This window comes from Lepisosteus platostomus, chromosome 27 (genome assembly GCF_059453375.1).
Source record: "Lepisosteus platostomus isolate fLepPlt1 chromosome 27, fLepPlt1.hap1, whole genome shotgun sequence".
NCBI classification, from domain to species: domain Eukaryota; kingdom Metazoa; phylum Chordata; class Actinopteri; order Semionotiformes; family Lepisosteidae; genus Lepisosteus; species Lepisosteus platostomus.
In genome coordinates, this window is record NC_142637.1 from 9,400,349 (window position 1) to 9,525,193 (window position 124,845).

The 124,845-nt window shown below is 54.6% G+C and overlaps 5 protein-coding genes and 2 non-coding genes across 15 annotated transcripts; 5 read left to right on the forward strand and 2 right to left on the reverse strand.

The window, feature by feature from the left end:
- Window positions 1-5,050: 5,050 nt before the first annotated feature.
- Window positions 5,051-9,107, reverse strand: s1pr3a (sphingosine-1-phosphate receptor 3a). Its single transcript, XM_088621695.1, has 2 exons — window positions 8,843-9,107; window positions 5,051-7,420 (listed from the first exon to the last, which is right to left on the reverse strand). Exon 2 carries the CDS (start codon window positions 7,318-7,320, stop codon window positions 6,139-6,141), a length of 1,182 nt encoding a protein of 393 aa, XP_088477821.1. The 5' UTR covers window positions 7,321-7,420; window positions 8,843-9,107; the 3' UTR covers window positions 5,051-6,138.
- A 23,284-nt stretch (window positions 9,108-32,391) lies between these two features.
- spmap2 (sperm microtubule associated protein 2) lies at window positions 32,392-48,796 on the forward strand. 3 transcript variants are annotated; one of them, XM_088621901.1, is made up of 7 exons: window positions 32,392-32,771; window positions 33,247-33,324; window positions 45,430-45,488; window positions 45,685-45,751; window positions 47,516-47,642; window positions 47,975-48,247; window positions 48,463-48,796. In XM_088621901.1, the coding sequence occupies exons 2-7, from the start codon at window positions 33,263-33,265 to the stop codon at window positions 48,619-48,621; spliced, it is 747 nt and encodes a 248-aa protein (XP_088478027.1). In that variant the 5' UTR covers window positions 32,392-32,771; window positions 33,247-33,262; the 3' UTR covers window positions 48,622-48,796. The 3 variants fall into 3 exon arrangements, with proteins under 3 accessions (XP_088478027.1, XP_088478025.1, XP_088478028.1); XM_088621899.1 differs by having other exon boundaries at window positions 32,394-32,767; XM_088621902.1 differs by having other exon boundaries at window positions 32,408-32,767; window positions 48,082-48,247.
- A 2,013-nt stretch (window positions 48,797-50,809) lies between these two features.
- Window positions 50,810-62,928, forward strand: mier2 (mesoderm induction early response 1, family member 2). Of its 5 annotated transcripts, none has more exons than XM_088621897.1 (13): window positions 50,810-51,528; window positions 52,565-52,695; window positions 53,297-53,425; window positions 54,058-54,178; window positions 54,269-54,363; window positions 54,623-54,692; window positions 55,098-55,255; window positions 55,881-55,962; window positions 56,097-56,191; window positions 57,214-57,344; window positions 58,528-58,664; window positions 59,534-59,659; window positions 60,289-60,425. In XM_088621897.1, exons 2-12 carry the CDS (start codon window positions 52,573-52,575, stop codon window positions 59,614-59,616), a joined length of 1,224 nt encoding a protein of 407 aa, XP_088478023.1. In that variant the 5' UTR covers window positions 50,810-51,528; window positions 52,565-52,572; the 3' UTR covers window positions 59,617-59,659; window positions 60,289-60,425. The 5 variants fall into 5 exon arrangements, with proteins under 5 accessions (XP_088478023.1, XP_088478024.1, XP_088478020.1 ...); XM_088621898.1 differs by having other exon boundaries at window positions 60,209-60,342; XM_088621894.1 differs by lacking the exon at window positions 59,534-59,659 and having other exon boundaries at window positions 60,289-62,928.
- A 3,488-nt stretch (window positions 62,929-66,416) lies between these two features.
- On the forward strand, window positions 66,417-83,588 carry LOC148639304 (granulocyte colony-stimulating factor receptor). Of its 3 annotated transcripts, none has more exons than XM_088622529.1 (15): window positions 66,417-67,967; window positions 71,764-71,950; window positions 73,571-73,691; window positions 74,868-75,052; window positions 75,138-75,292; window positions 75,963-76,131; window positions 76,254-76,336; window positions 78,088-78,319; window positions 79,061-79,249; window positions 79,612-79,713; window positions 79,827-79,973; window positions 80,668-80,793; window positions 81,027-81,126; window positions 81,534-81,618; window positions 81,769-83,588. In XM_088622529.1, exons 2-15 carry the CDS (start codon window positions 71,878-71,880, stop codon window positions 82,231-82,233), a joined length of 2,232 nt encoding a protein of 743 aa, XP_088478655.1. In that variant the 5' UTR covers window positions 66,417-67,967; window positions 71,764-71,877; the 3' UTR covers window positions 82,234-83,588. The 3 variants fall into 3 exon arrangements, with proteins under 3 accessions (XP_088478655.1, XP_088478657.1, XP_088478656.1); XM_088622531.1 differs by having other exon boundaries at window positions 66,418-67,967; window positions 81,537-81,618; XM_088622530.1 differs by lacking the exon at window positions 66,417-67,967 and having other exon boundaries at window positions 68,290-71,950.
- Window positions 83,589-86,032: 2,444 nt separating this feature from the next.
- On the forward strand, window positions 86,033-109,345 carry LOC148639305 (phospholipid phosphatase 2-like). Its single transcript, XM_088622532.1, has 6 exons — window positions 86,033-86,712; window positions 99,699-99,850; window positions 101,313-101,575; window positions 101,922-101,979; window positions 103,703-103,879; window positions 106,694-109,345. The coding sequence occupies exons 1-6, from the start codon at window positions 86,652-86,654 to the stop codon at window positions 106,832-106,834; spliced, it is 852 nt and encodes a 283-aa protein (XP_088478658.1). The 5' UTR covers window positions 86,033-86,651; the 3' UTR covers window positions 106,835-109,345.
- Window positions 109,346-121,241: 11,896 nt separating this feature from the next.
- trnaq-uug (transfer RNA glutamine (anticodon UUG)) lies at window positions 121,242-121,313 on the reverse strand. Its single transcript has one exon. It is a non-coding gene; the product is annotated as a tRNA-Gln (tRNA).
- A 310-nt stretch (window positions 121,314-121,623) lies between these two features.
- On the forward strand, window positions 121,624-121,695 carry trnaq-cug (transfer RNA glutamine (anticodon CUG)). The gene has a single exon. It is a non-coding gene; the product is annotated as a tRNA-Gln (tRNA).
- Window positions 121,696-124,845: the final 3,150 nt, after the last annotated feature.

Genomic DNA, 124,845 nt, shown 5'->3' on the forward strand with positions numbered 1-124,845 from the left:
CATTAGGTGTAATGTTTAGCACTGTTCTGGACTGGGGTACCTTCTGTGTGGTGTCTGCATGGTCTCTGCTCTCCTGTAGGTTTTTCATTATGGGCTGTGGTCTCTTCTCACCTGCCAAAGACACCTGCTAAGTGAACTGATGTCCTTGAGCGATGGTGTGTGTGTGGGGGTGTGATGTCCCTTAGCGATGGTGTGTGTGCGTGCACACCTGTGATGGACTGGTATCTGCCCCAGGGTGTGGGCCTGCCGGCCCTCTCTCTCTTGCGGGATGGCCTCTGGGCAGCTGACGGACAGGGAGGGCTCCCTGGGGATGAAAGAGGAGGGGCCTTGCGGAGACACGGGAACGCAGACGTGTCCATCGTGCCCAGACGCTCGGCCGTAGTGTCACAGGCACAGCTGTGCCCATGACCACTCTCGCTGCTCTGGAATGCTGGGAGAAGGCGGCACACTCTCCCTGATCCCAGGGATAATCCCTTCCCCGCACGTGAGGTCTGCCAGCACGGCAGCTGGGGTCTGGAGGCGAGATTAGAGGCAGAAGATGGTTATCTGCAGCAGCTGTCAATCAGGGGGGAAGGGGGGGCTCAGAGAGCCTCGATCTGGACCCTTCCCACGCAGAGCTCCGGGGTTAAAAAGCCCCTGTATGGTATTACAGAATAATCCCTCTGGTTGCAATTCAGGGCTGAGGAAGAAAAGAGAATCTCTGATGAAATCTTACACTTCAAATATGTAACTTATGATTTTTTTTAAAAATAACCAATTAAGTCAATTAATTCACTTTGAACTAAATTGGCACAGGAGACCGTCAGGAGTCCAAGCAGTGGTTTTGCTGTCTGGGCCCTGTCTTGCTGTGAGTGGCTTGCAGGCACTGTGGAAGCAGCTGCTGTCGCCCGTGTGTTAGTGTCACTGGTTCCCAGTGGGCCTCTTTACCTCCTGCACTGGGAGGAGCTTGCCCTGCTGCCCCACTCCCCACAACTGCCCTTAACATGAAGCAGGGACACCTACCCCTGGACTGGGGGGAGCCTGTGTCTCTGGGGGTCTTACTGAGGCAGCTGAGCTCGTTACTGGTCTGTCTGGGGCAGTGGGACAGGTCTCCCCGGCTCCCTGAGAGACCCCAGAAACATGTCCGCAGCCCAGCTGGGTCCTCGTGCCCCCCTCTGCTGGCCCACAGGGAGCGTCCGGAAGGCTCCGGCAGGGAGAGCTCCTGGCGCCGCCGCAGGGACAGGTGGCAGAGCTGGGATGCCCGGGTGGGATACTGGCACGTTGCCTGTTGCGCCCCAGGCTGCCAGGGGGCCCTGTCTGCCCCACCGCGGCTCTCTGCCTTCAGGGCTGTCGGCCCCCTGCTGCCTGCTTATGGCTGGACAGCCCGAGCTAGACTGCTCCCTGAGACACCACTGCCCGGTCCAGCTGGGCCTGAGACAGACGAGTTTAGGACACGCAGGGACAGCACTGTCCAGTCCAGATGGGCCTGAGACAGACTGGTGTAGGACAAGTGGAGACAGCACTGCCCGGTCCAGCTGGGCCTGAGACAGACTGGTGTAGGACAAGTGGAGACAGCACTGCCCGGTCCAGCTGGGCCTGAGACACACTAGTGTAGGACAAGTGGAGGCAGCACTGTCCGGTCCAGCTGGGCCTGAGACAGACATGTAGGTACAGAGCGGTGTAGGACACACACTGTCCAGTTCAGATGGGCCTGAGACAGAGTGGTGTAGGACAAGTGGAGACAGCACTGTGTGGTTCAGCTGGGCCTGAGACAGACATGCAGGGACAGACCGGTGTAGGACACGCAGGGACAGCCATGTCCAGTCCAGCCGGACTGAGACAGACTGGTGAAGGACAAAGTGGGGGTGTGAGGTGACTTGGTGTCCCTGCTGGGTGTGGCCTGTGGGGATCAGACACGCCCACAGCTTGGCAGGAGACTGGAGGTTGGGCAGTCGCGGTCACACACAGGACAGACGCAGCACTGCGCTACTGGGGAATCAACACAAGATTAAACTAAACTGTGGGGTCAGTGTCCACTGTTTTACAGCTAGGAGCGGTCAGTGTCTGTCCCCTGTGCAAGAGAGCTGGGAGCGGTCAGTCTGGGAGTGGTCAATGTCTGTCCCCTGTGCCAGAGAGCTGGGAGCGGTCAGTGTCTTGTGTCCTGCTGTCTGTGAAGTCTCCCATCTCCAGCCCCCCAGTGTCCAGGGAGCCTGTCTGTGTCCCAAGCAGGAGAACTGGAGAGAAACGCCTAGAAGTGGCCCCTGCTGACCAGACAGGTCAGTCGCCTCGGTTACCCCCCAGTGAACGAAGCATATTAATATTTTGTACAATGAAAGTGCCCCGAAAGCAGATTTGTAGCCTCTTTGGAAGGAGGTGAAGGCTAGCGTTAATCACTTTTATGGGTATACCTCACATACAAAACCACTCGGCACAACTGTTCTCCAGGGTTTCGAGGAATCAAGGTAATTAGCATTCCTTAAACAGCCATATCTTTAATTAATTTTCTCTGTTTAATGGACTGATCCTCTCACAGCTAAAACCCTGGTATCAGCGGATTACAAGTCGCTGCCTGAGGAATGAGAAGGGGGGGTGAGTGAGTCTGCAGCTCTCCGGCAGCCTGCAGCTCGCGCGCACACACACACACACAAAACTGACAACCAGAGGCGCTTCTTTACACAAAGGCTGGTGGGAGTGTGGAACAAGCTGCCCTGCCATGTTATTGAAGTTGACATTAAAGAAAGAGCTGGATGAGATACTGCATCGATTGGCTACCAGAAACCAACTGGACTGGCTCACCTCCTCCCATTGCTTTTATATTCTTAAACTTTGAAGGTCTGGCTGTTGTGTATTGCCCTTTTAATGTCAGATTTTCATAACTGTCATTCAGTCCAGTTTCTCAGGGAGGGTGCGCTGTAGACAGACCAACACACACACACGAAAAGGTGAGTGTCTGACATGAAATGTCAGCCTGTCAACACCAATCACAGCCAGCCCGTCACAAAGCCAACTCAAAGAAACTTCAGATATCGAAAGCGACTTAAAACAAAATGCACAGTCTGACTTGTCGAGTTAAAGTCACGCGTCTGCCCCAACTGTAATCGCTCTTCTCGCTCGCTGTCTCAGTGCGCGCTCTGGTGGCGAGAACGGGGATAGCAGCTGTCGGGATGGCCAACTGCTCTTGAATCTCTTAAGATTTCACGCTGAGATGAAGACTCCTTTCAACGTCCCACTCGGCCTTGAAACGTCCTTTATTAACATCATTGCGTCTGTTTTTGTGTTTTTCCTCTCCATGACCACGACGGGGCAGTGTTGTAACATGCACTAATTCCATTCATTGTAATACAAGAATATGTTATATGTAAGATAAGATCTAATATAGATCTATATTATCTATATATATCAACTTCACAGCACAGAAACTGCCCTGGTCAAAGTCACTAACGATCTTCTAATAGCTGCTGATTCTGGTTCTCTTTCTATACTCATCCTTCTTGATCTCAGTGCTGCCTTTGACACTGTTGACCATAACATCTTACTTTCTCGTCTTGAGACTGGAGTTTCTGACACTGCTCTCAAATGGTTCAAATCTTACCTCACTGATCGCTGTCACTTTGTCTCTCTTAATGGGTACAGGTCTGAAATTGGTCTTGTCAAGTCTGGTGTTCCTCAGGGCTCAATACTGGGCCCCTTGCTCTTCAGCATTTACATGTTTCCACTTGGTCAGCTTTTAAGATCACATAGCCTCAGCTATCATTTCTACGCTGACGATACTCAAATATACATCCATACCAAACCTGACACTGATGTGGCTGTCTCTATTCTATTTAATTGCATCTCTGACATAAAAACTTGGATGACTCAAAACTTCCTTCATCTTAACTGCGACAAGACTGAAGTCATGCTTATTGGCACCCCCATCGACTTTGTAAATCCAATCCTGTAACCCTATCTGTAGATGGTTCTGTACTTGAGCTTCAGTCTGAATTGAAAAACCTTGGGGTGATATTCGATTCTGGCTTAACATTCGACCCACATGTGCAGCATACTGTCAGAACATCTTATTTTCACCTCAGAAATATCGCTAGACTACGCCCTATGCTATCACTAACTGTGGCTGAAAAGCTGATCAACACATTTGTGTTCTCTCAAATTGACTACTATAATGTTCTACTTGCTGGGGTATCTAAATCTACTTTGAACAAACTGCAGTATGTCCAAAATTCAGCAGCCAGTGAACACATTACTCCTATCCTGGAGTCCTTGCACTGGCTTCCAGTCAAATTCCGTGTAGACTTTAAAATGCTCATGCTCACCTACAAGGCTCTGCATGGCTTGGCACCTCAGTACCTGTCTGAGCTATTACCACCCTACTCCCCACCTCACAACCTTCGCTCTTCTAATTCTGCTCTCCTAACTGTCCCCCAGACCCATCTACACTCTAGGGGTGACAGGGCCTTCTCCTGTTATGCCCCCAAGCTCTGGAACTCTTTGCTCAAGGATATCAGAGAGTCACCTTCCCTAAACTCCTTCATATCCAGACTCAAAACCTTCTTCTTTAGAAGAGCCTTTACTTGACTGGTTCTGTTCTTCACCCCTCTGCCTTTCTTAGTACCACCATCCACGGTCTCCTCTGTATATTGTAATTGTGTTTTATCTTGTGTATTCTTCTTATTTCTTGTTGTTGTCATCCTGTAAAGCGCTTTGAGAAGCCATCTTTAAAGGCGCTATATAAAATAAAGTTTATTATTATTATATACTTAGGAACAAGTAAAGGTTTATTCCAGGCTGAAAAGAAAGGCAATGTTTCGGCTGTGAACTCTTCTTAGGATAGTCTTCTTCTACTTCACACCCGAAGAAGGCTCCACAGCTGAAATGTTGTGGGTCTTTTCTTCACTTTTCAGCAGGAATAAACCTTTACTTGTTCCTTTGCAGCCTACGCATGCTGATGCAGCTCCCTACTGGAACTATCTATATAATTATACTATGCTTTTTAACAGTAAGATTCTTCAATGCATCATATAAATAAAAAGGAACTAGTCAAGTATATAAATAAAAAAGAGAGGGTACGATATTAACAAACACGATTTTCTTTATTACAACTCGGTAAATGCAATTAATGCAAAAAAAGTAATCACAACCCTTAATGAAGAACAATGTTATTGTGTTTTCCTATAGATCAGAGGTCTGCACCTGTGGGGAACAACCATATTCCATATGTAGTTGATCAAGTGTCTTCACTCCAGGGGTTAAAGGTCACGTTCATCTGGATTAATGAAATCAGAGGTTTAATTAGGTGATTAAGGAGCTGGGCTGGTACAAGGCCCAGAGCCCCCTGCTCCATAGAGCTGGGGCTGGGATAGCATCTCATTCAGGATGATTCACAGGAGGCTGGGATCTCCCATTTCCAGCACTGCCCTGCGCCCCCTACAGGCCAGACCTGAATACTGACTGTAGTGATCCTTCGGGCAATAAATAAAACCTAAAAAAAATTCTTAGAAATACATTACAAAACAGAAAAGCTTCCAAGTGTATGTACAGCTTATATACATTTCTGAGACCAAACATTCTAAAAACGTATTTTAAAAACATTTATTAATGAGTCCTAGCCGTTAAAACTTTGTCAGCAATGGAGGGGGGGCAGATAGGAAAGAGGATACCAGTGGACATTAAGATCTGGAGGCACATCTTTACATAGAGAGTGGGGGGTGCCTGGAGCAAACTGCCTGGTCGTGCTACACCAGCAGACTCCCCGGGATCCTTTGGTAAAAGTCTGGGATCAGTGAGCTACTGGGGCTGAGTGGGGCTCCTCCCGTCTCTACCTGGGGCTCCTGCTAGGTGCTCTGGTCGGATTCACAGCAGTTCCTGCCTCCTCGTCCAGCTGCTAGGGAAAGGCAGGAGCCCCTGTGCTGTCAGGGGTCTCGTCTTGCACAGCGCTGGCTGTCTGCAGGAGAGCGGATCTGCGGCGCCAGGCTGCCTGCCGGCCCGCCTGTGACGCTCTGTGTCGGTGCGGGGAGGCGCGGTGCTGTAGGGGCAGGGAGCAAGAGCACGCTGGGCCGCCCGGTCGGTCTCGGTACAGAACCCCGGTAGGACCCCGAACGTGGGGCTCTGTCTGCGCTCGCTGAGGTCGCCGGAGCCGAGGGGCATTTTCGGGGCGCCCTCTCAGAGCTTGCCGAGGTTTGGGGGGAGTGCGCTGGCCTTGACGAGCACCGCTGACAGCAGCATGCCGGGGGGCGGGGCCGTGTCCAGACCTGGGGGCGGGGCCTTCTGCTGTGTGCCCCTCCCCTCTCCTCCCCCGGCCCCGCCCCCAGCCCCGCCCCCGGACCCACTGTAGCGGCTGTGGCTGTTCTCCACGGTGGGGGCCGGCGTGCCGTTGGCCGGCCTGGCGGTCTCCTCGGGGCCCAGGCCGCAGGTGGGGCCGCAGGACAGCAGGCGGCAGAAGGCGCCCCGCATCTCGCGGCTGGACAGGGTGTAGATGAGCGGGTTGAGGGCCGAGTTGAGCACCGCCAGCCCGATGAACCAGTGCTCCATGTACAGCACCGGGCAGCGCGCGGGCCCGCAGGCCACGTCCAGCATGAGCAGCACGAAGAGCGGCGCCCAGCAGCACACGAAGACACCCAGCACGATGACCACGGTGCGCAGCAGGGCCAGCGCGTGCTCCGACGGGCCGGCCCGGCCGCCCAGGCGCCGCCCGCTGGAGGTGACCAGCCGGTAGATGCGGATGTAGAGGATGACGATGGCGCAGAGCAGCGCGCTGAAGACGCTGATGCAGAACGCCACGTAGCTCCGGGCGTACAGCGGCAGCACGGTGGAGCAGGCGGGCAGGCGGCCCAGGCAGTTCCAGCCGGCGCTGGGCAGGGCGCCGAGCAGCACCGCCACCGCCCAGCAGGCGCCCAGCAGCAGCGGGAGCCGGCCGCGCTTGGAGGCGTCGTGGGGCCTGAGGTTGACCATGGTCATGTGGCGCTCGATGCCGATGGCCAGGAGGCTGAAGGTGGAGGCGCTCAGGGCCACGAACATACTGCCCTCGCGCGCCAGCCACAGGCCGGGCGACAGGAAGAAGGTGCGTTGGCCCGAGGTGAAGAAGTTGACCACGTAGGCCACGCCCGCCAGCAGGTCGCACAGCGCCAGGTTCCCGATCAGGAAGTACGTGCGGCTGTGCAGCTTCCTGTTCCTCCAGATGGCCAGCAGCACCAGCAGGTTCTCCAGCACGATGCAGAGGCAGAAGAGCAGCAGCAGCGCCGTCTTCCAGGCGCCCGCGCCCCGCCCGCGCCCCCACTTGCCCGAGTGGTTGTAGTGCCGCACGATGACCTCGTTCATGCCCGGCTGCACCTCCGCCGGGTCCATGCTGCCGGGGGAGGAGGGCGGCTGCAGTTCCGCCCTCAAACACACGGGGGCGCCCGAGCCTCGCTCAGTGACGCCGCCGGCCGACACATACTGAGACTCCCTGGGGAACAGAGAGAATGTACAGATACAGGCCATGCAAAACGTAGGAATGTTTTCTTTTTGTTGCTTAACTGTCTCGCTTCCTGCAGGCGCTCACACTGTGAAATAAGTATCTGAGACTAGAATCCATCCCGGGTCTCGAGTCGTTGTAGACCGGAGGCGGACTCGAACCCGGGTCTCCAGCGCGCCGCTGCCTTCCCGAACAGCTTTCTCGTATAAAATGAAGATACAGCGCACGTCTGTAGCGCGCTCGTAATTTGAGGGTTTGATATTTAATTGTCGCGCCTCGAGCGTGGTCGTATTTCCGCCTGTGTCGCTCCGCGGTGCAGCTCGTGGGCAGCCCAGAGTGGAAGAGGACAGTCTACACGACCGCAGATTAACCGATTAGATTCACGGATGAACCACAAATTTAAGTTAAAATCAAGTTAATAACGGCAGTTTAGTTATCGCTTCTTGGATGAAAAAATACCATCATCCTCACTGTCCTCCCGACAGAGCAGCGAGACAGAAAGCGAGTCGCACCCCGCTGTAAGCGTGTCGGGGTGGGACACTCGGAGCGCGCAGAGTGGGGCTCGGCTCCCCGCCTAGTACAGCCCAAAACACGCAGAAGCGGACATTTTGCCCGTTTCCGACGGGGTTCCCGGCAGCACCGCGTTGCCTCGCGGCTCAGCCGCACGCCTCGCGCTCCTGTCCCGTTTGGCTGCGGGTCACGGGCTGCCGCGTGTCCGGTCTCGCGGAGCTCGCGCGGGGCTGTGGTCTGCGGGCTGGTTCAGGGGTGTCCGAACCGAGCCGAATCCCGGGGGTCGAGTCGAACCTCTCGAACCTCAGAGCGCGGATCTCCAAGGAGACAAGGTGCGAACATCCTCCAGACTCGGAGGACAGGGAGACAGGGAGTCTTGGGGATGGAAAAGATTCGTAAGGGAGCAAATTGAACTGTCATCACGCCCTGTCGGTTTGTCATACAAGCTACAGGCTGGGCTCTTCTCATTATTATTATTATTGCCAAAGCTCAGGTCAAGCTTGACCGACAAAGCGACGTGGCCGGGATTTAAGTTTTTTTCTCTAATGAGAACAGACATTGAATTTCAGCGGACATAAAATTAATCGCGTTTCATCGTGTCGCCTTCAAGGGTTTAGACGATTTACTGGGAATAGTGTCGCTTTGTGGTATCATCTGCGCTTTATTTTTATGAGCGTGTGGTCACCGTCGCCCGGGCTCCGAGAGCTGCAGCTCCTGCACGGCGCAGACACGCACCTGACCTGTTGAGTCAGGACTCGCAGAGCAGGGAAACTTTCACACCCTCGGAGAGCGCCTGTCTCTGCGCGCACGCTTCAGTGCCCAGTCGCTAGCATACAGCTGTGTATCGATATGTAGCGATTTGTGTCGATCGCCTCAGTGCACTGGACCACAGCCTGGACTTACCGGAGTTCGTGCCCTAGAGAGGTGGTGTCGGTACCGGAGCCGTCTGTCTCCACACGGGTCAGAGCGAGCGCGCGTTCCTGTCTCACATCGCTGTCTTCGTCTTTCCCAGGAGCGGTGTCAAACACAGTCGCTCTCCCCTCTGTCTCTCTCGGGTGTTTTTTTTCCCCCCAGTTCCGACTTGTCCAAGAGATTCGGTGTGGCTGCGAAGTTCTGGAGACCAAACTTTTCCGTCCTCCCCTCCTCCGACAGCGGGGCGTGGCCAGGACCGCTCCGGCCAATCACAGCCGAGGGGGCGGGGCCCCGGCCCGAGCTGCTCCTGCAACAAACAAACGCTCTTGAAAGGACGTTAAAGGCCGGAGAAATTATTACATTTCTTCGAAAATGATTAACTAATGGAAAGAGGGGTATTATTAAGAACACGGAGAGTAGAACTGACAGGAAATAAACGCATACTCCAGATGACCGGCTGGGACGTTGGCAGCTGATGGGTCCAGAATCTCATCCAGCTGTTTCTGGAAGGACGGTATCTTCAGTAGGAGGGCGGGGTGTTCCACACTCCCATGACCCCTGGATGAGAAGCATCTCCTCTTCTCAATGCTGAAACCCTGAGGTTCATTTTCCTGGCGTGCTGTCCTGGGCCTGTGTTCTCAGTGGCCCAGTGTGAGCCGGCCTTGGGGGGTTGAGGGGCATGTGGGGTGGGGGGCAGGGCTGGTGATATGGGGTGACAACCTGGACGAGGTCTCAGGAACCTCCTTGAAGGGGGGGGGGTCTGTAAAACTGTTCCATCACACCAGAGCCTCATGTGTAGAACTGTGAGATACCATGCCTCCTCCTTCTTTGGCCGAGCTGGTGGAGATGGATCTGTCAGGAAATCGGTAGACCTTTCTAAGCATAGTGCACAGTGATGGTGTGTGTGTGTGTGTGTGTCAGGTGCTGAATCCACAGTGTGTGTGAGGTGAGTGTGTGTCTCAGGTGCTGAATCCACAGTGTGTGAGTGTGTGTGTGAGGTGAGTGTGTGTCTCAGGTGCTGAATCCACAGTGTGTGAGTGTGTGTGTGAGGTGAGTGTGTGTCTCAGGTGCTGAATCCACAGTGTGTGAGTGTGTGTCTCAGGTGCTGAATCCACAGTGTGTGAGTGTGTGTGTCAGGTGCTGAATCCACAGTGTGTGTGTGTGTGTGTGTGTCAGGTGCTGAATCCACAGTGTGTGAGTGTGTGTGTGAGGTGAGTGTGTGTGTCAGGTGCTGAATCCACAGTGTGTGAGTGTGTGTGTGAGGTGAGTGTGTGTGTCAGGTGCTGAATCCACAGTGTGTGAGTGTGTGTGTCAGGTGCTGAATCCACAGTGTGTGTGTGTGTGTGTGTGTCAGGTGCTGAATCCACAGTGTGTGAGTGTGTGTGTGTGACGTGAGTGTGTGTGTGTCAGGTGGCTGGGCTAGTCGCAGTGTGTGTCTGAGTGTGGTCACAGACCTCAGAGAGAGAGTCCAGGGGCTCAGGAGGGAGGACTCTGACACACACTAAAGACTGAAATACATGCATACTGACACACTGGACACACAAACGCACATATTGACACAGACAAACACACAGACGCACACCTGCACAGACACACAGGCTGCTCTCCTCACAACACAGCCTGTTCCTGCTCTCGATAGGATGTCTGTTTAAAAGACAGCTAAATGAGAAAACGAGAAACCAGGTCAGCTGGCACTGAGCGCGGAGTCCCTGACGTCCCTCTCCTTGCTCTTACACTCCTACATTCCCATGAAGCTCTTTCCCATCCGGAGCAGAGCAGCTTTGAGCTGAGAGCTGCTCACGAGTGGAACAAGCAGGGAAAATAAACACTGTGGTGGTTTTTCTAAATAAACCTGGCCTTCCCCAACAGCCGGCGATCACAGTGACCTTCCACACTGACCGCAGGGCCGGACCGCCCCCCGCCCCCGGGACAGGGCCTGTGCGAGGAAGAAGAGGAGAGGACGGGGAAAAGGATCCAGGGAATTTTCAAAGCTCTGCGCTCCGGAGACGAATTTGTCCCGGTCTCCTGAACGTCTGTCGTGAGCACTCGGTGGTGCCCCCAACAGGAGACACAAGCTGCTCTGGAGTGTGCGCGGAGCGTAGCGCACTGCTGTGGGCGTGCTGACCCCCGCGGGCTCCAGTGGGAACCCGCCGGCGGGAATCATCAGGGAAGCTTGTGGCCCCACAGCAACACCCACTGACAAGCAGGGATGAAGCTCCGGAGGATCTCTCCGAGTGTGCACTCCCCTCCAGGTTAGGGTGTGTGTTAAGAGCCTGCAGTTACAATTGAGTTTTGGGAGTGAATATGAAAATGACAAATCTCAACACTACAGGAAAAAGAGCTGTCTAAACAGGCTTCTCAGCCTGGCATGTTGCGCATTTAAAGTTACAGCCACAGACAGCTGGTGCACCCACACTGAGGTTAATCAGCGTGATAGCGCTGGCCCTGACCACTGATGCACGCACTGGTGCTCTGACCGGTGGTGGTGTACACAGAATATCTAGAATTGATCCCATCTGCGTGGAATGGTGTTCCATCTAACGCTCACAGCATATACACTAATGTTGCCGGTCAGTGTCAGCAATGCCCAGCTGAGCTCGGGTGAAACAGCTGTCTGCAGCTGCTAACTGCGACTTTAAATGTGCACAAGGGGCAGACTGAAAAGTTGTGAGACAGTTCCGTTTTCTGGAGCGTTGTGACAGGACGAGAGTTTGTTTCTACTCGTACCCAGAGCTCACGCTATCTGTCTGTGAACCTGGAGCCGACAGCAGGTTTGCTCAGCGGTAGGTGCAGTGTGTGGGATGCCCTGTTCATCACTGGGGCTGCCCTGCGCTGCAGTGTGAGCCCGAATATGGCGTCAGTGCTCTTGTGATCTGCAGATGTTTTGCCAGACCCTGGCAGCTGCCCCCAGTGTTTGTTCAGCGATAGTTGCTGGGATGCAGTGGCTGGGAGAGTGAGGGAGGCCATTTCCCTCCGCCCAGTCGGAGCGCTGCTCTATCAGGGAGGCCTGCCTCTCCGGCTCACCCTTCCTGACAGCGGCTGAGGGCGGAGAGACTTTCAGACACAGAAGGACAGGGAGAGAGAGAGAGAGTTCTGGAAAGGTCTGGACCTCACTGGCTCAGACTGGGGGCAGGCTCGCTCTGCCACTTCTGTGTCATAATTACCATTGAAAATAAATTCCCGAAAGTCCGGAGGGACACGTAGTGCCCGGACACGCAGTGCTTGAAACATTTTTGCGACGGACTGAATGTTATTATTGTTGTGATGGATCTGTGGGACTCTGGATCTTTCTCATTTCTAAGCCCTGACTTGAAACATGCTTGGCCTTTGCCTTCTAAAATAATTCGGAGATCAGTACAATAAACAGCCCTGCCGTCCCCGTCTGATGTCTCCGGTCCCTCTGGACAGAAGCTTGGCGGGCCGCCCGGAGTCCTGGTGCAGTGCAGTCCCCTGGGGGGGCGTCGCCCTCAGAGCAGCACACTTTCCCAGGTCTGAGCGGGACGTGGGCCTGCAGAGCCCTCTGTATCCAGCAGGACTCTCGGCTGGATCTCTCTGGCTCCGTAGGGATGGGCTCCTGATGGGGCAGCCGGAGAGAGTCCTCAAAGGAGGCTGTGCTCCGTGGAGCTGTGCCAGTGGCTGTCGCGATGGTTGTGCGGTGGTTGTGCAGTAGTTGTGTGGTGGTTGTGTAGTAGTTGTGCTGTGGTTGTGCAGCAGTGGTACGGTGCTTGTGCAGTGGTTGTGTGGTGGTTATGTAGTGATTGTGCAGTAGTTGTGTGATGGTTGTGCAGTAGTTGTGCTGTGGTTGTGTGCTAATTGTGCAGTGGTTGTGTGGTGCTCTTGCGATGGTTGCGCGGTGGTTGCGCAGTAGTTGTGTGGTGGTTGTGCAGTAGTTGTGCTGTGGTTGTGCAGTAGTGTTGCGGTGCTTGTACAGTGGTAGTTGTGTGCTAATTGTGCAGTAGTTGTGTGGTGGTTGTGCAGTAGTTGTGCAGTGGTTGTGTGGTGCTCTTGCGATGGTTGTGCGGTGGTTGTGCAGTAGTTGTGCTGTGGTTGTGCAGTAGTGTTGCGGTGCTTGTACAGTGGTTGTGTGGTAGTTGTGTGCTAATTGTGCAGTAGTTGTGTGGTGGTTGTGCAGTAGTTGTGCAGTGGTTGTGTAGTGCTCTTGCGATGGTTGTGCGGTGGTTGTGCAGTAGTTATGTGGTGGTTGTGCAGTAGTTGTGCTGTGGTTGTACAGTAGTGGTGTGGTGCTTGTGCAGTGGTTATGTGGTAGTTGTGTGCTAATTGTGCGTGGTTGTGTGGTGGTTGTACAGTGGTTGTGTGCAACAGGTGAGCATCACTAATTAGCTACTGACGATAAGATGAGCTAGAAAGACTGAATGGGTCGTCTCGTCTGCAACGTTTCTTAGGTGCCAAGCAGCAGGAGACCTGTGCTGCTCAATGCAGTTTCCTTCTTCTCGGTTACAGAGGTGTGTAGGAGCCGGTCTCAGTGCCTGGGTGTCAGCTGCAGGGGAGACCCTCACCTCAAGTGCTCTGCTACGCTTCCTGTGTGCGCTGGGTCCCCTGCCTTTCCCTCATTTCCATTTCCCTTTGGCCCTGAGAAAATCTCTCCGCCAGAAGAAAGTAAGAATGCCTGGAGCAATGCACAGAAGCAATTAGCGCATGCCAGAGTCAGCGAGCTGGTGAGCCAGCCCTGTGAGCAGGAATGCAGGAATGGCAGCTGGAGTCGGGACAAGAACTCGGGTTCCGGAAACCTAAATGCTTCCATGTGTGGCTTCCCAGCAGTCCCTGTTTCTCATGTCCCTCGAAACCCCCCCTGCCCACTTCGCACATCTGGAAGAGTGAGCCACCTTCTGAAAACATCTGGACGGGCCGCATTAGTGCTGACACAGGTGAACTGGCCAGACCTCCCAGCAAAGACTCTGTCTTTCTGCTGTAACATTGCAACCGTTAGTTAATGGATTCATTGTTCTGTACTGCACAACTCATCTTCCCGAAAACCAATTCCCCCAGTTCAAGAGTGGCCTCAGTTTCTTGTCCTTCGTTTCAGTGACTCCAGAATGTTTTGAAAGATGAAAAAGACATTAGCATGAGTTGTGTGAACACTGTCTCCTCAGTGTCTCTACATCCTCTCTCCTCTCTCTGCCTCGGTCTGTCTCCTCTCCCTCTTCTGCCTCTCTCCCCCTGAGTCTGGTCAATAGACAGATAAGATCACAGATGCTGACAGTGATAGACAGGGGCTCAAGCAGAGCCCTGTGCTCAGCACGCCTGGATCGAGCCCCTTTCACAGTGCCTGATCCACACTGACAGAGCCCTAGTGCTGACGCAGCGGCCGGCCTGCTGCTTCAGAGGAGAAACCACAGTCAGGCCGATTTCCACACTGCTCATGAGCTGCCTGTCTGATGCTCCAAATCAGTTTCATTTCTTCTGCCTTGTGTCTCTGGGTGGACTTGCACATTTAAAACTTCTACACCAGCTTTCAGGAGACAGGGAGGTGATTTTATTGAGAGACAGAAGGGTCTGAAAATTGTTTATGAATTAATCTTACACTTCAAGGGCGATTGGACACCTGTGTTTCTCTGTGTTTCAGACCCACAATCTCAGGCTGTCCCTCTACTGTCTATCTTCACTCAAACCAGTGCACCTCTTAACGATCTGAATGAACTAATCAGTGTCTTGATTGGAGACCAGTTTACCCACTTTTCCCAGCTCTTTCCTGCTGCTGCTTTAGGGAGACCGTATTGTGACCCCCAAGATTGGAGCTGTGAGCCCCAACCTAGAAGGGTCTCTCTGAGGGGACAGATTCCTATCCTGCATCCCTGTTTCCATTCCCGTCTGTGCTCTTGGGAAGCATTAGCTGAACTCTTGGTTGCATTAATCATTTGATAAATCAGACCTCAATTAAGTGATTAATGGGGTTATCAAGGGATGGGACTGAGAGGGCTGCTCTACATGGAGAGACTGTGTGTTCAATATTGAAGCTGTGTTGAACATCGAAAAGTCAGTGATTCTTGAAATTTCTTTATAATCAATGAAGCCGTTGAGCCGAGCCCTGTGGGCCCAGTCCACAGTCCAGGGTTTGTTCAGTGCTGTTAGGATCTGCACACTGTCTGGGACCCCCCTCAATGCAGAGAGCTGCACTGGGCTCCATCACCAGTCCCTGAAGGAATACCCTCCATGACTTCCACAGATTTTCTCCATGGGACATCAGGACTGGGACTGGGACTGGGAAGGGGAAGAGGATTTGGGATGAGCCATTCAGCAGCCCCCCTCCTCTGTGCTCACGGATTCTTCCACACATCCCCATTTGCTGTTCTTTTCCCAGCATCTGCGCCCCACGTATTCCCACTGTTTACCACTCGGGAATGGCAGGAATGTCTCCTCTGGAGATGAAAGGGGACGGAGAAGAACCGGACTCGACCCCCCTGCTTCCTCCTCACACTCCCTGGGAGGCCCCTCATCGCTCCACATCTGGCCAGCTGTCGACAGCGGTGAGCGCGGACCGCTGGCTCGGCTCACAGACAGAGTGGGGCTTTCTTTCCGACTCCCCTCCGCGCCGACTGTTTACGGATGAAAGCCTTTGGGACGGTCTTCCAAAGAAAGTCTCAGAGAATCAGCATTTGCTGTCAAAATAAACGGGCACCTTTTCCCGGGACAGATGTGCCCACTGCCATGGGCCCTCAGAGGAGCAGTTGATGTTATCGTGAGCTCAGCGCTGCTTGATCCACCCCAGCTCTTTCACTCTGGGCTGCTGTCCTCTTCCAGCTGTCCCGCAGTGTGGGGGGGGGGGAGACCCCCTGACTTGTGCCCACTGCCCTGCTGCCACTATAGCAGGGAGGCAGTGTGGCCAGAGCTGTGTCAGTGGCTGTTGTGCATTAGTTGTGTGGTGCTCTTGCGATGGTTGTGCGGTGGTTGTGCAGTAGTTGTGAGGTGGTTGTGCTGTGGTTGTGCAGTAGTGGTGCGGTGCTTGTGCAGTGGTTGTGTGGTGGTTATGTAGTGAGTGTGCGGTGGTTGTGCAGTAGTTCTGCTGTGGTTGTGTGCTAATTGTGCAGTGGTTGTGTGGTGCTCTTGCGATGGTTGTGCGGTGGTTGTGCAGTAGTTGTGCTGTGGTTGTGCAGTAGGGGTGCGGTGCTTGTGCAGTGCTTGTGTGGGGATGCTGCCAGTACAGCACGGAGGCAGTGTGGCCAGAGCTCCCTCTGCTGACAACAAGGCAGAACTGCACCCAGCCGCCGCACCAGGACTGCGCCTCACAGGTGGGTCCCACCCCTTTGCCACGGGCTTGTCAGCAGAGCTGTGGGCTCCAGGCTCCGAAGGGCAGTGCCGTTGCTGGTGAATTTGAACTGTTCCTCTAACGGCCCCCTCTTGCTGTTACCACGGTTCTGTTGTCCGGGTCCCTGGCTGTGAGCCCCCCAGGGTGTGTGTGTGCTTGCTGTGCCACGGTCTCCCCACAATGCCGCTGCGCCCCGGGGAGTCACAGCCGACAGCGTGAGGGCGAGCTCAGCGCTGCCAGGGTCCACCCGGAGAGCCCCGGCGCGTGGCTGGGCGCTGTGATCAGTGTGCCACACAGGTTTGTGGAGTTCTGTGAGTTTTACGGCCACGCCCTGAGACTCATGGGCTCCGTGGTTTCTTCTTCCTTTTACAGAAGCAGTGCTGTCGGCTGACACAAGCACAATGGTCCCTAATTGCATTAATTACGTCTTTTGATGTGTGAGAACACCCACGCCTGCAGATTTCCTTCAGATCGGGAGTCGCTACAGAAAAGAATGGCGGTCGGCGGTTTTGCGATTTTGCCACCTGGGGCGCGGGACCTGTGGATGGGCCGAGCCGCAGGAGCCGGGAGAGAGCCGGGCAGAGCCGGGCAGGGCCGGACACGGAGGCTGGAGGGGTGCTGTCAGGGCCCGTGCCGGAGGAAGGGGGCGATCCGCCCGCGGCAGTGCGGAGTCACTCCCAGGGGGACAGCAGAGCGCTCATCCCAGCCGCGCGGCAGGCTGGGAGACGTGCCTGTGGCCTGGCGGCCCGCCTGCCCAGACTCACTGGTCTGACCAAAATATTCAGCGGAGGGAGGGAGCTGTGGGTCTCCATGGCTGCAGTGTGGTGTTTGTCCTCCGCTCGATATCCACGCTGCTGGGAGAAGCCTTGAACCCTGGGAAAGAAAGGGGAGATGGGGCTGAAAGATTCCTGAAGAAATCCTGCTGTCCCTGACGGACTGCCACGCGTACCCTGCGGGATTCTTTCACACTCCTGGAGCGTCGTCCTGTGGTTACATTCCCTGCTGGATATGTAAAGGACTGGCTGGACTCCACAGGGATTGTGGTTTGTGTGTCTCCCAGGGGGGAGATGTCACTCCTGCTGGCTGATCCAGTGCTTACCGGTGCGAACTTTCTTGTACCGTAGGGGCCTCACTCCCAGCCCTCGCGGCGTTAGGGTGGGCTGCGGCGAGCAGGAGACTGTGACCCACCTCCTGTGGTCCTGCTTTTTTGCTAAGGCCTTCTGGGCACAGTTTGAAGACTGGTTGCAAGCTCTCTCGCCCCAATTTTCCCTGACCGCTGCTTTCATTATATACGGCATCTCTCCTGTCAAACTTCCTCCTGACGTGTTTGACAGGATCTGGGCCGTGGTGAACAGTGGGAAGGACGCCCTGTGGAGAGTGAGGAACATGGGGCTGTTCAAAGGCATCGAGGTCCCAGTCAAGGCAGCAGGTAGCCTGGCCCTGTTCATCACCCGAGAGAACTATTACCTCAGAGATCTGTGGAGAGAAGGGAGTGAGGAAGCAGAAAATCTGTGGGAAATAGAGGGCAGAGGACAGTATCTCAAGATGCTGTGAAAAACATTATCATGTTTAAGTAAAGAATGTGATTTGCACCAGAACAAAAGAAATTGTTGCTATGTAACTGGTACCGTGTCAAAATGTAATGAGATGTGATCATATATACTGTTTTAAGTATGTATATTAATGTAAAGCTCTCTAATTTGTGATGCCCTGTATTTTTTTGTGAAAAGAAAATAAAGTTCTTAAAATTCGAAATCCTGCTGGCTGATCAGCTGCATTGCCACCTGGTGAGGGAGTGAGGCCATGAGCGTTTGTTGGCGGCTGGTTTCTCACGTCCCTCCTTGTGTGACTGACGGCCAGGGGCAGGGCCGCTGTGTGGGCGTTGCCTCCTGACGTTGTGGCCGCAGCAGCCGGACTGTGGTCAGGACAGCGGCGCCTCATGTGACCATGTGTGGCCACCCGCACCAGCAGGGCAGTGTGGTCTGTCAGGCGACCAGCTGGCCTGCTGGACTGTAGGTCACTCTGGGAGAGTACCTGTCCTCAGAGGGGGCTCCCAGGCCCAGCCACTCACCAGCGGGGTCTCCCTCCATCCGCCTGGATCCAGCCCCTGTCCAGGCCTGCGTCTGGGACCCACCTGACACGAGCCCGCGGAGCACGTCATTCCCGGTGGTATCCTAGCACTGCCGGGGCCGGCGCTACAGCAGAGCGGGACACCGGAGACTGCGGGGTTTAGGAATTAAATCCCTCTAATTCCCGTTCCATCCGCCCTGCCGGGCACAGAGGGGCTGGCGCTCCGGAGCGTTATCAGCGCATCAGTGTTCCACTGGTCACAGATACAGGCCCACATCCTGTTTACACTGCAGCAGGGGGGTGAGAGGGAGGACAGAAAGAGAGAGAGAAGAGAGAGGGAGAGAAGAGAGAGGGAGAGAGGGGAAGAGAAGAGAGAGGGAGAGAGAGAGAGGGAGAGAGAGGAAGAGAAGAGAGAGGGAGACAGAGGGAGAGAGGGGAAGAGAAGAGAGAGAGGGAGAGAGGGGAAGAGAAGAGAGAGGGAGAGAGATGGAGAGAGGGGAAGAGAAGAGAGAGGGAGAGAGGGCAAGAGAAGAGAGAGGGAGAGAAGAGAGAGGGAGAGAGAGGAAGAGAAGAGAGAGGGAGAGAGAGGGAGAGAGGGGAAGAGAAGAGAGAGAGGGAGAGAAGAGAGAGGGAGAGAGAGGGAGAGAAGAGAGAGGAAGAGAAGAGAGAGGGAGAGGAAGAGGGAGAGAAAGGAAGAGAAGAGAGAGGGAGAGAAGAGAGAGGAAGAGAGAGGGAGACAGAGTGAGAGAGGGGAAGAGAAGAGAGATGGAGAGAGAGGGAGAGAGGGAGAGCGAGGAAGAGAAGAGAGGGAGAGAGAGGAAGAGAAGAGAGAGGGAGAGAGAGGGAGAGAAGAGAGAGGGAGCACAGGGAGGGGTGGAGCAGGATGGAGCTGCAGGAGCAGCAGAGAGGTAAAAGGAACAGCAGGGAGAGGGTGCAGGAGGGAGGAGGCTCTCTCAGGACTCATATCTCCCTTCTGTGTGATCATCTGCTTCAGGCCCTGCAGAGCCCCTGTGTCTGATCTGTGAGCTTCGTGTGTCGATAGTCAGGGACTTGTGAGACAAAGAAATAACATCAAGTAAAAACAGCCGATACGCTGCTGATGACCCTTATCCTAGAAGTGCAGAGTGAGCACATCCCATCTCCCTCTCCAAGTGCACTGTCGGGAGCCCTGGTCCTGGGACAGCACTGCCCCCTGCTGGATCGCCGGCAGCGCTGACCTCTCCAGGTGCTCTGTGGGAGCGCAGGGGAGCATAGACACGGGCCCTACCTCGTTAACTGCTTTTTTTAATTGCTCTTAATTAGATAATCACACAGCTTGTTGTGCCAAAGGAATGCAGTGCGATTGTGTGGGAGAGGTGGTTTTGAGAAGACGTTATGACACTATATACTGTACAGAGTAACAGGGTGGGGTTGAGTCGCTTCGGTGTTTCTGCAGTTGTTATCTCGGGCAGCAGACAGAAGGCCGGCGAGGAGCTGTCTTTCTCTGAAAGCTCTGAGGTTTGTCTTCTGTCAAGGCAGAGGAAAAGAGAGGTGTGCTTTTGCTTGGTCGCGGGAGGCGAGGTTCTGCGTCGAGCGGAGAGACACCCATGTGAGAGTCTGGCACTGCTGCTCCTCTGATGAATCATGGGATTCGTTCCCACGGTCGAGGGCCGGCTGAATTCCTCGTCTTTGAGTGCCCCCTAGTGGTGAGCGGAGGAGTTTCGGCTAGGTGGCTCTCCGGTGTGCCACAACATAGAATAATAATACATGATATGTTTAATATATTGTTATGCTTCGTGTCGACTTCAAAATCCTCATGCTCACCTATAAGGCTCTGCATGGCTTGGCACCTCAGTACCTGTCTGAGCTATTATCGCCCTGCTCCCCACCTCGCAACCTCCGCTCTTCTAATTCTGGTCTCCTAACTGTCCCCCAGGCCCATCTACACTCTAGGGGCGACAGGGCCTTCTCCTGTTATGCCCCCAAGCTCTGGAACTCTCTCCCCAAGGATATCGGAGAGTCACCTCCTCTGAACTCCTTCAAATCCAGACTCAAAACCTTCTTCTTTAGAAGAGCCTTTATTTAACTGGTTCTGTTCTTCACCCCTCTGTTCCTGCTATACTTAATAATAATAATAATAATAATAATAATAATTCCTCACACCCACCAGTGTGCAGCCCCACCTGGATGATGCAACAGCTGCCATAGTGCGCCAGAACGCTCCCCACACACCAGCTCTCAGTGGGGAGGAGAGCAGAGTGATGAAGCCAGTTCATAGATGGGGATTATTAGGAGGCCATGATTGGTAAGGGCCAATGGGAAATGTGGGTTACACCCCTACTTTTTCGAGAAACACCCTGGGATTTTTAATGACCACAGAGAGTCAGGACCTCGGTTTTACATCTCATCTGAAGGACGGTGCCTGTTTACAGTGTAGTGTCTCCAACACTATACTGGAGCATTAAGACCCACACAGACTGCAGGGTGAGCGCCCCCTGCTGGTACTTAGGACCACCATCCACAGTCTCCTCTCCTTGTGTATTTTTTTATTCTTGTTGTTGTCATTCTGTAAAGCACTTTAAGAAGCCATCTCTAAAGGCTTTTAGTTCTTATAATAGTAAACTTTATTTTATATAGCACCTTTAAAGGTGGCTTCTCAAAGCGGGTGTTTTACTGTTACATATGGGGGATTACAAAAATGGTGAAAATCAGGATCTGAATAGGTGAAATAATTATTCAGAACCCCCAGCTTGTAAGTGCTTTCTAGCAATAGCCCCGAGTGGCTGGTATAATTGGAGGCATGTGAAATCTTTGTCCTCTGGCTTTGATGAGAGGGGTAATAATCCAGGCCCACTTGGTAAATATTTATTAATGACAAAACACAAACTACACTTCACACACAACAAAACATACAACACACCAGTTACGCTATGTATAGTATTTACAAACAAGGCGTTTCAGAGGCCTAACATTCTGGTCACCCAGAAAACCCCAGACTGCTACTGAGTATTAAACTCTTAATGCCTACAGAGGCCACATAAGAGATGAGCTGCCTTCTTACTAAATACAAAGCAACCTGCAGTCAAATCTCTCTCTCTGCACCCTGGATGCCACAGAATAACTGGGGGCCTATCTCCCTATCCATAAAAGTGCACCCTAAGCAGGAAAGACGTTTCTAACTGAAGTATCTTTTATCCAGGAATCCCAAGTTCCCTAAAAACAGCGTGCTCTCTCTAACAAGGGTCAAATATATTGGTTCCAGTCAGGTTGGTTTTGGATGATCTCACCTGGCACAAGCTTCAAGTCCCAACTCTTAACATAACATCACTTTATTAGCCCTATACAATTTCTTGCATTAGGAATTAGTCTTTTCCCATACCCCCAGCTTGCTCTCCATGAGACACAGACAGGGAGAGAAGCTTGGTGTCAGATCACAGGGTCAGCCATTGTACAGCACCCCTGTAGCAGTTGTGGTTAAGGGCCTTGCTCAGGGGCCCAGTGGAGTAGGATTCCTCTGCTGGTTGTAGGATTTGAACTGGCAACCTTCCAGCCACAGGCACAGCTCCTTAGCTACAGAGCCACCACTGCTCCTTCATGATCACCAACCCACAACCTCCCCAGGTGAACTAAGGTAAGCTTTACATTTACTTCTGCTCAAGGGACCCCCAGGCCTCAGCAAACAGCCTCTCTGCTGAAGTGAGAAGTGTTTACTCTTCCAGGTTTCACAAAATTTATCTGAAATCTAAGAGACACTTCTCAGTCAACATATCGTTAAGTTCAAGCTTTCTACAGTGGAAATCTAAAATTTACCAGAATCCTTCTGAAACAGGGGTCTACAGTCTTGACCCTGGACAGCTGCTCTGCAGGATTTTATTTTAATTTCAGCTCTTAATGACCTTAAAAGCAGCTCATTCTGGCTTAATTGGATGAATTGAACAGAATTCAGGGGCTGCTGCTACCTAAGAAGACCCACAGCCCTCCAGTACTGGGACAGGACCCTCCAGAATCAGAACTTGACCCTCCAGAGCAACAATTTCTTGCATTAGGAATTTGTCTTTTCACAGACCCCAGCTTGCTCTCCATGAGACACACAGACAGGGAGAGAAGCTAGGGGTCAGAGTGCAGGGTCAGCGATTGTACAGCGCCCCTGGAGCAGCTGGGGTTAAGGGCCTTGCTCAGGGGCCCAACGGAGTAGGATTCCTCTGCCGGCCGGGGGATACAAACCTGTAACCTTCCAGCCACAGGATCTGCACCCATGGCTGTTTGTATATTGTCTTAATGCACTGTCTGCACTTTGGGTTTTACTCTTTTTTAACACTCGAGAGACTTTCTGTAAGCATGAATTCCATTGTACCAGTACATGTACCGGTTACATATGGCAATAAAGTTCAAGTTCAAGTTATTTTATATTGTTCTCAGTGTGCCTGCAGTCTTGTTCTCTCCAGAGCCTCAAGAGAGAAGCTGCAGAGTGCTCATTGCTGCCACCACGTGCTCACAGTGAAGTACTGCAGGTGCTGAAAAGTGAGGCCACTTTCTAAATGTATTTTAGTGTGTGAGCACTAATGCAGCCAAGAAAGGAGCAGAAAACGTCTCTTTTTCACAGGACACTCTACAGAGTGCGAGGATCGTTCTTATTGGAACTTGGTGCAACCACATCGGTTGTTTCCCTGGTTCACAGCACAGATCACTCTGAGGTCACCACAGTGGGAAGTCAGCTCAGTCATCTCTTTGAGAGAAACGACATGTACCTATATCAGGAACAAGAAGACAGCAAGGCTTAGCCTTGAGGTTACAGTCAGCATTTTAATAGTGTCAAATCAAAGCACACCAACCGGCTTTGCAAGGGATTAACAAAAACTTTACTCCAGAACGTATACCAATCTTACAACGATTACTAACTCTAATATAACATAACTTCTCTACTAACTTCTAAAAGGGCCTAGTGGGATGACTGTCCATTTTCAATCAGTTCACTGTAGCCCATGTCTCCTTCCTCTTCCTGGCTGTCCCGTCCCTCCACAGGAGCTCAAAGGAACAGGCTTTTCCTTCCCAGCCCCTGTGCAGGCTCTTCCCAGCTCTCCTTCGCCGTCCAGGAAACGGTTGGTTGCCGTTCCAAGGGTTAGGTTGTGAGCTGTAATGAGCTGCTGTGATTGGCCACACATCCGTTGCCACGGAAACTCGAACACAGAAAGTAGTTGGCAGTCTCCTCTTCCGGTCCTCCTGCAGCGTTGACTGCAGCTCCAGGCCTGGATGACCCGCGGGCCGAGGCCCTTGAGCACGCGGCACGCCGCGGAGTAGTGGAGTAACAGCAGCACAGCGCCGCAAGCTGACTCTTGCTGGGGACCGCCTGGTCCTGACGGCTGCTGCACTGGGGGCACACTTCACGCCTGGCTCACCTGTACAGAACGCAGGTACAGGTAAGTACTATAGGAACGGTTAAAGCTCACACTGTGCAATACTGCACAGTAATGCGGTGCTCACTGACATGCAAAACTGTGGAACTGTGGGATACAAAACCCCAAGCAGTGAGCAAATGAAGTATGTCCGCAGTATCACTTCAGTGTGAAGCAGCAATGCTGTTTGTCCCGGTACACACACCCCTCAGGTCCTCCATCATTTTCATGGCCTCATAACAGGTGCGGCTCGATGACTCTGGCATCATCTGGTCAGCCTGGGGTCAAGGTGAGGAGGTCACTAGTCCAGAGTAGCCGATGGCAGACCACACAGCAGAAGCAGGAGGGTGGTAGACATGTGGTCCCGCCCTCAGCACCAGGTCAGAGGGACAGAAAGCTTCTGTGTGACAACTGTCCTGATGGGGCAGAGAGAGGGCAGCACTGAGCATTTCTCTTGTGCATAGGTGAGAAACCATAACTCAATAACAATAATAATAATAATAATAATAATTATTGCTTACACTTATATAGCGCTTTTCTGGACACTCCACTCAAAGCGCTTTACAGGTAATGGGGACTCCCCTCCACCACCACCAATGTGCAGCCCCACCCGGATGATGCGACGGCAGCCATAGTGCGCCAGAACGCTCACCACACATCAGATATCAGTGGGGAGGAGAGCAGAGTAATGTAGCCAATTCATAGAGGGGGATTATTAGGAGGCCATGATTGATAAGGGCCAATGGGAAATTTGGCCAGGACACCGGGGTTAAACCCCTACTCTTTTTGAGAAGCAATTTTGGGATTTTTTATGACCACAGAGAGTCAGGACCTCAGTTTTACATCTCATCCGAAGGACGGCGCCTGTTTACAGTATAGTGTCCCCGTCACTATACTGGGGCATTAGGACCCACATGGACCGCAGGGTGAGCGCCCCCTGCTGGCCCCACTAACACCTCTTCCAGCAGCAACCTTAGTTTTTCCCAGGAGGTCTCCCATCCAGGTACTCACCAGGCTCACACCTGCTTAGCTTCAGTGGGCTGCCAGTTGTGAGTTGCAGGGTGATCTGGCTGCTGGCAATAACTTTTTATGTCCTATATTTCAGGCACTGCTGCCCTCTGAGGAACATGAGGTGGAAATCACCTGACTGTAGCCTCCGCATAGCCACACGCCCCCTGCTGGGCACAAAATATCACTGCAGCCTTCTGACACTGAGGCCTGCAGCTGACGCTGAGTCTGTCTGGCTACTCCCAGCTCAACAGCAAGGGGCTGAGGGCACACGTGGAAATTTATTAAAACCAGATGCCCTCAGGAATGAAAGCAGGAGGCTCTTCCTGGCATTGAGTCACACAAGGTGTCAGGAAAAAGGCTGCCCAGCCAGGCAGTGGTAGCTGATTCCCTAATGCAATGAAATCCTTAGATAAATAGCCTGATGATATCCTTGGAGCAATAATCTACTGGACAGAGGTGGGCTATACAGCTGCCTCCTCAATATCACCTTATTTCCTCATGTGTTAATTCTTCCAGATCCACAGATTCTCTCAGCCTTCAGGAGTTGCAGGGTTTCCCTGTTTCTTGCACAATCTGACCCTCCTCTGACATTGCAGGGCAGGTCAGCAGCTTCACTGGGCAAAAGGAACAACAACTGTTGCTCCCCGATCACAGAGAGACATCGAGCTCCTCTCTATGTCAAAGCTGTCTTAAGGAGCACGAATTCACAGGCTTCAAATATTCAGGACAAAAACACAAGATTCAACATGGGCAGCAGCTTATTCAATCTCATTCTCAAGCTGGATGCTTGCGGAAGCAGGAAAGTGTAGACTCATGAAAATAATGAGCAAATACTGTTTCTGAGGGAGCATTAATACAAAGTAGGATTTCAGAAATTGGGAACTGCAGGGCCATGCAGCCACGTTCTCAGTGACGGAGGGGGAGGAGAGTAACACTCATGTGTGAGAGAACTCCAGTCTCCCATGGCTGACGCAGACTGGGATAGCTCCGAGCAGGACTTTGGGAATTACGGTCAGGAAACAGCAGAAGCGTGGCTCTGGACTGGGGGGGGCTGTGGGTTCAAGTCCTGGGAGGGGCAGAGCTGGAGTCCTGTCGCACGAGCGAGACTCCGGGCCCCCACAGCCCCACCGCCAGGACAGACCGCTGGCTGTCCACTGGCACAGTGACGCTCAGGACAGCACTCTGGTCTGAAGTCTAAGACTGACAAGTCCTATAATAATAATAACAATAAGAAGAATTCCTTACACTTATACAGCGCTTTTCTAGACTCTCTACTCAGACCTTTTACAGTTAATGGGGATCCCCTCCACCACCAGTGTGCAGCCCCATCTGGATGATGCACCAGTCCGCTCCCCACACACCAGCTCTCAGTGGGGAGGAGAGCAGAGTGATGAAGCCAGTTCAGAGATGGGGATTATTAGGAGGCCATGATGGGTAAGGGCCAGGGGGAAATTTGGCCAGGATACCGGGGTAACACCCCTACTCTTTTCAAGAAACGCCCTGGGATTTTAAATGACTACAGAGAGTCAGGACCTGTTTTATGTCTCATCTGAAGGACGGCGCCTTTTTACAGTCTAGTGTCCCCATCGCTATACTGGGGCATTAGGACCCACACAGACTGCAGGGTGAGCGCCCCCTGCTGGCCCCACTAACACCTCTTCCAGCAGCAGCCTTAGCTTTCCCAGGAGTCTCCCCTCCAGGTACTGACCAGGCTCACACCTGCTGGGCTCCAGTAGGCTGCAGGGTGATATGGCTGCTGGCCTATCATAATTGATATCTGTAAACCAGTGATATGTGCTGGATTGTGCACACAGTTTGCTAAATCAACAGACACTGTGACACGGTGGAGTTATCCCTCATCCAGCAACTCCACGAGTCCCCACTAGAGGTCCCAAGAAGACAGGGATAGTGGTTCTTTCTCACTCTCCTCCCACCTGAGCCTGCAGAAATTAACTAATTATGCTGGCTTTCCTAACTGTACGGCCTATGTTAGACACTCACTCGGTTGCTCCAGCGCTCACCTCAGAACCACCCCAGCAGCACTCCAGCTCAGGAGCAACCTCCTTCTCTCGCTATACAAAGAACAGGTCTCTCCTCTCCCAGCACTCCTGCTCGCCCTTACAAATTTTTACAAGCCAAGATACCTCCAGAGCAATTCCACACCAGCTCTCCACCTCCTGCAGGGGTATTTGACCTACACGCACTGTCCCAACACAAACATCCCTGCCTCTCTCCCAGGAACCAAGTGATCCAGTTAAAACCAATCTGCGCTCGGGGGGGGGGCAACTGAGGGGCAGCAGAGGGGCAGTGCGGGGGGCTGCAGTGTTTGCACTGGGTCCTCTGGGTGAATCTGCTCTGTCTTCACTGCCGCTGTGCTGCAGCTGCTCACTCTTTTCACCCCAACATCACTGCAACCTCGTCACAATACTTTCTTGGATTTAGATAGCGCCTTTCATACCAAAGGATCACAAAGTGCTTCACGTACAGGAGGGGGCTCCCCCCCTCCCCCAGGTGACACAGCAGGACAGGGAAGCTGCTGCTCCAGGTGAATGGAGGGGAACTTCAGGCAGCTCAGACCACATCAGACCGGGGCAGAGTGGTGGAGCTCAGCCAGACGAGCAGCGTGAACACCCTCCGCTCACGAGTGGTCGGCGCCTCCGACTGCACACTGCCCCCTTTCCCCATGCTGGGGTATCGGTAGGGAAACTCTAGCTCAGAGGGAACAGCGTCACCTACTGGTCCACCAGCACCACTCACAGCAGCAACCTTGGATTTCCTTAGAGTCTCCCACCCTGGTACTGACCCGGCCAGATTGTTCTGAGCAGCAAAGACAGCAGGCTGCAAGGCAGTGAAGTAGCTGGGAAATGTTTAAGACTCTCTACATCTTCTATAGCACAGGGCTGACAGGAAGACCTGCAGGAAGGATGGAGACACGAGGACCGGAAGACACTACTGGAAATGAGAGAGGCGCTGTAGATAATGAGCTCTTTCTCTTGTGGATCAGGATCGAGCCTGAGGGGGCTCACAGCACGCCCGGCAGCCGGTACATCCAGTCCGGTCAGAGCCTCCTCTGCGCGTGTCCGTCGCACCATTTTCCTGGGTTTATGAGCAGAGGTCCTGCTCAGACTCTCTCCGGGTCTCGCCCTGCGCCCTGAGCCCTTCCTCCAAGTCCACGTGCCTATGACGGGGCACCAGTGTGACATTGGGTGCACAAGCATTATTTATTTTTATATTCTAGAACGTGCTGTCACATTTCAGTTACATAACCACCTCATGACAAATAACCTTTTGGAACCCCTCCAATCTGGCTTCCGTCAACTTCACAGCACAGAAACTGCCCTGGTCAAAGTCACTAACAATCTTCTAATAGCTTCTGATTCTGGTTCTCTTTCTATACTCATCCTTCTTGATCTCAGTGCTGCCTTTGACACTATTGACCATAACATCTTACTTTCTCGTCCTGAGACTGTGTTTGGAGTTTCTGACACTGCTCTCAAATGGTTCAAATCTTATCTCACTGATCGCTGTCACTTTGTCTCTCTTAATGGGTACAGGTCTGAAATTGGTCTCGTTAAGTCTGGTGTTCCTCAGGGCTCAATACTGGGCCCCTTGCTCTTCAGCATTTACATGTTTCCACTTGGTCAGCTTTTAAGATCACATGGCCTCAGCTTTCATTTCTACGCCGATGTTACTCAAATATACATCCATACCAAACCTGACACTGATGTGGCTGTCTCTATTCTATCTAATTGCATCTCTGACATGAAAACTTGGATGACTCAAAATTTCCTTCATCTTAACTGTGACAAGACTGAAGTCATGCTTATTGGCACCCCCATCGACTTCGTAAATCCAATCCTGTAACCCTATCTGTAGATGGTTCTGTACTTGAGCTTCAGTCTAAATTGAAAAACCTTGGGGTGATATTCGATTCTGGCTTAACATTCGACCCATATGTGCAGCATACTGTCAGAACATCTTTTTTTCACCTCAGAAATATAGCTAGACTACGCCCTATGCTATCACTGTGGCTAAAAAGCTGATCAACAAATTTGTGTTCTTTCGAATTGACTACTGTTATGCTTTACTCGCTGGGGTATCTAAATCTACTTTGAACAAACTGCAGTATGTCCAAACTTCAGCAGCCAGGATCCTGACCAGGTCTAGTGCAAGTGAACACATTACTCCTATCCTGGAGTCATTGCACTGGCTTCCAGTCAAATACCTCGTGGACTTTAAAATCCTCATGCTCACCTATAAGGCTCTGCATGGCTTGGCACCTCAGTACCTGTCTGAGCTATTATCACCCTACTCCCCACCTCACAACCTTCTAATTCTGCTCTCCTAACTGTCCCCCAGACCCATCTACACTCTAGGGGTGACAGGGCCTTCTCCTGTTATGTCCCCAAGCTCTGGAACTCTTTGCTCAAGGATATCAGAGAGTCACCTCCTCTGAACTCCTTCGAATCCAGACTCAAAACCTTCTTCTTTAGAAGAGCCTTTACTTGACTGGTTCTGTTCTTCACCCCTCTGCCTTTCTTAGTACCACCATCCACGGTCTCCTCTCTGTATTGTATTTGTGTTTTATCTTGTCTTTTTATTTATTGTTGTTCTCATCCTGTAAAGCGCTTTGAGAAGCCACATTTAAAGGCGCAATATAAAATAAAGTTTATTATTATTATGAAGTTTTTATTTAAACATCAGAAATACCAAAAAAGGAGACAGAATATTAAAACAGATACAAAAAAGACACACTTTACAGCCAGAGGAATTCACAAATATAAAAGCTGAAAATTAAACTGTATTAAACACATATTTCCATTAGTTTTGGAATATTAGCAAATCAATATTAAGAAAAGTGCAGGTCTAGATCATGTATGTGGTAGGGTCCTACAATCTTGTGCAGATCAGCTTTGCAATATTTTTAGTTTTCTCTTCCAGATGTCCTTAAACGTACAGATCATTCCCTCTTTGTGGAAGAAATCCATCATTATTCCTGTTCCTAAAACCACCAAGCCTAGTGGCCTTAACAGCTACAGGCCGGTTGCCCTCACATCTCTCCCAATGAAAACTCTTGAGAGAATAGTGAAGCAACACATCACAAAGAGCATACAAGCCCTCATCGACCCCCCGCAGTTTGCATCCTGGGAAAGGAGGGGAGTAGACGATACAATACACACATTGTTAAATCTGGTCTATCAACATCTGGACCAATCAGAGACCTCTGTAAGGACTTCTCCTCTGCTTTCAACACAATATAACCACTGTTGTTTGCACAGACACTCTCAAAGTACTCCAATCTGAATGAGAACTTGATAAGGTGGATGCTAGACTTCCTAACCAACAGGTCTCAACAAGTCCAATTGGGGAAATGCTTATCTGACACTCGCTACACTTCAATTGGATCACCACAGGGCTGTGTCCTGTCCCCTCTGCTGTACATTTTGTACACTAATGATTGCACAAGCAAACACACAGATAGACCTCTCATTAAGTTTGGTGATGACACAGCCCTGGTCAGTTTATTAAAGGACGCGGAATACCATCATGGGCCCGTTCTAAATGATTTTCCTAACTGGTGCAACGAGTTCTCCCTAAAGTTAAATGTTTCAAAAACAAAGGAACTGGTTATTGATTTTTGGAAAAATACCACATCCCCTCAACCCACTACAACTGATGGTCAGCCTGTTGAAATTGTCAATGACTACAAGTACGTGGGACTGGTCATTGACAAAAACCTAAAATGGGACAAATGTTGTGACACGATCTATAAAGAGGTCAACAGAGACTCTTCTTTCTTAGAAAACTCGGCTACTTTAAGCTAGATAAAACTATTCTTACACTTTTCTACAAAACTTTACCATCCTTTACAGAGGGTGACTAAGAAAGCCAGAAGCATCAGGGAGTGTGTCTCACCCCCTCCATTGTGAATTCACACTTCTCCCATCTGGGAGACGCCTCTGTGTCCCCAGGTGTAAAACCCACAGACTCAGGAAATCTTTCATCCCCACTGCAATCACACTCTTCAACAATGCAGAGTCACTACCTTGTCTCGTTTCTTTTCTCCTGTAACACGTCTGTATTCTCTTCCCTTTTGATGATGTGTATTTGTCATTGTGTTGTGTTTGACTGTGCCGTAAGACAAATTTCCCCCAGGGGACAATAAAGCTTGAATTGAATTGAATATATGTCTCGTGTTTGATTCTTTAAATTTCTAATAGAATTTAAATAAAAAAGGAATTCTACCTTAAAAGCATTAATAGAGGGAGCAGTATTAGACCATTTACTTTTGTGGATGAAGTATTTCGCCGAAATAATGAATTATAAAAACATATCCTTTATTCAAATCAGGTCTAATAAAATAAAAAAAACATATCAAAATCTCTAAATTTAACATTTAACTTTAAATATTTAACAATGCCAGTTTGCAAATCTGTCCGGGAGCGGCGTTATAAAGGGATAAGGGACACCACGCATGACGTCACTCGTCTGTTACACGTTTCACGGTCATAATGCTGAGGTCAAAGTGCATGTGGATAATTTTTAATTTTCCGCTCGCAGTCTGATTAAATTGAATGTCATAGTGTGCTCATGTTGTGCAGGCTCGACACGAAACTCAAAACAGGGAAGTAAATGAAGGAAACCTTGTCTCTGTTGTTTCAAAGCTTTGTACTCTAAATACGTCATTGTGTCTTTCCCCGTACAGAAATTACAGTACGAGAAACAAAGAATGGGTTCATTCATTCAAATTAAAATAAATAAGGTAAACTTGGCAATACCCCGAAGTCTGTAGTATTAAATACGTGTACTATCAAATATTCCGTGCACAAAAGACACCGTGGGTAAACGAATATTCATCAGTCGAAATTGGGTGACGAAACAAAACAATTATGTCAAAGTTCGTACCTAGAATACAATATTAATCTAAAGAAGCTTAGTGAAATTCAATTTTTACATAAAGCGTTGTGAGTTTTAAAACTTTTAAAAAGTAAAATTTTGCTAACTCGTAAATATTCTACTCTCCGTGGCAACGTCTCTGCGCCTTGATAGACTAGAGACCGTGAAACGTGATTCCCGCCGGCCGGGTCGCTCCGAGGCGGACTTCAGACAAGGGCGCATCGGAGAACAGAACTCCGAACTCCGAACAGAACTTTTCCCCCTTTGTAACGTCCGGCGCCCCGGACCGCTGGTGTCGCCAGTCATTAAAACCGTCCTGAGATGCGGATGAGCCAGTTGGACCCACGGAAACGCCCGGCGATTCACGGTCTCGGTACCGGGACTGCGTGACCAGAGCGGCCTCTCTGCCCAGGCGGACTAGGACGGAGCCACGGGCTGGTTCTCATTTGCGAGCCGTATAAACCTGTAAAAAATGTGCGAGTGATGGGGTTTGGGGGGGGTTCATCTCGATCCAGCCTCGAGGAGGGCGGGGGGTTTGATGTGACTGATTTACACCCCTGTTTTTCCCCTCAGTTTCAACTCCCCGTACCCGGAGGGCGATACACGCAGATAACTCTATCCATGATTCCCGATTCCCTGATTCCTGATCCATTTCCGCGCCGCTGTTCTTCTAGTTATAGACGTTTGTTAGGTGTTGACAGATCTGACAGAGGACGGCCCGCTCGGAGTATTATTATTATTAGCTCACACCTGAAGAAGGCTCCACGGCCGAAACGTTGTGTTTTCTTTCTTCTCTTTTCAGCATGAAATGAACCTCTTACTTTTATTATTATTATTATTATTATTATTATTATTATTATTATTATTATTATTATTATTATCGCCTGTAAGGCTTCTGTTATCTCCAAGTGAGGTGGCAGCAGACCTGCAGAAAGCTGCGAGCTTCTAGAACCCAAATTATTCCGGTTCTGGACGAAGCTATACTGTCCATTCTCGAGAAAGGCGTTGCTGCCGGATATAATGTATATCTGTTCGTCCTTTTTGCCTGTGTGCATTTTTGTACTTGAACGCCGCACAGAAGGCTACAGGCTACTTCCTGTAACTTTGCGTTTAAATTCATGCCTGTATAGTGTTACCGCTGCTGGTGTTGCGGCTAGTTCTTCAGCCCTGACACGTGACTGTCCAGAGACAACCGAGGACTTCCTATTGCCAAGCAACCGTATTGCGTCCGTCGTTGCCAAGCAACGTCCAAGCGCCGGCCACAGCGAGAAGTTCTGCATTTCCACGGGACAGGAGCTGGAGGTAGGTACGCGGGTACCAAAGTAAATAAACACACCTTCAGTATAAAATCAAACAGTAGGAAGAGTGCCGCAATGGTAGAGTTCATTCCGGGCTCGAATGTCTCCTGGGTTTCCTAGCTTTCCTGCATCACAGACGGACGAAGTAGGCGCTGCAGGAAAGTTCGGACCTATCGTGTAACACGGCAGGCTACAATAGGTGCAATGCTGTATTAAAGCCTTAAAAATAAATACAAAATTGCTATTAAGTACATCTAGTAGCATTTGCCTTTCTGTGCACTGCTGGGGAGTCTGCAGGTGAGGTACAGTAAGTGTGCACACATCAGGGTGCACCAGCCGGTGGAGTCTGCACTGGTGTCCTGACCGCTGGACTCTGCTGCCTGTTGCTCTGGTGTTCCACATCACGGCTCCACACTGCTGCTATCATACGATCTTTCCAGATTTTCTGTGACTTTGGCTTCTGTCTTGTTTATTCTGTTGCAGCACCAGTGAGTTCCCCATGGCCAGCAGGATCGAGGCTCTGGCCAGACCCAAGCCCAACTTGCTGAAATATCCCGACAGGTGGGCACAGCCTCCTGCTTCCTTGGGGGTGGCACCCCAGCCAATGGGCTGAGCATGAATACACACCTGTGTGTCCAGACTGCAGGGCTGTAGGGCTGTACTGTCACACACTGTGTGTCCAGACAGCAGGGCTGCTGGGCTGTACTGTCACACACCTGTGTGTCCAGACAGCAGGGCCGCAGGGCTGTACTGTCACACACTGTGTGTCCAGACAGCAGGGCTGCAGGGCTGTACTGTCACACACACTGTGTGTCCTGACAGCAGGGCTGTAGGGCTGTACTGTCACACACCTGTGTGTCCAGACAGCAGGGCTGTAGGGCTGTACTGTCACACACTGTGTGTCCAGATAGCAGAGCTGCAGGGCCGCAGGGCTGTACTGTCACACACTGTGTGTCCAGATAGCAGAGCTGCAGGGCCGCAGGGCTGTACTGTCACACACTGTGTGTCCAGACAGCAGGGCCACAGGGCTGTACTGTCATACACTGTGTGTCCAGACAGCAGGGCTGCAGGGCTGTACTGTCACACACCTGTGTGTCCTGACAGCAGGGCTGTAGGGCTGTACTGTCACACACTGTGTGTCCAGACAGCAGGGCTGCAGGGCTGTACTGTCACACATCTGTCTGTCCAGACAGCAGGGCCACAGGGCTGTACTGTCACACACCTGTGTGTCCAGATAGCAGGTCAGCAGGGCTGTACTGTCACACACTGTGTGTCCAGACAGCAGGGCCGTAGGGCTATACTGTCACACACTGTGTGTCCAGACAGCAGGGCTGCAGGGCTGTACTGTCACACACTGTGTGTCCAGACTGCAGGGCTGTAGGGCTGTACTGTCACACACTGTGTGTCCAGATAGCAGAGCTGCAGGGCCGCAGGGCTGTACTGTCACACAGTGTGTGTCCAGACAGCAGGGCCACAGGGCTGTACTGTCATACACTGTGTGTCCAGACAGCAGGGCTGCAGGGCTGTACTGTCACACACTGTGTGTCCAGACAGCAGGGCCGCAGGGCTGTACTGTCATACACTGTGTGTCCAGACAGCAGGGCTGCTGGGCTGTACTGTCACACACCTGTGTGTCCAGACAGCAGGGCTGCAGGGCTGTACTGTCATACACTGTGTGTCCAGATAGCAGGGCTGCTGGGCTGTACTGTCACACACTGTGTGTCCAGACAGCAGGGCTGCTGGGCTGTACTGTCACACACCTGTGTGTCCAGACAGCAGGGCTGTAGGGCTGTACTGTCACACACTGTGTGTCCAGACAGCAGGGCCGCAGGGCTATACTGTCACACACTGTGTGTCCAGACAGCAGGGCTGCAGGGCTGTACTGTCATACACTGTGTGTCCAGATAGCAGGGCTGCTGGGCTGTACTGTCACACACTGTGTGTCCAGACAGCAGGGCTGCTGGGCTGTACTGTCACACACACTGTGTGTCCAGACAGCAGGGCTGCTGGGCTGTACTGTCACACACACTGTGTGTCCAGACAGCAGGGCTGCAGGGCTGTACTGTCATACACTGTGTGTCCAGACAGCAGGGCTGCAGGGCTGTACTGTCACACACACTGTGTGTCCTGACAGCAGGGCTGTAGGGCTGTACTGTCACACACCTGTGTGTCCAGACAGCAGGGCTGTAGGGCTGTACTGTCACACACTGTGTGTCCAGATAGCAGAGCTGCAGGGCCGCAGGGCTGTACTGTCACACACTGTGTGTCCAGATAGCAGAGCTGCAGGGCCGCAGGGCTGTACTGTCACACACTGTGTGTCCAGACAGCAGGGCCACAGGGCTGTACTGTCATACACTGTGTGTCCAGACAGCAGGGCTGCTGGGCTGTACTGTCACACACTGTGTGTCCAGACAGCAGGGCTGCTGGGCTGTACTGTCACACACTGTGTGTCCAGACAGCAGGGCTGCTGGGCTGTACTGTCACACACTGTGTGTCCAGACAGCAGGGCTGCAGGGCTGTACTGTCATACACTGTGTGTCCAGACAGCAGGGCTGCAGGGCTGTACTGTCACACACACTGTGTGTCCTGACAGCAGGGCTGTAGGGCTGTACTGTCACACACCTGTGTGTCCAGACAGCAGGGCTGTAGGGCTGTACTGTCACACACTGTGTGTCCAGATAGCAGAGCTGCAGGGCCGCAGGGCTGTACTGTCACACACTGTGTGTCCAGATAGCAGAGCTGCAGGGCCGCAGGGCTGTACTGTCACACACTGTGTGTCCAGACAGCAGGGCCACAGGGCTGTACTGTCATACACTGTGTGTCCAGACAGCAGGGCTGCAGGGCTGTACTGTCACACACCTGTGTGTCCTGACAGCAGGGCTGTAGGGCTGTACTGTCACACACTGTGTGTCCAGACAGCAGGGCTGCAGGGCTGTACTGTCATACACTGTGTGTCCAGATAGCAGGTCAGCAGGGCTGTACTGTCACACACTGTGTGTCCAGACAGCAGGGCCGTAGGGCTATACTGTCACACACTGTGTGTCCAGACAGCAGGGCTGCAGGGCTGTACTGTCACACACTGTGTGTCCAGACTGCAGGGCTGTAGGGCTGTACTGTCACACACTGTGTGTCCAGATAGCAGAGCTGCAGGGCCGCAGGGCTGTACTGTCACACAGTGTGTGTCCAGACAGCAGGGCCACAGGGCTGTACTGTCATACACTGTGTGTCCAGACAGCAGGGCCGCAGGGCTGTACTGTCATACACTGTGTGTCCAGACAGCAGGGCTGCTGGGCTGTACTGTCACACACCTGTGTGTCCAGACAGCAGGGCTGCAGGGCTGTACTGTCATACACTGTGTGTCCAGACAGCAGGGCTGCAGGGCTGTACTGTTACACATCTGTCTGTCCAGACAGCAGGGCCACAGGGCTGTACTGTCACACACCTGTGTGTCCAGATAGCAGGTCAGCAGGGCTGTACTGTCACACACTGTGTGTCCAGACAGCAGGGCCGTAGGGCTATACTGTCACACACTGTGTGTCCAGACAGCAGGGCTGCAGGGCTGTACTGTCACACACTGTGTGTCCAGACTGCAGGGCTGTAGGGCTGTACTGTCACACACTGTGTGTCCAGATAGCAGAGCTGCAGGGCCGCAGGGCTGTACTGTCACACAGTGTGTGTCCAGACAGCAGGGCCACAGGGCTGTACTGTCATACACTGTGTGTCCAGACAGCAGGGCCGCAGGGCTGTACTGTCATACACTGTGTGTCCAGACAGAAGGGCTGCTGGGCTGTACTGTCACACACCTGTGTGTCCAGACAGCAGGGCTGCAGGGCTGTACTGTCACACACTGTGTGTCCAGACTGCAGGGCTGTAGGGCTGTACTGTCACACACTGTGTGTCCAGATAGCAGAGCTGCAGGGCCGCAGGGCTGTACTGTCACACAGTGTGTGTCCAGACAGCAGGGCCACAGGGCTGTACTGTCATACACTGTGTGTCCAGACAGCAGGGCCGCAGGGCTGTACTGTCATACACTGTGTGTCCAGACAGCAGGGCTGCTGGGCTGTACTGTCACACACCTGTGTGTCCAGACAGCAGGGCTGCTGGGCTGTACTGTCACACACTGTGTGTCCAGACAGCAGGGCTGCTGGGCTGTACTGTCACACACTGTGTGTCCAGACAGCAGGGCTGCAGGGCTGTACTGTCATACACTGTGTGTCCAGATAGCAGGGCTGCTGGGCTGTACTGTCACACACTGTGTGTCCAGACAGCAGGGCTGCTGGGCTGTACTGTCACACACTGTGTGTCCAGACAGCAGGGCTGTAGGGCTGTACTGTCACACACTGTGTGTCCAGACAGCAGGGCTGCAGGGCTGTACTGTCACACACTGTGTGTCCAGATAGCAGGGCTGCTGGGCTGTACTGTCACACACTGTGTGTCCAGATAGCAGAGCTGCAGGGCTGTACTGTCATACACTGTGTGTCCAGACAGCAGGGCTGCAGGGCTGTACTGTCACACACACTGTGTGTCCTGACAGCAGGGCTGTAGGGCTGTACTGTCACACACCTGTGTGTCCAGACAGCAGGGCTGTAGGGCTGTACTGTCACACACTGTGTGTCCAGATAGCAGAGCTGCAGGGCCGCAGGGCTGTACTGTCACACACTGTGTGTCCAGATAGCAGAGCTGCAGGGCCGCAGGGCTGTACTGTCACACACTGTGTGTCCAGACAGCAGGGCCACAGGGCTGTACTGTCATACACTGTGTGTCCAGACAGCAGGGCTGCAGGGCTGTACTGTCACACACCTGTGTGTCCTGACAGCAGGGCTGTAGGGCTGTACTGTCACACACTGTGTGTCCAGACAGCAGGGCTGCAGGGCTGTACTGTCACACATCTGTCTGTCCAGACAGCAGGGCCACAGGGCTGTACTGTCACACACCTGTGTGTCCAGATAGCAGGTCAGCAGGGCTGTACTGTCACACACTGTGTGTCCAGACAGCAGGGCCGTAGGGCTATACTGTCACACACTGTGTGTCCAGACAGCAGGGCTGCAGGGCTGTACTGTCACACACTGTGTGTCCAGACTGCAGGGCTGTAGGGCTGTACTGTCACACACTGTGTGTCCAGATAGCAGAGCTGCAGGGCCGCAGGGCTGTACTGTCACACAGTGTGTGTCCAGACAGCAGGGCCACAGGGCTGTACTGTCATACACTGTGTGTCCAGACAGCAGGGCCGCAGGGCTGTACTGTCATACACTGTGTGTCCAGACAGCAGGGCTGCAGGGCTGTACTGTCACACACCTGTGTGTCCTGACAGCAGGGCTGTAGGGCTGTACTGTCACACACTGTGTGTCCAGACAGCAGGGCTGCAGGGCTGTACTGTCACACATCTGTCTGTCCAGACAGCAGGGCCACAGGGCTGTACTGTCACACACCTGTGTGTCCAGATAGCAGGTCAGCAGGGCTGTACTGTCACACACTGTGTGTCCAGACAGCAGGGCCGTAGGGCTATACTGTCACACACTGTGTGTCCAGACAGCAGGGCTGCAGGGCTGTACTGTCACACACTGTGTGTCCAGACTGCAGGGCTGTAGGGCTGTACTGTCACACACTGTGTGTCCAGATAGCAGAGCTGCAGGGCCGCAGGGCTGTACTGTCACACAGTGTGTGTCCAGACAGCAGGGCCACAGGGCTGTACTGTCATACACTGTGTGTCCAGACAGCAGGGCTTCAGGGCTGTACTGTCACACACTGTGTGTCCAGACAGCAGGGCCGCAGGGCTGTACTGTCATACACTGTGTGTCCAGACAGCAGGGCTGCTGGGCTGTACTGTCACACACCTGTGTGTCCAGACAGCAGGGCTGCAGGGCTGTACTGTCATACACTGTGTGTCCAGATAGCAGGGCTGCTGGGCTGTACTGTCACACACTGTGTGTCCAGACAGCAGGGCTGCTGGGCTGTACTGTCACACACCTGTGTGTCCAGACAGCAGGGCTGTAGGGCTGTACTGTCACACACTGTGTGTCCAGACAGCAGGGCCGCAGGGCTATACTGTCACACAGTGTGTGTCCAGACAGCAGGGCTGCAGGGCTGTACTGTCATACACTGTGTGTCCAGATAGCAGGGCTGCTGGGCTGTACTGTCACACACTGTGTGTCCAGACAGCAGGGCTGCTGGGCTGTACTGTCACACACTGTGTGTCCAGACAGCAGGGCTGCTGGGCTGTACTGTCACACACTGTGTGTCCAGACAGCAGGGCTGCAGGGCTGTACTGTCACACACACTGTGTGTCCAGACAGCAGGGCTGCTGGGCTGTACTGTCACACACTGTGTGTCCAGACAGCAGGGCCGCAGGGCTATACTGTCACACACTGTGTGTCCAGATAGCAGGTCAGCAGGGCTGTACTGTCACACACTGTGTGTCCAGACAGCAGGGCCGTAGGGCTATACTGTCACACACTGTGTGTCCAGACAGCAGGGCTGCAGGGCTGTACTGTCACACACCTGTGTGTCCAGATAGCAGGTCAGCAGGGCTGTACTGTCACACACTGTGTGTCCAGACAGCAGGGCCGTAGGGCTATACTGTCACACACTGTGTGTCCAGACAGCAGGGCTGCAGGGCTGTACTGTCACACACTGTGTGTCCAGACTGCAGGGCTGTAGGGCTGTACTGTCACACACTGTGTGTCCAGATAGCAGAGCTGCAGGGCCGCAGGGCTGTACTGTCACACAGTGTGTGTCCAGACAGCAGGGCTGCAGGGCTGTACTGTCACACACCTGTGTGTCCTGACAGCAGGGCTGTAGGGCTGTACTGTCACACACTGTGTGTCCAGACAGCAGGGCTGCAGGGCTGTACTGTCACACATCTGTCTGTCCAGACAGCAGGGCCACAGGGCTGTACTGTCACACACCTGTGTGTCCAGATAGCAGGTCAGCAGGGCTGTACTGTCACACACTGTGTGTCCAGACAGCAGGGCCGTAGGGCTATACTGTCACACACTGTGTGTCCAGACAGCAGGGCTGCAGGGCTGTACTGTCACACACTGTGTGTCCAGACTGCAGGGCTGTAGGGCTGTACTGTCACACACTGTGTGTCCAGATAGCAGAGCTGCAGGGCCGCAGGGCTGTACTGTCACACAGTGTGTGTCCAGACAGCAGGGCCACAGGGCTGTACTGTCATACACTGTGTGTCCAGACAGCAGGGCCGCAGGGCTGTACTGTCATACACTGTGTGTCCAGACAGCAGGGCTGCAGGGCTGTACTGTCACACACCTGTGTGTCCTGACAGCAGGGCTGTAGGGCTGTACTGTCACACACTGTGTGTCCAGACAGCAGGGCTGCAGGGCTGTACTGTCACACATCTGTCTGTCCAGACAGCAGGGCCACAGGGCTGTACTGTCACACACCTGTGTGTCCAGATAGCAGGTCAGCAGGGCTGTACTGTCACACACTGTGTGTCCAGACAGCAGGGCCGTAGGGCTATACTGTCACACACTGTGTGTCCAGACAGCAGGGCTGCAGGGCTGTACTGTCACACACTGTGTGTCCAGACTGCAGGGCTGTAGGGCTGTACTGTCACACACTGTGTGTCCAGATAGCAGAGCTGCAGGGCCGCAGGGCTGTACTGTCACACAGTGTGTGTCCAGACAGCAGGGCCACAGGGCTGTACTGTCATACACTGTGTGTCCAGACAGCAGGGCTTCAGGGCTGTACTGTCACACACTGTGTGTCCAGACAGCAGGGCCGCAGGGCTGTACTGTCATACACTGTGTGTCCAGACAGCAGGGCTGCTGGGCTGTACTGTCACACACCTGTGTGTCCAGACAGCAGGGCTGCAGGGCTGTACTGTCATACACTGTGTGTCCAGATAGCAGGGCTGCTGGGCTGTACTGTCACACACTGTGTGTCCAGACAGCAGGGCTGCTGGGCTGTACTGTCACACACCTGTGTGTCCAGACAGCAGGGCTGTAGGGCTGTACTGTCACACACTGTGTGTCCAGACAGCAGGGCCGCAGGGCTATACTGTCACACACTGTGTGTCCAGACAGCAGGGCTGCAGGGCTGTACTGTCATACACTGTGTGTCCAGATAGCAGGGCTGCTGGGCTGTACTGTCACACACTGTGTGTCCAGACAGCAGGGCTGCTGGGCTGTACTGTCACACACTGTGTGTCCAGACAGCAGGGCTGCTGGGCTGTACTGTCACACACTGTGTGTCCAGACAGCAGGGCTGCAGGGCTGTACTGTCACACACACTGTGTGTCCAGACAGCAGGGCTGCTGGGCTGTACTGTCACACACTGTGTGTCCAGACAGCAGGGCCGCAGGGCTATACTGTCACACACTGTGTGTCCAGATAGCAGGTCAGCAGGGCTGTACTGTCACACACTGTGTGTCCAGACAGCAGGGCCGTAGGGCTATACTGTCACACACTGTGTGTCCAGACAGCAGGGCTGCAGGGCTGTACTGTCACACACCTGTGTGTCCAGATAGCAGGTCAGCAGGGCTGTACTGTCACACACTGTGTGTCCAGACAGCAGGGCCGTAGGGCTATACTGTCACACACTGTGTGTCCAGACAGCAGGGCTGCAGGGCTGTACTGTCACACACTGTGTGTCCAGACTGCAGGGCTGTAGGGCTGTACTGTCACACACTGTGTGTCCAGATAGCAGAGCTGCAGGGCCGCAGGGCTGTACTGTCACACAGTGTGTGTTCAGACAGCAGGGCCACAGGGCTGTACTGTCATACACTGTGTGTCCAGACAGCAGGGCCGCAGGGCTGTACTGTCATACACTGTGTGTCCAGACAGCAGGGCTGCAGGGCTGTACTGTCACACACCTGTGTGTCCTGACAGCAGGGCTGTAGGGCTGTACTGTCACACACTGTGTGTCCAGACAGCAGGGCTGCAGGGCTGTACTGTCACACATCTGTCTGTCCAGACAGCAGGGCCACAGGGCTGTACTGTCACACACCTGTGTGTCCAGATAGCAGGTCAGCAGGGCTGTACTGTCACACACTGTGTGTCCAGACAGCAGGGCCGTAGGGCTATACTGTCACACACTGTGTGTCCAGACAGCAGGGCTGCAGGGCTGTACTGTCACACACTGTGTGTCCAGACTGCAGGGCTGTAGGGCTGTACTGTCACACACTGTGTGTCCAGATAGCAGAGCTGCAGGGCCGCAGGGCTGTACTGTCACACAGTGTGTGTCCAGACAGCAGGGCCACAGGGCTGTACTGTCATACACTGTGTGTCCAGACAGCAGGGCTTCAGGGCTGTACTGTCACACACTGTGTGTCCAGACAGCAGGGCCGCAGGGCTGTACTGTCATACACTGTGTGTCCAGACAGCAGGGCTGCTGGGCTGTACTGTCACACACCTGTGTGTCCAGACAGCAGGGCTGCAGGGCTGTACTGTCATACACTGTGTGTCCAGATAGCAGGGCTGCTGGGCTGTACTGTCACACACTGTGTGTCCAGACAGCAGGGCTGCTGGGCTGTACTGTCACACACCTGTGTGTCCAGACAGCAGGGCTGTAGGGCTGTACTGTCACACACTGTGTGTCCAGACAGCAGGGCCGCAGGGCTATACTGTCACACACTGTGTGTCCAGACAGCAGGGCTGCAGGGCTGTACTGTCATACACTGTGTGTCCAGATAGCAGGGCTGCTGGGCTGTACTGTCACACACTGTGTGTCCAGACAGCAGGGCTGCTGGGCTGTACTGTCACACACTGTGTGTCCAGACAGCAGGGCTGCTGGGCTGTACTGTCACACACTGTGTGTCCAGACAGCAGGGCTGCAGGGCTGTACTGTCACACACACTGTGTGTCCAGACAGCAGGGCTGCTGGGCTGTACTGTCACACACTGTGTGTCCAGACAGCAGGGCCGCAGGGCTATACTGTCACACACTGTGTGTCCAGACAGCAGGGCTGCTGGGCTGTACTGTCACACACTGTGTGTACAGACAGCAGGGCTGCTGGGCTGTACTGTCACACACTGTGTGTTCAGACAGCAGGGCCACAGGGCTGTACTGTCATACACTGTGTGTCCAGACAGCAGGGCTGCTGGGCTGTACTGTCACACACTGTGTGTCCAGACAGCAGGGCTGCAGGGCTGTACTGTCACACACCTGTGTGTCCAGACAGCAGGGCTGCTGGGCTGTACTGTCACACACTGTGTGTACAGACAGCAGGGCTGCTGGGCTGTACTGTCACACACTGTGTGTTCAGACAGCAGGGCCACAGGGCTGTACTGTCATACACTGTGTGTCCAGACAGCAGGGCTGCTGGGCTGTACTGTCACACACTGTGTGTACAGACAGCAGGGCTGCTGGGCTGTACTGTCACACACTGTGTGTTCAGACAGCAGGGCCACAGGGCTGTACTGTCATACACTGTGTGTCCAGACAGCAGGGCTGCTGGGCTGTACTGTCACACACTGTGTGTCCAGACAGCAGGGCTGCTGGGCTGTACTGTCACACACTGTGTGTCCAGATAGCAGGTCAGCAGGGCTGTACTGTCACACACCTGTGTGTCCAGATAGCAGGTCAGCAGGGCTGTACTGTCACACACTGTGTGTCCAGACAGCAGGGCTGCAGGGCTGTACTGTCACACACTGTGTGTCCAGACAGCAGGGCTGCAGGGCTGTACTGTCACACATCTGTCTGTCCAGACAGCAGGGCCACAGGGCTGTACTGTCTTACACCTGTGTGTCCAGATAGCAGAGCTGCAGGGCCGCAGGGCTGTACTGTCACACACTGTGTGTCCAGACAGCAGGGCCACAGGGCTGTACTGTCACACACTGTGTGTCCAGACAGCAGGGCTGCAGGGCTGTACTGTCACACACACTGTGTGTCCAGACAGCAGGGCCGCAGGGCTGTACTGTCACACACTGTGTGTCCAGACAGCAGGGCTGCTGGGCTGTACTGTCACACACACTATGTGTTCAGACAGCAGGGCCACAGGGCTGTACTGTCACACACTGTGTGTCCAGACAGCAGGGCTGCAGGGCTGTACTGTCACACACACTGTGTGTCCAGACAGCAGGGCCACAGGGCTGTACTGTCACACACCTGTGTGTCCAGATAGCAGGTCAGCAGGGCTGTACTGTCACACACCTGTGTGTCCAGATAGCAGGTCAGCAGGGCTGTACTGTCACACACCTGTGTGTCCAGATAGCAGAGCTGCAGGGCTGTACTGTCACACACTGTGTGTCCAGACAGCAGGGCTGCAGGGCTGTACTGTCACACACTTTGTGTCCAGACAGCAGGGCTGCAGGGCTGTACTGTCACACACACTGTGTGTCCAGACAGCAGGGCCGCAGGGCTGTACTGTCACACAGTGTGTGTCCAGACAGCAGGGCTGCAGGGCTGTACTGTCACACATCTGTCTGTCCAGACAGCAGGGCCACAGGGCTGTACTGTCACACACTGTGTGTCCAGATAGCAGGTCAGCAGGGCTGTACTGTCACACACACTGTGTGTCCTGACAGCAGGGCTGTAGGGCTGTACTGTCACACACTGTGTGTCCAGACAGCAGGGCTGCAGGGCTGTACTGTCACACATCTGCCTGTCCAGACAGCAGGGCCACAGGGCTGTACTGTCACACACCTGTGTGTCCAGATAGCAGAGCTGCAGGGCCGCAGGGCTGTACTGTCACACAGTGTGTGTCCAGACAGCAGGGCCGTAGGGCTATACTGTCACACACTGTGTGTCCAGACAGTAGGGCCGCAGGGCTGTACTGTCACACACCTGTGTGTCCAGACAGCAGGGCCGCGGTGCTGGTGTCCTGTACTGTCACACAATCTCCTCTCCATCAGCTTTTCCTCTGATCTTCTGCTGGCATTTTTGGCATTTTAAGCTGACAGGTCATCCTGATAGCTGTGTTTTGTAGTACAGAAAAACCAGCTGCTACAACAGCTCATGTCAGCTGCTTCCGTACGGTTGACCCTGAGCTGCTGTGATCAGGCCTTTGAGAGTCGTGATCAAAGTAATTTAAAGATGCTTAATTACATCCTATTATAAGGCTTATTTAATGCCATTTTGTGTTATGCTTGGATTTTTCTCAGTCAAATTGAATAATAACAGCCAGAGCTTTTAACATAATAGAAAAAAATAGCGGAGGCTCTTAGTTAAGGGTCTGTGCTCAGCGGCTGCGAGGTTGTTGTTTAAAACCCACATTGCAGAGACTTCCCAGTCTGGCTCAGTCACAGGAGATGACCACCTCTCCTCCCCTTGGTGTTTATGATCCTGGTTTTGAACAATAGCTCATGGCTTCAGGAGCAGAGCAAACGGACCTCAGGACAAAATTGTTGTGAGTCTTTTGAGAATGCTGAGGCGTGAAAGAGAACCGGGACCCTGTCTGGCCCGTCTGATCGATCCGGGACCTCGTCCAGCTGTTTCGGGAAGGAAACCAGGGTATCCTAGCATAGGATAGGCAGCCAGCTTGTTCCATGCTCCCACCGCCATCTGTGTAAAGATCCTCCTTCTCTCTGTTTTTAATGCACCTCCTGCTATGTCCCTACTGTGTCCCAGTGCTGGGATGCCCTCAGGCACAGCTGGTCATGCTGTCTGCTGTCATGTGTCCACATTCGTCTAACCCCCATGACTCTCCACAGGGCTTGTCAGTTCCCTCCTCTGTGCCACCCTGTCAGCTGATCCCTGTCTTTTTTTGCAGGCGGTCGGTGTATTGGCTTGATGCCCTTCCCTCGGAGAGGAACGGCCCCACCACCTTCGGTAAAGACTTCCTCTTCCCCGCTGGGGTTTGATCGTCACAACCTCCAGTCTTCTGTAGTGTTTACAGGGGCTCAGCAGGAATGAAGATAGGCAGACTCACAGATCGATATAGATCCCAGAACTGATCAGTATGAATTATGGGCACCAAGAATAGTTCTGTGTTCACTAATGATGAAAATGGTTTTCCTTTCCTCAGCTCTGAGCCCACGACTCTCCCAGCTGTGTCAGTTCAGAAGGCTCAATAGCAGCTTCCAGGAGGACAGGTCTGGCTTCTGCTGTTTTTTCCTACGAACCTGTTTCACTAATGCTGTGGGAGCTCAGCTCTCGTGTGACATCCATGTCGTGGTGGGACTGACAGGCAGCCTTCGATGAGCAGTCCTGTCTGTCTTCCTGGGCCTAACATCAGGACAGGCCCTACTGGCCGAGATAAGAATTGCACCAAACCAGAAACTGGATCCTTGAGACAGGGCTACTCGACATACAGCCCCTCCAATCTGCTCCATTACACAATTTTGACACTGCTTCATTATTTAGCGGGTCATTAGAAGGACTGGTTTCCTCCAGGTGCTCCAGTTTCCTCCCACAGTTCAAAGACATGCTGGTGGGTGACCTGGTTTCAGGGAACACTGGTCCTGGTGTGAGTGTGTGAGTGTGACCCCGCCTTGCGCCTCTCTCCTGCAGGGATGGGCTCCAGCTACCCCCTGACCCTGAATTACAAAAAGTGGTTAGAAAACGGACAGATGGCATGACGATTCAGAAGTTGTTCACATGAAAATAGTGCAGTGGAGTAGATTGGAGTAAGCTGCACCTTGAGATTGTCTGATTTATTTTATGAAGCCAGGTTGTAATCATTCTTTTGTAAAGCTGATAAACCTATATTTAGTATCATTCTATTTGGAAATGTTTCTGTTGAATTATCCAGCCCAAAAATACCCACATCAACATAACATCACTTTATTAGCCCTATACAATTTCTTGCATTAGGAATTCGTCTTTTCGCATACCCCAGCTTGCTCTCCATGAGACACAGACACACAGAGAGACGCTTGGGGTCAGAGCGCAGGGTCAGCCATTGTACAGCGCCCCTGGAGCAGCTGGGGTTAAGGGCCTTGCTCAGGGGCCCAACAGAGCCACCACTCCACCCACATCACCATCATTATTATACTGAGTGTAGTGATACCAGTGTGTAACCCCACTGACTGTGGTGATATCAGTATGTAACCCCGCTGACTGTGGTGACACAAATGTGTTACCCTGCTGACTTTAGTAATACGAAAGTGTAACCCAGCTGACTGTGGTGACACGAGTGTATAAGCCTTCTGATTGTGATGATAGGATTGTGTCACCCTTCTGACTTGTGATAGTAGTGTGTAACTGTGTTAACTGTGGTGATATGAGTGTGTAACTCAACTGACTGTAGTGATACGTGTGTATAAGATGAGATCCCTTTATTGGCCATATACAATTTCTTGCATTAGGAATTTGTCTTTTCGCATAGCCCAGCTTGCTCTCCATGAGACACACAGACAGGGAGAGAAGCCTGGGGTCAGAGTGCTGGGTCAGAGCGCAGGGTCAGCCATTTATACGGCGCCCCGGAGCAGTTGTGGTTAAGGGCCTTGCTCAGAGGCCAAACAGAGTAGGATTCCTCTGCCAGCTGTGGGATTTGAGCCCGCAACCTTCCAACCAGAGGCGGAGATCCATAGCCACAGTGCCACCTCTCCGCCCCCCAAAAATACGGAACGCTTCACGACTTTGTCATCCTTACACGATACGAGTGTGTCACCCTGCTGACTGTGGTGATATGAGTGTGTAACCCTGCTAACTGTGTTGACACGAGTGTGTAACCCTGCTGACTGTGGTCATACGAGTGTATAACCCTGCTGACTGTGGTGATATTAGTGTGTAACCCTGCTGACTGTGGTCATACGAGGGTGTAATCCTGCTGACTGTGTTGACACAAGTGTGCACTAACTGTGGTGGTACAGGTCCACAACCCCGCAGTAAGTGTGTCTCCCTGTCCCCCGCAGGCCCTCCCCAGTCTGGACGGTGAGCACAGCAGCACTACGGGCCTTACCCTCAGAGAGGCTGCAAGTGCTGGCCCGGCCCCAGGCCCCCAGCCTGCACTGGATGCCTGATCGCCCCCTGGTGTCCGAGGTAGAGTCTTGCATCTCCCGATGCTTGCACTGTGCAGCCCAGTTCAGACTCCATCTGCAGGGCAACTAGAGATATTATTCTGCATATAATCTACCGTCACATGCTGGGTATTTCATGCATGATACCTTACTGTAAATACATTTGCAGCGATAGATGCAATATTAAAAAATAAGGAAACACATTTACCTTTCTTCTTTATCCATGCACTATGAACAAGAGCCCTGTAGGAGGTCAAACCTGAAGTAGATGTGAGTGTTGTGCAACTGGCAGTCTGATTGCTTCCACTGTAAGAAAACAATTCACAAATCGCCATCGAATATTTTTTTCCCCAGGAAATGAGTGTATCTGTAACAGTCCCACAGACTGACACCTCTCTCTCACGGATACCTCACCACTGCAGCTGCTGTTGTTCCACGCCGCTCCCTGTCGCCCCCTGCAGGTCAGCGAGGCAGTGCTGCGCGCCGTGCCCAGTGCCCGGGTCTGCCAGCTGGCGCAGCCCAAGAGACTGGCCCCCCTCTGGGCTTCAGCAGAGACAAGTGGAGACCCCTCGCTCTCTGAAGCTCCCCGATGTGCCGGCGTATCCCCGCGGATTGACCTGCTTGCCAGTGAGCTGTCCTCCACTAGGACTCCTAAATCTGCTCTGTGTGTCAGTGGGAAGTTTCTGATGTGCCACCCGATGGCAGCTTTCTGTGTCCCAGCATCTCTGGGCACTGGGAGCTGGCTCTGGGTTGGTTCTGGGTGTGGGGGGGGCGTGCTGATTTCTTCTCAGACCCCTCGACCAGGGCCGAATGTCTCACACCTCCTGTGTCTCCCTCACCAGCTCCAAAGGCAGAGCACCGCCTGTACCGGCCCGACAGGGACGTGGCCTGGCCGGTGCCGCGGTCCGCGCGGGCCGCCGTGGCCTCCGACCGGCTCCTGGTGCTGGCCAAGCCACGGGCGCGCAGGGCGCTGTCAGACGGGTGTGACCCCTACCGGGTGAGCTCCCCCGCCCGGCGGGCCCAGGCCACCCCCCGCACGCTGGAGCTGAGCGCCCCCCTGGCACGGAAACAGCGGCAGAAGAAGGCTTGACTGATGGCGTGGGGGGGCGGGGGGGCTCCCCTCTCCTCCTCCTGGGGAATAAAGGCACACCGGGGGCAGGGGCTCCTGCAGCATGAGCAGTCTGGTGGTTTTGTTCCTTCCTCTGTCACAAGTGGCCGTGTGTGGATTTCCGGGCCCGGTCCCGATGAGCGCTGGGGTCCCGCCCCCCCCGGTCCAGCACTGCAGGCTGATCCCAGAGAGTTTATCAGCTTCACTTTCGTCCCCTGGGACCCCAGCTCCAGCCCTGACAGCCAGAACTGCTGTCAGTGGAGCAGCTGAGCCGCTGGGTGCTGGGTTGGGGTGGGGGGTGGACCTGTAGGTTTTCTGTTTGAGCAGCTCTGGTCCTCTCGGTGCCCTAAAAAAAGTCTTCTGAGTTCATTGTCGTCGTCATCATCTTCATCATCATCAGTCATTGCTGATCCCCCGCATGATGAAGGTCTCCCCATTGCTGTGTCATACTGCCCTCTAGCTGGTATCAGTGCTCGTCTGGAGCGCTCTGCGGTGACGTGCTGCGGAGGGCGCTGTATCAAACAAATCTGATTGATTGGTTGATTAGTTGGTTGGTTGGTTGATTTCCTTTCAGCTGAGAATCCCTCAGCGAATAAACTTGAAGATTAATCATCATTCTCTTTACAGCAGACTTCACTTTTTAATCTTATGCTTATGAAACCAAAAATTGATTTAACATGATAATCCAAGGGTTTGCTCACTTTTATTTTCAATAAAACTAATGTCTCGTGTGATTTTCAATACGATATGTGTAAACTAAACATCTGTAAATATAGGTGCAGTTAGTTGTATTTCTAACGGCATGGTGCTCACATGCTGTCCTACCTCAGTGTTTCATGAACCTGCTGTGATTCTGAAGCCCCAGGCAGACTCCTGCTGTGGTTTCAGGGGGACAGCGGATCTCTGCCCCTGCAGGCTGGGATCTGTTGCCCTCAGCTTCTCGAGAGGCTGTGACGACCCAACAGGAACACTGGTGCTTACCCACCTGGCCAGTGGGGCTGATGCAGGCAGCTGGGGGCCTGTTTTAAAGTCCACTGCACCGAGCTTGAGCTTCTGAAATGCAACAGGCTAAAATATCCTGGTGTCTGTCCCTCAGTTCTGACCAGCACCTCAGGGCCAGACGATGTGAAATAGCCGGAAAGCAGAACAGATCCATTCCTCCTCTTTGCTGAAAGGGTGGTGTTCTGTTGTAATTGTCCAGGTGATGGTTCTGTCCAAGATCTCGGCTCATGTTTTATCCATCCAGAGCACGTGGTTCTGCTGGCACTGGGAGTCAACGAGCTGCTTTGGAAAATGTTTTTCTTTTCTTCCTGCCTGCAGAGTCACACGGTTAGCCTGGAATGGTGTCTCCAGGGTTCTGTGTCCACAAATGGGATCTTGGGGTGCTTTTTTCTTGGAAGGGGAGTCTTGGGGGTATCGTATCCTCAGTTTGTTGTATTTGAAGACATTTTACCCTGATTCCAGAGGTTTTGGAAGGTTTCTAGTTATTTTCACAAGCAACTTTCAGGTTTCTTCCTCTTCCTGGTGAGATAGTAACCATTCCATTAGTCCTGGACTCCTGAGTGCTGACTCAGGGGTGAAACTGGGGTGTCCTCTGAACCTAGAGGTGCTGTGATTGATACTCCTTCACCTTGGATCATTGGACAGATCTGACTTTACCCCAGATGACTGGGTTTTTCTCCGAGTTGAGTCTCCTTTAACGACCAGTAACCATCAGGGTGACACCTGGGGGTTTCTATGGGCTTTTGGGGGCCTCTGACTCCCTAAAACTAGAAAGTGACTAAAAATATTTAAAGAATACTTTTGCAGCTTCAATTTTCAACATTTTGAAATACTTCTATTTAACTGGGTTGTTAAATCGATTTCTGTATAGCAGTATAACATAACAGAATAGCTGTGTACTCCGAAATAAAATATTCTGGTATGATATTGATAAATGTAATACTGCTTGTCACTTATTTTAGTCACATTGGAATACACAAATGCCGAGAAATCTTGACGCAAGCCTGCATTTTACAAGCTGAATCGGGTTTGATTTGGAGATTTTCGACGTGTCCGCCTGGCTCGCTTCTCTGATCCTGTCTTCGAGTTCTGGTTCTGTTTGTGTTCAAACAACCTCTCCGCAGCCGAGCTCTGTTTATTTGTTGTTACTGGAGAGATGTTTGGGTTTGCTTGTCTGTGTGAAAGAAGTTTGCACTGTAAATTTTCACCACCCGTTGTATGACCCTTTCAACGTCCCATACAGCTTGACTGGAACCGAACCGCCTTCTGTCCGGTTTAATTATGAGAAGGGAACACGGACCGACACGGGACACCGTTTACTGCTTGCGCACTTATTTAAAATGATTTTTATTTAATCAAATACAAAAACAATCCACATAGTTCTGGTTAGTTTCGTTTGACTGGCGGTGAATGGGGTTCTAGTAAAAAATAAATAAACGATCACTTTTATTGTAGCAAAAAGTTGTATTTCTTTGTGTATTTGAAAGAAGGCTGAAATTGTGCCGGAACCCGTTAAACAAACTTTTCTTTTACAGATCTAAAAAGCCGCGCAATGAAGCGTTCGATACTTTGCACGTCTGATCTCCAGATGTATCCATTCAAACTCTCCTGGCGTGCGTGTGGAGGTGCCAGAACCTGCTCGCTGTGATTAAACGATTGTCATTTCTGTCCTTATCACATCGCAACAACTTCCAATATCCTCGCTCCTCCATCCGCCAATAAACCGCACGGCTCGCGCAGCAGACCTCCGCTACATCCGGGCACTCCAGTCAGCCTGCGCAGAGACGGAATGGCGGAGGTAAGTGAGTCGGAGGGCTGGGGACGGAGAGAGACGCCGTCTTTTTTTTCGAAACTGCGCTTTCCAGTCGGGTCCGGGTCGCCCCAGGCTGTGGGTTAGACGTTTGCCTGTCGTTTGAGGGGGTCCCCGGCGGGCGTCGGGGCCTTCGCCGGCGTATCGGAGCGAGTAAACATGGGGTGGTATCGGCTGCGATACCCCCTCGCTTCTCTGTGCTTAGCGTTGAGCGGAGCCATCCCTTCGGCTGCCAAATAGTGCGCTATAGGCAGCAATGGCACGCCGGCTCGGCGCCGCTGCCCAATAGTGTCCCAGGTGCGCCCGGTAAGCATGCGTGTCTCGGGCGAGACTGTTTGTAAACTTGTTTCTCTGAGCATCCCGGCTGCCCGACAGCGTCCTGCTCCGTGGAGACGGGACGGCGCTCGCTGCCGGCTGGCTGGTGAGAGTGACTCCGAGAGGGCTCGTTTTCTTGCAGAATTCAGCACCGGGAGCTCTGGGAGAGCGACTTGGACGGTGTCAGGTGGAGAGTCGACCGTCCCAGGGCGCGGAGGTGCTTCAGCCGAGCCCGGCTGACCCGCAGAGCTCCCGGCTCACGCTAGACACGCGTCCCGCTTTCCGAGAGAGTAGTTCGGGGGAAGTTGTGTCTGGGAGGGCGCTGAGTTTTGAGGCACGCCATGGGCAGGTGTTGTGAGTCGGGAGAGGCGTCCCGCTGGCCGGTGTTCCCCCTACTGGGGTGAGCTGCCAGGAGCACCCCAGTATCCTGAAACAGGTCCCTCCCCACTCTGATTTGTGCACTGAAAAGGTCCGGTTTTCTCGCCTCCTGAAAGGGGGCGGTTGGGTTCGGCAGAGGAGCCCACCGCCCCACAGGTCTCAGCGTTGCCGTTGGGTCACACATCCAGGTTGTGTCAAATGTTGGTGAGACTCCTTGTAAAACACAGCCTTTGCTCTTGCTGTGTAAGCTTGTCATGGGGAGGGGGTGTTATCGGGGCGTTCTGCACAGCGATGCTCTATCTGTCCTCTCTCTCCTCTGCCCCTGTCCCAGGCAGTTCAATGGGCTCTGGAGAACACAGATTCACCCTGGCGGAGATCCTGAGTCACAGCTATGCAGTACAGGAACAGGACGGGGGGCATAAGTCCCTAGAGGAGCTGGCGAAGAGTCTGGGGAGCGAGCAGGTATGACGGCGAGCGGCGGCGGCAGCAGGCTCCCATCGCACAGCAGTGCGGTCCGTTCCACGTTTTACCACATCCTGGGCTGAAGGCTGAAGGGCACAAAAACAGACACCGGTGCTCAGTGCTCCGAATACCGGTCCTTGTGTGGGAGCGGTTGTGATATTAAACACTGAGCCCGCTGCAGTCCGGCCTGCTCCGTGCAGGAGCCCTGCCGCTGATGAGTGCAGTGGAACGGGCTGCGGTGCTCCGGCAATCCAGTCTGTTTCCCAGCAACAGCCGCCCTTTCCCAGGATTTACTGGGAGAGGTTAAAAAACGATGGATGAGCAGAGCTTGCTTTGCCAGTGTGTGTCGCGGGCTTGGTGCCGTTATGTGTGAGTGGTCTCCCTGGCTCAGTGAGGATGTGATCTGGGTGTGGCCCAGAGGCAGTTCTGCATCGGTCAATGCGACCTGAGAATACGGGGACTGCAGCTCGTGCGTGCTCGTGCGTGCTCGTGCGTGCTCGTGCGTGCTCGTGCGTGCTCGTGCGTGCTCGTGCGTGCTCGTGCGTGCTCGTGCGTGACAACTCTGATCCCCTGTCTGTCTCCCCCTCCCTTCTCTTCCCAGCAGGAGAGCGAGATGCCGCTGGAGGAGCTGCTGGCTCTGTATGGGTACGAGGCCTCGGACCCCATCTCCGAGCAGGGCAGCGAGGCCCACGAGCTGTCTACTGCCCTGCCGGACATGACACTGGACAAGGTGAGGGACAGCATGGCGGTGCTGGTGAGGCTGCCAGCCCGGCCGCTGTCTCACTGGCTAAAGACACACGCTTCTCCAAGACGAGCTAAGCCTGTTGCTGCCTCAGTTAATGCAGCTGCGTTGCCACGTTCTAGCCTGATCTGGTCACAGTCTCGGAAGCTCAGTGAGGCCGGGCTGGTCACAGCGCTGACAGGAGACCTCAGCAGAATCAAGTTAGTAATGTGGCTGTTGGTGGAGGACCAGTAGGTGGTGCTCTTCCCTGTGGCCCAGAAGCTCCAGACCAGCGGTCTATGCGATAAACGGTATACTAAGGTCCCGGCTACTTGATTATTAAGGATCCCTTGGCTGTGGAAAAGCACAGGGGTGGGAACCCCCTGTCCTGGCCAGATTCCGGTTCTGGGCTTCTTTAGGGAGTCATTCCGGCTGAGCTGGTCCGCTGTCCTGGTCAAGTCCTTAATTAACGTGAATTCGGTTCCCCTGCTGAGTCCTCGATCTCCAGGAGCCCCCTCGCGGTCGGTCCGCCGCGAAGCTGAAGTGGAAACCGGGAAACGGGAAACGAGCGTTTTTGGAGCAAGGGGGAGCGCTCCCGCCGGGAGAGGCTGAGAGCTTTCCGCGCATTCCTGTAATTCCAGGAGCAGATCGCGAAGGACCTGCTCTCCGGGGAGGAGGAGGAGGAGACGCAGTCGTCCGCAGACGACCTCACCCCGTCCGTGACCTCCCACGCCTCCGACCTCTTCCCGCGGCACCTGGAGGGTGAGTGCGGGGGGGCGGGTCGCGCCGAGGTTCCGAGCCGCGGAAGTGAAGCGAACCCGTTCCCGCTGAGTGACTCCTGACTCTCCGCAGCTCACTCCCCCACGGGCGAGGACAAGGACTCCTGCTCCAGCGACTCGGACTCGGGCTCGGAGGACGGCTCCATCCCCCCCAACGACTGCCGCAAGGTAAGAGCGCCCGCCGCCGCCGTCCTGGGGCGCACACGGGGCGCAGCGCGAGGGAAGACTGGGCCCAGTGGAGTGGGGTGGGAGAGGGCGACCGCAGGCCTGTGGTCTTCTCTCTCGTGTTGTGGACGGTTCCATGCCAGCCCTGTCCCCCGCTCCCTCACCGGGGTCCTCAGGGCCTGGTCCCCCCTGTGTGAAGTGTTGGCTGAGCAAGAGTCTGTGTGTCGGGGTAACCTGTGGATTCCGGTTCTCTCTGCTGTAGGACATCATGGTGGGGCCTCAGTACCAGGCAGCCATTCCTGCGCTGAACGCGTATCGATTCCAGGACAGAGGTACGACTCTCCTCTCCCGTCTCCCTGGCCCTGTGGGCATAGATTCTCCTCTCCTCCTTCTGTGAAGATTTTCCCGATCAGTGAGCAGAGGCTGCGCCTGCCCTTGAGACTTTACCTAAAAACTGCTCTTGATTGCTCCCGTGAGGAGCTTAACTCCGTGCTGAGAGAAGGTAGCAGCTGTCAAGTTCGGTCCCTGGTCTTCCTTCTACCTGGGGCTTTGTTATGATTTTTAAAGCCTTAATTGAACTGCTTTTTTGCTTAATTAGAACTGTTAAACTCCTTGGTTTGAGTGAAGTCTGGGGCCTCGCTCCAGGCCTGTGACAGGGTTACAGTCAGCAGCGGGACGAGAGCCGATGGGCAAGTTGGGGTTCAGGCGTTACGGGGGTCTCCCTGCTCTCCCCCCAGCCTATGAGAATGAGGACCAGCTCCTGTGGGACCCCTGGGTGCTGTCGGAGAGCGACGTGGAGCAGTTCCTGCTGCGCGCGGAGCGGCGGGGGGGCGAGGAGGACAGGGGCACCGCGGAGCCCGGCACGCCGGGTGCCATCATCAAGGACAACGAGCAGGTACAGCACGATCCAGCGGGGCCCGGTTCCCCGAGGGTGGAGAGGGAGGCGCCCCTGTCCCAGGGGGGCCCGGTTCCCTGAGGGTGGAGAGGGAGGTGCCCCTGTGCCCCTGACCCAGCAGGGCCTGGTTCCCCGAGGGTGGACAGGGAGGTGCCCTTACCCAGCGGGGAGTGGGGAGAGGAGCCCTGGAACAGCCTCTCCCTGGTCCCTGGAAATGGGGGGTTTGGGGGTGAACTTGAGGCAGCAGCCCTGAGGCTTGGGTTGACAGGCTTGGCATTGGAGGAGGACTTAGTTTAGCTCTGATGTGACCAATTAATTTAGTGCTCTTAATTGCATAATTGACAATTTCTTTGTTACTCAGCTTCAGTGCTCTTGAATTCCTAGGAACATGTAATTCATGAATTAAAATCCAGTGATGGATCCCTGTGTAAACTGCTTCAGTGCCCAGGGGTTTGGCTGGAGCAGCAGAGGGGTTTTGGCTCTGGGCCGTGAAGAGCCTGAGGTCCAGTCAGCTGCTGGACGGTCCTTGCCTCCTGATACCTGCAGCACAACCGGGCTGTCAGCCGGGCAGGCTGTGCTGTCCGGTTCTGGTTGACCCACTGTGGTTCTCCTCTGTGCTCCGCAGGCGCTGTACGAGCTGGTGAAGTGCAGCTTCGATGCAGAGGAGGCCCTGCGGAGACTCCGGTTCAACGTGAAAGTCTTCAGAGGTAACGCCAGCCCCCACACCCCCCACCACGACGGTCAGCGACTGGGGCGGTTTTAACCCATCAGCCTCTCGACGTGCCTGAGAGCCGACGATCTCTGCCCCCACGCCCCCTGACGTTCTTCTTCCTGTCTGCAGAAGAGCTGTGCGCCTGGAGCGAAGAGGAGTGTCGGAATTTCGAGCACGGCTACCGCGTCCACGGCAAGAACTTCCATCTCATCCAGGCCAACAAGGTGGGTGCTGAAGGCTTCCCAAAATCTTCCGGGAGATAAGCTGTCCCCCATTTTGGAGAATGTCGTGGAAGTTCCAGCTCCTGCTCCGGGCGTGGCCGTGTCATTGGATCGGTTTGGGGTTTTTCCCTGGGAATACTGGGTCACCCCTTGGGTCAAAGGTCAAGATCATGGGCGGGTGTGTCGCGCACGCAGCCCAGGACCCATTTCTGACCCACCTGGGTTGTTTTTCCAGCCCGTTTGCCGTTCGATCAGCACCCGGAAACCACACAGGCCACATGCCAAGCAGGCGCCTTTGGCGACGTTGCTGTCTCGGTCTCGCGATCGCAGCAGCCCCTGCGGCTCCCTTCCCTGTCCAATCACGGGGCTCCTCTTTAAAAACTTCACAGGTTTTTAACGACATGTTTTTGCACAAAAGGCCCAAGACATGTACACCCCCTTCCTCCCCTGGACTCCCGACTCCCTGCCTCAGCCGCAGTGCTGGTGATGTGGCTGGAGGTCGCAGGTCGTGGGTCGCAGGTCCTGGGTCTCATGCTGAAAGCATGTTAAGGGAAGAGCTCAGCCGGCTGCAGTGTGGTGTGACGCAGCCCGGGCTTGGACCTGAGCTCATCTGTACCATCTCTACACAGCGCTCCCAGTCTGGGGTTTCGAGGGGTGTCGCTGTGCTGGGGTTTGGGGGGCGATGTGCCTCGGGATCGCGCATCTCCCCTGTCACTGCAACGGTGCGTTTTCGGGGCGGTGTGGTGGCTCTGTGGCTCAGGATCTTCACCTGTGGCTGTAAGGTTACCGGTTCGTATCCCGCGGCCGGCAGAGGAATCCTACTCCGTTGGGCCCCTGAGCAAGGCCCTTAAACCCAGCTGCTCCAGGGGTGCCGTATAAATGGCTGACCCTGCGCTCTGACCCCCAGCTTCTCTCCCTGTCTGTGTGTCTCATGGAGAGCAAGCTGGGGTATGTGAAAAGACAAATTCCTATTACAAGAAATTGTATATGGCCAATAAAGTGATCTTATCTTGTGTCTGTGCCAGGTGCGCACGCGCTCGGTGGGGGAGTGTGTGGAGTATTACTACATGTGGAAGAAGTCCGACCGGCACGAGTTCTTCACTCAGCAGACCAGCAGGTTCGGGCGCAAGAGGTTCAGCCTGCAGCCCGGGAACATGTGAGTACAAAGGGGTTTTAAAATCCCTGATATTTTCAAAGTGTTCTTCTGTTCTGTAGCTGAGGGAAGGTGCACAGATCTGGAGCAAGGAGTAAGAGGGACCTCTGCTCACGCAGTCTTGTTACTCCCCGATACTGTAAGTAACCTGTCCTGACTGAACTGTCACTGCTGGCCGGGGTCACGTGGAGGTCATGGGGGGGGTCTGGCCCAGGAATACTTTCCTACAGCTTTTGGCTCTGGTGTAAAACTATCTGCGCCTGTTCTGAGCCCAGAACAACCCACAAAAGCTAATTTTTCGAAAGTTGTGTTTTCATCGGAGGACTTGCTCCTTCTGTCTCTTCTGTCTCCTTCCGGCTCTGATGGAACTGTCACTGTCTGCCTGTTTAAATACGTACTATACTTACTTGCTTACACTTATATAGCGCTTTTTCTGGACACTCCACTCAAAGCACTTTACAGGGAATGGGGTCTCCCCTCCACCACCACCAGTGTGCAGCCCCACCTGGGTGATGCGACGGCAGCCATAGTGCGCCAGAACAGTCACCACACAGAGAGTAATGAAGCCAGTTCATAGATGGGGATTATTAGGAGGCCATGATCGGTAAGGGCAAATGGGAAATTTGGCCAGGACGCCGGGGTTACACCCCTACTCTTTTCGAGAAACGCCCTGGGATTTTTAATGACCACAGAGAGTCAGGACCTTGGTTTTACGTCTCATCCGAAGGACGGCGCCTGTTTACAGTACAGTGTCCCCGTCACTATACTGGGGCATTAGGACCCACGTGGACCGCAGGGTGAGCGCCCCCTGCTGGCCACACTAACACCTCTTCCAGCAGCAGCCTCAGCTTTCCCAGGAGTCTCCCCTCCAGGTACTGACCAGGCTCACACCTGGGTTGCCAGTTGTGAGTTGCAGGATGATATGGCTGCTGGAATCAGAAGTTTGACCCGGTGGGTCGAGGGCGGCTGCTTGTTTGCTGGGGGTTCTGCATGCAGAGCCACCACTGAGTGAGCAGTGCTGGGAATCCAGGCTTTTATTGGGTCTGTATCTCGATGCTTCTAATGAGTTAGAGTAAGGCGAGGCAGAGGGGATCACAGGTTGGGTTTGGGCTTTGTTCGGACTGGTTGTTCTCGTGTTCTTCGTGCTCCATGTGTGACTTTACCTGCGATGCTCGTGTCCCCGCAGGGACGACGCGGAGCAGGACGGCGAGGGCGTGGAGGGGGACGGCAGCAGCCACGCCCGCAGCTCGCCGCCCGAGCCCTCCGCCACGGCGCAGCTGGGCCCGCCGTCCCCGCAGGACCCCCTGGAGCTGGGCAAAGAAGGTACCGGCTCGGCGGCCGCGCCACGCGGCACGGCGAGGGGGTGTCGGGGCGGCTCCGTCCGGAAGGGTCGCCACGTCGGAGCTGGCGAGGGCCATCTCTGTCCCAGCCGGACGCCAGCACTCAGGGCTCCACTGCAGCAGTTGGGTCCCATGCCGCCCTGGGAGCTTGTGGAAGGGTGTGCGAGTGCGACACAGGACGGCCGGCTGTCCGGCTCAGAGCTGCTGAGCCCCGAACGCACCAGGCTGGGGGTGAAGGTGTTTGTGATTTCTGTTCAGCGCCGACAGGGCACAACAAACTGGAGGAGAGGGGGGCTGGGTTCCTCCCCAGGCTGTGGACATCACAGCCCTTGTCTGGAGGGTTGGGGCAGGGTCGGGGGCGGGGCTGAGCAGGTGTGTGCTTGGGACTGTTTCGCCAGCACTGAGTTGTAGGAACCAGCTGTGTCTCCTGCCATTTTCGCTTCAGGTGAATTATTTCAGTTCTTTTTTTTTTTTCAAATCATGCGTTACTTTTGCTGCAGTGATTTGCTGGTTTGATTCTGTTCATGCATTTTCAAGAACAAAAAGGCAGCCCAGCCCACAAAACCTCACGCAGTGCTTTGTGCCAATTAAAGCCATGCAGAGCCTGACGTGAGGCGGTGCTTTTCCCCAGAGTTTGAGGTGTGTTTACATGGCTGTAGTGCTGCTTCTTTTTCTTGAATCTCTTCCCATGTTTGGCTGGGCCCTGGCCTGTTGTAAGCACCCTTTTTCTTTGCGCTTTAGTTTTTACATCTTCACTCTTTTCATGAATGCATTAGTCTGTGCCGGTTCATTTGTGTGCTGTTGTGTGTTTTTATTTTGATTTTATTTGTGTGTGTGTGTTTGTTCACCCAGAGCAGGAGGGCCTGAGGTTCACAGCTCCTTTGCAGGGGCGTCCCCGGCGGAAGAGAACCCCTCGCTTTCACTTAAAACCCTGATTTCACAGCAAACAAGCCCCACAAACAAAACAGACGCGCGCAGGTAACACAGGAAGGAAGGGCCGCGGCTCGGTGTGCCCTGTCGCGCGGCATTGTGGGGAGAAGTGGGCGTTGCCAGAGCCTGGGCGCCCTGCAGGGGGACGGATTGCGCTCCGAGTGCACAGCAGCTGGATCCGTTTCAGGTTTTGCCACCTGCTGGGGCTCCTGCGCAAGTTGCAGCTGAATGCATCCCTGTGATTGTGATTGCAATTGATGTCACCTGCTGCTGCAGGGTAGATCCAAAAACCTGGCGACTAGCCCTTGACCTCTCCAGCCCCTGCGGTTGGCAAGACCTGGAATGGAGCAGACTGCTCTGCAGTGGGAGCCTGATATTTCACCTTTGGCATTGATTCCAAGAGCACACCAGCCCTTGCCGTTATTTAATGCCCATAGCTGTTTGTGTTTTCTGTAAATCGAAGTTAAATTTGGCGGAAGGCTCAGTATCCCTGGGCCGTCAATCACAGCAGCCCTGAATGATCCTCCCAGTAGGCTGTCATTGTGTTTTTGCTGTGTGCTGTTTTCATTGGCTGAGGACGAGTCGTTGGTCTTACAGGGTCATTGCACGAGTCCCCGGCTGTCTTGATTGGTTGCCGCCCGCTGGCGCCTGACCGCCCTGCTCTGTGCTGCCCGCAGGTCCCGCGGCGCCCGGCGGAGTGGAAGAGATGCTGCACGGCGCTGCAGGGGACGGCGACACTGGGGGCCTCTTGTGCAGCCAGCTGGGCGCGTCTCCCCCCGAGCGGCCCAGCACGAACTGTCCCAGCCCTCCCGGCTGCCCCGAACCGCCACGTGCCCCCGCCGCCCAGCAAGAGGCCCCTGCCTCCCCCTGCCTGCCCTGCGCCAGCCCCGCCGTGCGCCCCGAGCTCCTGGCCCCCGCGTACTACCAGCTGCAGCTGGGGCCCTTTGTCACGGACACGGGGGAGCCCTCGCCCGAGCACAGCACCAAGAGGTTAAAGGTCGGCTTCTCGCTCCCGGAGGCATTTCCCGGGGGCCTGCCCCTCCTCCCCTCTGCCGCCGCTGCGCGTGTAGAGCCCCCGGCGCCCCCAGCCCCCGGCGTCATCACCTCGGCGACCCCGGGCCAGGTGTCCGTCTCCGTGACGACGGAGTTTGGGGCCATCAGCATGGGCGACGTGAGCAGCTTCCTGAGCCCCCACGCCATGCGCCCCCCTGCTGCAGTGCAGCACTCCCAGTCTCTCTCTCAGTGAAGATGGGGGGGCTCTGGGCTGGAGGGGGGGCACAGCCCCCGTCACGGAGAACCACAGTCCAGCCTGGTTCACTGATCTGCTCGCGCCCCAGGAGCCTCGGTCCTGCAGGTGGCGTCAGCCTCTCGAAGGCAGGACCGCTCCATGCAGTCCGCTGCAGGATTTAACTCCAGCCAGATGGGTGTCCAGGCGGGGTGCAGCGTTGGCACAGCACTGCGGGGGGGACGGACGGGCCGGCCCTGGGGCGCAGACCCCACCCAGCGGCCTGTGGACACGTCTCCATCCCCTCCGGACAGGAAGGTGTGACCTGCTGCCCCCCACCCCCCGCGCTGAATTCTCAGGATGGTTGTTTTTTTTAAAAATCCTGGTCAGTTTCTTCTTGCAGACTTTGTTGTACAGGCCCACCTCCGTAAGGTTTAAAACGGTTCGGCGATTGCCTGCAGCGCCCTTTTGCCGCCGGCCAGCACGAGCAGGAAACACTCGAGACCGGGACTGCCCCCTGCTGTCCGGCTGAGGGCTCTGGGTGGAGGGAGAACTGGGGGTCCCTGCTTTGGCCCGTGCTCGTCTGCAGGCAAGTTCAGCCACGACCCTGAGAACCCAGGGAGCCCTGCAGGTGGGCCTGTGTGCTATGGGGTGGGGAGGAGTTCCTCAATGTTGGTCGCCAGTGGAAACGGGACTTCAACTGGAGAGGCGTGGAACACGGACATGGATGACGCTTGGAAACGAGTGAGCTGACTCATTTTTTTTGATCGCGGTATTTATAATCCCAGCCTGCTCCGGCCTCTTCCTGGCCGTGACGCCAGGCTCAGCCCGTACCGCGGTGCCCGCTGGCGCTGCTGGTTGCAGTAGCGGCCCCCGTCCCACACGGCGTTCTCCTCGTTCTGGAGTTTGAAACATGGGTCCCAGGAACTCCCAGTCTGGCCGGATGTCCGCTACTGCTCCCGTGGGTCCAGAGGGGGCGTCACTCCCTCTGCCCCCCGTACAGGACACGGGCCAAACCGACCTGGCTGCGGTCGGGATTCCTGTCGTCGGGTGAAGCGTCTGTTTCACTGCGTGTCTTTAGTCACCCCAGAAGGCTAAGCAGCAGCTCCTGGCTGGACGTGACCTCTGCTGTAAAAATGCTGCAGACGAGTCCAGGACCGCTGTACCAAGCCTGCGGCTTCGAGCGGGACTGTGCGCTGTCTGGACACAAACCTGCCTGGGGTACGACCGTCACTGAGCTGAGGGTCATAGACTGAGGAGCAGGGTTCGAGCCGGGAACCCCTTCTCGGAAGCTGTCGGCTGGTGTTGGCTTCTCTGAATTCCGGAACGCTGTGGGGGTCTACACTGCGCCGTGGCCCTCAGCTGCTGGGGTTTGGGGCGCTACTCGGTATTGCTCATGGGGAGCACAGTTTGTCAGAGATGTGACCAGCGAGAGCTACCCCTGCCAGCCTCTGATTGTCGGCCCCCTTTGTAGGAATACTTGTGTTGTGCAGGGCCAGTGGAGGTGGCCCTTTGGGGGTGTACTCCAGGGTCCGGTCTACACTGAGGAGGACAGGGAGGTGGATTTAGGGGGTACACTCCAGGACCCAGTCTACACTGAGGGGGGACAGCGGGGGGTAGGATTTGGGGGTACACTCCAGGGCTGAGGGTTTGAAGGGCCCAGTGGCACGGGTGCTGGGGGTGGTTGCCATTTCTGGTGTTTTGCTCAGATTGCATTGAGGCACCCTGACAATGCCTGACCCCGTCTGCACTCCGGTGATCTTATTTATTTAGTGGAGTTTTTTCTGATAAAAGATATAAAAAACAAAAAAGATATTTTTGTTTACAGCTCCTGGAAGGGTTCAAGGGGCATTGGGGGTGAGGGTTGGGACGGTAACTGAGTCTTTCTTTAGCTGTACAATTTTTAGCATTTTTATTGTAATGGTTTTTTTGTTTTGTTGTTTTTTTGTAAGAAATGACAACAGCACATTGAGCCAATTGTTAACACTGGACTCCTAACACACGGACCCACACATACAGCACAGTTTACACTGATGAGCTTTCACACGTAACAGTTTTTCTCATGGACATTAAACTTGTTTCTTTGTTTAAAGAGGACTGTGTTGTTTTGTGCTAAGAATCCGAACATACGTGATTGCGCTTTGGCCATTGCTGATATATGAGATTACACGTTTCCTCCTGAAGAGGGCACCAGAGCAACAGGTGGAGGGGAGAGCTCTCGTACAAAGAACATGAGTAGTTTTTCCAGAAAGAAAACATCTGCGTCCTTCGTTTGAATCTGCAGTTGGCTTTTAAGTACACATGTCCAGGTCATTCTTCTCTTGACCTGGTCCTAAGAGATTTTTGGATGTTGGGAGTATTGGTCTCGTCTCGTGCAGGAGTTTTGTCGTTTCTCCTTTGCTTGGAGAAACCAGCAGAGGGCGAGCTTCAGGGATTCCCGTCTAGCACCAGCTGGGACTGGAGCGAAGGGCTCTTGGCCTTTTCCTGGTGCCCTGGTGCTGTGATGAAAACGTCCCGATCTGCCGTAGTAAGAGTCTCGTCAGCTGTGGCGCGGGCTGGGCCAGGAGGACGAGTGGACAGCAGGAGCAGAGCAGGGTGATGAATGTGCCTCCTGCAGCAGCACCAGGCCGCCCGAGCCGCTGCAGGACGGGAAGCTGGGATTGAGGAGCAGAGCCGAACACTGGGCCAGGCGACCACTAATGACTGAACACAGGAGGCGCTGCTGTACACTAAGGATGGCTCGTGGCCGGAGCAAACTGCCCAGTTCTGCTCTTGAACTGGATTCCCTGCGGTTTTCCAAGAAGACGGATGAGTGAGATCCGGGGATCAGTAAGCTACGAGCAGGAGGATGAGGAAGACCGCCGTACTGGGGCTCCTCTCGCAAACTGGAAGCGGCGTCTACTCTCTTCAGCTTCGAAAGCCCACGAGCGCAGTTCCTCAGTGGGAACACGGGCGGGGGGTCCCGCAGCTGTCCAAGGTCCGAGCCGCTTGGCGCTGGGCGAGAGGCGTGGAACAGAGTCCCTCCCTCGTGGGGGGGGGTCCCCAAGAATTTACAGGGTCTTCTATTCTCGTTCCTGCCCAGCCCTGAGCTCTGTGCCTTTAGACCCCTGCAGGAGGGCTGTCTGGAGCGGGGTCAGAGGTCTGATCGATCAGATAGATCGGCGAAAGGGGGAGCAGGGCCGAGCTCTCGCCTCGCTGCCGCCTGTGAGGCAAGGCCTCTGTGTGCCTGGCGCAGCTATGGGGGCGTCGTGCCTTTGTGCCCCTTTGTCTCTCCAGCTCTTCTAATCCCGTTCTGTTCTTTATGAACGCTGTCAGGACACATCTCCTGTCATGGCTGCTGATTGTTGGAGCACCTGTGCTGTCTGGGCTTGACAAGGGCATTGTGCCTCCTGCATGCCAGCAGCTCTCACATTCCCCCGGTTTCCCGCACAATGGCAGATTGAAAAGGCCACTGGGACAGCGCAGCCCACGGCAGCACCAGTGACAAACTCGGGTATCCGTCTCTTGCGTCAGAGGAGAGCAGCTGCAGAGCAGAAAGTCTTACAGGTGCTGCATGTGACGATCTGGAGACAGTGGTCAGAGCTGGCCTAGGCAAGTGAGAGTTTTACACTGTTAAACCTGCAGCCGTGCAGTTCCAGCAGCTCCAAGAGACAGTGTGGGGTGTAGAAGGGGAACAGGGGGTCTGGGGGGTGGGGTGTAGAAAGTGTGGGGTGTGGGGTGTGGGGTGTAGGGGGATGGGGGGGCGGTGAGGTGTGAGAGAAATGGGGTAGGGGGTGTAGAGAATGTAGGGGGATGGGGAGATGGGGGGTGAGGTGATGGAGAGAAACAGGGTGTTCGTGGTGTGAGGGGACTGGGGTGTGGGCTGTGCGCAGTTGTGGATCTGTCATTATTCCGCAGGTCGACCCCCGGAGATTTCTACTAGTCTTGAGAAGGTCCTGGGTGTCCTGGGGGGGTGTCACCCTGCAGTCCGTGCCCGCTGGTCTGTGTGTGATCTCTCTGTCAGCCCACTCAGGTCTTCGCTGCAGTGGAGCAGCAGAGGGGCGTGAAGCCCCTCCTCGCCCGTCCCCTTACCCACACTGGGGCGTCCCGTCTCATGATGCGTGTTGCCTTCAGGATGGCTCGGTCCAGGGCCAGACCCAGTGAGAGCTTGCTCTCCTGATGTTCAGCCTGTTAGAATCCCCTGCTCTAATCCCAGAGCCCCAGCATACCACCGCGTAGAAAATGGCGCTCACCACCACCGACTGATAGAACATATGTAGCATCTTACTACACACATTGAAGGACCTGAGCCTCATCAAGAAGTAAAGTCGGCTCTGTCCCTTCTTATATATGGCCTCGATGTTCTTAGACCATTCCAGTCTATCGTCGATGTGCACTCCCAGGTACTTGTACGAGTCCACCATCTCCACGCCTCTCCCATGGATGTAGACGGGAGTAGGTTTGACCTTTTTCCTCCTGACATCTACCACCAGTTCCTTCGGCTTTGTTATATTCAATTGCAGGTGGTTCTCCCCACACCACTCCACAAAGCTGCTGACCAGTCCTCTGTACCCTTGATACATCCCACAATTGCAGAGTCATCGGAGAACTTCAGCAGGTGGCATGACTATGAGTTGTATTTAAAGTCCGAGGTTTAGAGGGTGAAGAGGAACGGAGAAAGAACCATCCCCTGAGGAGCCCCTGTGTTACTCACTACCTGTTCAGACACACAGTTCTGCAGTCTCACAGACTGTGGTCTGCCTGTCAGGTAGTCAGTGATCCACAAGACCATGGAGGCATCAATGCCTTTGAACACCCCCATGTTCCTCACTCTCCACAGGGCGTCTTTCCCACTGGGCAGCAGGTACTGGGCAGTTTGCTGCAGACTGAGGGCTAAAGCAACAGGTATGTGGTCAGAGACAGGAGGGGCTCAGGGAAGCCTGTGGCCCTGCGGGACAGGGGGTGCCCAGATTCTCCGTGTGCCAGTCGTGGGGCACACCTGGATGTCTGGCAGAGCCGAGACACTGAGGTGCAGGAGTGGGGCTGGCCCTGCAGCTGCAGCTTGCAACCTGAAAACGAGTCTTTTTTTAATGATTATTTTTACTTCTTGCATTTCAATACACTTAGCATATTAAAAAGGAGGAGGGCTGCGTGCATTTACTCATTAAAACCTCATTTGCAGCGCTATTAAATCGTTAAATTGGCAGCACTCATAACCGCAGGGGCGAGGGATCTCATTTCCTGTGTTAATTATTCTTCCTTAAAAACGCTCGGCTCGGCCGGCGCTCGGAGCTGAAGGAGATCCAGCGCTCTCGCTGGGTCCCTGTGGATCGCGGGAGCTGTGGAATTCAGACTGTTTCTCTCCTAACAGCCCAGCAGAGAGCAGACTGCAGCGCCGCTGGTCTCCCCTGTGCTGAGAGGCATTAAAAACGCACAAGACTGCCGGCTCCAGCGCTCATGTTTGCTATCTTCAATGCCTCTTGGTGTATTTCGTAAACGTTGAGAACATTGCAAACAATTTTAAGGGGAATTCATGGCGATACTGTCGGCGGCTCAGGACTGAGTGTCCACCGACAGCTAGCGGCGATTTCTCCGGTTCTCTAAAGAGAGAGAAGAGGAGCGCAAGGGAGGGGGGTTGGAGGCACTTGCGCCGAATTGTACCTCCTCCTGCTCCCCACCCTTCCTCACCTCTGCCTGGTCGAAGGTCCGAGCTCTACCGGCAGAGGACACAGCGCAGCCCTGTCCGGGGCTGCACGGAGCTGTACCGCGGGGAGCCCATCTGCGTGAAAGTTGAATCAAACATTGCAAAAAGCTGTCGGTCCGCAAATTCTAACTCCTCTTGAATCGAGGAAGGGTCTCTGAGCTGGCCCGTGCAGTCGACAGTTTTCTCCTGATGGCGTGGAGATCGCAGAGAGTCTTGTCAACCGGAAGTGTGCAAAAAAAGTGCAAAACCACACTATTCTCCATGAACACCGTAAATAGACCAAAACTGCCAGAAGTCAACGCAATAGGAAAATAAAAAGATTATTTTTAGTTTAACTTTATTTTTTTAGAAGCCGGAGAAAACCATTCCAGCTACTGTCTTCATTTAAAAAAACATGCAGACTGATGCATTTGATAAATAATATTTATTTAGATTAATTCTTTTGTACGTTAAATCGCTTTCGAAATTTTAGCTGAGGTAGTGGACATATTGCACAGTCCTGCCAAAAGAAATGTAGATCCTAGGTGCGTTACACCTTGAGAAATTGACTTTTGCACATACAATGTTGGTTGATTTTTTTTTTCCTGATGTTGTTCTGGATATTAACTGCGCACTGAGTAAGACACAAAATCCGATCCTTCAGACGGGGTGGTCTAGGCGTTCCCCGGAGCTGCAGACACTAACCAGGCCCGCTGTGTGCGCGCTTCCCGGGATTCAAGCGAGCTCCCGCGCCAGGAGGACATTGACCGGGGGTCCTTCAGGGGGCGGGGGGCTGGGTTGAAACAGGGGCCGCGGCAGCGCAGGACCCAAAACGAAACTGAGATTTTTAGTCAACCGTCGTACTCGGCCTTCAGCGGCCCCTGTTTCGACCCGTCTGTCCCGTCTCCGCGGCGGGTGTGAGGGACCTACCGGAGCCTCCGGAGCGCCGGGCCCCAGCTCGCAGGAGCCCCGACAGTACAGCTGTCTGCAGGGTGTACCAAAAATCAAGGTTAGACTAGTAATTCAGTCAAGAGAGATTTGAAACAAGAACTTCAAACTTTTATGGGAGGTGCTACTTATTTGACTCATTTTTATGGACGTGTGTCTTGTCGAAACCTTTCGTTAACCAGCGAGCTAACTAACTAACGAGCTGGGACCCCGGTAACAGCTCAGCACCCCAGCCCCACGGCGCGCTCGCACCCCACGAGGAGGAGGAGGAGGCGCGAGATGCAGGGGGTAGACGTTCCGAGCGGAGCTGCAGGAGCGCCGGCGGTGGGCGGCGTGAGGGAGCGATCTGGCTGCGGAGCGCGTATATAACCCGCATCGCGGCTCCCAGCCCGAGTCGGAGGCGCAGACCCGGGAACGAGCAGGCTCCCCGGCTCGCGACAGCACGCCTCCTCCCTCGAGCTCGTCGCGCGCTGTGGTGGCAAGTGTGCGTCGGGGACATTTGGAGAAAACAGCAGAACGGGGTGAGAAATATTTTTCTTTTTTTTAAAAAAAGGGGGAAAACCGTTTCAAATGCACGCTGCCTTTACTAGGCGAGAACAAGCAAGATCAAGAGATAAAATATTAAAACTGCAGCAAAAGCTCAAGTGGGTTTGCGGACTGCGTTGGCAAAGATGCGGTGTAGCTCAGAACACAGATTCCGACTCAGTGATTTCTAAAGCGATAACTGATTGAGCGCTGCGCATGTGATTTAATTGTTGCCATCATAAAACATCGCAATAATTAAACCGCTTTGCTCGTCCCTGGCCTCTTACAGACAGCGGTGGCTCTGTGGCTCAGGATCTGCGCCTGTGGAAGGTTGCCGGTTCAAATCCCGCAGCCGGCAGAGGAATCCTACTCCGTTGGGCCCCTGAGCAAGGCCCTTAACCCCAGCTGCTCCAGGGGTGCTGTACAATGGCTGACCCTGCACTCTGACCCCAGGCTCTCTCCCTGTCTGTGTCTCATGGAGAGCAAGCTCGGGTATGGGGAATTCCTAATGTAAGAAATTGTATAGGGCTAATAAAGAAACATTAATATTGAAGACATTTTAAACTGACAGCTGTAAAGACCCCAAATTTCGTAGATTTGTTTCATGTCCTGTTGCTGTTCTCATTCGGAGGCGCTGTTCGATGTGATCAGAAGTGATGATCCGGTGCGGTTAGCGCGCGCTGTGTTCCCGGGGCTCCAGCCGGGTCACGCGCAGCTGGCCAGCTCGCGCTGGGCGCTTGTCTCGCTCTGTCCCGCATCCACGTCACGGAGCCGCGCTTCTAAAAGCTCGGTCTGTCCCGCGGAGACAGCTGAGCCTGCAGGTGTCCCACTCGCGATGGAGCGCTCACTTGCAAAGCGGAGCTTTCCGAAAGATAATTCATCATTCATCGCTGAGGCTTCGAAATGAACTCAAAATAGGCACAGTAGCAATACTTTCCAGGATGATTTATTGAATGGGGAACAACTAACTTTGTCAGTCAGTGCATCTGCACTAGGCGACATATAGTTAACAATTCAGGTGGGTAGCTGCGCCACCACACCTGAAGAAGGCTCCACGGCCGAAACGTTGTGTTTTCTTTCTTCTTTTTGTCAGCATGGAATAAACCTCTTACTTGTTCCATATACTTAATAATCCGAATGCAGACAGCAAGTGCGCTTCTCTCAGCTGCTGAAAGAACTGAAACTGAAAGAAAGACTCCGAAGGTGTGATCTGGGAAGGTGGCAGCCCAGTGGAGCCCGGGCGGGCTGGGCGGGCTGGGCCGGGGGCGGTCCGGGAGCCTCAGCTGTCCTGCGCCGCCTCGGGACTTTGAGCCCCGACTCTCCGATTCGCTGCCACCGAGGGCGGATTTCATGTGTATCTCATGGTACATTATCTCCTTCCCTGCTGAAAAGAGAAGAAACAAAACACAACGTTTCGGCTGTGGAGCCTTCTTCGAGCCCTCACGCCCGAAGAAGGCTCCGCAGCCGAAACATTGTTTCCTTTCTTCTCTCTTCAGCGGGGAATAAACTGTCCCATTGCAGCCTTCGCATGAGCTATTATCTCATTACTGCGAGATGGTACATCATCGCGTAATTACGCGCTACACACGATCACCTGAGCGATGAAGCACCTAGACGCTCAGCGGGAACAGTGGTCCAGTGACGCGTCCTGGGGTTTAGTCAGAAGGAAATGTTGCGATTTAAGCTGATGTCATTAGTCATTAGAAGCACAATGACAGTCAGGCGTATCATTAAACAAGATCGCAGTCAGCTCACGATGATGTAGGAGTTGTATAGTTGGTGTGCCATCGCGTGATAATCCCATAAAGCACGCGATAAACTACTGTCTTGTAGTAACGAGAGAACTGTTTCTCGTCATGACGAGGCAGGCTTGAACGATGGTTTCTCTCGCGGGCAGCGGCGCGCCTCCGATGATGAGCGCTCTGCGGGCAAGGCCGGCTGCTTCAGTTCACCGCTGGCCGTTAGTGCTTTTTCATGCAGCGGAAATGTAGCGCCCGATTACAAAAGACACGAGGGGTTCGTGCCGGGGAGAGACATTTTCCGCTCGGGGCCGAATCTCCCAGGCGTGGCTGCCCCGCTCCGCAGCTGTTCCGAGACCCGGCGGGAGCAGCGGGTGTCACGGGTGTGCGGAGCCAGCTGCCCCGGTCAGGCGCACGGCTGGGAGGACAAGGAGCAGGCTCCCACGGACACGTGACGACACGCACACGAGGGCGTGCAGTCTGCGTGTCACCGTGGCCGTGTGCGTGGCAGAACACGGTGCTGCACGCTGCTGCGCCGAGCTGTGTCCATCACCTCACTGCAGGCTGTGAACACAGGATGCTTTCGCTCGGGCAGCTGTTGCACAGACAAAACTCGGTCGTATCGCTTGGCCTCCGGCGGCGAATTCAGAGAGCGGTCCGGTCGGAGAGCGGACCAAGAATAGTCTGGTCAGAGAGCGGTCCAGTCGGAGAGCGGACAGAGACACACATCTGTTGTTTGCAATCTGAAGTCCGAATGCAGGCGCGCGCGAGCGGTCTTTGATTCTGGGGGACAGTGTCGCTGAAGTAGCTTTTGGGGGCTCTCGGCAAGATCTTGGGAAGGTGCCCCACACGATCATGATTTGCGCCTAAACTACTGTTATCAGGTCTGAAACACAAACTGATTTTACTATTTAGAACAACTAAATAAAATAATTATAGAACTAGAAAACTTATTAACCAGCTTTGAAGAACACAGAAGTTACAAACAAGAACAAGAAGCACACATTTTACAACGATAACATGTATTTTTACCTTTTTTTAATTAAAAAACGGGAACGTGAATAACAATAAATAAAGATAAACAGGATCTCCATTGCTTCAAAATTCTAGCAAATGTTAACTTACAAATTACATTTCTGCAATTGAAACCGCAGAGAGGAGGAGTAGAAACAAATACGTAATTAAGCAAGAAACAAGTGTGCTCAGTAGCTAGGGAGGCTGAGCAGACAGGAACATTTAATAAAAACATGTTCTAGAAATCAATTTGTCTGGATTGCGGGAGGCACATCTGCACGCGACAGCAGTGGACCCACAGGGTGTCTGAAGCTCATGATGGCCAGCCCTGTGCCAGGGGTGACCTCAGGCGTGCTGTAATCCTCCTGAGCTCTGAGCAGCTCCTCTCTGCTCCTGCCACTGTCCCTGGGAGAGCGACTGCAATCCGGAGGCAACAGGTTGAACTTACTAAACCCCCGTTTGATGAAATACAGGAGAAAGCACAAGGAAGTCATGAGGCAATGACATGCTGTACAATCGCCGAACAGTCTCTTGTACTGTATGCTTGCTTTCACCCTTTGGTTTGGCTGGGCAGTGCCGGGTTCGAGCCAGGCGTGCACCCAGGGCCGGGTCTGGCGCTGGTCCTGGGGCAGCCCAGGTGAGCCGAGCCCTCTGTCGCGACCCAGACTCCTGAGCACACAGCTCTCTGCGGGGCAGAGCCAGGGTGTGGACAAGGTGTCAGGGTGTGGACGTGCAGTCGGAGAGGGGACATGTGTGGACGGGAGCTGGGGGCTCACACGGGGACTCCGCAGGTGCCTGTGGCTGTGCAGCCCCTCCCTGCTGCTCTCTGATGTGGCTCCGGCTTGTTTTTCAGGCAGAGCTGTCTGGCACATGCTGTCGCAGGCAGGAAACGGGCCGGGCTCTCTGAGATTGGGTAACTTGCAGAAAGAGAGAAAAACAGCAGATTAGATGAAGATGCAGATTAGACTGTTTGCCATGTTGGTGCACCACCAGAAGCTTCGCCGCCCATTCAGCCCGCCTTGCTCTGCAATCTTGTCAGCACACAGAACACACCTCGGCGCCCGGAGCTGCTGCCTTCAGACAGCTGGATCTCCGTACTCTGTGGCGCTGTGCTCCTGTCCCGCTGGACGAGTTCCGGTGTGGTTCCCCTGCGATGCCACGGCTGACCTCCTGCGTCCCGGGAGTCCTGATGCTGACGGCCTGGGCCTGTGTGGCCGCTGATCCAGGTAACCCCTGCTCTCGGCTCGTTCCGTCTGGCGTCAGATCTCCGTAGCCAGGGGCCCCGAATTCACAGCTGTGGGCGGAGGAGCTCCACAGCCCCAGGGCACCTAAACACAGACTCCTCTGTAGGAGCAGGCCAGCGCTGGCACGGTCCCTGTGATGCATGGGATCACAGAGGATCCTCTTAACAGGATCCGCTGCGGGGGCGGCACGGGGTCGTACTGGTTCACTCAGTCTCCCAGTACCTATCCCAGGCAGAACCCTCTGGTTTGGACCTGGCCCAGTGACTTGGCTACTCGCACTCCTGTATCTCTTCTCACCCGGGTCTCTGTGGTGTTTGGGCAGGCCCTGCACTTTCCTTTGTCTGTCCTAGTCCTGGTCTCAATCCCTAGTCCGAACTGTCTGTCTTCCCGACTGGGAACTGGATCTCTTTGGTTTCGGTAATAATTGACGCTTGATGGAGCTTTGACACACCCACAGGTCGTTGTTTTTTTCTTCATGCCTTGTCGCCGCATGTTTCTGCCCTCTGTTCACCTTGTCACTCTGAAGGATGAACGGAAAACAACCCGGGTGCTACGAGCTGCCTCTGAAGTGGTTACAGGAGTGGTTTGCGCCGTTGCGTCGGTTTTTCCAGCTCTCGGCTCCGAATCTTTGAAATGTGGTGTGGATTGTACACGGGTGCTTTATTTTCTGTTCCACAGTGAGAGCGGGGGATCCGGGCCTGTGTAAGTCTGAGCTGACGCCGTTGCGCACAGTTGTGGTGTCCAGATGGGCTGAACGACCTCCACACCAGTGAGGTGGTGGTTTGTTTAGGGCTAAGAGCAGGAGAAGCAGGTTTGATTCCATTAGATCTTGCACAAACGTTCTGAATGGGATCCAGGGTGCAATTACCTTGGCGGCCTCGTCTCATCTGTGCTACAAATCAAGAGAGTCTGAAAGTCCTGTGATGAAGTCATCAAGTGCTGAAACACCTGGAGGAAACCCTGCACAGGGAGTGATGTCTCGAGATCAGCGCTCCAGCAGCCGTGCAGTGCGGGGGAGTGGAGCTGCAGGGCCGCTTTTCTGCTGGTCTGGCTTCTCACTTCCTTCTCTCTCGCTGGCTTATCTCTCTCATCATGAAGAAAACCATCAACGTGCACCACGCCTCTCTCTCTCTCTCTCCCTCCCCCCGTCATCTCTCTCTCTTCTTTCTCGCTCTTCTGTCTGTCTTTCGCTCTCTCGTCCCACCTCTGCTTTCTCCAACTCCTTCGGGCCCGGTGCCACCCGGTCCGGCCCGGTCTGGCTGCTGCTGAACGCTCTCCCACTGCGCTGCACTGGAGACTCGACATCGGGGTGCGACACTGGCAGATCCCCTGCACCTTCAGCTCTCTGGATGCGACTCAACGCCACCTGCGTCCGCTTCTCTTTCACCACGACAGGAGCTGCATGAAACTAAAAACGGATCTATTGACTGATGGGTCAATACGAGAGGAGGTCATCCTGACCGATCCCAGTGTTTCCAGAAGCTCCCCAGTGAATCTGCTTCTATGACACAGAGATTGAACCCCAGCAATGCCTTTTTATTGTTACTGAACATTGAGGGGGTTTTAAGGCTGTGGCCCTGCTTGTGTGTTTCCACTTTACAGCGCCCCCTGCCTGGCCCCGGGTGCAGTACTGCGTGCTCATGCACCGCGCCAACATCACGTGTTACTGGGAGCCCGGAGAGGAGCCCCACCTGAACACCACCTACACACTGAACGTTGACGAGTGAGTCAGCCCCCTGCTTGTAGTGTCTTCCATACTGCACTGCATCTGCCCCTCTTGCCTGTCTCCTCTCCCTTGTCTCTCAACAGGATCCACTGCAGGGCTGCACAGGGTCTAGGTGTCTCAGGTGTTACAACACAGCTTCTCTCCAGTTCTGCACAAGCCAGGCTTGTGGCACGTGCTCTAGGTACTGCACTGTATCCAGCGGGATTTTAGCATCATCTCCTTGAGTTTCCCATGGCCTGGCTTCGGACTGGCGGCTGTTGGACGCTGATCTCCTCGAGCTGGGACTTCAACACGCGTTACTGTTTTGCGTGAAAGAAAACAAGGGGACATTTCCGCCACCACTTCCAATCAGACTAACGTGTGATGCCAGAGTCCGGTTCTCGTGGGGCCCTCGGGGCCAGACCTGGCAGTGGGGTGTCTCTGGCCTGGGGGGGGGGGGTGCGTGCCGGCACGTGCCAGTCGAGGGGGTGAGGAGGCCTCTGCTGTGTGCGTGAGAACCACACGCATCGCCTGCTCTGAGAACATCTGATTACAGCCCGATCAGATATGAAAACTCAGCATCAGCTCGCCCCTGTCTGGCTTTCTTATTCCTTCCTGGGGAGATCGGAACGCCAGCCTGCTGCAGAGGAAGCTCTGTGTGTGGCTGCCAACATCCGGCTGATGGTAATCAGGTGGTCAAGACCGCTGGTGCTCCCTTCCTTTGCATCTTCGCTATCCATCCACTTACCCTGATCTCCATATGCCCCACAGTTTGCACTGTAAATTAGTGGGAGAAGAGATTTGGCCCTCAATTAGGTGGACATTGATCATTGACCACCTCGATACCAGGCCACCTGGTCACCAGGTGTTTTGTTGCCTAGATACCAGGCCACCTGGTCACCCGGTGTTTGGTGGCCTAGACACCGGTCACCCAGTGTTTGGTTGCCTAGATACAAGGCCACCTGGACACCCGGAGTTTGGTTTCCTAGATACCAGGACACCTGGACACCCGGTGTTTGGTTGCCTAGATACCAGGCCACCTGGACACCTGGTCTGTTGATCATTTGGTCACCTGTCACCAGGGAGACACTTTGGCCCGAGTCTTGGTTCAGGAACTGCTGGGTGAAACGAGTGATAGAAAACTTTGAGTGATGATGATGCCGAGGACCAAGCACTGTGTATCGCCCCCTGCAGGGCGAGGGGTCAGTGTGACAGCATCTTTGAGAAGGGGCTGAGGGAGCAGTGCACACCTCTGGCAGGTCAGTGGCACTGCACAGTGTCCGGCGGCGAGATGTACAACTACTACATAGTGACCGTGACGGCCCGGGACGCCAGGGGCAGCGCTACCTCCCCGCGCCTCTGTCTGTGGAACGAGTCAGGTACGGGTGGGAAAACGCCTGTCCAGCCCCCCTCTCCCTCTCCCTCCCCCTCTCACCCTCCGCCCCCCCCCTCTCTGTCCCGCAGTGAAGCTGTACCCTCCGGTCCTCCACCGGCTCGCTGCTGTCCCGGGACAGGCTCGCTGTCTCCGGCTGCACTGGGCTCTGCTGCCTCCCGTCACTTCAAGGCAGGTCTCCAACGGCATGGTGGAGCTGCAGCTGGAATACCGGGCAGTGGGACAGGTCAGTGCACATCCGGAATACCGGGTAGTTGGATGGGTCAGTACAGATCCGGAATACCGGGCAGTGGGTCGGGTCAGTGTCCATCTGGAATACCGGACTATGGGATGGGTCAGTGCACATCCGGAATACCGGGCAGTGGGACAGGTCAGTGCACATCCGGAATACCGGGCAGTGGGACAGGTCAGTACACATCCGGAATACCGGGCAGTTGGATGGGTCAGTACAGATCCGGAATACCGGGCAGTGGGACAGGTCAGTGCACATCCGGAATACCGGGCAGTGGGTCGGGTCAGTGTCCATCTGGAATACCGGACTATGGGATGGGTCAGTGCACATCCGGAATACCGAGCAGTGGGACAGGTCAGTGCACATCCGGAATACCGGGCAGTGGGACAGGTCAGTACACATCCGGAATACTGGGCAGTTGGATGGGTCAGTACAGATCCGGAATACCGGGCAGTGGGTCGGGTCAGTGTCCATCTGGAATACCGGACTATGGGATGGGTCAGTACAGATCCAGAATACCGGACTATGGGATGGGTCAGTACAGATCCGGAATACCGGCAGTGGGTCGGGTCTTCTGGACAGAGCTCTATTCGTGTGAAGCACATCCAGACGGTTTTGATTCTCCGCCCGCCTGACCGAGCCGAACCTGTCGCCCGCCCCGCAGCGCCGGGCTCGGCAAGCGGACCTGGGCCTGCAGACGTCCAGCAGCGCCACCCTGTGCCTCTTCTCCCCCTTCACCCGCTACTCCGTCCAGCTGCGGACCCGCTTCCACGGCAAAAGCCGCCACTGGAGCGAGTGGAGCTCGGCGCTGGAGACCCGGACAGAGGAGGCTGGTGAGGACAGGGGGGGAGCACACCCATCCTCTTCCTCAGATCCCCCGGTGTGGAGGAAGGGTGAAGCCGGGAGTGCACTGCACTAACTCTCCTCTCCTCTCCTCCGGCGCCGTCCGGTCCAGCCCCTGCGGTCGGGCCTCAGCTCTGGAGACGGGAGGGGGCCGTGAGCGCAGACGGCCAGCGCCGGGTGACCCTGCAGTGGAAGGTGAGTTGCTGGTGTCCGCGGGGGTACAACTCTCCCCTGGGTGTCCCCCAGACCAGGGGGGCAGGAGAGAGACACTGCTTCAGCAGGTGAATGGAGCAGGAACTTCAGGGGGGTCGGATTGTTCATATCGTTCTCGATCAACGCCACTCGCGGGATCTTCGGATCCACTGGGAGGGGCTTTTAAAATCCTGTTCCGGGAGGGACGAGGCAGGTCTGCCCCCCAGCCGAGCTCCGAGCTCCTGAGCACATCAGGCGACAAGCTGCTGATGACAGGCCAGTGAAGGGTGTGATCTCTCTGCCCTGGACACAGGCGACCCTCAGAGGGGGGGTCACGACAGCTGCCTGAGTGTACGGGGGCGGAGCGGTGGCTCTGAGGCTCAGGATCTGCGCCTGTGCCTGGAAGGTTGCCGGTTCAAATCCCACAGCCGGCAGAGGAATCCTACTCCGTTGGGCCCCTGAGCAAGGCCCTTAACCCCAACGGCTCCAGGGGTGCTGTACAATGGCTGACCCTGCGCTCTGACCCCCAGCTTCTCTTCCTGTCTGTGTGTCTCATGGAGAGCAAGCTGGGGTCTGTGAAAAGATCATTCCTAATGCAAGAAATTGTAAAGGGTTAATAAAGTGATGTTGTTGTTGTTGTTATATGATGATGGGTGTGTCGGGTCCTGCGAGTGTGAGTGTGTGTTGGGGGGGGCTCTCAGCTCTCTGCAGTGGATTCCCAGGCTTTGGACGAAATGCGTCGCTTTTCTTGGGCGGGCTGCCAGTAGACTGATCCCAGTACAGCAGCGGCCCAGGGCAGGCAGGACCCCGAGCCTCAGCGGGGCACGAGAGCTTCACCCCCCAGTCGCTGCAGCGCCTCTGAGATCAGAGCTGCAGGACGCAGGAGCACAGGCAGTGGGGTCGCGGTTTGAACACGGAAACCATGAAATGTTGACAGCTTTTGGTCCACCCGACCTGAGCCAGTCACAATAATAATAATAATAATAATTGCTTACACTTCTAAAGCACTTTTCTGGACACTCCACTCAGAGCTCTTCACAGGTAATGGGGATCCCCTCCACCACCACCCGGATGATGCGCCAGTCCTCTCCCCACACACCAGCTCTCAGTGGGGAGGAGAGCAGAGTGATGAAGCCAGTTCAGAGATGGGGATTATTAGGAGGCCATGATGGGTGAAGGCCAGGGGGAAATTTGGCCAGGACACCGGGGTAACACCCCTACTCTTTTCAAGAAACACTCTGGGATTTTTAATGACCACAAAGAGTCAGGACCTCAGTTTTACGTCTCAGCTGAAGGACGGCGCCTTTTTACAGTGTAGTGTCCCCGTCACTATACTGGGGCATTAGGACCCACACAGACTGCAGGGTGAGAGCGCCCCCTACTGGACCCACTCACACCTCTTCCAGCAGCAGCCTTAGCTTTCCCAGGAGTCTCCCCTCCAGGTACTGGCCAGGCTCACGCCTGCTGGGCTTCAGGGGCTGCAGGGTGACAGAGCTGCTAGCAGTGTAGTTAGCGTCCTCTACAGCAGGACCGTGTTCTCTGTGCTGCTGATGCTATAGCAGTGAGGAAGAGGATAGACACTGTCTGCAACTATTTAACCCTGACCCACATCACCGCCTTGACTCGAACCCGAACCCTAGCACTATTCACCCACCCTCGGCCCCCATGAGCCCCAGCCTGGGAAGGCTGCTGAAGTGGCGGAAACGTTACTGATGTTGTTCTATTTCTTGCTTTGCCCTCCTCCTCCTCCTCAGCCCCTGCTGCAGAGCCAGGCTAACGGCAAGATCCTGGGGTACAATGTGACGTGCTGCCGGGAGGGCGCCCCCCAGGGGCAGGAGCAGCAGGAGTGCGGGGTCCTGCCCCCTCAGCGCACTTCCTGTGTCCTGGTGCTGCCCGCGCCGCTCTGCTCCTGCTCGCTCTCCGCCTTCAACGCCGCAGGCCACTCCCCCCCGGCCCGGATCGCCCTCCCGGACGCCGGAGAGAGGGGTAGGGGACCGCTCGATCCCTGGATCAGCTGGGGTATCAGATCGGCTCACAAGGGTCTGACGTCTTGCAAACCAGTTCCCTGCCTCTGCGATCTTGGTGTGCGCTTGTGTGACCGTCGTGGGGCGCGAACCCGGGTCTCCGGCGGAACGCCCGAGGGAAGCTGCCCAGTGAGCTAAAGGAGACCTCCCCCAGCCCAGGTGCTGAGGTCCCTGCTAGGTGCAGGGAGGGCGATGACGTCACCATGTCCAGACTAGCTCCGCTGCACAGCAGACACTCTGGGAGTCCAGTGGTCTGGGGTCTCTGCTCCTGCGGCCCCACTGGGTGAGCAGTGGTCTGGGGTCTCTGCTCCTGTGGCCCCACTGGGTGAGCAGCGATCGGCTCTCTGCTCCTGCGGCCCCACTGGGTGAGCGGCAGTCGGCTCTCTGCTCCTGCGGCCCCACTGGGTGAGCAGTGGTCTGGGGTCTCTGCTCCTGCGGCCCCACTGGGTGAGCAGCGGACGGCTCTCTGCTCCTGGCTGGGATTGATACACCCTGTGTGGAGCCTAGCTGCCCTGCTTGTGGCAGGAGAGTGAGGGAGAATCTCAGAGTCACAGACACTCCTGGAGAGTGGGTAGACTGACCCTTTTTAAGAAGAAAAACACATCTTTAGGAAAAACGAAACCAAAATGTGCCTGGATTTGTAACGTCGTTTTCATCAGCTGTGCTGTAATCAATAACCCAACACAACGTGTTGATCTCTCAGTGCTCCCGCCCCCTATGGCTCTGACTGTTACCCCATTGGATGACAGCAGCCTGAGTGTAAGATGGACACCTCCGCTCAGCCAATCGGTGACCGGCTTCGTTGTGGAGTGGTGCCCACTGTCTGAAGTGACCCCCTGTGTGCCACACTGGCTCAGGCTGGCCGGCAATGTCACCGAGACTGTCATCACAGGTGAGTCCACCTGCGTGCCTTCCTCAGGGCCTGCTGCTCCTTGCCCTTATTCGGCAATTTTTGGTCCGGTCTTTGACAAAAAATGCAGCTCTCTATCACCTCTGATACCTACATCTTAACTAAAAAAACCCAGAAGCTCTTGCACACGAGCAGGGTTTAGAGAAACTGAATCTGAGGTGGAGACAGAGGCCCACTGGACTGTTGGTGCTGGAGACGGAGACACAGTGGACAGTCGGTGCTGGAGACAGAGACGGAGACACACTTGACGCTCGGTGCCCAGCTGTCCCCTGGCTGCGGGCTGTGTCTGAGACAGAGGCGACGGGGCGTCCAGATGTGTGAGCGCTGTGTGTCCCTGCTTGCAGAGGCCGTGGAGCCGCGGGTGCGCTACAATGTGTCGGTGCGGGCTCTGCGCCAGGGGCGGGGAGGGGCAGCGCTGTCCTTGCCAGCCTACAGCCGACAGGGAGGTGAGTCCAGCCCTGCTGTCCAGCCCTGCTCTCTTCCTCTGTGCACGTCCTGCTGCTGCTCGCCTCCTTCGGCTTCCCCCTTCACTCCCTCCTCTCCTGCGTGTGCCCCTCAGCGCCCTCTGCTGGCCCCCGGCTGCGCGTCACGGACACCTGGATTGGCGGCGTGGCTCTGCAGTGGGATCCCATTCCCATCCACCTCCGGCACGGATTCATCCGCAACTACACCGTGTGCTACTGCGGCGCGGACAACAGGACCCAGCGTGAGTACCGTTGCCCCGCTGCCCGTGTGTGTGCGTCCGTGTGCGTCCTCCGGACAGTCTCCGTGTCTCCGTGTGCGTCCCTGCATCCGTGCGTCCTCCGGACAGTCTCCGTGTCTCCGTGTGTGTCCGTGTCTCCATGTGTGTCCGTGTCCGTCTGTGTCTCCGTGTGTCTCCGTGTGTCCGTTTGTCCGCCCGCGCAGGACCGTGCTGAGTGTCTCTGTGTCTCTGTGTGTCCCCGTGTGTGTCCCCTGCGCAGGACTGTGCTGAGTGTCCCCGTGTGTGTCCCCCGCGCAGGACTGTGCTGAGTGTCTCTGTGTCTCTGTGTCTCTGTGTCTCTGTGTGTCCCCGTGTGTGTCCCCCACGCAGGACCGTGCTGAGTGTCTCTCTGTCTCTGTGTCTCTGTGTGTCCCCGTGTGTGTCCCCCGCGCAGGACCGTGCTGAGTGTCTCTGTGTCTCTGTGTGTCCCCGTGTGTGTCCCCCGCGCAGGACCGTGCTGAGTGTCTCTGTGTCTCTGTGTCTCTGTGTGTCCCCGTGTGTGTCCCCCGCGCAGGACTGTGCTGAGTGTCTCTGTGTCTCTGTGTCTCTGTGTGTCCCCTGCGCAGGACCGTGCTGAGTGTCTCCGTGTCTCTGTGTCTCTGTGTGTCCCCGTGTGTGTCCCCTGCGCAGGACCGTGCTGAGTGTCTCTGTGTTGCAGACGTGGCCGTGCAGGGCCTGGAGCGCCGCTGCACTCTGAGCGGCCTGGCCGGCACCTACCGCATCCACGTCATGGCCAGCACGGACGCCGGGAGCGCGGCGGGGGAGGCGGTCACCGTGGCGATGGGTGAGGATGCCGGGGTCGAGCGGTGAGTGCCGCCAGCCCTGCTCTTCGGCTGAGGTAGGGGCCGTCTTACCAGCAGGGTCCGGGCGGCAGCAGGAGGCGCCCTGTCGTTGTCGATTAAACGAGGATGAGGTCTGGCTCCCTGAGAAAGCAATCAGAGTAGTGGGGTGGGCAGTGCGGGGGGGGCTCTGGACAGAGCGCAGCTCTGACTCCCTGTCGCTGTCTGTCTGTGTCAGAGGACGGGATGAGCCCTGTGGTGACGACCAGCCTGTACTGCGTAGCTCTGCTCCTCCTCGGTGTCTTCGGGCTCCTGGCCTGCCTGCACCTCCGCCACAGGTGAGTACAGAGCCAGACTGCACCCCGAAACCAGCAGCACCCGCCTTCGTCCGCCCGTGTCTGTCAGGGAACCCCCCAGAGCTACTTCCTCACAGTGCAGCCTCGGAGATGCTGCTTGTTAGACACAGGCAGTCTATGTGTATATTCCTTCACATGCAGTATACACACACGTGGAATGGGCAGGCGTAAGATGGTTCTGTCCCCTAGATGTTGTGATGTGGCAATGGCTAATTAATATTTAAGATTCGTTCAGATCCGTCCATCAGTCATGTCTGCCCAGTAGTGATGGGGACATCACAAACCCAGCATCACCTTTGCTTGGAGAGAGCAGAGCGCAGCAGATCAGAGCCCGTGATCTGGGGGTTCCTGCATCTTCAAGCCTGGCCTGATGCTCTGTGTGTCTCCAGCAGGATAAAGAAGCAGCTCTGGCCAGTTGTCCCTGACCCTGCAAATAGCAGTCTGGCCTCCTGGACCCCAAAAAAGCTCCTGAAGGTAAGAGGGGGGCTGAGTGGGCTGGAGAGCTGCTCTGAGCTGTTGATCTAGGTTAGGGCCAGGCTGCTGCTGTGTCTGCGGTTCTGGGGCTTGGAGGGACACTGAGGGCTGGAGCAGTGACCCCCCTCTCTCTCTCTTGCGCTCCACCAGGACTTCAGGGACTCTTGCTGTCAGCCCCAGGGCCTCTGCGTGCTGCAGGGCGAGGGCGACAGGCGGCCAGCGGCTGTCCTGGCCCTGCGGGGTGACCCGGGCGTCTCCGAGGAGCTGGCCCTGCTGCCCGAGGCCCCGGCGCCGTGCCCGCAGGCCGAGCCGGGCTACGTGGACTACTCCATGGTCATGAACCACACGTACAGGGGCTCCCCGTCCGCCGGCTGGCCGGGGCCCCCCGCGGAGCCACCCCCGCACCCCTACGCCAACACCTCCCCGGCCGAGACCGCCCTGCGCCCGCCCCCCGCGGCCCCCCAGGGGGAGGAGGACCCCTCCGTGCTGGAGGCCCTGACCACCTTCCCCCTGCTCCTCCAGCTCATCCTGCAGGGCGGCCGCCCCGACGCGGACCTGCCGGGCCTGCAGGACCTGCGGCCCCTGAACTGGGCCGGCCCTCCGCACGACGCCTGAAGCCCAAACCCGCGGCGCGGGTCCGGAGGTCTGCAGCGACGGGAGGCCGCTCTGGCTCGTTGGGTTCTGCCTGGGGACGCTCTGGCCTGAGAACGAACTGGCAGACCGACTTCCTGTTGGCAGGGGCTCTGCAGCAGCAGCTAGTGTGGCTGCTTTGCTGCCCCCCTCGTCCACCTCGTTCTCTCTAAAAGTGCCCCTCGGAATCGCCAGTTATTAAAGAGACTGGCACTGGGGGCTGGGGTCGCGGCTTAAATCCTTCAGCGTGCTCTCTGCTGCGTGGCACTGCGGCCCTCGTCTGCAGCCGCGAGCTGCCTGTAGCTCAGGCCTGACCCCTGCTGGAGGCACACAGGTCCCGTCCGTCAATGAAAGGTTAATTGGCGCTTTGCCGAAACTCTGCTGGCTCTGTGAGCCATTTCGTGCAGCCTGGTTACTACTAATTGCTTACTCTTCTATAGCGCTTTCCTGGACACTCCACTCAGAGCTCTTCACAGGTAATGGGGATCCCCTCCACCACCCACCTGGATGATGCACCAGTCTGCTCCCCACACACCAGCTCTCAGTGGGGAGGAGTGATTGAGCCAGTTCAGAGATGGGGATTATTAGGAGGCCATGATGGGTGAAGGCCAGGGGAAAATTTGGCCAGGACACAGGGGTAACACCCCTACTCTTTTTGAGAAACACCCCAGGATTTTTAATGACCACAGAGAGTCAGGACCTCAGTTTTCTGAAGGATAGTGCCTTTTTACAGTACAGTGTCCCCCGTCACTATACTGGAGCATTAGGACCCACACAGACTGCAGGGTGAGCGCCCCCTACTGGCCCCACTAACACCTCTTCAAGCAGCAGCCTCAGCTTTCCCAGGAGTCTCCCCTCCAGGTACTGGCCAGGCTCACAGCTGCTGGGCTCCAGTGGGCGGCCAGCTGGGAGCTGCAGGGTGACAGAGCTGTTGCTGATTAGCGCTCATCTTGGGGGAACCATCTTAAATCGCGTCTGATCCCGGTCTTGGAAACTGGCCTTGTGTGAGTGTAGACAGTAGACTGTAAACAGGGAGTAACCGTCAACTATAACAAAGTGCATTGCGGAGTCATTTCTCTCAATCCAGCTGGCTGGACAGCGCCAACAGCACAGAAAGGCACAGCTGAATTCCTTTTTTCTCGTGTCTGTTTCATCATATTGAACTTAATTTGTTGCAAGTTCGCGAAAACGTAAGCACGCATGTCATAACTTTTTAAATGGCTTACCGTTTGTATCTGACGTTATTTTAGCTATTGTGTTTTCGGGAATTGTGAGGTTTAAGTTGTTGCACTTTATGTCTTCGTGGTGGTTTTATATTAAATGATTTTGGTTGCGTACAATGGGGGTGTTTTTATGACGCGCCGACCTGAGCGCACAGCTCAGCGCTCCGGGACCGGTCGGCTGCTGTTGCGGCGCGGTGCGGACGCCAGAGGGCGCTCTGCGACAGCTTCAGGCAGCGCGCCCTTGAGCGTCTTCCAAAGACATCAACCCGCCTTTCCAGCATTTCAGGTAACGAATTTCAAAACGGGCTGAAATGGCACATGAATAAATTATTCATCGGGCTGTTGAGGAGTAAACACGTGCAGACATATTCATGAGAGTGTCCGTACAAAGGCAAAGAAAAGCGACAATGTTTCCTTTCAAAATGCAGTAAAGACAAAAATCCCCCACCGTTTAATTCAAACAATTAGTAAACGGAACAGCAGCAGGCGGGAGAACTGGACTTGAAACACACGTACAATTTAATTCTGTCTTTTCCTGAAGCCATAAAGAAATAATAGATCTGAGTCACTTTAGCCTTGAACAGAGGAGCCGATGATGGGATTCGAGTATCCAAAGTCCTCCAGGGAGCCGGCAAGGTCAGCCCACGTCCTCAACAGTGAAGCGCCACCGTCGTTCCTTAATTTACCGCTTCGACCCACCTCTTTGGCGAAACCCGGGTTTTATTTTAATCCGCTGCCATCCCGGGATCAAAGGCGCCGCCGTCCTGTCCCGGGACCCTCCCGTGCTGTGGAAGCGAGCCGGGAGACGGGAGGAGTTCCGGTCCACGCCGCCTCCTCCCTGGACTGGCTCGGAGCTCAGACATTGTTCCTGCACCCCCGCAGGGAGCTGCCCCCCCCCCCCCCCGAGGCGAGGTCACACCTCTGTCCCCCTCACGCGTGAACAGCAGAGGGCCGTTTTAATGCGATGTGACCACAAACTGGACCGAGGCAGACCTGGCTGCCCAGAGAGGACAGACTGTGCTCCCACTGCCAGCGGGGGGAAATAGAGACAGAGGTGCACTTCCTACTGCACTGTGACAGATACTCTGGGATTAGAGAAACATTCTTCCCCAAATCTACAATTCTAATCCCAGAATTCCCACACCTGCCAGAATCAGTACAACTCCCAATCCTATTAGATAAGGGATAAGATCACTTTATTGGCCATATACAATTTCTTGTATTAGGAATGTGTCTTTTCACAGACCCCAGCTTGCTCTCCATGAGACACACAGACAGGGAGAGAAGCTGGGGGTCAGAGCGCAGGGTCAGCCATTTATAGGGCGCCCCTGGGGCAGCTGGGGTGAAGGGCCTTGCTCAGGGGCCCAATGGAGTAGGATTCCTCTCCGGGCTGCGGGATTTGAACCGGCAACCTTCCAGCCACAGAGCCGCCACACTCCCCTACTGGGAGAGGGAACTCAGCTGAACTGGCAGCCCAGTGTGTGATCTCCTGTCCCAGCCTGAGGAACAGTGGGCCTGTCTCCCAGTGATGTTCTCTGTTTTCTGTATGTCGATTTCCAGTAATATATTTGTACTGTAAATGTGCTTTCTGCTTTGGCAACACTGTAACTCATCAGTCATGTCAATAAATCTGCTTGAATCCGGCTGAGGACAGACAATCAGGAAAAAAAACACTTTCATCTCCCCAGGTCAGCAATGGCTCTCGTTAATTGGACTGTCCACTGAATGTCTTTGTCCTGGTTTTGCTACTCAGTGTTAAGGAACCAGCTGAGAACAGCCCACTGATGAGCCGGTCAGCTTTCCTAACAAAGTCATGACTAAGGCAGGGAGAGACAGGAATCAGAGCCCCCCTGGGTTAGAATGTGAGGCTGGTGAACATGCCCCCCCCACAGAGTCTTTCAGAGAGAAACAGACGCCCCTCCGGGTTCACTATCAGGGTGAAGGCACTGGGCATGGTGGAAAACGAGCAGATATCCTGTTTTTAAGGCCCATAACTTCCCAGAAGAGCTGGTCTAGTTTCCCTTTGAATTTCTCTTCCAGAGCCCGTCAGTACCTCCGTGTGGAGGATCCGCCTCAGAGCGCCCCCTCGCGGCCCAGGCCTGGCGGTCAGGCACTATTAACACACCGGGGCTCGGAGCGCACAGCGCCGTCACATTCAGGAGAACCGGTTCAGTTGGAAATGAGGGGAGAAGCGGGTTTCGGGCTTCTGCAGTTGAGAGTTTTCCGCTGGTTTCACGTGCAGTGCTGTATCAGCTGCAGGAGCGCATCCCCGGTTGGTGGTCGTTATTTTCTACGTTTCTGTCTTCCTGTAAGCACCGTGAGGCGCCCGGGCTGATGGTGACGCAGATAAAACGTTCCCTGCCGCGCAGCGCACGCGGGTCACTTGGCCCCCGTACTTTGCACGCGCGCACCGGTTGTCCGCTGCCCCGGCAGCCGCTCCCTGTCTCGCGGCGCGCGTCGCGCTCCTGGGCGGCGGGGCCACCCCGCTGGGCCAGCGCCGCGAGCGCCCGCTGAGCCCTCCCCTGCGCGACCCCGGCAGCCTATCAGCGCCCGGCAGCGGCGTCTCGCGCACCTCCTGCTCCGCGAGACGGTGGCGTTCCAAACACTGGGACAGACTTCCTCGGCTCCAGAGCTGTCGGGAACGTGGGACAATTTCTTTAAGAGTTTCCTTGGCAGGCAGCGCGCCTGACGTCAGCCCAGGGAGTGGAGAGGGAGGGAGGGAGAGAGAGAGAGGGAGGGGAGTGCAGCATTGCCGAGGGAGACGCCAGATTATTTGTGCTGGAGCCGTGCTGCCGAAGAGGAGCTGAACGCCGGCTGTGGACACAGCAATGCGCGCAGGACGCCCGAGACCAGACCGGAGCCTCGTCCGCTGAGTCGGGAGAGTGCGTGTCCGTGTCGTGAAAGTGGGAGACGCGACGCGCCGGTGGTGTTTATCCACCTCCGGCCACAACCGCGGTGCCTCCAGCTCAGGTAGAGGTGGGAGCCGGAAGAACTCGCCAGTCAGGTTGAGCTGTTTGCGCTCCGGGCTCCCGGCGGCGCTTGAGCTTTGTTTTCTTGCGAGCGGAGGGAGGGAGGGAGGACAGCCAGCCCCGGACAGCCAACACCCCCCCGCCCCGGGCCGGGACATCGCCAACAGGTCCCCGTCGCGCGTGAGAGCCGAGGACTCCAGCGGCCGGAGCCATGGTGCCCGAGACCAGGAAGAAGGTCTTCATCCTCGTGGATGTGCTGTGCGTGGTGGCGGGTGAGTTGTAGCGGGCTGCGCGGGGTGCGAGTCACGTGCCGCCCCATGGGGTCCGGGATGGGATTATCTGCGCTTGTGTTGTTATCACAGTCCAGCCCCCCTCCCAGCCGGCTGTTGACATAGCTCTAATAAACACCCAGGCTCGGGGTGTGAATAGCTCCTCTAACCTGAAAGCTGGGGTTCAGATCGTCGGCGTATTTGGAAACACACCCCTTGCGACAGGGACAACGACTGAACAGATCGCACAGAGCGCGTCTGTGACTTCTGTCAGCTGCTTCCAAATCTGCTTTACTTTAAAAAACGAAGTGCTGGGAAACAGTCTCATTGTAACGCGTGTGCGTGCGGGGGTCTTCTCCCCGCTGCCAGGAGTCCTGTCAGGCACCGTGCGCGGGACGCGTGCAGGTCGTCTCCCGTCTCCGCTGCGCTCAGGAGGTTCCGGCAGCGCGACACCCTCTGTGTGGAACAGCGCTGATACAGGGCAGGGCAGTGTACAGTGGTAGTGCAGTGTACACGGGGTGTGCAGTGTACAGTGGTAGTGAACAGGGCAGTGAAGTGTACAAGGCAGTGCAGTGTACAGTGGTAGTGTTCAGGGCAGTGCAGTGTACAGTGGTAGTGTACAGGGCAGTGCAGTGTACAGTGGAGTGTACAGTGGTAGTGAAGTGTACAGTGGTAGTGTACAGGGTAGTGAAGTGTACAGGGCAGTGCAGTGTACAGTGGTAGTGTTTAGGGCAGTGCAGTGTACAGTGGTAGTGCAGTGTACAGTGGTAGTGTACAGGGCAGTGCAGTGTACAGTGGTAGTGTTCAGGGCAGTGGAGTGTACAGTGCAGTGTACAGTGGTAGTGCAGTGTACAGTGGTAGTGAAGTGTACAGGGTAGTGCAGTGTACAGTGGTAGTGTTTAAGGCAGTGCAGTGTACAGTGGAGTGTACAGGGCAGTGCAGTGTACAGGGCAGTGCAGTGTACAGTGGTAGTGCAGTGTACAGTGGTAGTGTACAGGGCAGTGCAGTGTACAGTGGTAGTGTACAGGGTAGTGAAGTGTACAGGGCAGTGCAGTGTACAGTGGTAGTGTTCAGGGCAGTGCAGTGTACAGTGGTAGTGTACAGGGTAGTGAAGTGTACAGGGCAGTGCAGTGTACAGTGGTAGTGTTCAGGGCAGTGCAGTGTACAGTGGTAGTGTACAGGGTAGTGAAGTGTACAGGGCAGTGCAGTGTACAGTGGTAGTGTTCAGGGCAGTGCAGTGTACAGTGGTAGTGTACAGGGCAGTGCAGTGTACAGTGGTAGTGTACAGGGCAGTGGAGTGTACAGGGTAGTGTTCAGGGCAGTGCAGTGTACAGTGGTAGTGTACAGTGGTAGTGCAGTGTACAGTGGTAGTGTACAGGGCAGTGCAGTGTACAGTGGTAGTGTTCAGGGCAGTGCAGTGTACAGTGGTAGTGTACAGGGTAGTGTACACAGCGGTCGTATACATTTGTCTTTCTCATCTCTCTGGATTCTTTAAAAAAACAAACGAAAGAAAAACGTTAAAGTCTCTCATCAGAAAGCTTTAGAATGTTCTCTAAAACAAAGCTCAGTTTTACATTTTGTGCAGTTGCGCAGTGGGAGAATTGTTGTTGCGTTTGATTGAAGTCACTGTTGTTCTGTGTGGCTTGCGGGCACCCCGACACCCCGGATTCTCGGGCGCGCTGGGCTTTCCCTCCCGGTCCGGAAACACAGCGCTGAGGGCTCCTGCTTGCGTGCAGCTTCTCCAGAGGGAAGAGTCTTGCTCTGGGGCTCTAACCCTGATCCTGCAGGTTATCTAGCTCATCGTTACATCACGGAGACTTGTGATGAGTTCGGACCAGAACCCTTCATCCCCAAGCAGCTGGGTTCTCCTTATTCGGCCTGACTGGGTGGTTAATCGATCCGTAACTCAGGTGATCCCAATCTTTAGACACCAGCGAAGTAGAAAGCTGTAGAAACAGGTGACCTATGAGACTAACTGGAGTGGGTCTCTCCTGGAGCTGGACCGGAGACCCCTGTGCGCTGCTCCAGTCCTGGAGGACCAGAGTCCAGGTTTTCCCAGTTTTATGAAGTCCTCTTAGAAGTGTTAAACTGGTCCACGAGGCTCATGATCGGTTCGGTTCTGTTCCAGAAGCCGTGAGGTGCAGCGCCTTAGCTCTGCCGGGTGGGAATGCAGGTTGAACAGCTCTGCTCTCTGTGCAGGGGGGCTGTGGGATGATTCTCAACCAGCACCCATGGGAGCAAATCGCTGTGCCCCTCTCAGGTTCTGTCTGCTGAGGACAGGCTGTGGTCGCGTCAAGGATGGGGGGCTCCATTCCTCTCCAATCTTCTGACTGAGCTGTCAGGAAGTAGTCCCTTGGTCCTGGGAACATGCCCAGTCCTTTCCTAAGGTGACCCCAGTGATCAGCTTGCAGGACTGGAGCACAGCTCCAGTCCAAAAGGAGCTCTGTTCTGCAGGAGCATTTACCAGAACTGGCCCTTCTGTTTCTGCAGGCAGACAGATTCCCTGAACCGGATGGAACTGCAGTGCAGTGGGAGTCCTGTCTGTGTCTGTATCCCTGCCTGCTCTGAGCTGGGACAGAGCGCTGCCCTGCGCGGGCACACAGTGCCCAGGGTAACAGCTGGGCGATTGTTAAAGGGAAATTTGTTAAGTTTCCTGCAGACGTTTCTTTTTCGCGTGAATCTTGTCCAATGTGGCTGACGCTGCAGGCCCTGAGCAGCAGGGAAATACTCCCTTCCTCCTCCAGATCCTAATCTGCAGCAGCAGAAGGGTTTTAATGAGCCCCTTGCTGGGCCAGGGGCAGTAATTAGGAGCTGCTGTGGTGCGTGTCAGATCTGTCGGGGTCGTGTGTCTCCCAGCGTGGGGAAAGAGGCCAGGGGGCTGCGGTGGTTTTGTTCGGATGCGTGCACTTGGGCTGGGGGTCGGCTCAGGCTGCCTCGCCTCGGAGAGACAGGAAGGTGGGAGGTAGCTGTCAAACCACAGCCTGACACGATTAGAGGTCTCTCAGCAGTGTTCAATCACCAGATTAATACCTGAGGACGGAAGACACCACTCCCTGCTACAGCTTAACTGACACTTGTTCTGAAATGAAGAGTATGGTTAAATTCTAGGTTCTTTTTTACTCAAAATACTGCACTGAATCTCTTGGTTCCTCAGGAGCACTTTGTTTTTAACAACACACAAACACAAGGAGCCATTGCAGTTTTAGCTACCTATAGTGTAATTCTTCTAGTCCCTGTGGAGTCCAGCACACCGACACGGCCCAGTCACAGGGCTCTGGACTCTTCTAGTCCCTGTGGAGTCCAGCACACTGATATGGCCCAGTCACAGGGCTCTGGACTCTTCTAGTCCCTGTGGAGTCCAGCACACTGACACGGCCCAGTCACAGGGCTCTGGACTCTTCTTGTCCCTGTGGAGTCCAGCACACTGACACGGCCCAGTCACAGGGCTCTGGACTCTTCTAGTCCCTGTGGAGTCCAGGACACTGACACGGCCCAGTCACAGGGCTCTGGACTCTTCTTGTCCCTGTGGAGTCCAGGACACTGATATGGCTCTAGACTATACAAGGGTAACTAGTAGAACATGGACTGAACCAGACTCTGCTGTGCAAGGTTGTCCATCCCTGAGTTTTGCGCTGCAGAGACCCATCCTCCTGAAGGAACTGATCAGGTCCTTCTCCCACCCAGCCATCCCAGATTCAGGCTGCCCACACCTCTCCTGCTCACACCCCTCAGAGAGATATATTCTCCCAGCAGTTCGTCCCTGTCCCCTCCCCCCCTCTCCAGATGGGAAACATTTATCTGGAATCAGCTTTTAATTGCCTCCCAAACAGGAGGGGCTGTCTCTCTGCTGTAGAGCCAGAGGAGTTCCAAGACCTGTAAATCTTTATTACAGCTGGAAAAAATAAGTAAATATTAACCCTGTTAATTTGTGACGTCTGGGAATGCCAGTGCTGCCTGGGTGGTGGCACAGAGAGTCGCACAACGCAGTGGCCTCCTCTCTCAGGCCTGACTCGGCTGTGAAAACACAGAACGCTCTGTGGCAGAATGGCTCTTCGGCATCTTCTGCAGTGTTTGGAAGTGAGCTGCCCTGCAGCTTGGGCTCTGTGCTGTGGTGGGGAGAGCTGGTCTTGCAGCGCGGCTCGGCCCACCTGTGAGCTGGGCCAGATTGTTCAGGCTCCCAGTGAAATGAAAGTTCTGACTAAATCTTTTCAAAGGAGGGTTCCTGAAACTCTCAGGCTCTGGTAGATGTGCTCCTTTCGCGGCCTGCTTTGCTCTGGTGTTGATTTTTTTGCGGAATAGTGTTTAAATTAACATACATGCCCAAATGCCCAAATAGCATTGTCGCCTTGTAGCCTGACCTCGTTAGATCGCAGGAGGTAAGTTGGACCCGGTCAGTACTGGGGTGGGAGACTCTAAGGAAAACCCGGTTGCTGCTGTAAGTGGTGTTTGTTGGACCAGTAGGTGGCGCTCTTTCCTCTGGTTCAGAATTTCCGAGCCGGAGCCCCATTGTTGTGACCAGAGACACTGTGCAGTCAGGGGTGCTATCCTTCGGGTGCAGCATCAAACCGAGCTCCCAACTTCTCGAGATCCCAGAGCGATGTCTGATTAAGTTCCACTCCACTCCACTTGTAGAAATGTATCCAGGCTGTACCCAGATTGGGGGTATTCACCCCCCTGTTTTGCCTGCAGGGTCCACCTGTTACAGTGAGACCCCGCGGAGGGAAGCGATCTGCAAGACGCAGGAGAAGTCCGCTTCAGATCTGAGGAAACGGAGCGTCCTGCCCTTCCAGAGCAATGCTCTTGTTTCCACTGTGCTGCAGGTCGCAGGAATGTGTATTTACATCACTGCCATATCCCCAGGCCGAGTGTTTGTGTCTGCTCTCCTTTCAGCTTGGCATTGTGCTTGTGTACACATGGGCCCGGAGTGTTATGCAGCCTGAGGCCCAGCCCTGTGTGCATGTGAGCCGAGCGGAGCAGAGATTGTAACTCCAGACCGGGATTGTTTGTACACTCAGCACATACCTTCCGGATTACTCAGGCCAGCGCGAGGGAGAGAGAGAGGGAGAGAGAGAGGGAGAGAGAGAGGGAGAGAGAGAGGGAGAGAGAGAGGGAGAGAGAGGGAGAGAGAGAGGGAGAGAGAGGGAGAGAGAAAGAGAGACTGAGTCAACAGAGCAGCCCCCCCGCACCCACACACACACAATACACACACCCCACATACACACACAATACACACACCCCACATACACACACAATACACACATCCCACATACACACACCGTACATACACACACAATACACACATCCCACATACACACACCGTACATACACACACAATACACACATCCCACATACACACACCCCACATACCAACACCATACATACACACACAATACACAATACACACACTGTACATACACACACAATACACAATCCGTACATATACACACAATACACAATCCGTACATACACACACATACACACAATACACACACTCCATACATACACACAATGTACATACACAATACACACTTCGTACATACACACACGTACATATACACACAATACACACTCCGTACATATACACACAATACACACTCGGTACATACACACACGTACACACACCGTACATACATACACACCGTTCACTCACAACCCTCATACACACATACATACACACTGTACACAAAACACATACAAACACACCCCACACCCACACTCACGTACAAACACACACACACGTACACACACACCATTCACACACACAAGTACACACACCACACACACAAGTACACACACATTTACTTATGCACATATACATACACAAGTATAAACAAACCACCCATACACACACAACATACACCAACCATACACACACATATATATACTATACACATACACACCGCACACACGAATATACTCACATCACACACGAGTACACAAACCACACACAGTATACACGCATGCACACGCATACACAAATACACACAGCAGTCCCAGCTCTGCTCTGTTAAGTCTTCCAGAGTCGTGTAGATTTAGCTACTCAGTAGTTAATGTATCCCAAAATGTCCATTTTCTCACCATGACAGTATTGAAACTGTCCTGCTAAGAGTGTTCAAGTCTCCCACCACACTGACCGCTGACCACCCTGACCACCACACTGACCACTGCACTGACCGCCGGCCTCTGGCCCTGCTGCACTCCGCTGAGGGGAGACACTCGTCCAGGGTGGTATGGGATACGAGGAGTAGGAATAAGAGATGGCAGCTAAGGGTTAAGATCAGGAGGCGCAGGAAGCAGACGCTCAGAACACCCACAGCCCCAGCCTGGCCCTCGCTGTGACCCCAACAGGGAGAGAGGCGCAGGCAGAGCGGCCCACTGTTCACAGTGTAATTGCACATCCCTGGGCTAAAAATGGCAGGGCTGCGCTGGGCCGTCTATATTTACAGAGTGAGGAGTGAGAGGGTGGAGAGAGACCTCTCACGGTCTGAGCTGTGCCAGCTCTCCGACCCGGGCGGCGCTGGCCCTGTATTTTTAAACGGGATATTTCTGTTCTTCAGCGCTCTGTGGCGGAAAGGTGTGGACCGGCCCTCTGGCGGGGCCCAGTCTCCCGCTCGGCAGCCTGTCTACAGCGGTTAGACCTTCACCTGTGCTTGTCCAGCAAGTGCAATCAGAAGCAGAGCCATGTGAACAGCAGGACTGGGGGGGCAGGGGTCCCGGGACCCCCGTGATGAGAATCCTAGTATTTGGGGGGATATTTTCCGTGGAGCAGCGTGCAAGCTGGGCGCCTTGTCTGAGGGGGTCTGGAGTCGGAGAGCCGGGACAGGAGGTGTCACTCAGGCGTGTGGGTGCTCTGGAAAGGGGTTTGGAGGTCTCTGGAAGAGGGGGTTCGGGGTGCCTCGATGGAAACAGTGGGTCAGGATGGTGAGCGCAGCGTGCCCCCCTTGTGCGTCTGCTGCTGCGCTTTATTGCGGAACGCGTTCAGAAATGAATGGAAGATTAGCAATCGTCCGCCCTTTGACCAGGAGGCGCAGAGAGAGCGCGGCTGGCGAGCACAAGTCCCGCCCGTCGTCAGCGGCCGGTCGGCGTCGCGGCGCGTCTGCGCTGACCTTGCACACAGGCGCCTGCGTCCGCGTGTTCGGGGTGAAGCAGCCGGGCTCCGCTCGCTCTGCACGCTTTGGGGTGCCCGGTGAATCCCCCCTCCTTCCACAAGCGGGCGACTGCCCCCAGCTGCGCCCCGGCGCCGGCCCTCCCTAGCAGCTCGTGATTCTCTCTTTGTGTCCTGTGCTTTCTCTTCTCCAAGTTTCCTCTCGGTCTTTGTTTTGCTTTTTGTTCGTTTCCCCTTCCTGTCTGATCTGATCTCTGTGCTCTCCCTGCCTGACTCACTCCTGTGTCGGCCTGTCTGGGTGGGGCTGTTCGCCGTAGTGAAGAGAGAATGAAAGAGATCTGGGACAGGGGCAGAGCCGGGCACTGGCACGGGGGGGGGATGGAGTACACAGCCAGCTCTTTGAGAAGATCTTCACAGAGGCTCTCCTGATCCCACAATCCCTCAGTTCTCGTTCCAACCAACAGTCCCATTAGTTTGACAGTTTTTCTTATTTTTCTTACCTCCCTCAGTGTTTGGTAACAGTTCACAAGCCCCGTTTCTTTCTGGCGAGCGGCGTGGAAAGTACTCCTCACTAGCTGGTGCCGAACTCTGGGGAGGATGTGTGTGTGTGTGTCTGTCTGCTGCTGCTGCACTGCCTGTATCCTGAGACTGACATCGCCTGAGCCGACCCTGTCAGTACCTGCCAGAGCCGACTCTTTTCAGCCGTGCTCTGTAATGTGGTTTTGACTTCCCTCTGAATTCCCTGGTGGCCTCGGCCTAGTGCAGGTGCTGACTGGAACTGCATGGAGCCTTCATTGAGGAGAAATGGGCTCAGCCCTGTCCCAGCCCCAGCCCCAGCCCCAGCCCCAGCCATGTCCCAGCTTCAGCCTCAGCCCCAGCCTTGTCCCAGCCTTGTCCCAGCCCCAGCCCCAGCCCCAGCCCCAGCCCCAGCCCCAGCCCTGTCCCAGCCCCAGTCCTTCCCCAGTGTCAGTCTTGTCCCAGACTCAGTTTTCATTTCTCCTTTTTGGAGCCTATTGAAGCCTTACAATTCCCTCAACAGGTGTGGATAGAGAGGTGCTGTTAGCCCAAGGCTGGGGTTATTGTGTTTCTGATTGTTCTGTGAATTATGTATCCGGTAACAAATGTGTTTCAGTTGTGCTTTTTGACGCAGTGAAACTGGGCTCTGTGCCAAGGAGGTCTTTACACAAAGGGTTGTGGGAGTCTGGAGCGAGTTACCCAGACATGGTTGGGATCAATTAACTAGAAATGACCAAATCGTCTAGATGGGCTGAACTGTCTCCTCTCGTTTGTAACCCTTGTCATGTCTCAGCCCGTCCTGATGACAGCGCGGAGTCACCTGAGCGGAGTTTCTGTCGGGATCGATCGGGGCGTAGCGCCCTGGGCGCGTGCCCATGCGCCGTGCCCCCGTGATGCCGCGCCGCTCTGTGCCTCCTGTCACAGCTTGTTTGTGTGCTCACAGGAGACGGCAACGCCTTTATCGATCTGGGCCGTCCGGTTTCATCCTGCCTGCTCCAGGCTCTCGTCTCCTGCCCCCTTTCCTGACTCACTCACCGGCGGGCTTCCCCAGTTTCCCAATTTCGGGAGAGGGAGCTCGCCTTCGGCAGTGGTACGGCCCTGCCAGCGAAGCGCCTTCTGGAGCTGCTGTGCCGCCCAGCTCTCCGTTCTCAACGGGCTCCACACGGGCAGAGAGGAAAAACACGCTAATCGAATCCCAAAAGAGCGCTATTATCAGGGGCTCCAGGCCGGCTGTGATGAAAATCCCTTTCAGCTGTAAGAGGATCATTCTCGGCGGCCTCTCTGTCTCTCTCGCGCCCCCTCTGGTGAGTCGACTGAAGCGACTCCAGGAAGGAGGAAAGTTCTTCGCCCGCTCCCCTCCCCCAGCGCCTCTTCCCCCATGCGACCTTGAGAGATTCCTTTCGGAATCCGCTCCCCCTCCTCCCGTCGGGGAAGTGTGGTCACTGTCAGAGAGAGAAACAATATTCCTGATATTTAACGGGAACAGAGATTAAAAAGAGCAACAAAACAGCTCCTCCGTCATCGCTGTCCCGGTCTGCCCTCCTCCCCCTCCTCTCCCCTGATCCGATCGGACAGTGTGGGACGCCGGGCGTTGGCCCCTGTCGCTAACCCCTTGGACAGTGGCTCCAGAAGGGTCACCACAGTTTCGGGGCGCCTGCCTCGGTGCCTTGAACCTCCGCACTGCATTGATCTGCCGAGCCTCTCGCTGGTGGAGAAGACGTGGGTCTGTGACGGAGGCACGCTCTTCCTCCTCTCCCTCCTCTCCCTCGGAGCAGCAGTTGGCCCCTCCAGAGCCGGGCTGTGACGGATCATGGCAGGGCTCGGCCACAGGCACCGAATGACACCTCGTCGTCACCTGGGCCCCTGCAGCATTGCTCTCTGGGATCCCCAGAGTAGCGAGCTGTGGGGGTGAAAACGGAGCGTAAGCACAGTGTCAGGTAGATTCCCCTCCTCCGAGCGTCCACTGCCCGGAGCGACTGTCTGGCTCACAGTCCTCAGTGTGAGACGGATGTTCAGTGCTTCCTCTCCGAAGCAGGCTGATATCTGCGGGGATAGTGCTGTCTGTGTGCGGACCGAAGGCCCCTGCACTCCTCTTCCTCAGTGGGAGGTGCCGATTCTGACCGCCTCCTTGACGGCGAGGACCCGGCCCAGCGGCGCGCGACCGAGACTCGCGACCGCACTTGGCACTGAAGACGAGCCGGCTTCCGACACGTTGTCCCATCTGCGCGGGACCCTTCAGGTGCCCTTCCACGGACACGCCCCCGCCCACAGGTCCAGCTCGCGGCTCGGGCAGCTCGGCTGGCTGCTGGACTGTCCTCAGGCCCCGGCTGTCACACAGCGAGGTGTCTGTCCGGTCCGGTCCGGTACGGTCCTGGCTTTAGCTCCAGCCCTGACTGGACTGGGGCAATTAGGTACATAACTGGATAATCAAATCCAATAAATGGATAAATAAAGAGGAAGTGGGGAGACTACAGTTACACACCTTATTGAGTTTTATTGCAGAGGGGACGAAGGAGCTCTTATTGATGTTTTTATTTGAATTTGGTCCCCTGAAGACAGGATCAATAAAACTACTCAGTGAAGGGGTGTAAATGTAGCCCCCCTCTGTCTATTTATGTATCCCATCCTGCTGTTGTGATATCTTTTGCTTGTGTGTGTTTTGTCCTTCTGTGGGAGAAGCCAAAGACACATTTCCACAGCAGTGGATACTGACGCATCTATTGTTTCTAAATCAGGAAATGATTTTGTTCGGGTTCCGGCTGCGCCCCAAGGAGGGGTGTCATCCTCCTGTAGGCCTGAAGGGTTCAGTGCCAGGAGAGCGGGGCGCCACCCTCAGCTGTCTTCGGGGCGCTCAGTGATCGCTCTGTTGACTGGCAGGGGAAGGCACCAACAGCTCTGTCTGCCGCCCAGCGCCCGTGCCAGGGCAGCCGGACTGCAGGACGCTGATAGCGGCGCAGGGCCCGTGTGGGGAGCAGATAGCGTGCCGCACGGGACACGCCTGCACACTGGGCCTGTGTTTACTCATCTCTCGCTGGGGCACGGCCAGGGCCAGCCACAGGCACACGCCACTACTGCTGATCTCGGGTCCCAGGGCCCGGAATCGGACTGGTCCAGTCCCAGAATCGGACTGCGCTGGTCAGGGCCCGGAATCAGACTGGCCCAGTCCCAGAATCACACTGCGCCGGTCAGGGCCCGGAATCAGACTGCCCAGTCCCAGAATCGGACTGCGCTGGTCAGGGCCCGGAATCAGACTGGCCCAGTCCCAGAATCACACTGCGCCGGTCAGGGTCCCGAATCAAACTGTTCCAGTCCCAGAATCGGACTGCGCTGGTCAGGGCCCGGAATCATACTGGCCCAGTCCTAGAATCACACTGCGCTGGTCAGGGTCCCGAATCAAACTGTTCCAGTCCCAGAATTGGACTGCGCTGGTCAGGGCCCGGAATCGGACTGGCCCAGTCCTAGAATCACACTGCGCCGGTCAGGGCCCGGAATCAGACTGGTCCAGTCCCAGAATCGGACTCCGCCGGGCAGGGCCCAAAACTGGACTGGCCCAGTCCCAAAATCGGACTGCGCTGGTCAGGGCCCGGAATCGGACTGGTCCAGTCCCAGAACCGAAGTGGACCTCGAATGCCCTGGGAGTGAGCTCCACTGCACCACCACAGCCAACAACTTCAGTGGCGTTTGTAAACAGGCCGGCAGGGACTCCCAGCCTCCCCCTGGCCCTGGAGCAGCCTGTGCTGTATCAGCTCTGCGCCTGGAGGGGAGGGACAAGGCTGGGATCGGAGCTCTTACCCTCATGCTCCTGCATGCACACTTAAAGGTTCCTGTTATTCTGGTGTTCTTCCTAGACACTGCATGTGGGTCTGTAATTACACACTGCACTTAATAGTTGCACACTTAATTATAACTTGACATTCAGTCGATGGATTCACAAAGGCTCAGAAGTTATTTTCCATATTCCTAAACTCCATCCAGGTGATCCTCTGCTCTTTTTCCCCCACTCAGGATGGCTAAAGAGTTTCACTCTCAGGTGGATGTGTTGTTGAAGATGAGCTCAGCTAGTTCCAGAATCAGCTCCTTGATGTTCTTTTGCAACTCTCGCGCCCGTACCCCCCTGCCAGCCCCCTGACTTGGGCGCCCCCTGGGGGTGAGGGGGGGTGAGAGCCTCATCTAGCTTAGGTGGCGACATGGTTTCATTGTTCTCGGAAAAAAATCGCAAAGCTAAAATTGTTCCAAAGCGGGGAAGATGACCTGGGCTTCTGCAGCTGTGCTCTCAAGGCCACAGAGCAGTGGCGCGACGCCTCGTGAGGCATGATGGGAGAAACGCCCCAGCTGAGAGCTTGCAGGGCTGTTCCATGTGCCCCTGCCTGCAGCCTGCCAGCTGCTGCCCCACAGCCACAGGCTGGAATAACACACACCCTGGAAAAGGACTCCCTGCCCTGGGCCTGCGGGGCAGGGGTCCTGGGTGCAGTGTCACCCCTCTCTTTCTCGCTGATGGTCTCTGGGTCACTGTCATCTAAGACTCCCGCTTCAGAAAGGGAGTCGCTGTGTGAGTCGTTCTTCTGGCTCATTCCTCCCTCTTTCCAGGGACTGTAGTGCATGTTGCTCCAGCTGGGTTTTACACCATGTATGTAAGCCAGCTGTACACACGCCCACATTACTGATGCGCTAACTCTGAGCACGCTGGGCTGTACAGAGAGCTCTTCCCCACCGTGTGAAGCGCTCCCCAAAAGTTATGGGTAGCACGTGCAGAGAAAATTGCAGCCCGTACAGGTCTCACAAACTTATTCAAAACCCTAATCTCTTCAGAAGCACTTGTGCGGATCGGGGGTGTGGGGGAGTCACATGTCTGAGCCCTGATGTGGGGGTAGACTTGTCCTTGAAGAACGATACCTTTGCCAGCCTCCATGTCATAACGGAGACACTGCCGGATCAGACTGGCGCTTGGCCTTCGGCAGGCAGCTTCAGGGTTTGTGAAGATGGCCTTCGACAGGACACATGTCTTCGGAAAGCTTTCCTGTGTGAATGTGTCTCTGTGTATCCCAGCTGTGTCCGTGCTGCTCCTCTGCTCTTCCCGCAGGACTGATAACTCTAGAGGTTTCTTCCATTGCATGAGCTGCACTTGTGACATTGGCCGTATTAACATCTAGGTGGATCCTGTGAATCTGTTGCTGTATTAACACCAAGGTGGAACCAGTGAATCTGCTCCTCAGCTGCCTGGTGGCAGTGAGGATGCAGTTGCAGGGTTGTTGCAGCAGCAGGAGAGGGCAGCGCTGCGGACAGAGGACAAGATCATTGTCCTGCAGAGTTGATCGTATGAGGTTGGGCACTGGCGGCAGCTCTGACCACGTACTCTCCCTCTCCGCAGCCTCTCTGCCCTTCGTGATCATGACCATCGTCTTCAGGCCCTTCCAGCGCGGCATCTACTGCGACGATGAGAGCATCAAGTACCCCTTCAAGCCTGACACCATCACACACGGCCTGCTGGCGGCAGTCACCATCTCCTGCACCGTCATCATCGTGAGTGCCACGTGCACCAGGCTCGTGCACACACTGTTCACGCCTGCTCACTGCACACTCACACACTCGCACTCCTGTTCACTGCACACCCACACTCCTCACTCCTGCTCACTGCACACACACACACACTCCTGTTCACTGCACACGCACACACTCACACTCCTGTTCACTGCACACGCACACTCACACTCCTCACTCCTGCTCACTGCACACACACACACACTCACACTCCTGTTCACTGCACACGCACACACTCACACTCCTGTTCACTGCACACGCACACTCGCACTCCTCACTCCTGCTCACTGCACACACACACACTCGCATTCCTCACTCCTGCTCACTGCACGCACACACACACTCACACTCCTGCTCACTGCACACGCACACACACACTCACACTCCTCACTCCTGCACACTGCACACACACACTCGCACTCCTCACTCCTGCTCACTGCACACACACTCGCATTCCTCACTCCTGCTCACTGCACACACACACACACTCGCACTCCTGCTCACTGCACACGCACACACACACTCGCACTCCTCACTCCTGCTCACTGCACACACACACACTCGCACTCCTCACTCCTGCTCACTGCACGCACACTCACACTCCTGCTCACTGCACACGCACACGCACACGCACACGCACACACACACTCACACTCCTGCTCACTGCACACGCACACACACACTCACACTCCTGCTCACTGCACACGCACACACACACTCACACCCCTGCTCACTGCACACGCACACACACACTCACACCCCTGCTCACTGCACACGCACACACACACTCACACTCCTCACTCCTGCTCACTGCACACACATGCACACACTCACACTCCTCCTCACTGCACGCACACACACACTCACACTCCTCACTCCTGCTCACTGCACACACACACACACTCCTCACTCCTGCTCACTGCACACATATGCACACACTCACACTCCTGCTCACTGCACACACACACTCGCACTCCTGCTCACTGCACGCACACACACACTCACACTCCTGCTCACTGCACACGCACACACACACTCACACTCAAACTCCTCACTCCTGCTCTGCACGCACACAAACACACTCGCACTCCTCATTCCTGCTCACTGCACACACACACTCACACTCCTCACTCCTGCTCTACATGCACACACGCACTCCTCACTCCTGCTCACTGCACACACACACTCGCATTCCTAACTCCTGCTCACTGCACACACACACACACACTCACACTCCTGCTCATTGCACGCACACACACATACTCCTGCTCACTGCACGCACACAAACACACTCGCACTCCTCACTCCTGCTCACTACACACACACTCACACTCCTGCTCACTGCACATATACACTCACACTCCTGCTCACTGCACACACACATTCGCACTCCTCACGCCTGCTCTTGATGTGCGAGTTGAGTCTGTCTGACCCACCTGTGCAGATCTCGTCAGGTGAGGCGTACCTGGTCTACACCAAGAAGATCCACTCCAACTCGGACTTCAACCAGTACCTGTCGGCGCTCTACAAGGTCGTGGGCACCTTCCTGTTCGGGGCAGCTGTCAGCCAGTCTCTCACAGAGCTGGCCAAGTTCACCATTGGCAGGCTGCGCCCCAACTTCCTGGCCGTGTGTGCCCCCAAAGTCTGCAATGGGTACATGCCTGAGATCAACTGCACTGGGAATCATCACAATGTCACCGAGTCCAGGTAGGGAGGGGAAGGAGGAGCACAAGACATTGTGCACGGGACTAAAAGCATTAAATTAGCCATAGACGTTTTTAGCTCTGTTATTCTAAAATAGTTGCACAGCTGTTACATTGCCACCCTAAAACCAGCTTAGTGCCGTTTCAGGGTAGTTTTGTTTTAAGGAAAGTTGCCCATACTTGTGTAGTAGTGTATACTTGTGATTGTTTGTGGTAATGAGCATTCAGACACGGGAACAAGAACAAAGCAGATGACTAGAATTGAATGTAGCGCCACCTGGATGACAGGGAGAACATAGCATGCCGAGTGCCAGATTTGATCAGTAACGTGGCCTTTCATGTTTTCCCAGGCTGTCGTTCTATTCGGGTCACTCCTCGTTTGGGATGTACTGCATGCTCTTCCTGGCGGTGAGTAACAGCCGGACAGTTTAGATCGCTCAGAGTCTGTGTGGGGCTGGCGCTCAAGGTCTATCAAGCCAGCCGAGTCGGGGGGTCCTGATCATGGTGGGTGCTCTCAGACCAGCTGCATTGGGGTGTCCTGATCACGAGGGGTGCTCTGATGTCAGGTGTTGGGGTGTCATGATAACAGGGGTGCTCTCTGGCCAGCTGTGTTGGTGTGTCATGATCACGAGGGGTGCTCTGAGGTCAGGTGTTGGGGTGTCATGATCGCAGAGCTGCTCTAAAGGCCAGCTGTGTTGGGGTGTAGTGATTGTGAGTGGGCTCTCAGGCCGGCTGTGTTGGGGTGTCGTGAGTGTGAGCTGTGTTGGGGTGTCGTGAGTGTGAGCTGTGTTGGGGTGTCGCGAGTGTGAGCTGTGTTGGGGTGTCGTGAGTGTGAGGGGGCTCTCAGGCCAGCTGTGTTGGGGTGTCGTGAGTGTGAGCTGTGTTGGGGTGTCGTGAGTTTGAGCTGTGTTGGGGTGTCGTGAGTGTGAGCTGTGTTGGGGTGTCGTGAGTGTGAGCTGTGTTGACGTGTCGTGAGTGTGAGCTGTGTTGAGGTGTCGTGAGTGTGAGCTGTGTTGAGGTGTCGTGAGTGTGAGCTGTGTTGACGTGTCGTGAGTGTGAGCTGTGTTGACGTGTCGTGAGTGTGAGCTGTGTTGAGGTGTCGTGAGTGTGAGCTGTGTTGGGGTGTCGTGAGTGTGAGCTCTGTTGGGGTGTCGTGAGTGTGAGCTCTGTTGGGGTGTCGTGAGTGTGAGCTCTGTTGGGGTGTCGTGAGTGTGAGCTGTGTTGGGGTGTCTGCCTGTCTATTCAAGCACTGATGACAAAGCTTGAATTCAGCCCCAGATTAGCTGTAACTCCAGATCCTGTCCTTGGGCCTCGGCTTCCGTTTGGAGTTTTTCTCAGATAAGAGGTCGCCCTGCGGCTGGCTGGCGTGTCTGATCACAGTGGAGCTGTTGTGTCCTTCACCCTGGATGTGTTCCCGGCACTGCAGGGGAGCGCCGGCAGGAAGGTGCCAGCGTCCCAGCTCTGTTACCGTGGTATCGGTGCTGGGCTGCGCCTCCTCCCTGCCCTGGCTCTGGGGGAGGAAGTGAAACTGGCACAGCACAGAGATTTCGCAAGCTGGAGTCTCAGCTTTCCACTGGCCTCGCCAGGACCCACGAGTCCCTGATATCTGAGAGGCTCCTCGGCTGCAGGTTCTGCCCCCTGGCCTTGTTAAGCTGTGCAGGAGGTGGGGGTGGGGGTGGGGGTCTGGGAATTGGCGGCTTTAAGGAAAAAGGGCCCACATTGCCAATGCAAGCATTACAGGCCCTCAGTCATTCCAGCTAGAAGTTTTGTTTTAATACTCATGTTTATATCAGGGGGCTGCGATATCCTGGAGACATGATTCATTTCTCTGCACAACAGGCCCATTGAGTGCCGGGCTGGGGGGGCTGGGGTCCCTGTGGCCCTCTTGTGCTGCTGCCTCCCTCTCTGGACTTGGAGCAGGAAGGTGGTGGATGCGGGAATCTTATTCTGGCACCAGAACATGACTCTGGCATGAGAGCCGAGGCTGGAACTGCAGGGTCCTGGACTGTTTGTGATTCTTCCAGCGCCTGTGCTGATGCCGATGCCAGCTCTCCCCCCTGCGTCTCAGGGGGCCGTCCTGCAGTGTCTGGTCAGCGCGCCTCTGTTGACCCTCTCCTCCCTGTGTCTCCAGCTCTATGTCCAGGCCCGGCTGGTGGCCAAGTGGGCCCGTCTGCTGCGCCCCACGATCCAGTTCTTCCTGATCGCGTTTGCGGTGTACGTGGGGTACACGCGCGTCTCCGACTACAAGCACCACTGGAGCGACGTGCTGGTGGGCCTCCTGCAGGGGGCGCTCATCGCCATTCTCATTGTAAGCATTGATCCCCCCCCCCCCCCCCCCCGTCTGTACCTCTTTACCTGGGTTCGCTCCCTCTCCACAGGCATGGAGCAGAGCTCTGGGGTGTGTCCCCCCAGGGGCGCAAGGCTTTCTGGGTATTTAAGTCGTACATGACTGAATTAGTTCATTAGAATTGAACCATTTTCCCAGCCCTCCAGCTACTGTCAGTTTAGAGAGGCCTGCTGGAGCCGCTACTGATTAAAGCCCAAAGTCTCCAAACTGAAACAGCAGAGGCGAATTCGAGCACAGCGCGTACACCTGTGCACACATCTGAGTACACTGCCACAGACAGGTACACACACAGGTGCACACATCCGAGTACACTGCCACAGCCAGGTACACACACCGGTGCACACATCCGGGTACACAGCCACAGCCAGGTACACACACCGGTGCACACATCCGAGTACACAGCCACAGCCAGGTACACACACAGGTGCACACATCCGAGTACACTGCCACAGACAGGTACACACACAGGTGCACACATCCGAGTACACAGCCACAGCCAGGTACACACACCGGTGCACACATCCGAGTACACAGCCACAGCCAGGTACACACACAGGTGCACACATCCGAGTACACAGCCACAGCCAGGTACACACACAGGTGCACACATCCGAGTACACAGCCACAGCCAGGTACACACACAGGTGCACACATCTGAGTACACTGCCACAGACAGGTACACACACAGGTGCACACATCCGAGTACACAGCCACAGCCAGGTACACACACAGGTGCACACATCCGAGTACACTGCCACAGCCAGGTACACACACAGGTGCACACATCGGAGTACACAGCCACAGCCAGGTACACACACCGGTGCACACATCCGAGTACACAGCCACAGCCAGGTACACACACCGGTGCACACATCCGAGTACACAGCCACAGCCAGGTACACACACCGGTGCACACATCCGAGTACACAGCCACAGCCAGGTACACACACCGGTGCACACATCTGAGTACACAGCCACAGCCAGGTACACACACAGGTGCACACATCCGAGTACACAGCCACAGCCAGGTACACACACCGGTGCACACATCCGAGTACACAGCCACAGACAGGTACACACACAGGTGCTCACATCCGAGTACACAGCCACAGCCAGGTACACACACAGGTGCACACATCCGAGTACACAGCCACAGCCAGGTACACACACCGGTGCACACATCTGAGTACACAGCCACAGCCAGGTACACACACAGGTGCACACATCCGAGTACACAGCCACAGACAGGTACACACACAGGTGCACACATCCGAGTACACAGCCACAGACAGGTACACACACAGGTGCACACATCCGAGTACACAGCCACAGCCAGGTACACACACCGGTGCACACATCTGAGTACACTGCCACAGACAGGTACACACACAGGTGCACACATCCGAGTACACAGCCACAGACAGGTACACACACCGGTGCACACATCCGAGTACACAGCCACAGCCAGGTACACACACCGGTGCACACATCCGAGTACACAGCCACAGCCAGGTACACACACCGGTGCACACATCCGAGTACACAGCCACAGCCAGGTACACACACAGGTGCACACATCCGAGTACACAGCCACAGACAGGTACACACACCGGTGCACACATCCGAGTACACAGCCACAGCCAGGTACACACACCGGTGCACACATCTGAGTACACAGCCACAGCCAGGTACACACACCGGTGCACACATCTGAGTACACTGCCACAGACAGGTACACACACCGGTGCACACATCCGAGTACACAGCCACAGCCAGGTACACACACAGGTGCACACATCCGAGTACACAGCCACAGCCAGGTACACACACAGGTGCACACATCCGAGTACACAGCCACAGCCAGGTACACACACAGGTGCACACATCCGAGTACACAGCCACAGCCAGGTACACACACAGGTGCACACATCCGAGTACACAGCCACAGCCAGGTACACACACCGGTGCACACATCCGAGTACACAGCCACAGCCAGGTACACACACCGGTGCACACATCTGAGTACACTGCCACAGACAGGTACACACACCGGTGCACACATCCGAGTACACAGCCACAGCCAGGAACACACACAGGTGCACACATCCGAGTACACAGCCACAGCCAGGTACACACACAGGTGCACACATCCGAGTACACAGCCACAGCCAGGTACACACACAGGTGCACACATCCGAGTACACAGCCACAGCCAGGTACACACACAGGTGCACACATCCGAGTACACAGCCACAGCCAGGTACACACACAGGTGCACACATCCGAGTACACAGCCACAGCCAGGTACACACACAGGTGCACACATCCGAGTACACAGCCACAGCCAGGTACACACACCGGTGCACACATCTGAGTACACTGCCACAGCCAGGTACACACACCGGTGCACACATCCGAGTACACAGCCACAGCCAGGAACACACACAGGTGCACACATCCGAGTACACAGCCACAGCCAGGTACACACACAGGTGCACACATCCGAGTACACAGCCACAGCCAGGTACACACACAGGTGCACACATCCGAGTACACAGCCACAGCCAGGTACACACACAGGTGCACACATCCGAGTACACAGCCACAGCCAGGTACACACACAGGTGCACACATCCGAGTACACAGCCACAGCCAGGTACACACACAGGTGCACACATCCGAGTACACAGCCACAGCCAGGTGCACACATCTGAGTACTCGGGGCGGAACCGGGTCAGGGATGTCCTGGTGAGCGTCTCTCTTTACCTCCCCCAGGTGCGCTACGTGTCCGATTTCTTCAAGGTGCGCCCCCCAAGGTGTCCCCACGTGGAGACGGCCGAAAGCGAGGTTCTGGAGCGGAAGCCCAGCCTGCAGGTCGTGGACTCGGACCAGAACCACTACTCCTACCCTCTGTGAGGCCCCGGGCCGCACCCTTCAACATGACCCCTCCCGGACTGTCGGCAGGCAGGGAGCCCGCGCCGCCCACACCCCCCTCCCTTAGCCCGTCGTGCACCTGCTGGGATGCACCCCCAGTTCCGAGGGGGTCCCCAGCTGGACTCTGGCTCTGCTCATCACTGCTGCTGCGGTCCCGCCTGGTTCTGACTCTGCTTCTGTCACGGCTTCTGGCTTCAGGGTCCAGTCTGTGCTGGGAGGTGAGTTGTGTTTTTTAAAAACCAAAGAAGAAGACTCCCTGTCCCAAGCCCACATCAAGGACACGGCCCGGAATGAGACAGTGTTCAAGACGGAGGTGGCGTTGGGCTGGACCCAGAGCCTGCTGGGCGTGAAGGGGTGGGTGCGTGCCGAGACGGGTGCCCAGCGCGCGCGTGGCCGTACTGCCCCGCATGCTGGTCCCTCCACTCCTGCATGGTCCTGGAGAGCCCCCGGCCCGGTCTGCCATCGGTCCGCTCAGCTAGCGCGTTATTAATTATTGATTTGCACCTGAAGGTGACCGAAATTCAAATTTTAACTGCAAAATGATCTTTAGATTACTTAGTAAAGAATTAGTAACCAATGATCTGCTTAACTGATGACAGTAGTTCTGGAATGGTTTCGAAATGGCTGATGGGATGGTGATCTTTAGAATCCGGGGGACTGGGGCTCCCCGGGCTCCCCAGGACCAGTTCTGGAGACCCCCTGTGTTGGAGCGTCTTGCCACCTGGGAGAGCTGGGAAAGGTGCCCATGCGCAAGTGCAGGTTCTTGGCATCTGTGCCAGGCTGCTGTGGGAAACCAGGCTAATTCTTACCCAGCAGGAACCTCGGAAAATATTACTACCATGTCCTCATTCCCGGAGAAACTGGAAGTTTGTTGTTCCTGAGGGGAGAAACTGAACTTGCTGTGTGAAACGAAAAGCACAAAGGACACTTTTCTCCTGACGGTTCAGAATGAACTCCCAGGTGAAAAGAGGGAATTCTGGGCAAAACCCACTCTGTGGAGAGAGTGCAGAAATGATGAATATTAATGAGCTCAGTGCAGAATATTCCCTGGTCCCACATTTCCGTGTGCTGTCCAGCTAACTCCGACCCCTGACCTGTCCTGGCAGTGCAAGCTGTGATACTATAAGCCATTTTCCATTGGGAAAAGGGACCCGGAATTAGGAGCAAAACAGGGATGAAGTCCTCCCCGAGTGCTTTCTCTCGCTCTCTCCCTGACTCGCCCAGGATCGCTGGTGACTTTCTTCTTGAGCTGCTGTCCTGTGCAGCCTGATGTTACTCATCGGAGAAGGTTGAGTCATTTCATTTCACCAGGGCCAGTGTTGCTGGTGCACCCTGGTGCTTTTTGTGTGTAACACGGGGACAGAGTGAACAGTTTTAAGAGGAAGTGTGTTAAGGGAACACAATATGGATTTTCTGGTTTTTATTTTTTAGCACTGGGGGAACCATTTTCATGAGTCTGAGAATTTTCTATTCAGTGTGAGACCGGGTAGGTCATAATAACAATGCCTGGAAAAACTTTGTTCATTTTTTTTTTTGCTATTAGAAATGGGCCAAAGAACTGAACAAAACTAATGCTAGTAAATATCTCATTGTCATTGTCGTACACTACTGTACAGGCCACTATCGCCGCCCTGCTGGCCACTACGAGAAGTGCAATTATGCGCAAATGTGTGTAATTCTAATTGTGAATTTACAATTAAGTGTACATATGTATGTATATGTGCTGTGTATAAGCATATACCTGTATTCTTTTTTAATGCTCTGTGTTTGTGTGAGAGCGTATGCAGAAAGAGGCTTTCTCCACGTGCTGCTTGGAATGTAACAGTTTTCTTCACGGCTCCAGAGTTTCAGAAGTTTCTCCTGTCCAGCTGGGTTTCTTCCTCAGCCGTTATTCTGCCAGAGGAAGAGTTACCTCTCGCTCCACACCTGCGGTCAGCAGAAGTCTCTTTTTATTGCTCTTTGATTATTGTTTTTTTCTTGTGTTGTACACAAATTGTTTCCCAGACAGTCTAAGGGACATGTAGAAGATTGTGTGTGTGTGTCCATGTTTCTTATTGGCTTGCCTGGAATAGTGCCACCTACGGGCGTGACCAGGGTGTTTTTAGGAGGCTTCAGGACGAAGAGCTGGACTTTTTTACGAGTGTTTTTCCTGCATGTTTTGATGCGCCTGCACGCCACCGCTGGGCTGGGACTGGCTCCCTTCGGAAGAGACCTTCCAGGGCAGGCTGCAGCGCAGCTTGTCCGGCCGAGGAAAGGCCGGAGCGTCGCCGGACACCGGGAAGCAGGATGCTGTTAAAAGGGACCGTTGTCATGGCGATCGCCTGCAGCTGCTTGCTCTGCACAGGGGCACCTGTGTTTCTGCAAGTCCCACTGGTGTGCAGGAGTCCCACTGCATCACCGCTGCCAACAGAACCACTGGTTTGTTTGAGAACGGGGGAGGGGGTGACGTGTTTGTGTTCTTAAAGATTGAAACTCATTAAAAAGAAAAGCGTGTCTGTTGTGTTTCTGTTGTGTTGTGGTGGTTGGAATGGGCCCTGAGCGTCCCACATGTCCCACATGTCCCACACTGACAGGGTGCAGGAGCTGCAAGCCAGCTCTTCCTGGGTTTCACCCCTGCGGCAGGAGACCCCTCTGGGGCTGGGAAGGACTCCAGGCCCTTTCAGTCTCACGCATTTCCAACTGCAAGTGCTACTGGTGAGGTGGGGGGGGGCGGCCGGGGGTGGTGTGTGCCGGGGGGTTAGGGGTCGTCTCTGTGAGGGGGGGCGAGGGGAGCGGTCCGTATGTGTGAGGGGGAGTGGTGAGCCTCTGCTCGCAGCAGCTCTGCAGCAATCCAGCAGTGACGCTTCGCCGGCTCCTAACAAGGCAGGGGAGCTGCCAGCAGGAGCCTGGAGACGGCTGTGGATGGAATTATGTCACTGCTGCTTTGAAATCCCTTTTTTCTGCCTTTCTTAACATGAACAATATGTTGCTCCAGTCTAGCGTGCTAACAAAGGCTGTGGGAGGGCGGGCGAGCACCAGCAGTAAACCAGGAACTGCATCTCCGGGAGGAGCTATCCCACGCAGAAGCCGAGGGGAATTCCGACCCCAATTCCGATTCCTGCGCCAGGGAAGTTCTCGCCTGATTTTTTGCCTGTGGAGCCGGTTTGCTTCGTGCTGGGATATTTTCCTGGAAGCTCATGGTGTATGAATGTGGCAGAGAGGGTCTGTGCTGTGGTCCTGCTGTGAATCTCGCAGCAGGCCAGTTAGTTAGGGCTCAGCTCTCCCAGCTGGAGGGATGTGGGTTCGAGGCCCCTGTCTGGACTCTAACACAGAGCTGCACTGGTGCTCAGTCCAGTGGCCTCCCCAGAGCTTGAGTGTCTCCCTCTTCACAGATGCACGCACAAGGACAGACACAGTGGGTCGGGGCCAGACTCCACTCTGGAATTCTTGAACTGTTCAGTCTGACATCCCTGAAGCTCCCCTTCAATTCCTGTGGTCTCTCCCTGGAGTCCACCTGCAGCTCAGGGGGCTGCTGTGTGTCCGCAGGCGGGGCTGTATGTCGGTGGGGTGAAAGGGGGTCTACCCCTTTCATTTCAGGGGATGTAGAGCTGAACAAACCGAAATAAATTATTACCTTTTTTATTGTTGTGACACCTGCAGGGGTTGGTTTGCTCAGATTTGTGTAGCACATTTATAGCATATTGTATCTAGAAGAACTAAATCTACTAAACTGAATATACTAGAACTGTATCTAAGAACAAAAGAGATTTGTCAGAGATATCCAGACACACAGGAAAGCTGAAGAGTCCTGTAGGATGTCTGACGTACAGCTTATAAAGGAAGGCGGTTGTTCAGTGTCCCAGAATGGAAGTCTATTTGCTCTGTTTGCATTTTAAAAATAGGCAGCTGAGAGCTTGCAATGTACTGCATTTAGACAGGTAGTTCACAATCACAAGCAGGCCATTGTACTCTTGGTCCTTCTCTAGGTGTGTTTTTTTGTCTTCAGATCAAACCGGCCCACAGGTGACCACAGCCATGTGGTCGGTTTTAACTAAAACACGTCAGGGCAGGTGGGGGGAGTAGGAGCTGGACTCAGGGTTGGGTAAAGCAAGGTGTCCCAGTCCTGCTGCTGGAGATCCCACGCAGGTTTTCATTGCAGCCGAGCTCCTGACTTCAATTGAGCCTTAACTGAACCAACAAGCTTGGGAAGAATCTTCGCAGGTTTATTTTCTATTCAAAGACCGGAGACTCTTAAGCTGCTTAAGAAACTCAAGCACTGAAAGGCAACGCCCAACATGTTTAGGAACTGAAAAGATGATTGCGGTGGCTCTGTGGCTGCACCTGTGGCTGGAAGGTTGCTGGTTTGTATCCCGCAGCCAGCAGAGGAATCCTACTCCGTTGGGCCCCTGAGCAAGGCCCTTAACCCCAACTGCTCCAGGGGTGCCATATAAATGGCTGACCCCCAGCTTCTCTCCCTGCCTGTGTGTCTCATGGAGAGCAAGCTGGGGTCTGTGAAAAAGACAAATTCCTAATGCAAGAAACTGTAGATGGCCAATAAAGTGATCTTGTCTACTTCCTCAACTGAGTGCTCAGGGGGGTCCCAGGACCAGCTGGGGAACCCCTGGGGTGAGGCATGATTTAGAGGCAGGAGGATGGAGATCCAGCTGATGCTCTGTCCACTCCGCAGGGCAGATATTCCACAGGTGCCCCAGGTACGAGTGCAGCCTCCAGCTGCCCTTGGCCCCCGAACTGTAGGAGCACAGGGGAGCCAGCAGCTCACACTCCTGTGTCAAAAACCCTGCTGCAGGGGATTCGAGAATATAACAAGAATTTAAAAAGAATGCCACTTCAAAATATGACTACCTACTTATATATTTTATGTTTATAATGATGGAAAAAAGAAACACAATATTTTCTGTAATGAGAATACTATAGTTATAGCTTATGTACTTTCACAAAAAGTTGTCAATTTCTTTTAACCCCTCTGACACAGCTTGTGCAGTGAGGCATTGCAACTTGCCAATCACACGGAAGCTCGTTAGGTGCACTTTTACCCAACGAGGTCCAGGTGGAACAATGCCTGATCAGGTCACCTTTAAAAAGGCCTTAATTCAAAGCTTAGGTCACTGCAAGAAAAGGGCCACACTTCGTCAGTTTTCTGTGCCTCGAATGGCACCAGAAGCCAGGGAGAGGGCCATTGGCATGCTGCAGGCAGGCCTGTCATGTGCCAGTGTTGCCAGACACTATGGAGTGAGCCGCTCCACTGTGTCCCTGTCACGACCACCAGGCAGTCAAGACCAACTCGTAAGCGAGCTAATCAGCCCCAGCAGCAGGTGATTATTAACAAACGCCGCCGCACGAGTTAAACCACCTGCGCACACTCACCGTCCGGTGCGCACTGCTATTTATACCATCTTCACCTGCTTCCTGCTGCTTGGTATTGAGTTTACTCCTTGAGAGCTCTACCTGGCGGTTTTCCCCTGTACCTCGTTTATTCTGGTTTTTGGATTCCCCTTCTGCTTTTTCGACTTTGCACCTCGCCTCTCGCCTCGGACTATTTGCTACCGGAGATCTTCCTGGATTACGATTTGCCTTTCGTCTTTTGACCACGACCTTGCCTCTCGTTTTGGTTTGTTCGCCTGCCTCATCTATTACCCGTGCCTGCGTCTGCACAGGATCCTTGTATCTTCCCACCAGGGATTCCTAACAGTCCCGACTGCAGAGAAGATCCAGTTGCCCTCGAGTGACCACGCCAGAGCAGGACCGACACATCAGACTGGTCCATCTGAGAGATCGTTTCAGATCTGTCACCCGTACTGCTGCTGAACCTGCTGGCAGACACAATGCCCACATCAGTGACAGGACAGTGAGGCTCCATGCCGCTGGCCTTGGAGCAAGGCGACCTGTCAGAGGCCCTCTGCTCACACCTCCTAGACGTCACCCTGACTGGCCTGGACCAGACAGAAGCTGCGATGGACTCGTCAGCAGTGGCATCAGGTCCTCTTCACTGATGAGTCACTCCTCAGCCTGTTCCACGCAGACGGGAGGGCCAGAGCATGGAGGAGGAGGTGTTCAATTCAATTAAATTCAGTTTAGTTCTATATGGTGCCTTTCACAACAAGGTTGCCCCAAGGCACTTAACAAACCTGTGTGACAGTACATGACAATACAGAGAGAGAAAGGGCCAGAAGACAACTCAGGGGAGATTCCTCTCTCCATTGGCTTCCTGTCAGGTACAGGGCGGACTTCAAAATCCTTCTACTTACTTACAAGGCTCTCAGAGCTCAGGCACCTGTCTGTCTAATGGAACTGATTAATGTTGACCATTAATCACAGAATGTAGGTCTTCTTCATATTCCACGCATTAATAAGAAAACAGTTGGCGGTAAAGCTTTTAGCTACAGGGCCCCTAGTTTATGGAACAGTCTACCACCGTATGTTCGGGATGCTGAGTCAATCTCAGGATTCAATCCAGACTGAAGACCAATTACTTCAGCCTAGCCTACTCACACCTTGCATCAAAGCCTGCTGCACCCATGGCTGCTGGTGCTGCTGTACATGCCACTGTGTGTGTCTCTGTGTTGGCCCACCAAGTACAGTATATACATCTGTTCTGACCAAACTATCCTATTCTCCGGATGGCACCCGGGATGGGCATCATCTGAGTTGGATGCTGCATCACTGCCATGGATCCAAGAGGGGCATTGTGGATATAGCTATCGTTTAGGAGGATTTTGCCTGTCTACAGAGATCTGCATGGAAGGCCAACACTGAGGCACACAATGGCATCCCGTACGTAGGCTGGCAGACTATTCCATAAACCAGGGGCCCTGTAAATAAAGGCTTTAGCACCAACTGTTATTTTATTAATATGTGGAATAAGAAGACCTGCATTCTGTGATCTAAGCGGGCGACTTGGATGGTAAACATTTAATCAGTTCCATTAGATAGACAGGTGCCTGACCTCTGAGAGCCTTGTTAGTAAGTGGAAGGATTTTACTGTACCTGACAGGAAGCCAATGGAGAGAGCTATGTATAGGTGTTAGGTGTTGCGTTTATTTTTTCCATCAGTATATACAGACCATACATATGCTGCATGTGTATTTAAGGAACCTGGTCCTTCCCGATTTTGGGGAATACAGGTGGGTCTGTGCTGCTGGCCAGGCTGTGCCAGCTGACCGCTTCTCCACAGGGCCTCAGCTCAAGTGTCCTGTCCGGCACACCTGGGACCTGGGGGAGCGAGAGGGGGGGTTTAGGGCACAGTGATTTGTCGGAGATGCACATCACCTGGACGCCCCGTTCCTTCGGTCCCCCCCTCTCTCCCTCGGCTCCTGGGGGCTTGTCTGGGAGCTAGTCCGGTGCGAGGGACAGACCGCAGGGAGCACGCACAACTCTCTCCTGTTTTTGTTCTGCAGCAGGAGCCGTCAGAGCCAGAGCAGTGACGACAGAAAGCCCAGGACTCTAATTAGAGTTCTTGTGCTGCCCTGCTATTTCCGTGTCTTTGTTGACTATATCCGCACACTCACTCCTGCAGCCCCGCTCTGGAGCTCGGGATTGAAAACTGCCCTCGCTGGGGCCCTGATTTCCTGTGTTCCCCCACACAGTAGTCAAGGGGCATTCGGGGGTGTCTGTATTGAGAGCCCTGGGTCTCTCTCGCCTCTTGATGCTCTTCCCTGGACATGACCTGCAGTGAGCCAAGAGCGGACACTTAGCTCCCCGGCACAGGGCTCAGTCTGCCCCTCATTCCTTTATTCCTGCATTTCTGTGTTTGTTCAAGTTCTCAGGACCTGCCAGCTGCTGCTGCTCCCTGGCCACCAGTCCCCCGTTATTTCCTTCCCATCTCTGGCGTGGCCAACTGTGGGGGGGGGCCGACAGGTGTGGAGGTCCAGGGACACAGCCGGTCAGCAGGGCAGTTCTCAGCGCCCGCCTGTTCGTGCGTGACCAGGAGACGGCGTCCAGACACCAGGGCGTGAGCAGGCTGAGGCTCTGTGGGCGCAGGACACAAACAGCAGCAGGTTATTTTTAAGGGGCTGCTGCAAATAGAATGAGAGTGGTGCTTTTAGGGCTTTTGAAAGGGGGGTTGTTTTCGGATTTCTCCGCCTGCTCCTGGCACCAGATGCTGTAAGTGTCCCTTCTCACTTCTGCCAGGAGCGACGGGGAAACCGCACATCACACCAGGGGAGAGTGGGGGCAGCGCAGAGCAGCCGATCACACCCCGACCTGCGTGTCTTTAGGAGGGTCAGAGTGGGAACATGCAAACTCCACACAGAATGTGCTCCACACAGTCCAGATCCAAACAAAAAGTTGTGACTTTGCAGAAGTCAGTAAACCCCAAATACTCCATGTAACCCTCCGCTGTTGCTAGAAATCCTGAACAGCTGTTGGAACAGGTGAATTATCACTCACCTGTGGTGCAATGATGGACAATTGTTCAATGCACAAAATCATGAGCAGCTGAAAGACGCAAGGTGCCTATTAAATGTCTATATAATATTTTATATATAAATGTACTGATATTTTTTTATTTATTAATAATGAATGAATTAATAAAAATAAATGTTTTATTATTTTAGTAGTGAATGTGTACATTTTGGAGGGCAGGGCCCCTCCCAAGCTGCGAGAAGTTCAAATACATCTGCGCTCGGCTGTGTATGTCTGCACAGTATAGTGGAGTATAGTCAAACGGCTCTGAGTGCGCCGTGTTTATGTGTGTTTTAAAGCCGTGACCCCTGTCCAGGGCGCTCGTGTTGCACGTGACAGCGGTGAGCACAGACGCTCCTTTGGGAGACAGACCTCACTGGCACTGGGCTTGTCTGGACAGTCCGAATCCCTCCTCCGCCCAGGAGAGAAGGAAAAACAGCAAGAAAAGGAAAAGAGAAAAAAAAGAGTTTGAGAGCTGCCAAAAAAATGCATGTGCTGTGCTCAAAGAGAGAGGGGAGAGAGGGAGGGATAGAGGGAGAGATGGAGGGAGAGAGATACTAAAGGGAGAGATGGAGGGATATGAACAGAGGGAGAGATGGAGGGATAGAGTCGAGGGAGAGATGGAGGGATATGATCAGAGGGAGAAAAGGAGGGATAGGGAGAGAGCAGAGGGAGAGATGGAGAGATAGAGAGTGTAGATGGAGAGATGGAGGGAGAGGGAATGTGACTGTATGAATGGACAGATGGAAACATGAAATGGACTCTGTGTACATTTGAAGACAAGCTCCTGCACAAACTGTCTGTGTAGCTGTGCTGTAACTTGTTATGATCTGCTCTGGTCAGGGGAGTTTTAGCAGCCCTGCGCCCTGGGGAGGCCTGGGGTGAAACAGGGCTAATCCAGTGACCCAGAGACCCTCCATCTCTCATCCTTTCACAGCCTGACAGGATGAGGTGTTTCAGACACAAGCTGTAAAACAGTTCTTCTGCCTCCTTCAGCACAAACAGGAATAACACACCCAGGTGACTAAAATCAAACACATATATACAGGCTGTATTTTTATATGTCTGTGGGAGAAGGAAAGATATAAAAGGGTGTCTTTCATTTGTGGTGAAGCAGATAAAAATATAAGCAGCAAACACACCTTTCCACCTCTGCCCTGAGTGTAAGGAACCTGCCCACGCTGTCTTAGTCCAGAACATTCAGCAGATTATCTGGCAAATCTGTATCCTCCTGCAGCTCCAGGTCCGTATCCTGTATCCTCCTGCAGCTCCAGGTCTGTATCCTATATCCTCCTGCAGCTCCAGGTCTGTATCCTCCTGCAGCTCCAGGTCTGTATCCTGTATCCTCCTGCAGCTCCAGGTCTGTATCCTCCTGCAGCTCCAGGTCTGTATCCTGTATCCTCCTGCAGCTCCAGGTCTGTATCCCGTATCCTCCTGCAGCTCCAGGTCTGTATCCCGTATCCTCCTGCAGCTCCAAGTCTGTATCCTGTATCCTCCTGCAGCTCCAGGTCTGTATCCTCCTGCAGCTCCAGGTCTGTATCCTGTATCCTCCTGCAGCTCCAGGTCTGTATCCTCCTGCAGCTCCAGGTCTGTATCCTGTATCCTCCTGCAGCTCCAGGTCTGTATCCTGTATCCTCCTGCAGCTCCAGGTCTGTATCCTCCTCCAGCTCCAGGTCTGTATCCTGTATCCTCCTGCAGCTCCAGGTCTGTATCCTATATCCTCCTGCAGCTCCAGGTCTGTATCCTCCTGCAGCTCCAGGTCTGTATCCTATATCCTCCTGCAGCTCCAGGTCTGTATCCTCCTGCAGCTCCAGGTCTGTATCCTGTATCCTCCTGCAGCTCCAGGTCTGTATCCTCCAGCAGCTCCAGGTCTATATCCTGTATCCTCCTGCAGCTCCAGGTCTGTATCCTGTATCCTCTTCCAGCTCCAGGTCTGTATCCTGTATCCTCCTGCAGCTCCAGGTCTGTATCCTGTATCCTCCTGCAGCTCCAGGTCTGTATCCTGTATCCTCCTCCAGCTCCAGGTCTGTATCCTGTATCCTCCTGCAGCTCCAGGTCTGTATTCTCCTGCAGCTGGGCCTATAACCTCCTGCAGCTCCTTAGGCTGGTTCATTTTCTAGTACATTGAAGTATATTCTTCATGAAAGTCTTCATAAAAGGGAAGATTACCTGATACACACTACATAACACAAAATACATTTCGATTCTGCAGTTTACAAAATGATTAAAACGTTTTGTGTGAATATGTGAACTAGATTCAGTAAACAAGTGGCACCTCCATCAACTGATTAATTCAGAATACTTTATTCTTCCCAAGGGAGGGTATTATTACTGTTGTTATTACTGTTGTTGTTTTTAATTATAACTAATTTTTAACAAATATTAATAACAATGTTTTTGACCGCTGAAGACCAGACACAATGTTTTTGACCAGTATAAATGACAGGGCTGTACAGACCCTGGCCTTCTCCATTCATACCCAAGTAATTAACCCCCTGATTCTAATTCCCCCATCAAGAGTGTTAATAATAATAATAAACTTTATTTTATATAGCGCCTTTATAGGTGGCTTCTCAAAGCGCTTTACAGGATGACAATAACAATAAATAAGAAGACTACAACAATAAATAAGAAGATTTCACAAGATAAGACACAATTACAACAATACAACAATAACAATAGAGGAGACTGTGGATGGTGGTACTAAGAAGAGCAGAGGGGTGAAGAATGGAACCAGTTAAGTAAAGGCTCTTCTAAAGAAGAAGGTTTTGAGTCTGGATTTGAAGGAGTTTAGAGAAGGTGACTCTCTGATATCCTTGGGGAGAGAGTTCCAGAGCTTGGGGGCATAACAGGAGAAGGCCCTGTCGCCCATACAATGTAGACGGGCTTGGGGGACAGTAAGGAGGGCAGAATTAGAAGAGCGGAGGTTGTGAGGTGGGGAGTAGGGTGGTAATAGCTCAGACAGGTATTGAGGTGCCAAGCCATGTAAAGCCTTATAGGTGAGCTTGAGGATTTTAAAGTCTATGTGGAATTTGACCGGAAGCCAGTGCAAGGACTCCAGGATAGGAGTAATGTGAACACTTGCACTAGACCTGGTCAGGATTCTGGCTGCTGAATTTTGGACATACTGCAGCTTGTTCAGAGTAGATTTAGATACCCCAGGGAGTAGAGCATTGCAGTAGTCAATTCGAGAGAATACAAATATGTTGATTAGCTTTTCAGCCACAGTTAATGATAGCATAGGGCGTAGTCTTGCGATATTTCTAAGGTGAAAAAAAGATGTTTTGACAGTATGCTGTACATGTGGGTCGAATGTTAAGCCAGAATCGAATATAACCCCAAGGTTTTTCAATTTTGATTGAAGCTCAAGTACAGAGCCATCTACAGACAGGGTTACAGGACTGGCTTTACGATGTTGATGGGGGGTACCAATAAGCATGACTTCAGTCATATCACAGTTAAGATGAAGGAAGTTTTGAGTCATCCAAATTTTTATGTCAGAGATGCAATTAGATAGAATAGAGACAGCCACATCAGTGTCGGGTTTGGTATGGATGTATATTTGAGTATCGTCAGTGTAAAAATGAAAGCTGAGGCCATGTGATCTTAAAAGCTGACCAAGTGGGAACATGTAAATGCTGAAGAGCAAGGGGCCCAGTATTTAGCCCTGGGGGACACCAGACTTGACAAGACCAATTTCAGACCTGTACCCATTGAGAGAGACAAAGTGACAGCGATCAGTGAGGTAAGACTTAAACCATTTGAGGGCAGTGTCAGAGACTCCAAACAGTTAAGTGTTAAGTACACTTTTGGTTTATTAATTTTTCATCTACTCCGATTCTTATTTGTTCATTTTTTCTACTGCATACAAGTGATCTCTGAAAAGACCCGTGTTTTGGTGAAGCCACGGTGACAAGGGAAGAGACTGAGATGGCAGTAATAACAGTTTTACAAGCTTCTCGGCGATGCGTGTAGCTGATCAAACCGGCGGGGGGATCTGGCGCCCTCTGGCGACCACCAGCAGCACCGCCGCAGTGCGCCCGGCTAGCCCGGTGCCAAAGGGCAGGAGCGACCGCAGGAATACAGGCAGGACTCGTGGTGCCAGTGTTTCCAGTAGCGCAGGGGGAAAGGCAAGTTTTAATCTGCAGGAACCCCGCACTGACAGAAATCATTAGGGGAGACTGGCGCTCGCTGCTTGGCAGGAAGGACAGTTTCACAGTGAGTAATTCTCCCTCCGAGATCCGATAACCCGATGGGAATGCAGGGCAAGTCTGATCAACAAGAAAGAACCCCCTCCCCCTCCTCCTCCTCCTCCTCCCACCTTCCTTCCCGGCCTCCGGAGCTTGTTTTCGTTTTGAGTTCTCTAAAAGTCTCCGCCCCGAGCGCTCCAGGAATTTCCGAAACATCCGCGCGCCTGTGATGGGCCGCTGACACGCCCCCCGTCAGAGAAAAACCGTCAGCTTTTCTCCCATTCGTGCGACAAGGGATTGAACCAGTTCACCGCCGCTGGGTCAGGATGCACACCAGTCAGGATGGACTAAGGACAGTCCAGGGCTGGTCCTGGAGAGTCCCGTCCAGTTCAGTTCTGCTGTGTCCAGTCCTGTCTTGGACAGTTCAGTCCTGGTCCTGAAGAGTCCAGTTCAGTTCTGCAGAGTCCAGTCCTTTCTTTGACAGTCCAGTTCAGTTCTTCTGAGTCCAGTCCTGTCTTGGACAGTCCACTCCTGGTCCTGAAGAGTCCCGTCCAGTTCAGTTCTGCTGTGTCCAGTCCTGTCTTGGACAGTTCAGTCCTGGTCCTGAAGAGTCCAGTTCAGTTCTGCAGAGTCCAGTTCTTTCTTTGACAGTCCAGTTCAGTTCTTCTGAGTCCAGTCCTGTCTTGGACAGTTCAGTCCTGGTCCTGAAGAGTCCAGTTCAGTTCTGCAGAGTCCAGGCCTTTCTTTGACAGTCCAGTTCAGTTCTTCTGAGTCCAGTCCTGTCTTGGACAGTTCAGTCCTGGTCCTGAAGAGTCCAGTTCAGTTCTGCAGAGTCCAGACCTGTTTTGGTGAGTCCAGTCCTGGTCCTGAAGAGTCCAGTTCAGTTCTGCAGAGTCCAGTTCAGTCTTGGCGAGTCCAGTCCTGGTCCTGGAGAGTCCAGTTCAGTTCTGTAGTGCTGTCCTGGAGAGTACGGTCCCGGAGAATCCTGGTTCTGAAGGGCCCTGTCCCGTGTGGAGTAGCTGTTCCCTTGGTCCAACTAAGCCAGTAGCTGAATGAGGTTAGAGCTGAGACAGACAGAGGGCATCAGCTTCAAGTTCAGCACGCAGGCTCCTGATCCGGCCCCAGGCTGTGACTTCCCTGTGGCTGACCAGCAGGGCCGGACTCTCAGGACCACCGGTCATCGCTCTCGCCCACCAGTGTGGGCAGGTCAGTGGGTCAGTGTGACCCTGTCCGCGGTGTCCACTCTGTGGCCGAGCTGGGACACGGTCAGTGCTGGGACATGAGGACATGAGGGCGAGACACGAGTTCCCAAATCTCGTCACTTACTTCTTGTTTCTCCCTTCAGTCAGTCAGGGTTAGTGCGCCCCCTGGTGTGTGTGTGTGTCGGGAGGGGGGGGGTAGGTAGGCGCGCTGTAAACGCCACGTGCTGTTCTTCCCCCTCCTTCACTCGTCACTCGAGCTCCAGGATCAGTGAGACGACAGCGGGACGGGCTCCAGACTGAAAAACTTCCTGCGACCCTCGGCGCGTCGGAGCCGCGATCAGCAGCCGCCAGTCCCCCGCCTGAATCTCCCCGGTCCAAAAGGCGCGTTTGCGTGTATTATCCCCTTTTTAAAACGCGTTTTTAAAACACACACTAATAGAAGATTTTCTCCCGCAATCCAGCGCCCCTGTCTGTGGAAATAAAAGTCGAGCCCCACCAGGTGATTTCCGCCCGCGGAAGGATTCTCGCCTGAGGTGCGTGTCCGTAAAAACTCTGCCCACAGCCTCCTGCCGCGCGGAGCCGTCAAAACGGGAGGCGAGGTTCTACCGAGACTTGAACTCGGATCGCTGGATTCAAAGTCCAGAGTGCTGACCATTACACCATAGAACCGAGCTGTGGGCTGAACCGGGCGCCAGGCGACTTCTCCGTAACCCGTCGAACCGAATTCGCAGGGAGCGGTCCTGAGTGTGTTATGTGGTTTTCCCGCACATTGCTTTCCGCTTCACCGGGACGCGCGGCTCTCCGTTCAAAAGCCGGAGAACGGGCAGGCGCAGTTGAAGTCGGCCCTCCCGGGGTGCCTGCAGGAGTTGAACCGGAGTGCATCAAAATGACACCCTGAGAGGGGAGTTGGGGCAACACCTGGGACGGGACTAGTCTCCCGATGCGGAGACCTGCAGGAGCGCAGCAGGCGGCGCTCAGCGGTTCCATGGTGTAATGGTTAGCACTCTGGACTCTGAATCCAGCGATCCGAGTTCAAGTCTCGGTGGGACCTGTGCTTTTCTTGCAGGTTCGCCTTGTACTCGTACGGATCGCGGTTCATGTGAAGGATGAATAAGAAATCAGGACCCTCTGTGGCACCATCTATCCCTTCTCCGCTTTTATCTGATTGGGAAGCGAAATCCTTCTGCTGTTTGATATGTGGATGTGTGAGGCGCATAACCGAGTCTGCAAGGAGGTCTCGGAAGCGTTTTTACTGGAAACAATATGCTACATCTGCACACGTTTATGACATAACTACTCGCAAATACTGCAATCGGTCATTGTGAATACTAGTCTGGAGTTTATTGGGAGCGTTATAAAACGCATGTGCGCCATTTGAGTTAATCGTGGTGCATTGCTCGATGTGGCCACAAGGCGGCAGTCAAAGTCTAACAATGTTAGACCTGTTGGTCTCTTCCGGAAGTTGGTGTCAGTGGAGGATCTGATTTTCACCAGTGCCGATACATCCATCTTAGATCGGCTTGTTCGTTTGTGTAAGAAAACAAATCATTTTCGAATCCGAATTTGAGAAACTGCAAGGTAACCGTCCCCTCTCCTCCATCACCCCAGCTTCTGCTCTCACTGCTGGGGCGAACCGGCACCGACCAGGCTCCCCAGTCTGCGGTCTCGGGGTCCCGCGCTGTTCCGAGAGGGGGGCAGCTGGGGTGCTCTGCGGTGTGTGCTTGAAGGGTGCAGGATTGCAGCTTTAGATCTGCAGTTTAGCTCTGTTTTAGATCTCATGCGACTGACAGCGGGGGAGCAGAGAGTCTGAGCGTGAAAGGAGAGTACTGTAAACTCCCCTGTTGTATTTTGTTGTTTTTATATTAAGCTAAGGACCAGGCTAAAGGGCACGGCGGCCTCCATGTCGCTCATTATCTCCACATGAGAGGCTTGTGTTCATTCATTCCTTTGTGTTTTATGCAGCTCAACAAGCCTATATAAAAAGTGCACATTGATAAAGACAATGTGCTTGTTGACAATGGGCTAAAGACACTTGATAAAGAGTGACGTGCAGCAGAAAGTGTCTGCAAACTCCGATCTGACCAACGATGATGATCGGATGTAATGCAGGTGAGTAGTGACAGAGCCAGACAGCAGCAGAGCCCGTGCCACTAGGTGGGGTGTGCTGCCATTATTCAGCTAATTGCTTCATTAAGGACCTCATTAGCCCCGTGGGGTAATTTGCATGTCTTGTTTTTCCACCTCCCAGCCTCTCCCCCGTGTGCAGCAGTGCTGGGCTTGGGGCGGCTGTCAGCAGTGCTGTGCTGGGTTGCTAAGAGAGCCTGGCCTGTCACTGCAAGCATCGCAGATATTAATGTGCCTGGCCGCCCGGCTCAGGGGGCAGTGATTTATACTGACAGCGGATGTAATAAGTGTGCAGTCTAATCCGTCACACCGAGAGTGTGTGCGTGTGCAGTTCTGTCTGATAGATCCTATGTCCACACAGGTCTGAGTACATGTGTGTGACCCAGTATGGACCATTACCTGGGTGACAGAACTGAGTCTCTGTGCCTGCGATCTTCCAGAACTCATTTTGTGACGATTGTGTATCTGTGAGTGCTTCTGGGTTAGTGTGTGTGTGTGTGTATATGCATGTGTTTCTCTGTGCTTGTCTGGGCGTGAGTGCACGTGTATGTGTGTGTGTTTCTGTATGAGTCTGTGTGTGTTCACACGTGTGTATGTGTGTGTTTTCTAGGTAGGAGTCTGTGTGTGTGCACGCATGTATATGCGAGTTTCTAGGTAGGAGTCTGTGTGTACACACGTGTTTATGTGTGTGCACGCATGTATATGTGTGTGTGCATGTGTGCAGCTCCATGGAGGTGTCCTGCAGAAAGTCTGCCATGTTTGCTGAGAGACTCCTGGCCTGGGAGCAGCAGTGCAATCATGTTGTCATGGCCCCTGCGGGGCCAGAGCCAGCAGACAGGCCGCAGTATCTTCCACAGGGCCCCTGCGGGGCCACAGCCAGCGGACAGGCAGCAGTATCTTCCACAGGGCCCCTGCGGGGCCACAGCCAGCGGACAGGCAGCAGTATCTTCCACAGGGCCCCTGCGGGGCCACAGCCAGCGGACAGGCAGCAGTATCTTCCACAGGGGTAGGTAAGAGCAGAGGAGCCCGTTTGACACAGAAGCACAGATTCCCAAGGACACAGACAGAGGTGGACAGCACAGACTGTAAGTAAACAGGATCGGTCTTGACACGATGGATGAGCCTGTGGATGATGGGAGCGCGAGATGACCCTGTGTCACTTACATCTCCCCGCCAGACTGGCGGCGCGTCGGGCACAGAGGGGGCTGTGATTTATGGTTCCCTCTGCCTCTGTCTCCTGGGAAACACCCCCAGCACCTCCAGCAGGCAGGGAGAGGGGAGCAGGCAGTGTGCCTCTTCTCGCAGCTGTGAGGCGTCCAGGGTCCCCCAGCTTTCCCCTACCTGTCCCCCCGTTGAAATGAGCCCACAGGTGCACACGAGGCAGGATCCAGGACGCTTTCCGGGGGTCCTTCACTCACCAGCTGAAGAGCCTAAAAAGTGTTCAGTCTGGCTTGTGATCAGGCCAGTCAGGTCACAAAGACCTGGGGTGAGTGAAAGACACTGCAGCCCCCAGGGCTGGAGCTGTACCCCCCAGGACTGGAGCTGAGCTGTACTCCCCCCAGAGCTGGAGCTGAGCTGTACTCCCCCCAGGACTGGAGCTGAGCTGTACTCCCCCCAGAGCTGGAGCTCAGCTGTACCCCCCAGGACTGGAGCTGAGCTGTACTCCCCCCAGGACTGGAGCTGAGCTGTACTCCCCCCAGGACTGGAGCTGAGCTGTACCCCCCCCCCAGGACTGGAGCTGAGCTGTACCCCCCCCCCAGGACTGGAGCTGAGCTGTACCCCCCCCCCAGGACTGGAGCTGAGCTGTGACCCCCCCAGGACTGGAGCTGAGCTGTGACCCCCCAGGACTGGAGCTGAGCTGTACCCCCCCAGACTGGAGCTGAGCTGTACCCCCCCCCCCCAGGGCTGGAGCTGTGACCCCCCAGGACTGGAGCTGAGCTGCTCACGCACTGTGACCCCCCTGTCCCTGACACCTGACCTGCGCCCCCTGCGCCCCCTGCGCCACTGTTGTGCTCTTCATCAGTGCTGACAGATTGGCACAATGGCTTTCCTCCCTGCGTGCGACACTGGGGCTCCC

Bases quoted from the DNA above. Each gene is read 5' to 3' on its own strand.
- s1pr3a (XM_088621695.1), bottom strand. From the start codon at position 7,320: ATGGACCCGGCGGAGGTGCAGCCGGGCATGAACGAGGTCATCGTGCGG.
- spmap2 (XM_088621901.1), top strand. From the start codon at position 33,263: ATGGCCAGCAGGATCGAGGCTCTGGCCAGACCCAAGCCCAACTTGCTG. The intron at 33,325-45,429 runs GTGGGCACAGCC...CTTTTTTTGCAG, and splicing joins TTGCTGAAATATCCCGACAG to GCGGTCGGTGTATTGGCTTG. The intron at 45,752-47,515 runs GTCTGGCTTCTG...TGTCCCCCGCAG, and splicing joins AGCAGCTTCCAGGAGGACAG to GCCCTCCCCAGTCTGGACGG.
- mier2 (XM_088621894.1), top strand. From the start codon at position 52,573: ATGGGCTCTGGAGAACACAGATTCACCCTGGCGGAGATCCTGAGTCAC. The intron at 52,696-53,296 runs GTATGACGGCGA...TTCTCTTCCCAG, and splicing joins AGAGTCTGGGGAGCGAGCAG to CAGGAGAGCGAGATGCCGCT. The intron at 55,256-55,880 runs GTACAGCACGAT...TGTGCTCCGCAG, and splicing joins TCATCAAGGACAACGAGCAG to GCGCTGTACGAGCTGGTGAA.
- LOC148639304 (XM_088622529.1), top strand. From the start codon at position 71,878: ATGCCACGGCTGACCTCCTGCGTCCCGGGAGTCCTGATGCTGACGGCC. The intron at 71,951-73,570 runs GTAACCCCTGCT...TCCACTTTACAG, and splicing joins CTGTGTGGCCGCTGATCCAG to CGCCCCCTGCCTGGCCCCGG. The intron at 79,714-79,826 runs GTGAGTCCAGCC...TGTGCCCCTCAG, and splicing joins AGCCTACAGCCGACAGGGAG to CGCCCTCTGCTGGCCCCCGG.
- LOC148639305 (XM_088622532.1), top strand. From the start codon at position 86,652: ATGGTGCCCGAGACCAGGAAGAAGGTCTTCATCCTCGTGGATGTGCTG. The intron at 86,713-99,698 runs GTGAGTTGTAGC...CCCTCTCCGCAG, and splicing joins TGTGCTGTGCGTGGTGGCGG to CCTCTCTGCCCTTCGTGATC. The intron at 103,880-106,693 runs GTAAGCATTGAT...TACCTCCCCCAG, and splicing joins CGCTCATCGCCATTCTCATT to GTGCGCTACGTGTCCGATTT.